At 32.0% G+C, this 136063-nt stretch overlaps 11 protein-coding genes across 12 annotated transcripts; 8 read left to right on the top strand and 3 right to left on the bottom strand.

Moving 5' to 3' along the window:
- The first annotated feature begins 10869 nt into the window (after positions 1 to 10869).
- LOC137820281 (mitogen-activated protein kinase kinase kinase 3) lies at positions 10870 to 17639 on the top strand. Its single transcript, XM_068624267.1, has 11 exons — positions 10870 to 11527; positions 12471 to 12791; positions 13170 to 13257; positions 13355 to 13417; positions 13546 to 13706; positions 13793 to 13868; positions 15164 to 15223; positions 15327 to 15434; positions 15541 to 15780; positions 16700 to 16800; positions 16911 to 17639. The coding sequence occupies exons 1-11, from the start codon at positions 11151 to 11153 to the stop codon at positions 17152 to 17154; spliced, it is 1839 nt and encodes a 612-aa protein (XP_068480368.1). The 5' UTR covers positions 10870 to 11150; the 3' UTR covers positions 17155 to 17639.
- Positions 17640 to 22610: 4971 nt separating this feature from the next.
- LOC137820480 (NAD(P)H-quinone oxidoreductase subunit O, chloroplastic) lies at positions 22611 to 24160 on the bottom strand. The gene is made up of 6 exons (XM_068624596.1): positions 23943 to 24160; positions 23791 to 23846; positions 23639 to 23704; positions 23500 to 23541; positions 23177 to 23236; positions 22611 to 22857 (listed from the first exon to the last, which is right to left on the bottom strand). The coding sequence occupies exons 1-6, from the start codon at positions 24148 to 24150 to the stop codon at positions 22828 to 22830; spliced, it is 462 nt and encodes a 153-aa protein (XP_068480697.1). The 5' UTR covers positions 24151 to 24160; the 3' UTR covers positions 22611 to 22827.
- A 155-nt stretch (positions 24161 to 24315) lies between these two features.
- Positions 24316 to 32831, top strand: LOC137820479 (ABC transporter I family member 10). The gene is made up of 6 exons (XM_068624595.1): positions 24316 to 24455; positions 24549 to 24720; positions 24801 to 24887; positions 31680 to 31805; positions 31890 to 32012; positions 32411 to 32831. The coding sequence occupies exons 1-6, from the start codon at positions 24376 to 24378 to the stop codon at positions 32618 to 32620; spliced, it is 798 nt and encodes a 265-aa protein (XP_068480696.1). The 5' UTR covers positions 24316 to 24375; the 3' UTR covers positions 32621 to 32831.
- Positions 32832 to 33990: 1159 nt separating this feature from the next.
- LOC137820358 (GDP-mannose transporter GONST1) lies at positions 33991 to 39466 on the top strand. 2 transcript variants are annotated; one of them, XM_068624407.1, is made up of 10 exons: positions 33991 to 34131; positions 34238 to 34346; positions 34454 to 34697; positions 34804 to 34943; positions 35376 to 35505; positions 36261 to 36359; positions 37830 to 37984; positions 38184 to 38300; positions 38772 to 38869; positions 39019 to 39466. In XM_068624407.1, the coding sequence occupies exons 3-10, from the start codon at positions 34482 to 34484 to the stop codon at positions 39075 to 39077; spliced, it is 1014 nt and encodes a 337-aa protein (XP_068480508.1). In that variant the 5' UTR covers positions 33991 to 34131; positions 34238 to 34346; positions 34454 to 34481; the 3' UTR covers positions 39078 to 39466. The 2 variants fall into 2 exon arrangements, with proteins under 2 accessions (XP_068480508.1, XP_068480506.1); XM_068624405.1 differs by having other exon boundaries at positions 34057 to 34697.
- Positions 39467 to 42852: 3386 nt separating this feature from the next.
- LOC137820359 (probable gamma-secretase subunit PEN-2) lies at positions 42853 to 44530 on the top strand. The gene is made up of 3 exons (XM_068624408.1): positions 42853 to 43041; positions 43138 to 43397; positions 44230 to 44530. The coding sequence occupies exons 2-3, from the start codon at positions 43157 to 43159 to the stop codon at positions 44388 to 44390; spliced, it is 402 nt and encodes a 133-aa protein (XP_068480509.1). The 5' UTR covers positions 42853 to 43041; positions 43138 to 43156; the 3' UTR covers positions 44391 to 44530.
- A 7364-nt stretch (positions 44531 to 51894) lies between these two features.
- On the top strand, positions 51895 to 52955 carry LOC137822305 (uncharacterized). Its single transcript, XM_068627191.1, has 2 exons — positions 51895 to 52051; positions 52189 to 52955. Exons 1-2 carry the CDS (start codon positions 51895 to 51897, stop codon positions 52953 to 52955), a joined length of 924 nt encoding a protein of 307 aa, XP_068483292.1.
- A 158-nt stretch (positions 52956 to 53113) lies between these two features.
- Positions 53114 to 53938, bottom strand: LOC137821552 (germin-like protein subfamily 3 member 4). The gene has a single exon (XM_068626197.1). It carries the CDS (start codon positions 53917 to 53919, stop codon positions 53224 to 53226), a length of 696 nt encoding a protein of 231 aa, XP_068482298.1. The 5' UTR covers positions 53920 to 53938; the 3' UTR covers positions 53114 to 53223.
- A 5361-nt stretch (positions 53939 to 59299) lies between these two features.
- LOC137821551 (probable polygalacturonase) lies at positions 59300 to 63000 on the bottom strand. The gene is made up of 5 exons (XM_068626196.1): positions 62288 to 63000; positions 61716 to 61836; positions 61202 to 61376; positions 60535 to 60605; positions 59300 to 60413 (listed from the first exon to the last, which is right to left on the bottom strand). Exons 1-5 carry the CDS (start codon positions 62708 to 62710, stop codon positions 59779 to 59781), a joined length of 1425 nt encoding a protein of 474 aa, XP_068482297.1. The 5' UTR covers positions 62711 to 63000; the 3' UTR covers positions 59300 to 59778.
- A 4536-nt stretch (positions 63001 to 67536) lies between these two features.
- LOC137821683 (ras-related protein RABC1-like) lies at positions 67537 to 77527 on the top strand. Its single transcript, XM_068626394.1, has 7 exons — positions 67537 to 67715; positions 67851 to 67987; positions 68228 to 68296; positions 68423 to 68488; positions 69500 to 69621; positions 76921 to 77049; positions 77205 to 77527. The coding sequence occupies exons 2-7, from the start codon at positions 67855 to 67857 to the stop codon at positions 77304 to 77306; spliced, it is 621 nt and encodes a 206-aa protein (XP_068482495.1). The 5' UTR covers positions 67537 to 67715; positions 67851 to 67854; the 3' UTR covers positions 77307 to 77527.
- A 1861-nt stretch (positions 77528 to 79388) lies between these two features.
- Positions 79389 to 83106, top strand: LOC137821806 (uncharacterized protein At1g10890). The gene is made up of 4 exons (XM_068626562.1): positions 79389 to 79626; positions 79701 to 79805; positions 81082 to 81301; positions 82712 to 83106. The coding sequence occupies exons 1-4, from the start codon at positions 79541 to 79543 to the stop codon at positions 82964 to 82966; spliced, it is 666 nt and encodes a 221-aa protein (XP_068482663.1). The 5' UTR covers positions 79389 to 79540; the 3' UTR covers positions 82967 to 83106.
- A 5072-nt stretch (positions 83107 to 88178) lies between these two features.
- Positions 88179 to 90129, top strand: LOC137821985 (aspartic proteinase nepenthesin-1). Its single transcript, XM_068626824.1, has one exon. It carries the CDS (start codon positions 88632 to 88634, stop codon positions 89985 to 89987), a length of 1356 nt encoding a protein of 451 aa, XP_068482925.1. The 5' UTR covers positions 88179 to 88631; the 3' UTR covers positions 89988 to 90129.
- The last annotated feature ends 45934 nt before the right edge of the window (positions 90130 to 136063 follow it).

Raw genomic sequence — 136063 nt, forward strand, 5'->3', positions numbered from 1 at the left:
ATTTTTATGTTAAACTCAATCGGACCTAATTCATTTTTAAGCCAGTGGGGTTGGGTTGGTCAATTAGATCAAAATATTTATAAAATTTCTTTGTGTTGTTAAAAGTTATAATTCAAAAATATTAATTTAATTAAAATAAAATAAAATAATATTTACAGAAATTAATTGAAGTATTAAATTAAGTTAATAACTCAAGTTATAACAAGTTTGTAGTTTGTGTATATTAATTTAATTCATGAATCATTATAAGTTATTATTTCAATCAATCTCATTACTTCATCTACTATCTTGGAAAAAATAGAACCTCTACAACTGCTTCATCTTCTTTGAATTTATGTATAAACTTTATCATTATGCTTATTAGAATTCAATATTTTAATTAATTCTATTATTTCATATATTATCTTCAAAAATATAGAACCTGTGTGGTCATGGCCGATCCTGAAGTCTTTTATGTGGTCATGAGCCGACCCTAAAGCCTCTTTGGCTTACGCTAGAGGCTGAGAGGCTGTGTGGTCATGGGCCGATCCTGAAGTCTCTTTGGCTTACACCAAAGACTGAGGGGCTGTGTGGTCATGGACCAACCCTAAAGCCTCTTTGGCTTACGCCATAGGTTGAGGGGGTGGAGGAGTAAGAGTGTTGAACAATATTGATGTTTTAGGTCAAGGATTATTTGTCTTAGCTAGAACAAAACTCATACAGTTGCTTAAGTCAAATCTTTGTGTTCAAGCAAAATATATGCATTTGGATAAGCTTATTAAAACCATGAACATGGTCTTTGATTTTTAATGTTGTTTTGAAATGAAAGTATCTAAATTGTCTCTAAATTTTTACAACATTGAAAATAACTTAGATCGATTATTAGATTATATATTTATTATATTCAATCTTTAATTAATTTGAACGAAAATAATTTGAATATGAAATATCAATTCAAATATTCAAGATTTATATCATTCCTCTTATCATATTTCTCTAAAAGTTTATATCTAAATTTGAACAATTAAAACGTTTAATTAGCTAATTCAATAAAACAACCGTTACTGAACTAGAAATATAAATAAAATAAAAATATCACTCAATCTTATTTGTACCTAATCATTAAATAAAAATTCAACATATTCCTAATCTGATTATAAAATAATAAAAACGTAGTATTTACAACGTGAATCCAAAACAAGAAAATTGATTAGTTCCTTTGACTACTTGGGCGTAGGATAAGTCCTTCTTTCTCCAAACCTGTTTTATATTTTTTTGTTCGTTTCATCCTCTCCACCCTATCTTGAAATTGTGGCCTCATTGTTCTTTGGTTTCTTCTGTATTTTTGCACATTGGCATAACTTCGTATTCTCAATCTTGATGCTATTTAGGTTTTTATTCAACTCTCATTCGTTCTTGACCCCTAGAAACTAGAAAAAATTGAACCTTTTACCTTTGCTATTCAATTTCTGACTTTTAAAATCTCATGCATTGCTTTCCATCTTTCGAAGATCCTTCTTATCTCTCTTTTGCCAAAGTTGGTCGGAAAGTGCGAGAAGAAGAAGGATGTTCCGTGATCCATTCTTGTCATTGTTTGATATGATTAGATAAGGTTAAATTGGTTTACATTTGATTTGTGTTTTGGAATTTAAAGTTCAACTCCCATATATTTCATCCTACCAATTCAGAATAACCGAACATATTTTTTATACATATCAAGCTTTCTTCCTGCACCACCATAGCTTCTACTCCACCTCCATAGGTCAGGCAACCAGACCATTTTGTCCTTAAAAAATACATTTCAAATTCTATAATCAAGAATATTTTTTTCTTTAAAAAAATACATTATGGATTACAGAATCTGGAAGGTATTCCCTGATCCATAAATATATTCTGAATTATATAATCTTTAACACCTCCATATTATAATATGTATTTTGAATTGTACAATTCGCAAGGTAAACTCGAATCCAAAATTGCCTTTCGGATTGTATAATCTAGATCCATAATTGTCTTTCAGATGGTATAATCCAGATTGTATAATTCATATTGTATAATTAAGTTCAAAATGTATTACAGATTGGACAATTCAAAAGGCACTTTTCAAATCCAGGCTTATCTTTCAAATTATACAATTCATAATACATATTACATTAACGGATGTTATGGATTGTACAATCTGAAATAAAAAAAATAAAAAATAAAAAAATAAAAAATAAACTCTAAAAATACTATAAAAAAACTTATTTCAACCATCAATATTCACGACGACCAACTAACGAAATACTACTTAAAATTGAAAAATAAGTCACCACACATTCCACCAATATAAAAACTCAAACATATACTAAGAATGGTAGGATTGGAATTTAGAAAAATATAGAAGAGATGAAGATGGAGGGGAATTTGTCATCAAGCAAATACTCTGATTAAAAGAAAAAAAAAATACTAGAGGAAGAGAGTGAAAGAAAAATATCGAAAACGTTAAACCGTTTTCAAAATCTTAAAACAAGAATTAAAAACATTTCTCTATTTTTAAAACGAGTAATACTCCGTTTCAAAATTCAATTGGGTTTTATTTTCAAAATTAAATTTAAAACAATAAACTAAAATCTTTATCACCACCCGAAATACCTATTAGTACTATTTTTTTTTTGCCACTGTTGGGCTTACATTAGGCTATTTTTTCTTGTCCATAGCTTCTCGGCTCATTCATATATAACACAAAAAATCATTTTGTTTTAAAAAATATATTTTTTAGAAAATATTATTTTTAAAAAATTCTAGATTTTACAATCCAAAATTTTTAAATCTGGTAATAATCCATAACACTCCTTACGGTAATATATATTTTGGATTGTACAATCTATAAGATATTTTCAAATTTAAAAATACTTTTCAGATTGTAAAATATGAAAAATAATTTTAAAATGTATTATAAATTGTACAATTTAAAAGATATTTCCAAATGCAAAAATACTTTTGAATTGTAAAAGATTAAATATATATTATACTAAGGGAGTGTTATGAAATTTTATAAAAAAAAAAAGTGAACGAAAAACCTTAATAAATACTCATAAGCGTAAGGTTGGAATTAAAAAATATATGAAGGTGTAGGAAGATTGGGCTTCTCTGCGACTTTGTTACCAGCCCAGTAAATATAATCTTTTCTTGACTGTTACTTTCTGCACCTTCATAGGTTTTTTTGCCACCCCTATACACAACATGAAAATACCTTTTTAACCTTCTTATGCCACCCCACAAAGTAACTTCTGGATTATGTAATCCGGACACACATTTGAAAAGAGACTTCCGGATTATGTAATCCGAAAGCTAAAAAAGACTTCCAGATTACATAATCCGAAAACTAATCGTGCATATGAAAAAAAGCTTTTGGATTATGTAATCCAGAAGTTAATTACGAATTTGAAAAAAGACTTTTAGATTACATAATTCAGAATATTATTGAGGAATATTTTTGAAAATATAAAAGTTTATGGAGGTGAGAAAAAAATATATGGAGGTGCAGGAAGAAATAACCCCTTTTCTTTCTCTGAAGTGACAACATCAGTATGTTGATTTTTCAGAGAAAAAAACATTGGAATTTAAATTATACAAATTTTAAAACTAACAAAAAAGTTTTGATATTTACATATTTCATTGACGTGTATTGATTTCCTCAAAATTCATTTGCATCTCTGATTTTTATACTTCCAATAATTAATACTTTTCTGTCCCTACATAAAAAAAAATGTTACCATAAAGGTGAAAAAGACAAGGAATTACGTTGGATCTGAAGGAGTTTTTATAAAGTGTAAAATTAGTGAAATGAATATAAAAATAGGCAGAGAGAAAGCTAAAAAATGTGATGGGTCCATAGTAAGGGACGCTGTTGTGAATGCGCTTTACTTGCAGACACCACCATTGCAAGTCATTTCAGTTTCAATCATTCTTCCTTTTATTCGTGGGGAAGAGAATCGAACGTGACAAATATGATACACGCTATTCTATTTCTCCAAAAAGGTGCACATTGCAGAAAATAGTTTTAAAACTATTTGAAGAAAAATAAAATAACGAAGGAGAGTAGTAATGATGCATGTATTTTATTAAGATGAAAATAGTATTTATTGTAAAATATAATATTCCATGACCTAAAGACAAAAGTGATTTGGAAACACATGCAATGATGGATGCCCATGCCCATTAAGCTCCTTCTAAATAATATATGTTCATTATTTGTTATGGGTATGTATGCATATAAGAGTAGTTAAAAGGAGTTGGTGGAATGAACATAATTTAGATTCAAAAATGGTTCACCCACACCATATTAATTCTCCCTTCCGTGAATCCAGCTGCTTTTGTTAGTAAAATAAATATGAATAAAATTAATGCATGGATCACAGCATGATATATACATGACTCATGCGGCACCTGTCATACATATTCATGACTTCTGAATTTATACCCAAAAATAAATAAATAACCTTCGCTCCTCACACTCAGAATATTGTAAAAAATAAATACAGTATTGTGATTTTTATATAATATATCAAAATATTATATAATAATAATAACGTATATTTATAATATTAACAAGTGGGTTTACTTAGAAATGTATATGAAGTTCTAGAAACTAACAAGAGGGGTGGAAGTAGTCATTGTAAGAAAATTCCTGACACAGTCCAACATATAAAAATATGTCAGACTTTATTCTTTAAGTAGTCTTTGTAAATTGACCTAATTAACTTTACAAATAATAAGCATGTGATGTGAGTATATAGTTAATTATTTAATTAGTGCTCCTGTATTTCAGTTTAGTCTCATCAATTCTCTATTATATTAAGTCATATATAAATATTTGTTTATTATAATGTAACTGAGGTAATAAATTATGTATTAAAACATGTCACCTTTTTAAATACTGTATATGTCTCTAAGTATAAAGGGCCTTGGAATCTTTAAAAAGGAAAAATTATTATTCAAATCATTATATTAAGATTAATTAATAGGCTCTTTCTCTCATATTAACATTCTCAAATATAAGTAATCATAAATTATATCTATCTGTTTATATTTAAAAAAAAATACTTTTAAGCATTTAAAATAAACTGTAAACATTTTCCAAATAATAAAATAGATTGCAAGTTGCATAGTGAGGACCTACATTTGGTTAATAGCTGACAAGTAAATTTTAACAAGTACAACCAAATACGTTATATTTCATATTCATTGGACCTAAAAAGGGAATTTTAATGGTACGCTTATTTAACTTGCGTTGGACTCACGCTACCAATTTATATATATAATTTATTTATTAGTTTTTAAAAAAAAAGATGTTTCGAATTTAAAAGTTAAAAACTAAAAATATGATTTTATTTATGTTACATATGAGGTTGTGGGATACGTAAAAAATGAAAATTTAACCTTACAAAATAATAAAATAACAGTGTAATTACAACTAATAATTGTCTAATTAATCAACTCATACATAAAATTGGGTATCAAGAGGAATATTTTGTTATAACCTCATAGGTTTAGAAATGTGTACACTGTTGGGCCCACTTTGAGATTTGGAAGATTTTTTTTTAGTGAGTTCTTCGGAGTGGATAATTTTGGTTCAACATTTTTTATAATTTTGTTATCAAATAATGAGTCAACAACAAATGAAATATCACATTGGCATTGTAATGCTATAATCTCACATGAAATTCCAATTATACTTATTATATTTGTGCACATCACCACTTTCATTATTTTCCTCTCCCTTTCACATCATATTCACTTTGTCTCCTAATATCATTAATGATTGAAGACATACATAACCACCTCACATTCCTAACCTCTAACAAATTAAGTCTGTTATTCTTTATGCATAAGTAGTTGGGAGTTTAGTGTGACATCTAGATTATGGTTTTGTCATTAGAATGGTAAGATTATATCAAAATAATTCTATAACAAATCACTAAAAAGTTGTAAAGAAGGTTTTTAAAGAGGTTACAAGGTACAAATATATTTTTTTTTCACATAAAAAAACTCATATAACTATATTAAATTTAATTAATGATACAACATTTTAGAAAACTTTCACTTTAGTATATTTTAATAAAATTGAACTTTAAGTTTAACTCAACCTACCGACTAAGATTTGCACATAAAATGTCCATATTTTTAGTTGATGTGAGATCTTAAACACACATTCTCATGCCAAGACTCGAGTTTTAGACTATATATTTATGGGTGGTATTAAGAAGTGAACTTTAAGGCAAACTCAACCTCATAAAATTGACTTATGAAGTGAGGTTTGCACCCACTTACAAAGAGTAAAATATCTAATATCTAGTCGTTGTGGGATCTCCAAAACACCTCCCTCATGCCGAGAGTGACAACTCGTGCGTAAGACAACATATTATGGGTGGTCCGATAACGGTCTGATAGCGGGTGGTCTGATAAACCCAACAAACACTCACTAGGATAGACTCGAAATTGACTCTAATTATACTGTTCTTGAGAAATCTGAATGTTAGAATTGGGTGGATTAGCCTCGGAAGGAGTAACATCTTCTTGAGCATTAATGGATGCAGCTGTATGAGCAGATTCCGTTGGTCCTTGCTTGAATTTGTAACCTGGTGGGAAACCATGTTTATGATAATATGTATTCATTGTATGATTATTTTTTCCACAATACGTACAAAAATGGGAATTATTTCCCCTTCAGCCTCGTCCATTAAAACTACGACCTCTGCCTTTACCATATCTTCCACTGAAATTTCATGGATCAACCACAACATTCATCAACACCTTGTCAGGATCATTGTTATCAGGGAGAAATGGGGTTCCAAATTCCCGTTCTTGTTGAACGATTAGAGAGAACACCCATGTGATATATGGCATGGGATCCATTAACATGATTTGAGATTGAATTTGACTGTATTGTTCGTTGAGACCCCTTAAGAATCGTATAATGTAGCCTGTGGTTCGACAAGTTCTAGCACAAGTAACAACACCACAGCTACAAGGGTTTGTACAAGAACACTTCAGCAATGGCTCAAACATCTCTAATTCCTCCCAAGATGTTTTTAATCTCGTGAAATATTCTGACATCGTCATATTCCCTTACTTCAACCCATATATCTCTTCTTGCAAGGTCGCAATGCGAAAATTATCACCTTAAGAAAACCTATTGCGCACATCATTCCAGATTTCAACAACGACATCCATCCACAAAACAAATTTATCTATTGAAGCTGTCATCGCACTGCGAAGCCAAGAAACCACCATTTGATTACTTTGATTCCACGTTTCGTATAAATGATTGCCGATGGGTGGAGACAGAAGACTTTCGTCAATAAATCGCAACTTGCTCTTAGATCGTAGGGATGTTTGCATATACTTCGCCGATTCATGATAATTGTTTTTGGTTAACAAGGAAGGTACGAGAACCATGGTCGAATTTTCATTGGTGCTGAGATAGTATGGATTGGATGGATTAGTAAGATGATCTAGGGTTTGGCTCGCCATGGTGAAAGAGTAATGAGCATGATGGAGAAACAAAAAAGAGATGGTTTGGAGCTCCTAAAAACTTTGATACCATATTAAGAAGTGGACTTTAAGCCTAATTCAACCTCATAAAACCGACTTATAAAGTGAGGTTTGCACCCACTTATAAAGAATGAAATGTCATAATCTCTAGTTGATGTAGGATCTCCAATAGGTGGTCCGATAGCGACCCGATAGTGGGTTGCCTGATAAACCCAACATACTTTGCTATGATATGCTCTAAATGACTCTGATATCACATTAAAAAATAAACTTTAAGTTTAACTCAACCTTATAAAATTAGTTTATAAGGTGAGCTTTGCACGTTATATACTATGAATCTCTAGTGAATGTGAGATCTCCAACAAATTATATAAGAGTCATATAAAAGAATGCAAAATAGTTTGTGATTCTCACTCTAACGAAATTAAGTTTGTATGTGCTTTGATCCCACCGTTCAAACATTGTAGTTGTAATATTATCAAACTATAATTAAATTATTAAAATTTTATTATGAAATTTGAGTATATTTAAAGTATCTTTTAATTAGAGAAATGCACATAGAAACAAGAAAAATAATAATGAACAATTGAGCATTTGGTTAAGGTTTGCTCTCATGCCATTTGTTGATAATGTTGAAAGGGTACGTAATAAATATGTGCCTATTGCATAATGGTGTGATGTGTATATGTAATTTCAATTGGAATGTTGATAATTATGTCTATGTTTTTGTATGCATTATTCAAATTTAATGTGGAGTTGAAAGGACATTAAATATCCAAATTTAAATACTTGATTAAAACTATTGGGATTAGGTGATTTTCCGATAAATGACAAAACTAGTTATTGTATAATTTACCATCCTTATAATCTAATCATTCCAATTTGATCAAAGATGTTGAATTGATAATTTTAATGTAGAAATGCACATATTTATAATTCAATATTGAATCTTAAAATCACCCTATACAGTATTATTAAATTATTTTAATAATTAAAGAGACGTGTATAATCGTATAAATGATTTTAAATTTCAAACATTTGTTGTGATTATCTATAATTTAGTGACTTTAAATATTCTAAAATTACATCTATATATAAATAAATCCATCAATTAATTAAATTTTAAATAACTTATTCTACATCTCTTTGTTTACATTAAAATGATAAATTCTAAAAAATGGCAATTACGAAATGATGAATTAAGTATCCTAAACCTTAAATAATTAATTAATTGCATTGTTTAAAACATAAAAATTTTGAAAAACGAAATTTGTTTCAATGATTTTCTTTTTGAAAAATATAGGTACACACACGACTTTCTTAAAAGAAAAAATTGAAACTCATATTTTGAAGCATGACTTCCATACAAAACTATTTTTCGTAACGTAATAAAAAAAAATAACCCTTAAAAAATCATGTTTCCAAACACCATTTTAGTGTAAGTGTGAAAAAAAAAATCAAAACTGATGAATATAAACACAACTTCTAATTAAAAAAAGTACCAGAACAAAAGTTATGATTACTAGTACGGCTTATTCATTTAAAAATGATTTTTGCAAGCAGAATTTAACGAAAATTACAGTAGTGTAAATCTGACATATTTTGATTAAGTTTTTTTGATTGCGATGTGTTATAGTTTCACAGATTAGGAATTGAAACTAAAAATAATTTATATATATTTTGTTTCAAGTCTTCGAAAAACGTTTTTTAAAGATATAATTATGATGAGAATCGACGTAAGAGGAAAGTTTGAGACGTGACATAATATGGAAGAGATAAATAAGCAATAGCCACCATGTGAAAACAAAATTTGAAGGATTCTACGAATTGGGTCCATTCTTTGATGCCTAGGTTTCATACACTGTGGTACATAGGTCAAGAGCAGTCAACTGAACGTGTTAAATGAAAAAAGGTTCACTTAATCTAGTCCCAATGCTCCAAAGAGTCACCCGTTTAAGACTTTGCAGTAAAGTAAAATAATCATTGTCTTATCAGCTTTTTAACATTCCCACTCTTCTAAAGCATAAACAAAATAGTGCAAATTTGAAAGTGCAATAGTGCATATCGGAAAATGAGAAGCACAGAATCAGAGAAAAGGGTTTGAATTCGAAATGGTGAGTGAAGGTTGTTGTTCCTATTCCTATGATCTGGGAATTCGGATTCTTCCATTCTTTCGTTCCCAAGAATGAAGAAGAAGAAATTCACCACATCAATACATTACTTTTATAAATTATAAAGTTACTACACTCTTCTTAAATAGTTATCGAAACATAGAATTCTGACAATTCTAAAAAAAAAGTTAATTTTTAAAAAAATTAAATTTTATTATATAAATTTTTATTATAATTATAAAAATAATTAATAAATTCTTGTAAACTAATAATAAAAAACATTTTTTTTACTAAAAAATAATCTGAGAACATATTTGTGTACATTATCAATTTATATAATTCATAATTATATAATATATAGATCTGTGTCTTGTATTTTACATTTAAATTTTTATACATATCTCCTTATTTATATCGTATCAATGTCCGTGTCAATATCGGTTCTACATAGTTTATAAATTATATAAATTAATCAAATAGTAACTGAACTAAATGAAATAAGAGTGTTTCAATACGGAAAATATGATTGCAGTGATGCATAAATATTATAGTTGAATACTAAGTGTACTGAACATTATTTAAAAAAAATAATGATAACTACATATGAATTGTTTTATTATTAATGTTATTAGAGGAAGTAGAGAGAGTAAGACATTATAATAATTTATAACAGACTTGGGCAGCATCCACCACCACCACCTGATGGCGGCAGGGTGGGTACTGACAGCGTGGAAATGGAGAGAAATTTGAATGAAAAGAATATTTTAATAATAATAATAGTAAAAATAGTAATAAATGGAATTGAAAATAATGAAGAGTGAGTGGTGGGAGGGGCATTTATGTGGAGCAACGGATATGTTGTAACATGTGTAACATTGAATGTAGTAAAATCACAAACACTTATAATAGTGTATTTATTTATTTAAGTTGTATTTTTATTTTAGTAATAACAGTAAATGGATTGTGAATGGAGCGTGTGAAACTGTAAAGTGCACAGTGGCCAGTGCGGATTCTATTATATTTTAATTTTAATTTTAATTTTTGATTAACAGAGAGAGAGAGATAGAAGGGTGTTGTTGAAAAGGCACGTAAGACGTTAGAGAGAGTGACACGTAGGAGGAGATAGAGAGAGTGTGGGTCCCATAGGAAAGGCTTTCTCTTTCTAAGAAATTGCCACGTCACTTATCCAACCACCGTCTGCCGTCCCCTCCAACCCCAACCTTAGCTGTTCTTCACTCTCATTCCCTTTCCTTTTCTTTTTTTTCTTTTTTATTTTATCCTCTTTCGTCGTATCTTCCTCTTTCAATTGAACAAACCCTAACCACTCCCAACCCCTTCTCTCTCTCTCTCTCTCTCTCTCTCTCTCTCTCTCTCTCTCTCTCTCTCTCTCTCTCTCTCTCTCTCTCTCTCTCTCTCTCTCTCTCTCTCTCTTTCTCTTCTTCTGCTTCTTCTACTTCTTCTTCTCTAATTCAACATCTCTTCCTTCCCTCCTCGCCAATTGTGCTTAGTCTAATCTAGAACATGCCCACTTGGTGGGGTAAAAAGTCCAGCAAGAGCAAGGACCAAGAGGACCACCACCCACATGGCGGCGGCGGCGGCGGAACCAGCGTTCTTCAATTCAACTTCATCAAGCCCAAGACCAGGCCCAACAAGAGCTTCGAAGAACCTGCGCACGTCCGGAATTCCCCACGCGCCACCCGCGATTTCACTCTCTCCGCCGCCGACTCCGACGAGAAGCGGGGGCTCCCCTTGCCTCGCCCCTCCGTCTCCTCCATCCAAAGCTTCGGCAACGACCAAGGTCTCGTCTTCGGATCTGCCTCTGTTTCGGGCTCTAGCGTCAGCTCCAATGGCTCCTACGAGGATCACCCCACATATCACTCTCAGATTACTGCTGCTAGGTTTGTTGTTAATTGTTATACTCCTTGATTAACATGAGATTCAATTCAATTCCGTTCGATTGGATTGGATTGAATTGGATTCGTTTCATTTACCCTATTATTTATTTATATTTTAATTTAGGTCCTCTGGTTATTAGCTTAATCATTGATGAGATAAAGTGACTTTTACTCCGGTTGCTGAGGCTCTGTGACGTCTCCTCTTCTCTCTCTATCTCTCTCTATTGGAACATCATTGCATACTTTTCTTGATTTGTGGGATTCCTTTTTAGTTTTGTTCAGACTTGCAATCCCAATTCGTAACTGGCTCTTGCTACTACCTCCCTAACTTTTAAAACACCTTTTTGCACTTTTTCTTACACTTCTGTTCCTTTTCTCCTCTTTTTTTCTTTCCTCGACTTTTCTTTGCTTTTATTTTTTGAGTTCTCAATCTGTATGTGCGTGTTTGCTCGTAAATAATAGAGTTTATAATCAGTGCTTTGAGGAGTCTTCGTTAGTATAATTGTAGATTTGGAATTATCCTTTCTGCAAATTGCGTTTCCAAACTCTGAATTTGCAGTTCTAGACTCTGGGTACGGATTTGTTATGCGAAAATGAAGATCTAAATCTTGATGGGAAATTTTATTAAAACTAGTTCTTATGCTTTGCATCTGTAGTATGTTTGCCACCCGCCATCCACCGCCACTCTCCCAAATATCTGTATGCTTCAGACATCTTATTCATCCTAATTGGTTTAGGTGAAACTTAAGCAAAATATTTTTATCTTATTTTTTCTTTTCTATAATTAGTTAGTTTTGTAATTATAAAATATGGAAGGCCGTAGTTATATATCTTCACTTAGTTTAGCATTGCTAGTGTTAAGATAAAGGAACACTGAAAACATGGACTGTTAAGTCTGTTTCTCCGATCTGCAGTTGAACTAATCGATGCTGTTTCTTTATGCCAGAGGACAAGGTGAAGTGAAGTTCCATGTGAGGTCTAAAAGCCCAGGTCCTGGGTCAAGAGGGCCCACCAGCCCAACATCACCTCTTCATCCGAAGTTGCTTATTTTGAGTCTTGACTCTCCTACTGGCAGGCAAGAAGATGGAAGGGGTGAATGCCATCCGTTGCCTCTTCCACCCGGCTCTCCTACCAGCCCTTCTTCTTCTCTTTCCAGCGCTAGAGCAAATGGAGTGGCGGAACACACTACCGGTAACCTTTCCAAGTGGAAGAAAGGAAAGCTTCTAGGACGGGGAACATTTGGGCATGTTTACCTGGGATTCAATAGGTATTTTTGGTTTGTTTTTCTTTTACAGTGAAGAAATTGACTTTCAATTCTCCTTTTTGGTTAGGCGGAAACAACTTTATAACAATGTATAGTTTTCCCTCCCTGAATTAAAGGCAGAACTTGTGGTTTTTGCTATCAGTGATTGTAATGTATGTGAACAATCTTTAGGCTACAAAGGAAATATTTCTGTGTCTGTTGTTATCGACCATGTAAAAAAACAAGCTTTGAATTTAAACTATGTTAGTAGAATTATATCACCAGTCTTGTTTCACAGTGTGCACTGTGTCCAAATATGGACAAGCTACTGAAACTATATATATTCTGCTTTCTGTGTTTGTTGTTCTACGTCTCTAAAAAGCTTGTGTGCAACTTTGATAGTGATAGTGGGCAATTATGTGCAATAAAGGAAGTCAGGGTTGTCTGTGATGACCAAACATCAAAAGAGTGCCTCAAACAACTTAATCAGGTAATTATTTTTTTAAGATTTATGCATGATGCCTTAAACATTCTGTACTGTTGCATTGTATTTTGTTTTGATATGCCTGATCTTCATTTAATCGCAGGAGATCAATTTGCTCAGTCAGCTTTCACATTCAAACATTGTTCAATACTATGGGAGTGATTTGGTATGTGGCTAAAAAGTTCCAATTTTTGAATCCTTTAACTACAGCTGTCTGCACATAAAAAAGAAAAAAAAAATTAATGATTGAGATCCATTTATAAATATATATGTACGGATGTGCCATTTTTGCAGGGAGAAGAAACACTCTCCGTTTATTTGGAATACGTCTCTGGTGGTTCTATTCACAAATTACTTCAGGAATATGGGGCCTTCAAAGAGCCTGTTATTCAAAATTATACCAGGCAGATTGTCTCTGGTCTTTCCTATCTCCATGGGAGAAATACAGTGCATAGGTAATTTGGTTAATGGTTAATCAAAGATCCATATTTATAGTATGCATCTTGACTCTTTTTTAAAGTATTGGTCTTTTTTAACACAGGGATATCAAAGGGGCTAACATATTAGTTGATCCTAATGGTGAAATCAAGCTGGCCGACTTTGGAATGGCTAAACACGTAAGTTTTTTAAATGTATTCTTTAAAGAATCAATTGCTTTTGGCAGCTCACTTGAAAAGTTACCGCTTCTTGTAAAATAAATTGGCCAATACACAAGGTGTAAAATTATGAAGAGTAGATACTTAAAAGTGTTTCTTTTGCCCCAGCTTCAAACTTGCTGTTCTATCATATCTGACCGGCTAGTGCTAGTAGAGACATCCCACTTACTCTCTTGATTACATATGATTTCTCCTTGAAATCTCAAGATAGAAGAATGAGAGCTAGAATACATCTGGCTTTGCGCCACTTTCATGTCTTTGGTCTTTTAAAATTTGAGGGTCCATTTGGTGGGTAGGATATTGCAGGATAAGATAGTTATCCCAAAGTGTTGTGATCTGTTACTTGTTGCACCAACATGATATGATAATGTTATTTTATCACTTATCCTATCTTTGTCAGTATAGTGTGTAATGTATTTCTTATCTTAAGAAAGGAGGTGAGTTAGGTTTCATAGGATAGGATAAACTCTCCCCCTCTTTTTTCCTCCCTCTCTCGCTATATATACATACATATATATAGATTTAACATTGACACATAAATTTAAATTACAATGATAATTAAAGTATTAAAATTAATATCTTATTAAATTTTCTCAAAGAAAAATATTTTAATCATAATATTAATTTTACAAAAGTTGTATAATTTATTACTATTAATTTTTATCATAATTTTTTTACTTAGCATATTATCTTATATGTATTTACATTTATAATTATTGTGACACATAAATTTAAATTATATTATTCATTAGACTACTCAAATTAAATAATAATAATTTAAATATTTTTAAGATATTAGTTATAATTTTAAAATCTTATATAATCTTTTACAATCTAAGTAGTTATATATAAAAATAATAATAACTTTGTATAATTTAGTTATTTTTTTTAATAATATTGTTTGTAAAAAGTATAAATTAAAAGTCGTTTTTTAGAAACTTATGTGTAATTTTAATGAAAAAATGTCATTTAAACATAATTATATTATATCCCATACTTATTTAGTTTGTTCTCTTGTATTCACTAAACACTAATATGATTGTATCTTATTTGTATCACGTCCATATCCTGTCATGTCCTATTCTCTTATTCTATCACATCATGTCCACCAAATGAGTCCCATATGACAAACATATATGATAGGAACCCTTGTGAAATGGAAGAGTTGGAGGAAAAATGGTAGGGGGAGCAGAATTTCTAAATGTATAGTTTTATATGATGGAGATCTTCTCTGAATTATGATTGTTTTGAAACAGATAAATTCTTCTTCCTCCATGCTTTCTTTCAAAGGGAGTCCATACTGGATGGCACCTGAGGTAAAGTATTTTCCCCTTTCTTTTCACAATTTTCAATTTGAACAGGCGCATCCTTCTCTCTTCCACTGTAAGTTGTAATGCATACTGATGTTTGCTTTCGTAGGTTGTAATGAATACAAATGGCTATAGCCTTCCTGTTGATATATGGAGCTTGGGTTGCACAATTCTTGAAATGGCAACATCAAAGCCTCCCTGGAATCAATATGAAGGGGTGCGTTTTTGGATATCTAGAACTAGCATTTATTTGCATATTTGTTATCAGCCTATTTAAAGAGTATGAAGGCCAAACATTGTTTTTAAATGCTTGTATTCATCAGGTAGCTGCAATATTTAAAATCGGTAACAGCAGAGATATGCCTGAAATCCCTGATCATCTCTCAAGCGAGGCAAAGAATTTCATTCAGCTATGCTTACAAAGAGATCCATCAGCCCGTCCAACAGCCCAGAGGTTACTAGAGCATCCCTTCATTCGAGATCAATCAGCAACAAAAGCTACAAATGTCAGAATAACCAGGGATGCTTTCCCCTGCATGTTTGATGGAAGTCGGACTCCGCCGGTATAGTCTTTAATGCTTACTTATTTTCTTTCTGAAGTTCTCTTGCTTTGGCGTTTTCCGTGTTAGTTTCATTCTCATATGATTAACATGTATGTGATTTCATCATTTGTTGTTATCTTATACTGGACAAGACATGTTGATTGGATTGTTATCCGTGTAGAGGTGTCAGGATTTTATCTCATGGTTTGCTTAGTTTTTCTTGTGCTGTACGTATTATGTAGCTCAACCTTGTATGTTTACTATTATCATGTTTAAAATAATATCGTAAATATGTAGTAACTATGTGGATGAAGTGACTTCTGCAAATCACTAGGGGGGGTCTGTTTTGAATATAATCTAGAAAAGTTTTTCAGGGTTTCTCTACTGCACATACATATTTTTGTTGTTTGATTGTGTCCATATAATTATATGTTGAACACATATAATGTTACAATCAGGAAAGGAAGAAAAAAAGCAGATGATTGTCTGTCATGTGTTTTGGTGGTTATGTAGGCTACTTGCTTTTTGTATGGAATTTGATCCTCTTGTTTTACTCAAGACTGCTGTTGGAATGCATACCCATGTATTGGTGAAGTTTATGTCCCAAATGCAAGAAAACTTGGAAGTTGGAGAACAGATTAACAGGGTGATCATGGCATAGTTAGGGGTGACAACTGATAACAAAAGTATTTATGTTGCTTTCCTTTTTTGGATAAAAGTGGATTGCATAATTATTTGGAGCACATAATACTGCCAGAAAATTCTAAAATACAGCAAAACTTGGATAGAAAGTATTAGTTCATTTGAAGTCATGGTTCTAATGCACATACTCCGTAGACTGAATTTTGACATTTTGAAGTTGCAAAATATCTGAAAAGAAAATTTCTATGGTAAGTGTTGAGATGGAGCTAACTTTCTGTTTGTTTGGATCGTTTTGCAGCCAGTTTTAGATCATTCCAATAGAACAAGTATAAATTCATTTGATGGAGATTATGCAACAAAGCCAGTTCCTGTTACTTCACGGGCAGTGAGGAGCCCAAGGTTAAACATCTGACCTTCTCTTATCAAGGCCTGGTGACGAATCTCTCTGTATGTGCTGAATAATTTTTATGCTATTTGGACTGACATGCTTTTGTAACTTCCTTCTTCAGAGATAACACAAGAATGATTACATCTTTACCAGTATCTCCCTGTTCAAGTCCATTGCGACAGTATGGGCCAGCCCACAAGAGCTGTTTTCTTTCTCCTCCTCATCCAAGTTACACTTTGATGGGGCAAAATACCCTCCCGTCATATCCAGTGAGATCAAATGCAACATTCGCTCTTGATCCTTTTCAGGAAAAATCTTTTTACAAAGCCCACACACCCGGTGGATCCCCTAGAAGACTCATTTGAGTTGCCGATTGTAAATACCTCTAAAATCTTTTGGTTTCCCCGGCATACCTTGTGGTATGTGGTTGAACTTCTATCATCTGCACTATTAGAGTATATCTAAAGGATTCTGGTCAATTCTTTATGCATGAGAACTAGACCACGTACGGTAAAAGTGAGGTGTAGAAGCTCTCGATGCAGGCATTGGACTGGGGACACCGTACTGCTTGTAACAATTTATTGATTACTGTAAAGGCAAGTGTTTACTGTTTGTAGTAACGTTTATGTTGTATATTGTTAGTTCATGGCAGGAGAAAAAAGAGGGTAATTTTTCATACATACTCTTTCACTTTTTGAAAATTATGTACTTTTACTTCTTGAGGATGATGTGTATGGTGTGGAACTTAGTTCCAAACCGTAAGCCAATCCAGAAGGGGCTAGAAAGTTGAAAGAGCCAACGAGTCCTGAATCTCCAAAATATTAATTGGAAGCAATTTTATTATTACGAATTATGTTCCGATTATTTCTTGAGTTAAAACTTAGATCTATTTGCAGAGGAAATGTACAATTTTTTTATTTATTATTGTATGAAAAGAATAGTTGTTTCTAAATAATGTTTATATATAGAAAAGTGGGCTAAAGGCGCTTTTTATCTTTATTTTTTTTAAAACATTAATTTCATTGAGTAACTAATTTAGCTCAGACCTTAAAAAAATTGAATGATGAAAATGGAGAGATTTTTTTTTTAAATCTAATGGTTAAAATTAGTTTTTAAATAAAATGATTATATTTTAAGAAAATTAATGTTTAAGTTGAAAAATTTTGGTATGCTTTTATTTTCTTGGCTTGTCAATCAACAATTTTATCCTTTATTATAATTTGACAAAGTCCCCTTTCATACCTTCGACTGTATCATCATATTAATTATAAAAAATGGGTTTTAACATTTTTAAAAAATTTAAAAAAAAATTAATTATAAAAATCAGTTTAACATTTTTAAAATTTTAAAATAAATGAAGTATAACCTTACAATATTTTTAAATAACATTAATTGCATTCTTGTACTCTATATCTCCTTTTCGGTCACAACATTTCCATTCTTTTTCCTTTACATCATTTGAGATAATAGTTATATCATTTGAGCATATGAAAGAAAGTTAATCTATGTAAGAGAGTTAACCTGTTGATCTTTTTCTCTCTTTAGATTTTGTGATTTTCAGAAAAATGGCTAAAAAATTAAAAAAATAAATATTGTTTTGCTCAAATGAATAAGTAAACATATTTTTTAAATACATTTTTGTTTTGTTTGATTCAGTTTTTTCATTATTTGAAAAAAAATTAATCATGGTTAATTTATATTTTTATAATACAAATTAGCTCTTATAACTTAATATTTTAATATAAATTTTCTTAACATTTAAAAATAAATAAATAAATAAATAAAAGAAATTAATTTAAACATGACATTTTATTAACTTCGTTTTTTTATTAAAAAAAATTATTTGAGACATTTTGAGTTTTTAGTCTTTTTTTATTTATATATATTTTTGACAAAATCTCCCTCCACTTTCATATTAATTATGAAAAATCACTTTTAATTTTTTTTAAAAAAATTTAAATCATCATATAATCTCACCTTTTAAAATAACATCAATTGCACCTCTGCATTCCCATACCTCCCTTTCAGTTGCACCTTTGCATTCCCATACCTTACTTTTAGTTGTAGCACTTCCATTCTTCTTCAGTCTTAGTGTGAAGATAATTTTTTTGAGTTTTGTATTCCATTGTTGTTCCTTGTTGAATTTTTTTTCTGAGTTTTGTGACTATAAAAAAATGAAAAAGATTAGCAAATAAAAAAGAAGTCACCACCAGTAAAAACATCATACAACTTACCTCAACCACCAACGTTCACCACTAGTCACCTTCAACCACCACAAGCAATCACTACCACTTGAAAATGAAGAAATTCATCATGCTCTCCAACATACTAAGATAGATAATTTTGGAATTAAAAAAATATGAAGGTGTAGGAAGAAGGTATGAAGGTGCAAAGAGAATTTGCCTACATTTTTATTAAAAAGAAGTTAATGTAAATTAGATGTTTTGTTAATTTTAGTTTCTACTTTAATTGAAGGATATTGTTGGAATTAAAAAAAATATGAAGTTGCAGAATAAGGTAATTGAAGGATATTGTTAGAGTTAAAAAAATATGAAGGTGTAGAAGAAGGTAGAGAGGTATAAGGAGAATTTGTCCTATGATTTTTCTATACATTATCAGTCTTTTGAAAGGAAACATTTTGGACCTAACATTACCAAACATGCACCCCATGTTTTTAAACCCACGTCATGGTGATGAGTAAAATGACAAATGTGACCTTGAAAAAATAATTTTGGATTATATATTTTAGTATATATTTTTGAATCCAAAAAATATATTTGAGAATGTATATTTTGGATTGTAAAATTTAGTAATGTTTTTCGAATGCACATTTTGAAATGTATTTCTTAATCTAGAAATGTATTCTAGAACATATATTATAAAAATACATTTTGAAATGTGCAAAATCAAATGTATTAATACATTTAAAAATACACATTCTCGAATATATTTTTGGATCTAAAAATTTATTCTTGAATGCTCAATCCAAAATACATATTTTTAAAGGATAAAAATAAAAATTCAATTTTTATAATTATTTTATAAAAGACTAAGAGTAATACATCTCTTCATTATCTTGTATTCTTTAAATCCAAAGTAATAAATTATATAGTTAAATTATTTTATAATTTTTTTACTGTGTTCATATTATTTATAATATTATATTAATTTATGTTTATATATTTTTAATGTTATAGATATTATAATCATGAATTGTTAAATGAAAATTTAGGGAGACTTGCCCCAAATCAATATGTGGAACTTACTCATTAAAGGAATAAATGTTTTAAAAGGTCCTTTGATGATGCGGATGTAAGGAGACAAATAAATCTAAAACTTGCAAATTTTTCAAAAAATTAGATTTTGACTCTTCAAATGTCTGTTTGTATCCCGACACAAAGATGTGACGATAATAACATTGTTTAAAAATGAAAAGCAAATTATTAAAAAACACACAAAAATATATTTTTTTTGAGCTTAAAATTTATTCGCACTCTTTGAAAAGATTTGGAAGAAAGTTTAATTATATGTTATTTTTTTATAAAAATTAATAAACTATATATAAAAAATCAAATTTTAATATATATATATATATATATTTACCATTTATAATCTCTTTATTTCTTAATAATTTCGTTTATATTATAATAAAATAAATAAATATGTATTTTAATGAAAATACATTTTAATTTTAATTATTAATATGTATTTTTATTAATATTTAATTTTTAAGTTTTAATTTAAATTTATTTTAATTCTAATTTATATCTATAAATTATTTTTATATTAAATTATTTCACAATTTTCTTAAAAATTATTATATTTATCAAATCACTCACAAACTTTCATAAATTTTTCTTACACTTTTTATTCTATTTACCTTAATCCAAACAAGTTCACTTTCTTCACACTTTTTCTTCAAATAATCTCAAATCTACTCCATCAATTCACCTCTAATCCAAACAAAGTATAATGGATGTAAAATCATATGTATTGTTCATGAAATTCATGCACCAACACTTCAAAAGTAGTTTTTAAGCCTTAATATATATTAAAGGCCTTCAATAAATGACAACAATGACAATTGTGGAAATTCCCTAGGAATTATGAAGTTTTTTTTGACCATAATGGGGTTATTTTTTTTTGGTTTTTACAAAAATGGGGTCCCTTTAAAAAAAATTACAAATCTAGGCAAGTCGTGTCAATTCGGCACGATTTCATATGCAGAAATCGTCCCAATTAGGCACGACTTCTGCCCTGTCATACTGAAGTCGTGCCAACTTGGCACGATTTCTGCCCTGTCATATTGAAGTCGTGCCAACTTGGCACGACTTTTGCCCTGTTATACTGAAGTCGTGCCAACTTGACACGACTTCTGCCATGTCATAATTTTTATTTTTATTTTATTGTTTATATATTGGGTAGTAAGTTATGTAATGTTAAAAGTTAATTTACATAATTTTCTAAGAGTGTTAGTTTTAAGCAACAAAAAATTGGATAATTGTGTATGGATCATGTTTGAATTGAATGAATAAATACATAGATAAAGAAAATGAATGTTCTAAGAGTGTTATGAATGAATAAATACATAGATAAAGAAAATGAGGAAATTAATAATCAAACTTGAATTGAATTTTATTATTAAGCTTGTCTGTGCGGACAATTATGACATGGCAGAAGTCGTGCCAAGTTGACACGACTTCTGTATGACGGGGCAGAAGTCGTGTCAAGTTGGCACGACTTCAGTATAACAGGGTAGAAGTCGTGCCAAGTTGGCACGACTTTAGTATGACATGGCAGAAGTCGTGCCTAATTGGGACGACTTCTGCATATGAAGTCGTATCGAATTGGCACGACTTGTCTAAATTTGTAATTTTGTTTAAATGGACCCCATTTTGGTAAAAACCAAAAAAAATAACCCCATCATGGTCAATAAACCGAATTATGATTATGTCCTACCAAATTCATGTGACATCAATATACCATTATACATCCCTATGAATCAGGGATCATGCTATAAATCAGTTAGCAACTGATATTTGATTGATTGGACCCATCACAACAAGGGCCTATGACTAAACACTATAAATAAACCATTTACCGAAATGTAAAGTACGTTTTAATCAATTTTACAATGTACACTCTTCACATTTACTTGAGCATTGAACTATCTTTTTCAGGTCCATCCTGACCGAGCACCGATAACAAAAGGAGGAGACTTGAAGGAAGGAGCAAAGAGACTACCGTCACATCAACAATTATGCAACCAGTTTCAGATACTACCTAACCCCTCTTTGTCCATATACAATTTATATAAGTTTATCTTTTCTTAAATTATTTTTCTTTGATTTCTTCATATTACGAAATATAATAATACATTTTAATATATATTACCGTCTACGTGTCTCCTATGTTTTATAATTTTCAATTTAATAGTATATATGTGTACATGTTTGTTTCGTATCCATGTACATATCCGTGTATATACTTCCTAAGATTCGTTCAACTTTCCTAACATGGAAATACTTTTTGTTTTGCCGCAACCAATCCCAAAACATTCCGTTTTACTGCTTCATTTTACATGTGCAACTGAAGCTACTTGCATATGATTCTCATATCTTATCAACTTGCAGCTGATTGGTGTTGATTTGTATTAGAGGTTTTAATCTTCAGAGTTGCTTTGCAGATGATTGCTATTGCTCTTGCTTTGCAGATCATTTTCTGTTTCTATGTTTATTATACAAACTTTTGAATTAAAAAAGTAAAAAAGGTGATATTTTTGTAACTAAAAGTGAAAATAAAAAATAAAAACCAAAAAATGTTTTCTGAATCCGAATGAGAATTTATATTTATTAAAGTTTAAAAAACAGGGAACCCCAAATACACATTACAAAAAGCTTCGAAATACTCTGCTGTAAAGATGGGGGTAGAGTTTCAGATGGCGTTTCAATCTGAGCTTCCTGAATTATATACTCTCTTACACCATAAGAAAAAGTATCATATATCCATTTAGCATGTTTCAGTGCCCCAATTGTAGGTCATAGCCTCTCATAGTCCAGCTTCTCTGACTGCAAATGAAAAAGAAAGAGTGAGGTAACTTGCACTTTAACAAACAGCTAAAATGAAAAGAAAAAAAATGTTATGTTTGTAGAGAAATATAGAAAATCTCACTCATATTTCATTTATTACATGACCATGTAAGGAAAACAACTGCTACTAAGCAGAATACTGACTCAGTGCATTAAATACAAAATAAGAACTCAATTAAACAAGTTAGTCTTGGACAAATAATGGTTTAGCTTGATCAGGTTTTTGCATAAGCTGATCCTGCAAGAAGCTTACCCAGAAATAAATAGTAGTTCAAAATTTGAACACGTTAAACTATACCTTGATAAGCATGTAGGTAGGAAGCCAAGCTGGAGCAGTGGGAACTCCTACCCATGCAATCTACCAATTAAGCACGAGTTTTGTCAGTATAAATAAAACATTAAATTCTTGACAATTTCTTCATAATTGGAATCAAGTACATATATAATGCTATCAGTTGATACAGGCTTAGCTTTGCTTGATCAACAGAACATCATTGGCATTGCAAAAAGAGAGTTAGTTTTGATTCTTGGCCTAGTCTCTCAAGTTTATCAGAACATTGTCTCAGAAATATTCTGTATTCTATGAAAACACAATAGGATTGACAGATGTAAGTTACTTACAAGAGCATACTCTCCTGTTTCAAATATACGCATATCCAGGACCTAGAAGAATTCCACACAATTGAATAAGATAAACTGTGATGACATAATAAAACAGAGCCACCCCATGCAAACTAGTTCCACAAGTTTTGCTTTTTACCTCACCACGGTCTTCATAAATGTAGTCCAATCCTTTGTAATAAGGTGGGTGCCCAACAGAAAGGTACTGAAACATTAAACATGGTCATGTCAGTGTTCACAATTGAAACCAACCCAATAAATAATACGACAAAACAATGTCCTTCTTCTTACATTGATGCTATTGAGATATTTCTCCTTGTCCACCCTCACAATCTGACCTTTCTTCACTGCACCCCCAAAAGAAAAAACAAGCAGCAATAATCAAAGAAGAAAACTTTAGTGTCTTACGAAACACTGGTAAGTTCAATGTTTGCTAGACTCACAGGAATAAACTGGTTTCTTTGGAGGCTTAGGAGGAGCACTTGAAGACTGAGCCTTAGATGACCCTTCACTCTTACTCTCCGGGGTGTCTGCTTCACCACTCTGTGCTGCACGGATCAGTGGGAAAAGAACTCTCTTTGTTCTGAAAATTTGAGGGAAGCGAGGAAGAGAAGGGAAGGTGGTGTAGGATAGAGTCGCAGAGAACGCCATGAAGAGAAACACAATGCCACGTGTCTTTGGTCTCCCGTGTAACGTTGTACATATACTGGAGATAAGGGACGATGTCACACCTTAAAAAGTGTAACTAATCAGAGCGTGCCACGTCGTTAAGAAGAGGACTCAAGTGTCCATTCATGAAAAGTTATGACCAGCTCAGGAATTTCATCTCAAAGTTAAAACGGTCGCGTAGATGAAGAATCGACGATAGGGAATGCTATGAATTTCCCTTATCTTACTGGCATCTCCGAACGTGTCGTTGCTCCTCTATATGCCACAGTTCCCGCCACAATTATCAGGTTCCATATTTCAGTTGGGCATTTTCTCGAACATGTTTTGGTGAAGTCTTGGATTTCCTCCATTTTTTTTATTGTTTCGATTTTTTTTTTCAGGGGCAATAAGGCGGAGAGTTTTTCAATTGAAGGGCGTAATCTGAGATTCTCATTCACGACGAAGCAAACGCAGGATGTACCGGTTCTTAGGGATTGTTCGATTCGCATTCCTTGCGGGCAGTTTTGGATGCTACTTGGGCCCAATGGGTGTGGAAAATCTACCCTCTTGAAGGTAGTATCAGAATTCAGAAGTGAGAGATACTGTTTGTAGTGCAGTGTTACTGGTAACGTAACGTTGTGTATGGTGTGCAGATTTTGGCTGGTCTCTTGACCCCAACTTCAGGAACAGTGAATGTGAATGGACCTAAAAGTTTCGTTTTCCAAAATCCAGATCATCAGGTTTTTATTTTCTGTCTCAAATATTATGTTAAGGTATTATTTTGTGCTAGTTCTAGGAATAGTAGATCCGAAGAACTGAATGTAGAGAACAGAACCGTGAATATCACGGTACCGAACTGTATTGAGAATAGAAGAGATGGATGAGTGAATGATTCTGAAAATCAACAACATTTACAACGAGATCAGCCTTCCTTATATAGCAAGCTGACTCCCAACACACCAACCCCTTGACACCTGGCAGCCTATTCAGATCTGACTAACACTTTTACAATTTTTCCCAAAATAGACTTTCCCTTAACAGCATCCTTGTCCTCAAGAATGAATGCTGGAAATTTTTCCTTCAAATCATAGTAATATTCCCAAATGGCATCTTCTGGAAGCTTGTGTTTCCAATTTACTAGAACCTTGATCACTGACATTTCTTTTCTTCTTACAGTCATGCGGTCTAATATAGATTCAGGCTCTTAATGTAGATGAGGGGTAGTAACCATATGGCCCACATGTTTCTTAAGTTGAGAGACATGGAATACATTGTGAATTTTGCCATGAGTTGGGAGGTCCAGTATATATGCTACAGCACCAATGCGGTCCATTACTTTGAAGCGACCAAAGTACTTAGGAGTTAGCTTGGAATTACTTCTAAAGGCCACCCAAATCTGCTTATACGGTGCAGCTTCATATAAACTAAATCTCCAATCATAAATTGTCTGTCACTCTTATGTTTATCTGCTACTTGTTTCATTCTCTCACTAGGTCTTCTCAAATGAAATTTGATTAATTTCATCATCTCTTCTCTTTTTCTCATGCTTCTATCTTCCAATTCCAGTTTTGAATCTCCGGGAAGATAAGGAAGTTTGATTGGTACTAGCTGTCCATACATTATTTCATAAGGTGTAGCTTTAGTAGGAGTATGATAGGACGTTTTATACCACCATTTTGCTAAAGGTAGCCATCTGGACCACCTATGGGGAGTATCATTACACACCTCAAATACATCTCCAACTAAGCACTACTTCGGTCTGACCCTTAGTTTGCTTGATGAAAGCTGAACCTAAACTCTTTGTAGGGTCATGAAGTCTTGCCAAAACTGGTTGGTGAATATGGCATCTCTATCACTCGTGATAGTATTTGGGAACCCATGCAACTTAAACACATACCCAGATAAGATTGAGCCACATCACTAGCTGTATAAGGATGAGGTAAAGCCATGAAATGTGCAGCTTTACTCAACCCATCTACTACCACGAATATAACCTTCTTCCCAAATGAGTTAGGAAAACCTTCAATGAAATCCATAGGGACATGTTGCCAAATATGTTCTGGGACCGGAGGGGCTGAAGTAACCTAGGAGATGCTGCAGTGTCATATTTGCATTAATTGGTGAATAAACTTCTTAATGTCATTACTCACCCCTTTCCAATGCACAATTGCTTTCACCCTCTTCATGGTAGAATTAACTCCCGAATGCCCTCCTCTGGAAGAATTATGCATCCATTTTATGGTATCATCCCTCAACTCCCTATTATTTCCAATAACCAACTTCCCCTCTCTCCTTAGTTCACCTTGCTGCCATTTATAATGTTTGTGAACAGTTGACCTCTCCTGAACCTCCTTGATAATTTCTGTAAATTCACATCATTCACCCAAGACAAATGGATACCAAATGTGCTTGTAATTGGTCAGTTATGCTGCAGCATTCTACTGCCTCTCTTCTTGAAAGAGCATTCACCACTATATTCTCTTGCCCTTTTTCTGTACTCGATTGAGAAATCAAACTCCATAAGTTTTACCAACCATTTCTGCTGAAAATCAATCAATGGACCATCTCTGATCTAGTATATACTTCAAACTGTAGTGATCTGTTTTGATAATGAAATGTCTGTTCCACAAATAATGTCTCCATTTTTGTACTGCAAAAAAATAGCTAATAATTCTTTCTCATATGTTGACAGCAATTGCTGCTGCGTGTTGAGAATTCTACTGATATAAGCTATAGGGTGCAGCCCTTGCATCAACACTGCCCCTGTTCCACCACCCCCACCCGAAGCATCAACTTCCAACACAGCTGAGTAACTTTCAACTTCTGAAATGCTAGCTTAGTCGCTTGTGACAAGCTGAATTCATGTTTTTTAGCATGTCAATTAAGGGTTTAGCAACTATTCCATACCCCTTAATAAACCTCCCGTAATATTCTGCAAGTCCCAAGAACCCTTTCAGCTGTTTAATAGTCTGTTGGAGAGGCCAATTAATCATCACTTGTATTTTACTAGTGTCAGTAGATACCTCTGCACCTGAGATGAAGTGACCAAGATACTCCACTTTATTGACCGCAAAGTAGCACTTGCTTCTTCTAGCAAACAAAAAATTGCTTCTAATAGTGAGTAACACCTGTTTAAGATGCTCCAAGTGCTCTTCCAAGCTCTTATTGTATACGAAAATATCATAAAAAAACAACGATAAGAACCACCTTAAAAACTTCTGGAATACCTCATTCATCAACCCTTGAAAAGTTGTCGGGGCATTAGTGAGACCAAAAGACATCACTACATATCGTAAGGACCTCCATGAGTTCTAAAAGTTGTTTTGCATATGTCTATAGGAGCCATTCTAACTTTATCCGGCCCTGAGATCAATCTTGGAAAAGATTGAAGATCCATCAAGCTCATCCATCAAGTCATCAACCAAAGGGATAGGAAACTTATTTTTCACCATATTCTTATTGAGTTCCCTATTATCAATATACAGGCACCATGTTCCATCTTTTTCCCCACCAAAACTACTGGCCTAGGAAAAGTATTGCTACTATTTTGTATCACTCCCAATTTTAAATATTCTTGTATCAACTTGTCAATGATATCTTTTTGTCTCTTAGCATACTGGTGCGCGCTTATTAATCAGGCCACTTCCTTGAACCACATGTATTATGTGATCATAATCCTGCCGGAAGGGTGGTAACTGAGTTGGATCCTGAAAAATCTCTTCAAACTGCTGGAGAAGTTGATCCATAGCAGTTGGAACTGTTGACTGATATGCATGCTTAGTAAGGGACCGCGGCAGACCACCATCCTCCCCTGCACAAGCTTGCAGAACTGATAGAAGCACCCCTGCAGTTATGGCCTTATCAAACTTCTGGCTCTTTCTAGACTTGATATTATGAGTAGATGCACCTCGCAACACATGTGTTTCCCTTGAATGCGGAACTCCATTGTTAATCTGTCAAAATTCCAAATAATATCACCAAGAGTAACCAACCATTCTATTCCCAAAACCAAATAACAGCAACCAAGAGGAATTAAAAACTTATCTGGTGTAAACACAGTTTGCTGGATAGTCCATGAAAACCCCTTGAGAATGAAAACAACTGTCAACTTAGAACCATCAGCCACCACCACCTGGATTGGAGGTCGGTTCTCAATCCCAACTTCTGAGCTACTTTAATGTCTAGGAAATTGTGTAGAGCCACTATCAATCAGAATGTGTAAAGGCTTTTTCTGTTGTGTCCAGTGATTCTCATAGTCCTGAAATTGGCTACCCCAGTCAATGCATTAATAGAGATTTGTGGGGACTCCCTCTCGACGTCTTAAAATGAACTATTAGCAGACTCAATCAATTCCACCAAATCTTCCGCTTCGTTCTCCACCTCAATAACATGCAGCTGAAATTTTTATGCGTCAAACTATGTTCTTGTGAGTATGGCTCATCGCAATAGTAGCACAACCCTTTTTCCTGATGCCCACTCATATAAGCAGGGTTTAAATTCTTATTTTTCCTGATAGTTGAGGCAAAGTCCTCCAGTAGAACTAGGATTCATAGTAATCGGATATGGAGGCAGTGGCTTAGAGCCTAAGAGACCTTTTTGAGACTTGATCGGTAACACTTGTTGACTAGGAGAGGAATTGGCGGCTTCATATATCCGTGCCAAAGCAAAGACTCTTCTCATCGTAGTGGGCTGAAACATCTTGACCAACATTTGGATTTCTTTCTTTAAACCCCCTAAAAAGCAACTCAACATGTAGTCCTCACTAAGATTCAGTCTCGTCACGATTGAATCAAAGTCCTCGTGATACTCAAACACATATTTCTTCTGCCGCAACCTCATCAACTAAGCCATAGGATCATCACACACTTCTCCAAACAGCTTGATGAGTAATCTTGTATATTCAGTCCAAGAAATCATCATAGAATAATGAGCTGACCTAACCAAATCCATATGCCATTGCAGAGCGTGTCCAGTTGCACATTGGAAGTTTGACTCACATCATCAAGCATATTATCAATTAATAAATAGTTTTCACATTGAAATATATCCATTGATGGACAGCTTCCTCATAAAAATGAGGGAAACGATTCTGGTCAATCTTGTTTAACAAGAATGATGTCAGTCACCTCTCGAATTAACTCCAGTGGAATTGCCATGAACATCATCAGAATGTAGCTTGACCAGTTCTTGAATTTGATCTTTAAGATAATCACCCAAGGTTTTCTGCATTGACCACCCCACCAACTCCATCAACCGAGACTCCAAGCGAATAGTCATTCTTCCTTCTAATTCTTTACTTTCTGTCGCATTATGAGTTGCCTCGGCCATGATCAAATCGCCAAAGGACCGGGCAGGCTGATACCAATTGTTAAGGCATTATTTTTTGCTAGTTCTAGGAATAGTAGATCCAAAGAACTGAATGTAGAGAAGGGAACCGTGAATATCACAGTACCGAGCTGTATTGACTTTTAGAGAGAATACAAGAGATGAATGAATGAATTCTGAAAATCAAGAACATTTACAACGAGATCAGCCTTGCCTTATATAGCAATCTGACTCCCAACACCCTAACCCCTTTGACACCTGGCAGCCTAGTCAAATCTGACTAACTTTTACAATTTTTGCTCATATAATTAATTTTTTATGCTTCTACTAGGTTCAATGCTATCTTCTTTTAAGCCAGTGTGAGCATTGATTTTGCCAAACCCAAACGGTTGATAGTCATTAAAGCACACAATTTGGGTTCCTCTGAGATGACGAGGAGTCTGTTGTTCCAATCTTGACTTGAGTCTTTAAACCAGCCAAGTAATTGTGTAGGAACTATTCACTTACTTAATGTGTCAGCATTTACTTACTTTCTAAGGCTAGGATGAGGGTGAGTCACTGCCAAGACACTTGCACATGACTATGAAGTAATATCATAAGGTGTGGTAGCCTCTGACTGTGGAATATTCTGGAGTTGCTGACATGCATGTCCTGAGCAGGCAACAGGAACCTCCTGCCTCAGTCGTAGGGAGCATCACAGGTGGTAGGTGAAAAGGCTGAACAGGCTTTAGTGGACCTCAGATGGCTCTTCGGCCCAGCAATGATTTGAGTGTGAGGGTCTGTTCTTGGTCAGATTTTATTAGATTAGGCTCGCTATTGTAGGCCTAAAACAGAAATTAACAGAAGTGTTAAATCTTTTGTGTCTATGTAAGTTAAATCTTTTCGATTTTTGTTTGAAAGAGAATTTCGTGGACTTATTTTCTACGGGAGCGGAAATAATAGCTAAAATATTGTTTTTGGATTATAAACAATTCAAATTCAAAGATGGAAACCTCATCAAATTCAGCGTCACACTATTGTTGTTAGGGGAGGAGAAAAGTAATTTCAATGTTTCTTTCTTCAGTTGCCTTGCTACTATTGCTATGCTGTTTGCTGACTTCATTCATTATATGTTACAATATAGTATTTTCATGTAATCTTTCTGATGGAAGATTTAAGAATAAGTTAACAGCTCAAACTGTAGTTAACCTGTCCTCTGACTATTTTCTTTCTTTCTTTTTCTTTTGGGATAAACAACCTTAGACTAATGTTTAAGCAAATATGTGCCTTAACTTTTTCCAAGAAAACGTCCCGAATGGGGAAATGAGTGTTACAGTTTCCATAGTACTTATCTCTATTGCCGCTGTCCTGACCTCTACTAATACCCTGTTAGAATTCCAGATTTTAGATTTGATTGTTTTTTCTTCATGTCTATTCTATAGAAGAAGCTTGGCTTCTTTTTCCTTTGCATCCCGGAGGGTAACAAATCATGGTTGACTTTTTCATTCTATTTTTCTTGTTAACCAAATGTTTAGCTTTTGTAGATTGTTGACATATTATTTATTCAAAAATTACTGATGTTACCTCAACAAATTAAAATCTTAATACAAGCAGCCTCCTCCACGAAGGGATTTTTTTGGGGGTGGGTTTAGAGTTTAGAGTTTAGGATAAGGGAATGAGTGTTACAGCCTCCTCCACCAAGCACATCGGACTGCATGTTTAAGTTTTGCAGATTCTTATGTGGAGGTAACAGAGAAGTATGCTCCACCACCTTACGTATAATCTCCTTTCCAGGTTTTGAATTAAAAGTAATGTAAAGGAAAGTGAAGGAAGAAAGGTGGTTTGTTTAGGGCATTTATTTGTCAGATCTTCTCCAAATATTCCCTTTCATGTTTTCCTTCATTTCAGATAATGGAGAATTTGCTTGATTTCTTTGTTCTTTACAATAACAGGTGTCTGTTGTCATAGTGCCATCTTATAAATTTTAATAGGTTGATTGTGTATACTTGTAAATATCCTTCTATCAAATCTGCTTTTGAATATTTTCTCAATGTTTGCAATTCAGATACAACGATTGTGATAAAAAAAATAAAAAAATAAAAAAGTTAAATACCTGATTTTGTTATCAATGTATAGTCACCAAAAAAGATCTACTGAAAATTTACAGCCTGAATCCATATGATGTATATAATCAGACTGTCAACTGAGTAGCTTTATATTTGTTGCAGGTGGTGCTGCCTACTGTAGATGCTGATGTTGCATTTGGTCTTGGTAAGATCGATTTAACTCACAATGAAGTCAGATCTAGGGTGTCGAGAGCTTTGCATGCTGTAGGCCTGTCTGACTACATGAAGGTAATAGGGACAGCAACCTAGAACACTTAAAACAAATGTGTAAATTATATAATAAGTAAACTTTCCTTTGGTTGCAATATTCAGAGATCTGTCCAAACTCTGAGTGGTGGTCAGAAGCAGAGGGTTGCCATAGCTGGTGCTCTAGCAGAAGCTTGTAAAGTTCTGTTGTTGGATGAGCTCACAACATTCTTAGATGAAACTGACCAGGTAATCCATGAATTGTGATGTTTGCTGTATCATGTCATATTTGTTGTAAAATCACAAATATTGAGGTCCTGAAATAGTTGGAAGCAAGGGACTTTCTCCATCTACAAAATAGTAGTGATACTATTTACTATTTCATGCATGGTATAATTTTCTTTACGGATGCCTTTCATCAGTATCTGATACATTCAAGCTGACAGAACAATGCCATGGGGGACAGTGTCTATTTTAGCTTTCTTATATATGAATGAATATGTGGCTTTTTGAATTCTAAACATACAGTTAACTTAACATGGCTTCAGTTTTCGTGCTTGCGGTTGAATACGTTCATATTAGTTATTGTGAAAGTTGTGTTGTAAGACCAACACTTTCTAATAGATGGCTTGCACTTTTCATTTAAGGTCGGGGTTATCAAAGCTGTCAGGAACTCTGTGGATACCTCTGCAGAAGTTACGGCATTATGGGTCACCCATCGTTTGGAAGAACTAGAGTATGCAGATGGTGCCATCTACATGGAGGATGGGAAAGTTGTCATGCAAGGAGATGCTGCTAGCATTAGGAGTTTCATTGAAGCCAGACAATCTGCTTATATAAACCAGATTAATTCTTAAATAAGTCTTCTTTGTTTCTGAAAACGTTTCCCGTTACTCATTGAAACTAAACTAACATGATTAGGAGGTAACATCACTGTATCTCATCTTATTTTTGTCTTTTAAAAAATTTCAAATAAGGAGAGCAATTATTTAAAGTACACTTTTTTGTAGTTCAAATTCTTGTATGTGAATATGATGCTGAAGAGTTACTCCAATCTTATTTTGGCTAGATGTAATTCCATTGAAATTTATCCATTGGAGACTTCTTTTGTTTCCACAAAAAATTGAAACAAGGAGAGATTTCAAAATATTACAAGAGTTAAATACAATTTAGTTCTATAATCTTGAATTTAACTAAGTCAAAGGAGATCATAATTAAGACACTTTGAAAACCAAAGTTTCAGAATTTATTATTTCATTCTGTCAATTCTAATTGGTCACAATGCATCAAGAGCAACATTTTTGCTCAAGTACGTTACATGGGTTTTTATTTTATCAAAATTATATATATCTCGAGTGCTGAGTCATCTCATCTACCGGCTGCTACTATTGCTAGGTCGCCATATTAATATCATGTAGTTAGGGAAACTATGTTATGTTGACATTTTTAATAATCTTAGTTGAAGCGTAACAGAAACATTAGTAAAATTCCACTACAATAAAAGCATGTGAAAAATTGGTTTGAGTTAGTGGATACTTTTGATTTTGAATATTCTGGTGTTGTTTGGTTTTTGGGGTCAAACACAAACATCTTATTATTCTAAAGTGGCAACTAACCTTCGCGTCGCCTTGTTTTTTTCGGTACATCTCATTTTCTTCATGGGTACATATCCAACCCTTATCATACATGCCACGGCTCAACTACACAACAAGTTGCGTAATTTTCTGATGTGATTGCTGACGAATAAAAAACAAAATGATTTCCTTTTTCACATTTATCCGCTGAGAATGGTTTTTTCGTTAGTTTAGTTTAGAAAGTTAAAAGAAAAATGGTAATGATGAAGCAAACAAAAACCCAAAAAATCAATATCTTTATTGGACTATTCTATAAAATAAATATTTATCACAAATATAAATAATAAACAATCTAAGACTTGTTTTTATAAGTAGTCAAAATTCATCTAGTAATATTCATTTTCTCCCAAGTTGGACTTAACTAAAATCTCTCTAGTTTAATAACCATGGTTTTTGTATTAATTTTTATACTATCAATCAACTAAAAATGATTCTTTACCAGACTTGCACAATAGTTATTGTTAAAATTAACAATTTAATTAAATATCAATAGACATGGTGATCATGATTTTAAGCTTGCAATATTTACTTAGGGCTAATAATGGTAGCAGCAACAGCCGTGGAAAATGGGAACAAATGAACTGACATCATTCAAAAAACAAAAACAAGCCGAAGACTTTAGAACATTTAATTAAAAGCCATCACGAACCCAAGCAACAGGGTATCTTTGCCATCCACGGTTCCGGCGAATTGCAAAAGGACAAAACTCAACAAAGAAAAATCCACAAAAGTTGGTACGAAGTTTCCACTTTCAAAATTCTCAAACCCTCTTTGTTCTCTCCGTACATCAACGCCGTTTCTGGCTCATTTAATCCCCAAATTTCATCATTTATTTTTCAGCGCTTCTTTGTCTTCCTTTGAATCCAATTCTCGCCAATAAAACGATTACAGTGATTATTCTTGATGGGTTTTTCTCGTCGATCATAATCATATCTGGGTTTGTGAAAAAGGTTTTTCCTTTCCAAGTGTCTACTTACTTGTCGATCCTGAGCTCCATAACTTGAACACTGTGGAACTGTCAAGTTTTTTTTTTTTTTTTTGCGTTGAGCCAATTCTGCTTAAGGCATAACTGGATCACGTGAAAATGATGCCTTCATCTCCCAATGAAGAACAACGTGACGTGGAAAATTCCAAGTTCGACAAAGACAAAGAAAGAAGTGCAAGGGTAGTAAAAGTCCACAATCAGGCCTTCTTGTCTGGACTTGCATATTGTTTTTCCTCCTGTGGCATGATATTGGTTAACAAGTTTGTACTTTCCAGCTATGACTTTAATGCTGGGATATCCTTGATGTTTTACCAGGTATTTGATTATGTGTCCTTTGAATCGTTTACCCCTTTGTGTTTAGCATAATGATGTGGGAGTTGCTTGAGCTGGATTGATTGTGACTCATTTTATGTGGATGCAGAATTTGATTTCAGTTGTCATTGTTTCCGTGTTGAGTATTCTGGGTTTAGTTTCAACCGAGCCGTTGACATGGAGATTGATTAAGGTCTGGTTGCCTGTGAATGTTATATTTGTTGGAATGCTCGTCACAAGTATGTTTAGGTATGCAGTCTTCAACTTTGTGACTCTTATAATGTTTTTGTTCTCGCCTTCCTTAGGTTATTATTATATTACCTGAGGGGGATGCTTGTCATAGATGCTTTATGACTGCTTTGTGTGTGCCTTTTTTTTAATCTTGTCTAATGCTAGGAGTGAAACTACGTCGGTTTTAAACAAATATTTTGCAGAATGTACTGATGGATTCTGTTTACATGAGTAATCATGAAAGGGAAACATTGTGCATAAATTCAGGGAAGAATTATTCTTATTTGAGGAGCATGGAGTTCTAAACCTGTTCTAACTTTTTATCGTCCAACATGTGATCTTAGCATACATTATCTGTACCGGTGTCAATATATGAACTGAAATTACAATAGAGCAGTTTGTCAGTCGCTTGCCTGTGTCTTTTTACTTATCCATTTGTATTATGTGCAGTTTGAAATACATTAATGTAGCCATGGTGACAGTCCTGAAGAATGTTACTAATGTCATAACTGCCCTTGGTGAAATGTACTTGTTCAAGAAGCACCACGAAGGCAAAGTCTGGGCAGCTCTATTTCTAATGGTATGTTGAAGAGATTGACATCTGAATCTTGCAATCCCTTTATTTTGACTGTTCAAAGCCCTGACTATGATGTAGAATAACAAATTCAGATATTGTACCCTTGAATATGAACCTTGCAATCTCTTTATTTTGCCTGCATCTCCTACAATCACTACTACTCTTGCCAACATAATTGTATTGTTTAATTATAGTTATCCAAGGATGTAGTCACTATGAAAGTTCACTAGTGAAATAGACTTTGTGTTGTAATCTCAAATTCTTTCTTAGTGAATTTCTAATTGTGGACGTAGACTGTGTTTCGGTCGATCACGTAAATTTCTCTGTGATTTTTTGTTTACTTTTCCTATTTACCTTCTGTATGTTCTTGCGGTTTCTTACGTTATCGTTTAGCGTTTGTGAGTGGTTTACGGTCTAGTGAATTTGTGTCTATTTCTTAACAGTAACCAAATTCCAACATATTCATAGGTAGTCAGGCTCACCTAAAATTCTATGTCATTCTGGAAAGTGTGTAGTTGCTTGATTGTCATGGCTTGTATGGGGATTACTTTGCAAGGGTCTATCCTGCTACCAACAATGCATTTGTTACTGTGTGGATTTTTCTGTTTTGATTTCACACTTACTATAAACATCTTTTATTTTGTTGAACTCGTATAGCTGTTTACTGTATAGACTCTCTTGAAACTATGCATTATTTGGATCCTTAACAAGTTTTATGTATAAAACAGCCTAAAAGAATGTCCTTTTTTCCATTGCAGATCATTTCAGCAATAACGGGAGGGATTACTGATCTCTCTTTTAATTCAATTGGCTATGCTTGGCAGACACTAAACTGTTTCTTAACTGCATCATATTCTGTGAGTATTATGTTTTATGATTTTAAGCTTCATTGTTATAATAAGTTTCATTTTTTTTATTTCCACTCTGGTTTCCATTACTTCCTGGATATGTTTAAAAGGAAAGTTCAACTGAATACTTGAAGATGTAACTTTAAAACTATAACTTTTTAGTCTTTGACTTGAGAGCTAGGATATTAATCTAATATCATTGTATATGCATAAATTCAATCATGTCTTTGTCTTGCTAAAGTCTATTACTGTTTGGTTATGATCACTGTGTCAGATTAGATAACCTATAAGTTAGTTTGGTTACCTACAATCAGTGAAGGGCACTTGTGTAGAAAAAAAGAGAGAAGAGGGACTAAGATAATTTGTGAGAGATTTGGGGACTTTGGACATTAGGAGGTGCAAACCCTCAAAGTTCTGCAATGCAGTGTTGTAATCAGAGGAGGTTTTCCTATTCTTTGTAGTAAGATATCAGATTTATATCTTTATTGCAATGTTCTTATGATTCTTTCAGCCCCATTTCATATTTTTGGTTGATTCTGTTGGAGTTAAGTGTGAGTTGGAGTCTCACATTGGGTAAAAATATGTAAGAAGAACAACATACCCGCATACCTATTGCCTTTAAGGTTTTGGGATGAAGGTGGTGTCATGCTTCCTTATGTGGGTTTGCCCATGACTTATATGTTCTACATCTTCCCCATGTCTCCTCTCGAAAAGACCCAACAAAATGGTATTAGAGGTGTTAGTCCTAGTGACTGGCTCAGATGAGTACCGATGTGGATTGGGTAAAGAATGTTTTTACTCTAGGCATAACCAATGTGAAAGGGAGTCCACTTGACAGAGAGTTTGTTGAAGTCAAGTGTTGACTCCACGTGGGTAAAATTATGCAAAAAGAGCAACATATAAAGAAAAAAGATTTATAAATCCATTAATTTAAAGTTTTTGGGTTGTAGGTGGCGTCATGATTCCTTATTTAGGTTTGCACATGACTTGTATCTTCCAAATCTTCCTAGTTTTTCCCCTTAAAAAACCCAACAGTTTCAACAATGATCTAAACATATGCCATAAATGTTATTTTCATTTCTCTCTGGCTAAGGACCGGCTTAGACTTGGTTGAAAGACAAAAGTAAGATTAAATGAAAATATATATGAATTGATATAGTTCATCACGGATAAATTGAATTGAATAGTTTATCCATCAGACTTTCCAACATGAAGACAAATTATTCATCACCTACTCCTGGTGAGAAAACTGAGTCAATACTTTTCAGTTTGACCTGTTACTTGCTTTTGTGGGGTTTCTTCAATCATAATACTTAGTTACTTCTACATATACATGGAGGAGGTTTAATTTGGTTTTGGGTTTAAAAGGATAATATACTGTCATAGAAAGTGTGTATGTAGAATTGTAGATATATCACTGAATTAAATTTAGCTTTTAGTATAGTTTGCTTATCAGTTGTTTTGATTTTATTGGTGCAGCTGACTCTTCGTAGGGTCATGGATACAGCAAAGCAAGTTACCAAATCTGGAAATTTAAATGAGTTTTCAATGGTTTTGTTGAACAACACCCTTTCTTTGCCTCTGGGATTTTTCCTGATTGTTGTTTTCAATGAGGTGGATTATCTCTTAAGAACGTAAGTTATTTCCTATACTTTTCCCAATTTTACCTCGCTGTTTTTTTTTATAAATTTTTATAGAAACACATATCTTGAATCTCAAAAAGGTGTTTTTATGTCATAAATTGTTTAGGTTATGTCTGACAACCGAAGTAAAAAGATACTTACTGTCTTTCTTTTTCTAATACTATTTAAAATTATGTATTTCAATTTACAGGCCACTTCTGAGATTGCCTAGCTTTTGGTTGGTGATGACCTTTAGTGGAATTTTGGGTCTAGCAATCAGCTTTACATCCATGTGGTTTCTTCATCAGACTGGAGCTACGACTTACAGGTGAGCTCCCTCCCCCAAAAGAGAGAGAATAATCCTTACCTTAACCACCTTCTATTTCCAATATGTTAATGCGATAAATTAAAATATAGATACATTACAGTTCCCTGACACTTTCTTTTGAAATTGAACCTCATGGATATTATATTAGCAGAACTCATGATGGTAAATGTGTGTCTGAAGTAGTTTTACATGTTATTGGCAATGCCTGTGTGTGTGCTTTGGCTTAGAATAGTGCCTTTACTGCTCTATCTAGGGCTCTCTGGCTTAGTGTTGGATGTGTCTCATTTGAAGCAAAACAAGTCATACCCTGTCATTTTTTGTGATGACTACATAATGAGCCATGCACCTAGATTGTTGGAACAATTTTTTTTTTATTAAATCTAGATTCAAAGCCTTTAATGTTATGGTATATCAGAAAATGCCACTATTTTAATTTTGTTAGACATATGTAACTAGTTTTTCCATCTGCAGTCTTGTAGGTTCACTGAACAAGATACCACTTTCAATTGCTGGCATCCTTCTCTTCAAAGTTCCTACTAGTTTGGAGAACTCTGCTAGCATTTTGTTTGGTTAGTTCTTTAAATTAACCGAACTTGAAGTGTTACTATTGTCACTTTCATCATGGTTGTTTTTATAATTATTATTATTCCCATAAAGTGCATTAGCTTGCCTTTGTATTACATTTTGTTTCATCACTAAAGTAGAAATGCAATTGTAGGTCTTCTGGCAGGAGTATTTTTTGCAAGAGCCAAAATCAGGGAGAGATCTCAATCCTGAAGAACAGCAAAGGCCTACGTGATAATTAATGTTTACACTAGAAGGGATTATTCCCATCTAAGAAATTTGATTTCTGGGTTAAGTTGGACATGCACTTCAAGCCTGTGAGGTGTTGTCAAGAGATGGCATCAGCTAAACTGACTCTCCCCCCTTTATATATCCAACTTGGGGATGGTTCATGATTTCTTCTCCAAGGGACAGTTTTGGGATCTTTTGAGGAAGTCTTTGCTTGGATTCATTGCATTGGCTCACATTGGGAGGAAAATTTGCCACTAATTTGTATCATGTGACTTCATTATTCACATGTATCATCACATTATGATTTGTTTGATATGAAAACATTGTAATGAGAAAAAAAAAGTTGATCTTGCCTTTTGGGGCAAGGGTTATATTTTGCCCCCTTTTTATTTGTTATTTGATCTCTTTATTGAAAGGAAAATTTTTATTTGTTCTTTGATATTTTTTTTAATGACTCAAAAGCAATAAAAAGAAAGTTTTATAATTTTGTTTATCATAATCTAAATTTTTAGGTTTAGTTAAAATATTTTGCAATAAAAAAGCAATATTCTTAATATTTTGTGTCATACAATATAAATAAAAAGTAAGATGGAAACAAAAAAAGTTTGGCTGCAGTGATAAAAGTCAATTTGTATAAAATATATTTGAAATAAATAAAATAGTAGAACTATTTTTTTTTCTTCATTTTATCTTATCTTTTAGCAGTATTTAAAATTTTCTGTATAACAAGTTAATGATATCAACATTTTCTGTTCAAATGCAACAAAAATAAATAAATCGCTACGCAGAAAAAAATCTGTATGTTAGGTAAAAGTACTGAATTATAACTTGTTTTAGATACAAGCGATAACAGAAAAAACAATATAATATATGAAAACAATTTATTTAATTTAATTTATTTTACCATAATTTAAAATTTTGTATGTAAAAATGATTTTGATATATTCATAGTTTATGAATGAAAATATGATTTTGAATTGATTTACTTAATTTTATTTTTTTATTTGAAGTTGTAAAAAAATATGAATTTGCTATCTTTTAATTTTGTTTGGATGAATTTATGAGAAGTGAGGAAAAAAAGTAAAAAATAAAATAAAATAATTTAAATTGAATTAAAAAAGTGAAGAAATAAAAAAAAAGGTAAATTTTGTAAGTGAAAATGGTTAATTTAAGTATCTTGATTTTTTTTTATAAAACGTTATGGTCTTGATACCGAATATGTCCTCGTATTATCGTAGATTTAGTAAAAAATAATAATTATACTTCATAATCCAAAAATAAGTGAAACAATTATAAAAAAAATTGTAGTAAAAGAAAGTGGCTAATTTAAAAGAATTGTAAAAAGTTCACAATTAATTTATTTTTGCAATTATTGTAATGTTATTGAATTGAAGTAGTTAAAAAAGTAACAACATAAAGGGTAATTTGAACATCAAATCAAAGGAAGCAACATAGACTTCAAATATCTTAGGATAAAATACTCTTCAAACATTATTAGAAAATTAAACTAAAAAGGTAAAATTCAATAAATAATATTTTTAAAAAACTATATAATTTCTAAAAATTACGTTAGATATAAACTAATTTTGATTTATAAAAAAATATTTTAATTTTTATTCTTATTTTGTCTCATAAACACCGTTTTAAATTTGTTCAAAAGAACCCTATTCTGTAAACACTTACTTTTACAGCATCACTACTACATAACATTGTAAGATGGGTTTGTGAGAATGTAAAACGACAGCATTGTCGTTTGACATTTATTGGATAATACTTCTTCATGTCGTGTTACATTTGAGAGGAAATGCAAGAGAGTAGTTGGTCCATTGTTATTCTTTCAATCAAAGCTGAAATCTTGACAAGCTGGTCATTCAGTTGTTGAAGGTACGAATTGATAGTCCGTACAGTTTTTTCCCTATTTTGACAAGTGTAATGGGAATGGGAATAGAATTATGATAATGGTTTCGTGTGGTCCTTTATTTTGGTGGTCCTATGTTTTTCCAGTGTTAGGTAAGTGTTGTTCTTCATTTACTTTACTGTTTACACTTTCTCTTCGAACGATGTTATAGGTATAAAATATTTATTGGTTTTGTCAGAAAATATAACCGATCGCATTTAGTAGAATATTTTTTCTGATTACTTTTTCTTTTCCATTCAGAAAGGACTTGAGACCTTATTGAAGAAATTCCAGGTCAGTTATGGATCAACTTAATGTCGTACTGTTTTTTTTTTTTATGATTTAGGGCATGGATAAGTTTATGCTTAAAGTGTATAGGGGGTTTATCTCTGTGAAATCAAGCAAACCAGAGGATGAGAATGGGAAATAGTATATTAGGATGTGGACGAGGATTACTAGAGTTATTAGGAGTGGTTGGACCAAACAATGGAAATTGATCTTGCATACATAAACAGTATGTGGTATAAAACAGAAGGGAAGGTGCTATATGTTAGCTTAAAAGAAGTGAGATATATGATTCTAGTACTATGGAAATGGACATTATATTTGGTGAATCAGTGATGGACATGGACATTCCACAATTAGATGCAGCGAGTACTCGAGGAAAAGTTGATGTTGGAAAGGATGCGGAGCATGGTAAAGATGATGTTGGGGTGATGATAGTGCAGTGGATGATCAGGAGCTTCCTGTTGCCGATGTATTTGACAATGTGAACCAAGTGGTAGTGGAATTGTGAAAGATTTGGACAATGCAAACAGCAGTAATAAAGAAAATAATGCATCATCACAGGGAGAAACTTCTGAACAGAGGTAGAGTAAGAATGCAGATATGAAAATTCTGCAACACCTGTGATAGGAGAAGTAAAATTGAAGTCCTACATGAATAAGAAAGCATAAGGTTGCACCGCCTAAGGAAAGGGGTAAGCCTCATGAAAAGGTAGTTAGTGAATTCCAGTAGATCAAGAACACTGAAGTGATGATGTGAGAGTTGGGAATGGAGAGTAAGATTTGAAAAGTGGAGGATTATCAGATTCAGAAAGTTTGATGACGCACAAAGTGGAGGAGAGATATGGTTCGGGTATGGAGACAAAATGTTTTTCATTATTCAAGATACCAAAGGAATGAATGAAGATAAATGTAGTTAGGGGCAATTTTTGCATGTAAAGATGATTTTAAGAATGTTATTATTGCTGCATATGCTATGCATTTTGGAAGATGGAAAGGATATAAAATTCTAAAAGAGATTACTGCCTTGAGTTACTCCTGTACAACAATTTTAAGTAATTTACAGGTAAGCAATTAAATGAGTAAATTTTTCTAATGGTAGAAGTTTCTGGACTTGGCTTCAAGGATTTTTTTCTGATTTTAATTTCATGTCTAACCATGATATTTTGAAAACCTACGTTATTAGATGATTTGGAGAATGAGAAATTTTGCTGGTTTCCAACATTGATTTCATTCTTAATTAGAAGTCACACACAGAGTTATATCGATATAGCAGAAAACAATTGTTGGATTTTCAAAACTTAAACCAAATAGTTAACAAACTCTAGTTAAATGATCAAATTAATGGACTAATTACAAAGTAACTATATTTTCAAATATTAAAATTATTTATATTCAATAAAAAAATGAAATAACAAATGGAAAGAATACACGCATAACGACGTATCGATTTTTTACTATCATCTACATATTATTATGTACAGTGATTATCTTATTTTTTACAGCAATTATTTTGAAATTATATAAAAGAATTAAAATAAATAAATAAATATATATATATATATATATTCACAGTGGCATTTATTTTAATTTCCTTGCCATTTTTTTCCTTGTGGAGTTAAAAGACGGAAACAGATAGGAAAATGGAGGATTGAATAATCTGAATTTGAGTTGTGTTAGTTTTTCTTTTACATGGCATGCAATCTGAATCAAAATCAGAGGCAGTAGTGAAGTGACTTAACGAGACGAACCATCTATTTGCACTGTAAGTTACTTAATGATGAATTTCCACTCAAATTAAGACATTGATTAAATTTCGCTTACCAAACAACAAGATTCAACAAAATCTCTGTCTTGTTAGGTCATCGTAGATCGCATAGATGGAGACACAGAACAACAATCCAAACCCTAACCCTCATCATCGGAATTCGCTACCGTCATCGTTGCCGGTGTGGCCAACGATCGATGGGTCGTTGGGGTTGTCGGAGGAAGAATCGGTGAGCTACGCCCGGAGGTTTTACAAGTTTGGCTTCGCTCTTCTCCCTCTTCTTTGGGCCGTCAACTGCTTCTACTTCTGGCCCGTTCTTCGCCACTCTCACTCCTTCCCTCGCATTCGCCCATGTATCATAACCTAACCCCTCTTTTATAGCACTTCAATTACTTGCCAAATTGTGCACTCCTTTTTCTTTTAAGTGGTGGCAACCATTACCGATTATTATGCATTATTTGCTTCAACTGTTTCTGTTTTCGAATGTCTAGAGCAAGTAATTATCTGGAACTAGAAAGGGCCAGAAATTGAATCTTGGGTTGAACTGATGTATTCAGAATTTGACCTTATGCTCTTTTTAGTATCTGAAGATGATGAGTTTGTCATATGGTGTTTTTTCACTATACCAATTAGTTTCAAATTCATGTCATCAAGAAAGCTCTCGTGTCATTCTTGGTAGTTCTGGTCGAATTAGTTCTTTTTTTTCTCAATTGTTTTCCTTTTGAGATACGGTAGGATACTACGGGTCTGTTTGGATTTCAGTCGTAACGTCCAAACTAACCTATAATCCAAAATGTTTGGATTATATCAACATGTTGGACACTTTTTTTTCAGATCAAATTCACCTCAAATTGCGGTTGACTTAAATACAATGAGTTGCTTGTTTTTCAATTCCAATTGAGTTCAACTCAACTTAATTTTCTAACTGAAATCCAAGCACACTAACTTGGGGCACCTTTTTCAAAGAGTACTCAAATCTTGGCAACGATCGTGTCTGGAACAGATTTTTTCAGAACGAAAAAAATTAAACAGTTGATTCAACCGTAACTAGTAAGAATATGCCAGCTGGTTTACTGGTTTTAAATGAATATGCTTTCTGATTTTAAGTAATTTGGTGGTTAATTTAGATAGATAATGATTTGGTTTAGAGGCTGTTGATTTAGTTTGTTTGACATGTTTGTACAGATGTTGTTGGATCAGCAGTTGGGTTTGCAGTGTTTGCAACCGTTCTCTGTTCTTGGGCTCTAACATTTGCCATTGGAGGGGAACGCCTCCTCGGACCTGTTTGGGATCAATTGGTTATGTACAATCTTGCTGATAGGTTAGGCCTAACAAGCTGGAGCTAGTTGTGTGGTACCTCTTATACATGTATTTTGATCTTTTATTACCACATTTACCTTCTTCCATGCCTCGTGAATGCACTTGCATTTACATATACATTTTACAATATTCTATCGTTGAATAGATAAGCAATGTTTTGGAAGTAGATTTAGATCTTGGTTTCTTCACCCCACTGTGTGTGTTATAATTTGTTGTTTATGAAAGATTTATTATCTCATTTTGCTGTATTATTATTATTATCTTATGTACAAATACAAGGATCGTAAGTTTACCAGTAGCCCTTAGGAGACAATGCAAGCAGGATAATTGCTTGGCTGCCACTTTCTCCTATAAAGTTCATAACTCACTGACCAAACAGTATTAGTACGCTGATTGGAAATATTACTAAACAAAATGAAAAGGAAATTCAAATTTATTGTGTTTATGTTTTTTCAGTTTTTTAAAAGCTGAGTTTTAAGTAGTGGGAATGAGATGCTACGGAAGATAAGGAGTGACAGAAAATTGAAACAATTTAAAGATTTTCTACATTTAAAGAAGTGGTAATACTTTTGTAAATGGTTTTCAAAAATATGAAACAGGCTTTAAGAAAGTGGTTTTTCCGTGTGGTTGTTCTTCTGTAACAGAGGGAGTTCTACTGTGCTTCACTTACTCCTATGATGGTGATAAGTAAGGGATGTTTCTTTCTGCACCCCTACATTTTTCTTTTTACACCCCTACATTCATGTGCAACTACAAAAGTATCCATGAGACTTTTCAAAAATCCTAACGCAACATATCACGGTGTCTGTTTCTTTCTTTCTTCTTTGCCATAGTTGTGTATAGGGGTGGTCATGGATTGGATTTTTTAAAATTATCTATATCCAATCCAAATTCAAATGAATGGATTGGATTTAAAATTCATATCCATTTTAACTATATCAAATTTAAATGGATCATTTTTAAATCCATTTAAAGTGGATTAAATCTAGATTCTATCCATTTTGTTAATTAGATTAAATCCACTTTGTCAATTACATTAAATCTATTTTGAGATGGACACGGACTAACTTGGCTCGAACCGGGCCTACATCGACTCCACCTGAACGCAGACCAACTCGGTTCGACATCGGCCCGGGCCCGGACGACTCGACAACAACTCGAGCCCAAACGAATCAACATCGGCTTGGGCCTAGACGACTCGACAATGGCCTGGGCCTGGATGATTCGACATCAGCCTGAGCCCGTTCGACTCAACATCGACTTGGGCCGCTCGAATCGACATTAGCCAGGACCAAATCGACTCGAAAATGGCCTGGGCCCGCTCGGCTTGACATCGGCCCAGGTGCGCTTGGCTCGACATTGGACAGGGCCCAATCGACTCAACATAGACCCGCGTGCCCGGGAGACTCGACATTGGCTTGTCCCGGCTCAGCTCGACATCGACCCGGTCTTGAACGATTCAACATCAGGCCCTGGCCCTAGCCCAGACAACTCAACATCAGACCTGGGCCCACACGACTCAACATCAGGCCTGGGCCTAGACGACTCGACATCGGCCCGGGCTCGCTCGGCTCGACATTAGCTAGAGTCCAATTGAATCGACATCGATTCGGGCCCGCTCCACTCGACATCGACCCGAACCCGGACGACTCGACATCAATCCGAGCCCGGACGACTCGACATCGATCCGGGCCCGGACGACTCGACATTGATCCGAGCCCAGACGACTCGACATAGACCCTGGCCCGCTCCACTCGACATCGGTCCGGGCCTGTTTAGCTGGATATCGACCCGGGCACGAGAGACTCGACATTGGCTCGGGCCGGCTCAGCTCGACATTTGCCCGGGCCCAATCAACTCGACATCAGCCCGGGCTGGGGAGACTCATCGGCTTGGGCTCGGTAGACTCGACATTGGTCAGGGCCTAATCGACTTGACATCGGCCCTACCCCAATCAACTTGACATTGGCCCGGGCCCGACCGATTCAACATGGGTCCGAGCCCAAACGACTCAACATCGGTCCGGACGACTCGTCAATGGCCCTGGCCTGGATGATTCGACATCGGCGCGGGCCCGCTTGGCTCGACATTAGCCAGGGCCCAATCGAATCGACTCGGGCTCGCACCACTTGACATTAGCAAGGGCCCATACGACTCGACATAGACTCAGGCCCGCTCCACTCGACATCGACGTTGGTCTTTTCAGCTTGATATCGGTCCAGGCCCGGGAGACTCGACATTGGCCCTGGCCCGGGAGACTCGACATGAGCCAAGGTCCAATCGAATCGACTCGAGCCTGCTCCACTCGACATCGGCCCGGGCCCGCTCCACTTGACATTAGCCAGGGCACATACGACTCGACATAGACTCAGGCCCGCTCCACTCGACATCGACCTGGGCCCGTTCAGCTCAATATCGGCCCAGGCCCGGGAGACTCGACATTGGCTCGAGCCGGCTCAGCTCTACATTGACTCGAGCCGGCTCAACTCGACATTGGCTCGAGCCGGCTCAGCTCGACATTGGCCCGGGCTCGGGAGACTCGACATTGGTCCGGGCTCGGGAGGCTCGACATTGGTCAGGGCCCAATTGACTTGACATCGACTCGGGCCCCTCGACTTGACATTGGCCCTACCCCAATCAATTCGACATTGGCTCGGGCCAGAACGATTCAACATGGGCTCCGGCTCAAACGACTCAACATCGGGCCCGGGCCCAAATGACTCAACATCAGGCCCAGGCCCAAATGACTCAACATTAGGCCCGGGCCTGGATGATTCGACATCGGCCCGGGCACGCTCGACTCGACATCGGTCCGGGCACATTCGGCTCGACATCAACCCGAGCTCGGGAGACTCGACATTGACCCGGGCTTGCTCAGCTCGACATTGGCCTGGGCCCGTTCGGCTTGACATCGGCCCGAGCCCGGGAGACTCGACATTGGCTCGGGTCCGCTCGGCTTGTCATTGGCCCAGGCCCGCTCCACTCTACATCGGCCTGGGCCCGAGAGACTCGACATTGGCTCGTGCTCGTTCGGCTTTACATCGACTCGGGCTTGCTCAGCTCGACATTGACCTGGCCTGTTCGGCTTGACATCGGTGCAGGCCTGGCGACTCGACATCAGTCTGGGTTGCTCGGCGCGATATCGTCCTGGGCTAACTCGGCTTGACATCGGCCTGGGCCAGCTCGGCTTGACATCGGCCTCGGCCAGCTCTGCTCGACATTGACTCGGGAATGCTCGGCTCAAAATCGGTCGAGGCCTGCTCGACTCGATATGGGCCCGAGACTGTTCGGTTAGACATCGACCCAGTCCCGCTCGGCTTAACATCGGCTGGATTGTCTTGGTTTAACTTGGATCGGGCCAAGTCAAAATCTATCCCAAAATGCAATTTGGATAATCAAAAAATGTATCCAATCTTATATCTAATCCATATCCAATTAAATGGATTGGATTTAAAATCCAAAAATATGGATTTGGATTTGAAATAAATCCATTTAAATAGATTAAAACTAATATAGATATGGATAATTATGGATTGGATTTTGTAATTTGGATGTTTTGCCCATCCTTAGTTGTGTATAGAGAAAATAGAGTGCAATGAGTCGTGATGCATTGGGTGTTTTTGGAAGCCTCTTTAATAAAACTCAATTCTTACCTCCAAAAGCCAACCAATACTTCAAACCGGCAGCCACACCTCCATCCTTGCTTTGCTTAGCTTAAATCACCCTCTACAATCGCTAACAATCAACCAACAAACAATATGGCAAGGCTTTGAAATTTTAAAAAATGTAGGAGTGTAGGAAGAAACACCCATTAGTGAGTAACTAAGCCTTTGAAGAGTTCAACCCATTTAGAGCCCTAAATTGTTGAAGAAGACTTTTCAAGTTAGTTGCTTGAAATGAGCTTAAGGTTTTGGACCAAAAAACAACTCAAGAACACGATCAACTTAGGCATTGTTTGCTTCTAATAATGACTTTGATAATATTATTTTTATCATAACTTTCAATCTCTTGACAATGTTTAGGTCGTATTTTTTCAAAAATAATTATTCAACGGTATTAAAAATAATTTACAAAAATTTAATTAACTCAAATCTAAAAAAAAAAAATCATAATTCAAATAATTTTTAATAGTAACGGTAAATTTGTAAACTTACATTTTACACAGTTTAAAAAAAATCTAAATTTTCTTCCAACCATAACATCACTCGCAAACTTCAATAAATCATCCTAACAAATCTACTCTAACATTCCTCAATCCAAACAACCTCAAACATCATATCAAATCCTCACACATCCTCTCAAATCTCTTCCACAATTCAAACACACCCTTATGTTATGTTTGGATTGGAGGGGGGATTTGTGGGAAGGGGAGGAATGGGAGAGAGTGATTTTTGAGGATTGAATTGATGAATGTTAAAGTGGATTTGTGAAGATGATATATTGAAATTTGTAAGTGATATGATAAATTATTCACTTCTTAAGTTGGTTTTGTGAAATTAAGTTCAAACATAAATTTATCAGTGATATCAAAATTATTAAAAGTTTATTATAATCAAATTTATTGAGGTTATTGTTCTTTCTTGTCGGGCTATTGTTCAATAAAATCAATCCTTAATTTAAAGGATGTTTCTTCCTACATCTCCATAGGTTCTTATATCATTCCCATAAGTTTTATATATTTCAAATTGTGTAATCTGGTGACTCTCTGGATTACACAATTCGGAATTAATTGAAATGTTTGTATATCTTTCGAATTAGATAATCTGAAACATGTTTCCAAATCTAGTAAAATGTTCACTTGTAATATAAATTTATATTTCAAATTATGTAATTCGAAACATGTTTTAAAATAAAATTAAATTACATAATCAAAAATCCAATTTATGACCTGGAAATTTTTTTGATACTTTTTTGGATTGAAAGTATTTTTTTATATTATAAATTACATATTTTTTTTGATGAATTTTTAAAAAAAAATACATCTGAAATTTTTCTTTCTGAATCTAAAAATAACTTTCATATGAAATTTTTTTAGTGAAAGATAAAAATATATTTGGAGTTGCCATAAATAAGAACGTATTAGGTGCAGCCTAATTAAAGTTTAATGAAGTATGTTTAAGAACTCATTTATAAAAAAAAACAAGTTACACTCTCCAATGATAGTTTTGTGCAGAACCTTTACTTACAATTCTTTGAAGGTGTTCCTAGAATGGTAATAAATTATTTATTTATTTGCCATGAATTATTATATCCATATTTCAATACTATAAAGAAAAAAGAAGTTTCTGGAATACAATTTAAGTCTGAGATTGAAGAGAAGTTTCATGGATAATATGACGGATTCTGATATGGTAACACCATACACGGATTCTAATATTTTAATTATATATATATATATATATATATATATTATTTTATTTTTTAATTTAAAATATTATTATAATTGTTTATCATTTGTACGTGTCTTTTCCATGTTGGACTCTACTGTGGTGCACTCCACCGTGATGTTCTCGTGGTGGACTTTACCGATAAAACTTCACAACTTTCAAGTAAATTTTTAAAATTGAACAATACATGTCATAATTAATGAATTTCATAATTAAAATTAGATTTACATTTAATTTAATAGTATCACTATTCACTACTTAAAAATTATTGAATAAAAAAGCAATTTTAAAAATAAAAAATAAATAATTCTTATATTAATTAAATTAAATATTATTTTAAAAATTAAAAATATTATTAACATATAAATTAATAAATAATTTCTAAATTGGTATATAATTAGTTACAAGTTCTTACTTATCAATCATTTAGATTTTTAAAATTATCAATATAATAATTAATTATTTTTTATTTTTAAAATTAATTTTTATTTAATTTTTATTTAATGTATATATTATATAATTTACTCTACAGTCTTATCAATGAAGTGTTCATTTTACAATATAGATAAATGTAAAACTTTATCATACAATTATTAAGTGCAGTTTTCTTTTATTATAAAATAGTTAGATTGACTAATTCAATTCTGAAAATTTGAATACTGAAAATTTGAATACTAAAATGGTGGTGCAATGGTATTGTCTTACTCGGATTTAAACTCGTAACCATAACTCTTTGATCAATTATTGAATCGAGTGATTATTAATAGAACAAAAATTATAATAGAAAAAAACTATAGCTAATTGAATCGAGTGATTACTAATAGAACAAAAACTATAGCTCACACAGATACTGTAACTTTTCTACTTAAGTAATCCAAATGGGTTAGAACCATTAGTAAAACTCTCATTTTTCACCTAAATTATTTTACTTTCCCATCTATAATTCATGATTACATGAACTTTTAACTACTTCCATCGAATTCTCTGATCCATTTTACAGATTCAAATGCTGATCAAGTTGAAGCCATTAACCAAACAAAGAATTTCATCCTAGGATAAGTGGGGTCACGTTCTCAAAAAATGAATCAGATTTGTTTATTCAAAACAGAAATAAGCTTAGTTTTATTCAGAATCAAGTAATATGAGAAGGACATCCAAATTTCCACATCATACTTAGATGCAAAATAAGTTTAATCAGAGTTTCAAATAGAAAGAAGCAAATCTGATTCGTAGCCCAAAAGAGAGCAAGATTGATCACTAATAGTAATCACCAACAGATCACAAATGAGTGTATGAATATGTATGGCAAATTGGCAACAGTCAGTAGTGGACAACCTTGTGGTGATGATATGTTATTAATGGAAATTAGAGAAATGAGAGGGTACCAACTCTGCCATTAAGTTTATAATTGGAAGAGCAAGGCTTTGATATTGTGGGGCATCAAATCTGAATCAGTTAAGAACATACCATATCCAACTTAGCTTCAGCACTTAGTTTAACTCACTTTGTAAGAAATTAATAATCCACCCAAACGTTCATGCATTGAATCAACCACTCATTTTGTTTATAAAATGAATAGAGTAGATGGAGAGTGATTAACATAAGAGAAATATTTAGAAAGAAGAAATTGTGAGAGAGAAGAAGGGGTGGAAAGAGAGCATTTGGAACCAACAAGCAACTTAATCCTACTACAATACCTGGTATTATTATCTTCTTGGTCTACCTCATTTTCTGTTCATTTGTTGTAACTATGTCTATTGTAGCTAATTATTTTCTTTCGTGAGTACACATTTATGATTCATCGTTCTCTGCATCAAGTTAATGATAATTTTTTGTTACAATGTGATGGTACCACAGTCAAATAATAAAACAAGTGAAAGCATGTTGAGAGAATCATGAATAAAAGTGAAAAACTTCAAATAAGAGAAAACCAACCCTCTGCTCCAACATTTCCCAGGTTCCGAATAAGTTTTCTGCTCCTCATTTCACTTTTATTTCATTCTAGTTTTTATGTCTTTTTGTTCTTTTTTTGTTTGATTTGTTTAGTGGTGTTCTTTTCCTTTAGTTTTTTTTTTTCTGCTAAAAAGATGTTCAAATAGCAGGAATCTAATTAGATCTAAAGCTGCATATTGAAGGAAGCAATATGGGAAGAGCTAGCAGCAGCAACAGTGGTGAGAGTAAAAAGGGCTGCAGTAGAGGACATTGGAGACCCTCCGAAGATGAGACACTTAAGAAACTTGTGAAGCAATATGGTCCCCAAAACTGGAACTTTATTTCAGAATATCTAGAACGAAGATCAGGTCATTTTTAACTGTCATGACAATACTTGTATTTATGCATTTCCCTTTTCTCTTAGTTTGCATAACTTTTAATCCATCAGTGAGAAATTTTTTGGTTCATTTGGGGTTGAAACGGTTCATTACTTTTTTATGCACAGGGAAAAGTTGTAGATTGAGATGGTACAATCAGCTAGACCCAAACATCATCAAAAAGCCATTCACCGAAGAGGATGAAGAAAGACTCCTAGCACTGCATAAAGTGAAGGGAAACAAATGGGCTGCAATAGCCAGATTCTTCCCTGGAAAAACTGACAATGCTGTCAAGAATCAGTTCCATGTATTAATGGCCAGAAGGAAGAGGGAGCGTTTGGCACTGTCTGGTGACACATTTGGTCATAATCCTCTAATTAATCTTAATAACATGCAAAACTACAAAAACAAGGGAATGTTTGCCACGTATGTCTCACAGAAACCAACTCTTTGGAGTACATTGGGTGCATCTTCAACCATCACATCATGTTTTGGTATTTCTAGTGTGGTTCACAGAGACTCAAACGTGTCTTCAAGTGCTAGAGAGAAAGCATTGTTTGATTTGGACCATTTTTCTTGTCGTAGTCCTCCAACTGTTGGTTCTTCTATTCTTGGCAGTTACTACAGTTTCACTGCCCCAGGACTTCCTAGTGTTGGCAAGGTTGTTCCCCTTCCACACAAATTTTCAAACTATAGTTATGACCACAGACCTATAGACTCTAACAAAAGTTGCAAAACAATTAAACATGCACGTGATAGCTCCTCCACATTATGCAAGTTCAGTACCACTCTTGAGCCTCTTAATCTCAAGCAAAAGGGTGTTTCCTTCATAGATTTTCTCGGAGTGGGAAGTTCTCCTAATCATCGTCACAATTCACACCATAACGTGCTTTAACATACATATATAACTACTATATATTTAGTTAGTCCCTTTTTAAGGAGAAAATTGCAAGATACGTGTTAGATGGTCTATTAAGAATTTGCAGTTCACTTTGCTGTTGTTTTCAATGTTTCCAGGATCATAATATTTCTATACACATCCGAAAAACAAAATTAGTAACAACGTGCAGCAGATAGAAATAATACTCTTTTCTTTTCTTGTTTTGAGATTTTAGGTGAACTTTAGCAGCTGAATTTCAAATGAGTGAATACATTACTATGAACTAATGGTCATAAATGATATCCAGCACTGCCGAAGTCAAATCACTATCACCATGAAGTTGTGAATGAGAGAGTGAATTGAGTTTTATCTTTATCTTCTGAACTGATTCCAGTGTGTTCTCAGATTCAGAGGGTAGGGAGGAGAGTGATTCTAGCCCTGGATTTTGGCTGTTGAAAACTGAGAACAAAGTTGCAACTTGTTCACCACGGTTGAGGAAGAAATGGAACAAGCCCTTGGGGATGACAAAGACGTCACCAGCATTGAGAGTCTTTTGGAAGAGCTGGTTTTGGGTGTTGAGAAACGCAGCCAGCAACCTACCTTGGTTCACATAGATCATCTCAGTGGCTCTGGGGTGGTTGTGGAGGTTCACAAGCCCATCCACTTCAATGTCACTTCTACCAATTGCAAGGCCAAGAGTGTTGAGCCCCACAAACTTGGAAGCAGTGACAATTTTAACTAACGAACCAAAATCGTCCCTGGAACCAGATTTGCTTAGTTCTTGGCTCTTGAAATCATGGGCACTTGTGCTATCTGGGTTCTCACAGGAGAGGCCATTGATGAATATGGCTTGCTTTTGGGGTTGAGTACTTGTAGGGCAATAGTCTTTCACGTTATCACATTCAGCTAAACAAACATGTGTGTTAGTAATGGCTACAAGAAACACGAGGAAGAAGGAAGAATGGGATTTTATCTTCATCTTCAATTGGTTTTTGGCCTAGTCAATGTTGTTTAGTCTTCTTCAACATTATATAACATATGAGCATGTGTGACTAAGGTTTTGATGTAACAAATCTTTGCCATTGTGTTTTTGGGTTGCAAGAAAAACAAGTTACGGCATTCTTGGAGTTCACTGCTGGCTTAGACACTGTGATGCATTGCTTGTAAGAAACATTTTCTTATCTAATGGGTTGTCTACATCTAGTTGTGTACATCAGCAGCCTATATAAGAATGAAGGGTTTAGAGTATGAATTTATTTATTCAATTTAAAATGATGAAATTCAAATAAATCAAACCTATCAATTTTTAGGTGAGGTTTTTCTTTACAATGTCTTAAAATTTAGGTTTTTAAGTCAACCTAATTAAACTTGCTTAATAAAATTAAGTTTGGCATAAAAAAAATTATATTAAAATTTGGATTAGAGTTTATTTTAACTAGATTTATTGAGTATGATTATATGTACACAAATATTTAGTTTTATACTAAAAAAGTTATTAAAAATCTATAAAAAATAATAATTTAAAGTATATACATAGAAATATTTTTTTTTTATCTAAAAGTAAGTTTTCTGAGAATAAATTAAGTATAAACTTACACTAGTGTAAAGATGCTCTTAGACCACAACTTTTAAGGATCTTATGCGTCGGTTTTATAAATGTAGTCGGTTTTATAAATGTAGTCGATGAGCAAATCGTTTATAGTTTAGATTTATAAACTATGACTATAAACCGTAGTGTATTAATGTTACTATAGGCGCCGATTATTTTAGTAATTGGCTCATATTTCTTATATAATATATCTTAATATATCCAGAGAAGGATATAGACGATGATTATTACAAGAACCGATGCCTATACCTCTTTCTTGCATGGTCTCTCTCATACAGTTGTAGTCACCCATAGTCTATTGATCACTATAGACGGCGATTTTGTCCATAATTAACGCTTATTTCTTACATAATATAATATCTTAACATACCCAAAGAAGAGTATAGATGACGATTATTACAAGAACCGAGGCCTATACACTTTTCTTGCATGGTCTCTCCCGTAAACTACGTTTGTAGTCAAAACCATAGTCTATGGGCCACTATAGGCGACGATTTTGTCCACTAACGCTAATAGTGACTTATAAGCTATAGTTACAATCGTAGTCTATGATGGTATTTTCTTTAGTTCAATTTGTTTTATGCATTTCTTCCTCTTAACTTGTTCATTTAAAAATGCTCAGCCATATATGCAATAATATTTTAGACAACTAGATACACATTTTTCAAAACAATCAAATCTCACACACACTCACACACACACATATATATATATATATATATATATTGATAAATAATTTACATCCACCAATATATATTCTTATCTACTTCTGTCTATTTAGCTAATTTCATATACATTATAAGCATGTTATATTAACTAAACCTATATACTATTCATTAACTATCCCAAAGTTATAGAACCTAATGAAGTATGTGGCTCAAGCATTCCTCACATAGTCCATTGTTACCGAATTTAATGGTTGAGTATCTATAAAATATTGCAATACAAAATAAGTTTAAATTAATGTTAAAATACATATTGTTTATTATAAACAATAATTTAAATATTGTTATATGGTCCCAACTTTCGTTAATGTCAAGTCTTATAATGGTAGTCACCCATTGCATAACGTAATAGGCACACTCATACCCTCTCAATTGTTTATTACACTACAATTCAATATTAATTAAAAGTTAATATAGATATTTTGACAAATAATGAAGAGAGGAAGATAGAAAATTACAAACCTGTAGGTTCAACCATGTCAACTTTTGACAAGTTTCACCGTGTCAACCTATGAGTATGTTATATCCACGCAGAAAAAAAACTTGTTAGTAGATATTTAAGTATTATATGTGGATAAGTTGATAATGTAATTACTCGTCAACTATTTATTTGAGATATGCAGATGGCTTCTTGTGGAGTCAACCTTATTAAACTTGCTTAATAAAGTTAAATTAGGAACAAATGTTTCTATATTAAAATTGGCATTAAATTCTATTTTAACTAGATTTATTATGTTTGGTGGTTATCGAACTAGCCACAAATATTTAGTTTTATACTAAGAAAGTGTATTAGAAATCTAAAAATAAGATTGATTAATTTAAAGTATATAAATAGGAATAATTTTTATTTAAAAGCAAGTTTTGTAAGAATAAGTTAAGTACAAACTTAGTTTAATAGTATTATAACTTGATAAAGGATGTGAAAACCTTGATATAGACATTTCCTTCACCATTCTAACTTAATCAATTGTGCCTATATAGAAAGTAATATCGATATAATTTATTATTACTTGGTATCGCAAAAGAAAAGAAAAAGTACAGAACATCTTGCGTAACACATTGCGGATAAGTCCTTACAGACAAGGTTACTCACGTCTGAGAAAACTAATATTGTTCTTATTTTTAGCCTATTTTTACTACAATCGTACGAACTTATGACTGACGATATGAACATCAACAACAAATTTACATCGGAAACGTCAAACGTTGTTTTTGCAACTCATACCATATTTGCGAAATCGTTTATGAATGTCTCAAAAATTAAAGTCTTCACCGGTCAAATTTTTTCGAGTGGCAAGAATGTGTCTCTACTTTGTTGGACATGAATAGTTTTTGCACTTACGACTTCTAAATCCGACTCTAGCACGCCTTCGAAACAAATTGATGATTGGACCCATGCAAATAAGGTGTGTCGTCACGCATTGCTCAGTGCATTATCTAACGATTTGTTCAAAGTATATTGATCTTACAAGGAAGCAAAAGATATTTGGGATTCTCTTATTCTAAAATATAATGTCAAAGATGTCATTAGACAAAGGTTCGTGATAAAAAATAACTATAGGTGGAAGATGATTGAAGACAGAGACATAAAGATTCAAATCAACGAATACCAAAAGCTACTTGAAGATATCAAAGCAAAGAATATAGCCTTGCTTGATGAATTTGTGTCTGAACTACTGATCGAAAAACTTCCACTATCTTGGACTTACTATAAGTAATAACTGAAGCACATACATAAACAAATATCACTGTCAGATCTGATCACCCATATCATCATTGAAGACACCAACATAAAGGAGTATGATGTTGCAAGTTCTAAAGCGTTGTTTGCCAAGGCAAACATGGTTGAAGACAAACTAGTTCCAAAAAGGTACAAGAAAAATAATAATGATAATAAATTTTCTTGTCCCAATGGAACTAACCCCACCTTCAAGAAGAAAGGAAATTGTTTTGTTAGTGGAAGATTAGGTCACCATGCACCTCAGTGCAAACATAGGGTCAAGAATGAAAATTCTCCCAAGACAAATATAGTCACCATTGTTGTGATTGTTTCACAAGTGAACCTTGTGACCAATGTGAGTAAATAGGTAGTAAACTTTGGCGCTACTATGCAAACAAAAATTTGTTTACCTCCTACTCAAGTGTGGGGGATAGAACAGAAAAAGTTTATCTCGATGATTTCAGGACTACCTATCTTAGGAAGATGAAAGATTCTTCTAAAGCTCACATTTGGTAAGACTCTCGCTTTAATTGATGTGCTACATATGCCATTGATTAGAATTAATTTGATATTTGTAGCATTGTTGGAAAAAGTTAAGGTTAAAGTATCATTTAAATCTAACAAGATTATTATGACAAAAAATAATGTTTTTGTGGGGAGGGATATTGTGATCAAGGTCATGGTCATTTTGTATTGAACATTTCTAAAGTTAATAATAAATTTGAGTATTCTACATCACTACTATAAAATCATTAAATAGAAACCAATTTTTGAAAAAACAAATTAATTTCTATACTAACTAAATTAGATAATATTCTAGAGACGAAAAAAATTATTGGTATCTAAACCCTAAACCCTAAAAAATTCTTCAAAGCGGGTCAATAATGTTTTTTTAAATAATAATTTTTAAATGTTTATGTAAATTTTTTTCTTAAATAAAAAATTAAAATTATTTATCATTTTTAAAAATTGTTATTTTTGAATAATATTATTATATATTTTTGAATCTTAAACCTAAATATTAGTATATATTTCATTTTTATATGTATTTTGTTCCGGCTAAGGAGATGAGTCTTAGAGAATTATTGAAGGCTTCGTTTTCTTCCTTCCTTCGGGCAGGTTGTTAGGGTTTCACTGCGATCCTTCCAGTCTTCACACTACTCCTTTGGCTCTCAGTTTTGGGTTAATGTCAAATGTGGGAGGTGCCTGTAAAAGGCACTCTGATGCTTAAGTCAGTAAAGAGGGTATTCGACACTCGGATGTGTATACAGTAATAATGGCGTACCCTAGCAACCTGTCCGAAGGAAGGAAGAAGACGAAGCCTTTAATAGTTTTTTAGGTCTCATCTCCCTAGCAGAAACAATTGGCGCCCACAGTGGGACCCGAAGAGGCTCCTTAGCCTCTCAACTAGAGGGATCCATTCCCCTTAAACCTCGATTGGTGGGCTTGTTCCGGTATGCCAATATAGTCCCGCATCGCTCAGGAATTGAGGTCAATGGTAGTTTAAATACACCTTCTTCCATTCACCCTTTGAGACAGGGATGCGGTGATTCCCCTAGAGATGTTGCCCAACAGACTTGAGGTCAGAACATATTTTGAATGTTAAAAATTTATAAAATATTGTTTTTAATTTTCAGTATCATCAAGTTATAATAATGTATTTTCTCTAATACTATTTTATATATTATTTAATTAGTTGTATTACTTTATTGATATTAGTTTAACCAGTGATTCAACCATATCCAAATCAGTTTAATAACTAGTCCGTTTTGCAAAACATAACTATTTTGTTAAAAATTCGTACATGCAGAATGCTACCTCTTCGTAGTTACTCACAAACATGTCAAGGATGCAAAACATATTATATTGAGCGATGACAAAATACAATTTATAACAACTAAAAGTAAAAAGATATTAAGAGAATAAAATTTTAAAAAAAAAGTAACGAGTACAAAAAATTGTTTTAGAACATATACTAAATAATACAAGATAATTATTAAAAAAATCCAATTAATAAACAGTTTCGACAAACTAGAGGATACTTTTGTTGTATATAAATATTAAAACACATCCAATTATATATAAATAACTTTTATTGTAGATACCAATGTCACACAGCTCAAAAATCCTTGATAAACTAAATATTTTTCTATACAATTAAATATCTGTACACATAAACGATGAATAACAGTTCAATAATTTTCTGACTTTATGCTAAATCCTTGTGCTATGTTATCCTAGGATATAGTAAACTAAGTATTTTCGCATATTCCGTATTAAAAAAAATAACTTGAAAGGCTTGATCTGATTCAAAATTGCTTTATAGAGTGTGTATTGAGTTCGTTCTGTATTCAACTTTGGGTCTCTACCAAGAATAATCTGCCTGTACAAACTGTAACAAAAAATAATTTGAAAGAAATCATATCTTTGAGGAAAACACAAGAATGAATCACTTGTTTAACTGCTAAGCAAACCATGGTGCTACTCCATGATATGTAGCCACCACCAACCAAGGCCAAAGAGGAGTACAAAGTCAATCAAATAATACTCTGTACCTTCCAATCACGTCAATCCTTACCACCCAAAAGTAGGAAATTCTCACCTTAATTCAGGCTTCAGTGATCAACTCAGTTCATCTCAATATTTGTGCCTCTCACAAAAACAATTTACTTAAGCAAGACTCAAAAACTGCTTAACCAAATCATAATGTGAGTAAATTAAAAGCCTTCTTTTTTCCACTGTTGGAACTTGGAACTATCTAGGATCCCCGCACATAGTAAAATATCAGGAAGGTGAACACCAGGATGAATAGCTATTGTTCCGCAACTCGAGACAAGGAACAGGGAAAACCTCGGTTGCAAAACCAGAGATATATTCACAACGCCATCTTGTGGATAAGGCTACACCATGCAGGGTAATGTTTTTGAAGCATAAGCCTTCAAATGATGAACCCTCTACACCTTCCAAAACTGGGGCTTTTGTTGAATTTATACTGACCACATTACTTACCAAAATATCTTTGAATATAGGAACAGCTTTTGGATCCCACCCATCATCAGGATGGTCATTTGAACCTCTACTGAACCTAATGGGTATCTTGACTCTCTCCATTCTTATATCACTTATAGAAACATTAGCTACATAGCCTCCTCTGCCTTTGTCTGATTTTATCCGAACACCAGCTGCAGAATCCCACACATGCAAATTCTCAATTGTGATATTTGAAATTCCGCCAGACATTTCACTACCTATGCCTACTCCCGAACAAGTGGGGGTAGTGCCTGATATTCTCCTCACTATAATATTTGTGCAAGGATGTGCCACCGTGATTCCATATTGATCCCAACCACTCTTAATGGCAACGAGATCATCCCCACTTTCTATGTAGTTATCTTCAATACATACGTTTGAACTTGAGTCTGTATTATCAGAAAGGAAATTCATTAGCAAGGTGGTTTGAGTCTACCACTTGCTCCCTGTCAAGCATGATAGCAGAATGGAAGAAAAGAAGATAAAGAGTAACAATGGAATAAGACAAACCTGGGTCTATGCCATCAGTATTAGGAGCATTAAGGGGGGCCAAGATTGTCATCCCTTTGATCACAACATTTCTGAAAGAAAACATGGCAGATTATTTGATCTCATGAAGTTTTTGTGGTTAAAAAAGCTAAAAGCATAGTAGTGTTAACTAGACCTAGTTTCTTACATGTTCCTACAACTATGATTAGCTAGGATGTAATTGCCCACAATATAATCAATAAATTGAACTGAACTATGGGTTAACAGCTTCCAAAAGGCACGAAAGATGTGTTTGATTAGGTACTCAATTCAACGAGATCTTATCCCATTATAAAACTTATATCTTGAGTGCTTAAGACAGAGCAAAAATGCTGCAACTGAAGGGGGCTGATAAACACAACTATTCCTCTGACAAAATGTGATTTTTTTTCAAGGTATGCTATGAAGGAGTGTTATTTCTGAGTAAATTAAAAAAAAAATGTTTTTAGTTAAATGTCAATATGTCTAGGATTTTATTTTTTTTAAATTCACAGAAATAAAGATGAAGTAAAATATGGAATCACTACTTTTTGGGCTTGAGCAATATGTAGGGGAAAAAAACCCAAAGATTATATGAAACATGAAGATATTAACTTTCCAAGTTCACATTCCATGGAATGATTTTGTAAACTGTGAAAAAAGATCAAACCTGCAGTAAACAGGATGGATAGTCCAAAAAGGAGAATTTCGAAAGGTGAGGTTTGATATGAGAACATTATCCGAGTTCATTAGTTCAAGGAGGTGCCCTCTTGTATGCTCCAATGTTCTGTTCCACCAAAGTTCCCACCACATCTTTCCTTGACCATCAACTGTCCCATTTTGTCCTACAAACCCAATAAAAAAAATAATACTTTGTTAAACCGTGGCGTACAAATATAGCAAACTTGAATTAAACAATCTCGTCTTATTCCTTTCTAATGTAATCACTAACAGCGTTGAAATCTATAAAATAGTAGTTAAATGTGTAACCTAACCTCTTGTCAGGAGGAGTAGTCTCTTACTATAATTAATCCAAATTGACATATCGTCCTCATAAACTGTTTTTCTAACATTGTTCATGACTGGAGGAAATTTCTTTTCTAACATTTTTCTGACATTTCCTCCATTAATTTGTTGTTGCACCATATGAATTGAAGAAAAAGAAAAAAGCCCTCATGTTTTACCTGTAATAACAACATTACTAATGCCATTTCCATGAATAAGGCTAATATGCCTTCCTCCAAGCCTCTCTCTCCCTCTTCCATAAGATGGCAATGCCTCAATTATCGGCCATTCTTTCGGGTCCTGTGGATCAAAATTTAAATTAATTAATAAACAAAACAGCACTCTCGTCATATTTCAGAAGCGCAATCAACGTCAAGGCATTTACCAAATAAACCAGAATAAAAAAGTCATTAATCAAGCATGATTTGGTCGGTACCATGTGGTTGCTAATTCTACCATTTGTCGCCCCAGAAGTCAAAAAGCAATTTTTCACCTCTTTTCTGAAGAAAAACAACAATTTCTGATAAAAATAATAATGAAGGTGACTTTTAAAAGGTCCTACTCTATTTTTTTTTTCGTAAAACAGAAGAAAGAAAAAGACAAATGAAAAACCAGGAGCGGAACCCAACCGCATATTCCTCCTCAACCAAGCCGGTTATGATCAATCTTTATCGAAAAGAAACAATTCAATTCGCAAATTACTTATGAACCACAATAAAAACGGAATCCAAGAACAAAGAAAAATCGAGACCTGTGAAGCGAGAATAACGGCACCGTGTTGAAGAAAAAGCGTGAAATTACTGGTGAGATTGAAACTGCCGGTGAGCCAGGTTCCAGCGGGGATATTCAGCTGGCCCCCACCGCGGTTCTGGAAGCGCTGCATGTACAGAATCGCCCTCCGGAACGATTCAGTGTTGGAAGTGGTGCCGTCGCCGACGCCGCCGAAGTCCTGGATGGACCTGACGACCTTCCTGGGCGGCCCGTGGCGGAAGAAGGCGGCGCATGTTGTGGGATGGGGCGGAGGGTGGGGAGCCGCAAGGAGCCAAACGGGCCTGACGGGAAGGTGGAGGGAGAGAAAGGTGAGGAGGGTGAAGAGGAGGAAGATGAGGGCGAAGGAGGGTCGCTTGCAGGTGGCGAGAAGCAGAGCTGGAAAGGTTGTTTTGTGGGATTCCATGGGTGGATGACGGGTTTGATTTTGTTAAGGTTGGAAGAGATTGTGGTGGTAGGGTGTGGAGAGAAGGAGCATGGAGTGGTGGTGGTGTGATGTGATAGGTTGAGGTGAAGGTGGAAGGAAGTGCGTGTTGCACTACTATTTGCATATCGGTGGGCGCGTTTCACACCAGGGGAGGGTGGTGCCTGCAAGAAAGAGGAAAATTATAAATTAAGAAAATATTAAAGTAGGGTGGTGTGGGACCCAGTTTCCAAATTCAAAGATACTTGGATGTTCGTTTTGTTTTGTCTGGTGGTGTGTGCGTGTCAAACTCCCCCTAACACAAATCATGTGCGGCCGTTACTCGCGCTTCTGCTGCCTCCTCCACCCTATAAAAATATCTTTTTCTTTTTTCTTTACATATTTTCATATAAAAATTGAAAAAAAAATAAATTGATAAAGGTTTATTTATGTTTTTTATAATTTTCAGTGAATTTGTATTAAAATGTATTTCATTTTATCTAATATCCAAACTATTTTTATTATCTGTCAATTGAGTCTCTGTTCTGCCATCAATTAGAGTGGATAAAGTTTGGTTTTCAAACAAAATATCATAAATTTGGATAATACTGATTTCATTTATAAATTGAAATGATGCATTTTTTCAAAGATAATTATGATTTCAAAATTTTATTTTTTAATTGTTCGTCTGAGAAGTATTATGTATTTAAAAATAAAATAACATATATTTAATTAAAAATATATAAAAATTAAAGTATTATGTGATCAAAGACTATATAAAAATTATGAAGAGTCAAAACAATGAAAACTTTTATAAGAATTCAAATAAACTACTCAAATTTACAATAAATTTGTAATCAAATTAAGCTTAAATTTAATTATTATATTGTATGATTAAGTTAATTATTTGTGATAATTTTTTATGAAAATTGATTGTATTGATCTTATTTAATAGTGAATTTAATGCCAATAAATAGCAAAGAAATAGAGGTTAAAATGTATTGTAGTAGTTTTTATATTATAGTTTTTAAATTTTAGAATGAATCTGATTTCACTATCTTAAGATGCGTATTTATTAGTTTGTTTTTTAACTAACAATTAGGTGAAGCCACCGTCGCGTGCGGTGGAGTTGACATGGGGAATCAAAAAGCTGCCACCGTCACGTTCATATCTTTTTCGCCCATTTAAATTCTTGTTGTAGGACATGTACGATGTATCCATATTTTATGTGACATACCTTTTTCTGTACCTGGATGCAACTTTACACATGAATACACCGTTTGATAGGTGTACACTTATTTTATTTTTATTTTTTATTGGCTTCGTTTATTAAATTTGAATCTTATTTTAGACTTAGAAAAACTAAGTAATGTTCTTATTTAATTAAAATTATAGAATGTTATCAGATTATTTATAAGTGTTTATTAAATAAAAGGATGGAATGTACTGCATTCTGAAACATGCAACCACAATTTGAAAGTAGGATAAAATAAACAATGTATCAAGAGGAGATCCACTTTTGTTTCACGAAAGTAATATTTTGTTTGTATTTTTTTTATATGAATTTTTTTTACATGTCCTTATAAATAATTAATCCATTTTTCTTTCGGTATATCAGTCTCTTATTGTTGATTTGTGTTTTCAGTTACTGAATCATCTAGTTTAAACTCTGTTATATGGATTTTAGCTTGTTTTAGGCTACTGGATGTGGACCATCACTCAGCTATTGTATTTGATTCAACTCTCAACTTCTAAGTCCAGGATCACTCTTAGGTGGGTGTATACATGCAAGAAGCTCTGATGATAAAATGAGAATCAATATGTTGTTGAACAAGTCACCTATTTATAGTGATAGTTGTTGAGCTTTGACTTGACTGTGCCTTTTCTTTTCACACCTTGCAATTATTAAATATATTTTAAGTATTTTGAGCCTATTTATTGAACTTTGATACAATGTTCTCTTATTCTATTATTTATTTATATTATTTTAACTTTTAATATTTTGATGGTCTTTCGGCCTCTCGGCCTAGTCAGTAATGATTTTAGAAAATATTAAATCATTTTTATTTGTTGGTTAACATTTCTAAAGTTTTATTTAGGTGGAAGGATCTTTGCATCAAAATTAAGAGAGTATTTATAAAGTTTCAACTATTTTTTATATATAAAAAGAAAGTTATAAGCAAGAATACAAAGAAGAAGGATAGATAATTATATATATATATATATATATATTAAAGTTCATAATAAGTTTATAAATTAATTTTGTTATGATCGTAGGAGTAATTGACCAATGATAACAATAATTTAAAAATAGCTATGGAGACACTCTTTCACGCTGAGGACATCAAGTATAAAAATTAAGAGTGTTGATGAGAGGTAATACGATAGTGACTATGATAAATTTTGAATAATTTTAATATCATATTAAAAAATAAATTTAAGTTTAACTCATTCTCACATACGACTAAATTGGTGAGTAGTGTGAGATTTGTCATCACTTATATATTATAAATTAAATTTGTGTGGGATATTTAACATAAATGATGTTCATTCTCCTCCTCTTTTCCATTTCCATTTTTCTCTCCTTCTCTTAAAGTCATGCCAACAATATATTAAAGCCATGTTTCTTTCTTCTCTCCTACCACTCTTTTGTTCCATTGTTCTCCTCTAGTGTCACTCCTCTAAGTTAGTATATATAATTAGACTTTTTTAAATATGTATTTTATTTTATTATAGCTATAATGTTACAAAGCATTTCTAAAATTAGTTAGGCTTAGGATTCAATTAGTTAACACTAAGATTTAATAACCTTTTTGTCCTTTTATGATCATTTTTTTCAATTTTGTCATAGTATTTACAATTCGATCCCACTTTTTTTAAAAAATAAGTCAATGTAATCCCTTCCATCAAATATATGATAAGGATGGCAAATAAACTCATCATGCATGTATTGTTTGAACTCATTTCGATTTTGATAAGAAACTTCTGCATTGATTAGGTACATGTATGAGTATAGCTAATATCCAATATTTAAATTCAATATGAAAAAGCGTAATACTATGCACATATCTTTTTGTCTCCATTTTAAATTACTAAAATACTCATAGTTTATTAAACAATTTAAAAATATTATATTCACTACTCATAATTTATCAAACAACTTAAAAAAACTTATATTCATAATTCTTTTGGTACTTAGTTTTATAACCATTTTTTTTTGTTACGCAACTTTTTTTTTCTTTCTCAATTGTTCAACTTATTTAAAACTCATTCATAAAGTTTACTTAAATCTCTAAGATATTTTTCCTATTATTACAATCTTGGTTATATATTATTTGTTTTATGTGATTTCATTCAAATGATATATTACATTTAAAGAAACATAAATTTTAATTTCATTAAATTAAATAGTTTTTAAGACATACATTTAATTATTATTTTTTTATATTTTTTATTTATTGTTATATTATCTTCTCATGAAAATGTTTGACTAAATTTTAATTGTACGTAAACCTTAGTTTACTGGCTAACTATAATGTGACTTGTCAGCGTTCCTCGCCACTTATGCTTTGTTTGGATTGAGGTGGAGATTTGTGGGGAGGGGACGGAGTGGATTAGAGAGGATTAGAGGGGAAACGTGAGGTTGTTTAGATTGATGGATGATAGAGTGAATTTATGAGGATGATTTATTGAAATGTATGAGTGATGTGATAGTTAGGAGATAATTTAGAAATTATTTTAAAGGTGTAAAATGTAAAATGTAAATTTACAAATTTATCCTTGTAATTAAAAAATATTTTAGTAATGAGTTATGGTATATTTTTTTTGTGTAAGATTGAGTTAATTATTTTTTTCTAATATATAATATTTATAATTACTCTTATTTAAAAAAAATTAAAAACTTACTTGAAGGTGAAGAGCACTGGAAAGAAGAAGCAATGTGATGAAGAAAATCTGGAAAAAAAAAACATAACAAAATCCAACATTTTTCTCACACAAGAGAAAATAGATTCTCCTTCTACCTTTAAAAGCCACAAAATCGATTCTCCCAGCAAACACAACTTCACTTTCACATTCACGGGGTCTACCATTTTGGTTAAGATGCTTCTGCAATTGATAGCACTGGACAGTCTAATGAAAAGAAAAGTCATTGGCTCATAACTGCACCAGTATAACAGTGTAAACTCATCAACATGTGCACAAAGTGTTTAAAAGGTACAAAAGTAAAATGCTATTTGTATCGTCTTTGCCACCTGTAATCCTTCCAAATCTTCTCACTTTTGTGAAGACGAAAAAAGTTTTACACTTCGCTCTCGCATTCACACCCACGCCTTCAAATATACGGATCCAAACAAATATGAATTCCACCCGCTCGTCCCTCCCTCTTCTTTGATCACACCCAAAAACAAAAAGTGCCTAAAAAAAATGGCTGCCACCTACAGCCATGACGAACATCAAGTTTTAATTATTCCACACTCACTTTCTTTTAATACTTTCAATGTTTTTATTGTTTAGTTAAACTTCTATTCGGATATAAAAAAATTACATTATACTTTTATAAAAAAAATTACATTGTAAATCGACAGTAACTATGTATATTTGAATTTTGAATAAATAGTACACACATAATAAATTTGTTGATTTTTTTAATAATTATCTTACAAATATACTAACAATGGATATAAATTAAAGTCAAAACATTTAATTTATCTTACTCATTATCAAACCATTAATTGATTATTTACTCTCTCTTTTTGTTAAATCTTCCAATTTATTTGTTCAATATTTATCATGCTAAAGGTGGGTAGTGATAGTGACAAAAATGAAATCTGAGAATAATGATAATGATTAGAAATAATTGAGTGTCTGAAGGGGAGAAAAAAAGAAAAAAGTGGAACTGGGACCTGGTAATTCGGACACAGTTCCGTTTTATTTTCCTTGTTATTATTGCTTCCTGAATTCCTCTGCTACCAATTCCTCTAGGATTTGATCCTGTTAATAATCTTGGGTATGCTAATTTCTCTCTCTTTTAATCACTATATTTTTATGTCAATACACGTTTTTCTTATCGATCAAATGAGTTTCAGAATCAAATGTACGTTTGATTATTTTGTTTTAAATTGCTATTTTATCATTGAATCAGTGCGATGGATTCAAGTTCATCCCCGGAATTCGAATATTTGTTTAAGTTGTTGATGATCGGGGACTCAGGTGTTGGCAAGAGTAGTCTCCTCCTCTGTTTCACCTCTGATTCCTTTGAAGATCTTTCTCCGACAATTGGTTTGTTTATATATATGTATACTATTTTTTTTTTTGTACATTGTTTTTTAATCAAGGGTTACGCATCTCATTTTCATTGTCACAGACCATAGAATTGTTAGTGCTACAGTTTGCTATTCAGTGTGAAATGTCACTGTTGTTCTTGTTTATGCTTAATGTTCTCTGATTATTTGAAAAAAAAAACAAGGTGATCTAGAGTTTCATGCTTTTTTGCCTTGTTTGTTTGATGTCTCAATGTAGGGGTTGATTTTAAGGTCAAGTATTTAAACATGGAAGGGAAAAAGCTGAAGCTTGCCATTTGGGACACAGGTGTTCACCTATGTCTATTTATTGATTGATTGATGTTCCACTTTATAAGATTAGGTTTCCGCAATTTTTGGTTTAGTAAAGTAGTGCTAAGTATGGATAATGATATGGTGTGATTTAATTATGCAGCTGGTCAAGAGAGATTCAGAACATTGACGAGTTCTTACTACCGAGGTGCACAAGGGATCATTATGGGTGAGTTTCAATTCTCTGTTTCCTCATTCACCACCCTCCTAGTCATATTTATTAATTGGGTGAAATGTTTTTGAATTTGCATGAGAAGTTGAAATATCACTTCAATATCATTGTCACAGTTGAAAACCATTCATGAGCCTACCTGTACATTGATGATAAATGATAAAGACATTGTTAAGTAAATAATAAAGGAAAAAAGTGTAAACAGCTAGCTCGAACTATACACCTTTTATCATTGAAGTCTTCAACTTTTACTTTGTCATGGTTAATCCTCAAACTCCTACTATTAGATGTCAATAGACCCTTTTGTTAACTTGGTTTAAGTCACTAACAGTAAATGAATCATGACCCTTTTGTCATTGGTTTATTTTTTTTATTTTTGTAGATCACATTGTCCAATGAATTATTTTTGAATTGAGAATATAAAGAAAAGTCATTGATAGTCCATTTTCAAGTTCATGCTCACAAAAAACCATATCAAGTAGCAATTTTAGTTTATCTCTTCATGGAACATATCAGACCAAGAGCAAACAAGTTTATCTCTTCATGGAACATATCCCCAAAAATTGCATACCTTACATACTGACCAATGATTGTTGAAACCACCAAACAGAAAAGTAAGTCTGTTTTACATTCCTTCATGGAATTCTCGATTTAATTTTGCTTTTTTACAATTTTTCTGAGAAAGTGATTTATAAAAATATAAATAAGTTAGTGTACATGATTTGTTTATCATAAGTGACTTAACTCCCAAGTTAACAAAAGGGGCTATCAATATAGGATTAATTTAGGGATGAAATGAAAGGTGAAGAAGGGTAAAGATACGCTTCTTTGTGTCCACGTTTCTATACTTGAAAAATAATTCCTACATATATCAAGCTTTGGGTTATTAAGTGAATTTAACTGTTGTTCGTGGGAAGAATGCATTGGTTTGGAAATAAAGAAATAGAACTCTCCAGGAGATATATTATTGAAATTTTACTGGATTTTATTTTTCTCAAACTGATGCAGCTTATGATGTAACTCGGCGGGAAACGTTTACGAATCTCGCTGATATATGGTCAAAGGAAATAGAACTTTATTCAACAAATTCGGAATGCATCAAAATGCTTGTTGGAAACAAAGTGGACAAGGTATCTTCTATTATGCAGAGTGTTTTAGTTACATCGTTATCGGTATCTTAATATGATGAGAGAAGTTATAAGTGATCTAAGACCACCATTTATCTATGATGTTAACTAATCTCAATATGATATGCGTTTAAAATTTCAATCTGTGAGAAAAAATAATAATATATGATTACATGTTTCATGGAGATTAAGCATATACACTAGCCATAAGACGTGCTACGTATCACTCTTGAGAAGAGATTCAACAAACTTGAGATTTACTCCCGTTTACACTTAAAAAAAAGAAAACACTGATAGGACATAGCTTCTTGGGCATTGTTCTACTGTGCGATGCTCTTGTTCTTCGCTCAACACCCACCTCAAAGAAAATGTTAGTTCTAAAACGAGGGTTTAGGTAGTGCTGAAACATTGTGTTGAAGATTTTTCTCAAATCATCCATAAGTTCTGTAAAAGCGTTTCTCAAAAGTTTTCTAAAACATTCTTATAAATGATTAAGAGTGTTAGATATTATTAGATATAATTAGATATTATTTGATATTATGAGATATTATAGATATTGTTAGATATCTCATATTTATGTAATGGGCTTAGCCCATATGTTTCTTTTTCCTATATAAACATAACCCTATGTGTTCAATATACACAAGGGATTTACCCTATTCTTTCTTTTCCTTTAATATGGTATCAGAGCATAAGGTTAGAGTTTAGGGTTTAGGGTTCAATTTTTATTGGTGAATCCACTATTCACTGGAATTTTCCAGCCACCACCCCCACTGTCTCGCCGGACCTTCGCCGGACCTTCGCCGGACCTCCGCCGGGCCTTCGCCGGACCTCCGCCGGACCTCCGCCGGACCTTCGCCGGACCTCCGCCGGACCTTCGCCGGACCTTCGCCGGAATCTCGCCGGAATCGCTGTCGGAGCCTTCATCTTTGTTGCTCCCGCCAATTAACCGGTGACTGGATTTGTCCTTATCTTTTATGGCTTCTTCCGCTTCCGCTGCCACTATGGCTTCTTCTTTAGTCATTATGCCGGATTCATCTATTTATACTAATTACGTCAATGTTCATCTTTCCATTGACAAATTGGATGGAACCAATTATGACACTTGGGCATCAGATATTAAATTATGGCTTAAGAGTCAAGGTTATGTTGATCATCTTACTCATCCTACTCTTGCTGAAAATGAGGTTGTTCGTTGGTCGAAAATTGATGCTCAATTATGCATTGTTATCAAATCGACCATTCACTCATCTTTAAAACAAATTTTTCGTACCTATGAAACATGTTCAGAAGTTTGGGAACAAGCAAAATTATTATACACCAATGATACTCAACGTCTTTATGGTGTGTGTCAAAATCTTCTCACAATTGTTGCTCCCAAACGTCTTGATGGTACAATGGCAGAATATCTAGGTAAAATTCATGCTCTTCTTCATGATTTTAATGAGTTATTACCTCCTGCTTCTACTCCTTCTCAAGAACTAGAACAAAGATCCAAGTTCTTCATGTTATTGGGTTTACATGGTCTTCCTGATGATTATTCTCACGTTCGTGATCAAATTTTGGGATCTCCTATTGTGCCCAATTTTACTTCCACTTGTTCTACCCTTTTGCGCGTGCCAGGTAAACACACCGCTGATATAACGTCTCATGTTGATGACTCTTCTGCTTTAGTATCTCAGCATAATGATCGTACTCGCCCTCACAAGCCGGGCAAAGGGCGTCACAAGTGTGACCATTGTGGCAAACTTGGCCACAAAATTGACAGATGTTATGCCTTACATGGTCGTCCTCCTAGATCTGTTGCGGTTGCTCAAATTGCCCCTGTGCAACCTTCTACCATGGACCATACTTCAATTGATACCCCAAGCCAGCCTGCTATTTTCAATGAATTTCTTAAATGGTATGAGGATCGTCAGAACCCTAGTTCCACGGCTTCTGTTGCACATTCAGGTACATCTTTTGTTGGCCTCACTCACTCCACTTCCCATGGCCCTTGGGTTCTAGATTCAGGTGCCACTGATCACATTACTGGTAATAAATCTTTTTTCTCTTCCTTATCTACTACGGGTTATTTACCTTCAGTTACCATGGCCAATGGATATAGGGTACCATCACATGGTGTTGGTACTATTAATCTTTTTTCATCTTTATCTATTGATAATGTTCTTTATGTCCCTGGGTCTCCATTTAACTTATTATCCATTAGTCGTCTCACTCGTTCCCTTGACTGTGTTATTTCTTTTACCAAAGATTCTGTTACTTTACAGGACCGGAGTTCGGGACGGATGATTGGCACCGGATGTGAGTCTCATGGACTTTATCAACTACAGATCTCTGCACATGTTGGCGCAATTATGGATTCTCCATCTCTCATTCATGCTCGGTTGGGTCATCCTAGTCTTGCCAAGATGCAACAGCTTGTTCCAAGTTTGTCTAATGTGTCTACTTTATCGTGTGAGTCGTGTCAGTTAGGGAAACACATTCGTAGTTCTTTTCCTCGTAGTGTCTCACAACGTGCTTCATCTCCTTTTGCCTTAGTTCACTCTGACATTTGGGGACCAAGTCGTATTAAGTCTAATTTAGGATTTCAGTATTTTGTTACTTTTATTGATGATTATTCAAGATGTACTTGGGTATTTTTAATGAAAAACCGTTCTGAGTTGTTTTCTATATTTCAAATATTTTACAATGAAATTAAAAATCAATTTGGAATTTCCATCCGAATTTTGCGCAGTGATAATGGACGTGAGTATCTTTCTCATTCTTTTAAAAATTTTATGGCTTCTCATGGTATTCTTCATCAAACTTCATGTGCTTATACACCTCAACAAAATGGGGTAGCTGAGCGCAAGAATAGACATCTTGTTGAAACAACTCGTACTATTTTAATCCATGGTGATGTTCCTCAGCGTTTTTGGGGTGATGCTGTTCTTAGTGCATGTTATCTCATTAATCGCATGCCATCTTCAGTTTTAGATAACAAAATTCCTCATTCTATTTTATTTCCACATGACCCTCTCCACTCTTTACCTCCCAAAGTTTTTGGGTCCACATGTTTTGTTCATAATTTTAGTCCTGGTCTTGATAAATTATCTCCTAAGTCACACAAATGTGTCTTTTTAGGGTTCACTAGATCACAAAAAGGATATAAATGTTTCTCACCATCTTTAAACCGTTATTTTATTTCAGCAGATGTCACCTTCAGTGAATCTTCCCTTTACTTTAAGTCTTGTCCTTCTCCTTCCATTTCTTCATCTAATCAAGTTAATATTCCTCTTGTTGTGCCTAGTGCATCTAACAATTCACCACCGCCGCCAACTCTTCAGGTGTATAGTCGTCGTCAACCGTCTCATCGTCCATCAGCAGACTCTATTTTGGTGCCAACACCTCATCCCCCTCCGGCTCCTATAGTTGAACCTCCGACTGTTGAACCTGATCTTCCTATTGCTATCCGTAAAGGTATACGTTCTACTCGTAATCCCTCTCCACATTATACTGCTTTGAGTTACCATAGACTATCTCAACCCTTTTATACCTGCCTTTCGTCTATTTCTTCTGTATCAATTCCAAAATCTGTAGGTGATGCCTTAGCCCATCCTGGTTGGCGTCAGGCCATGCTTGATGAAATGAATGCGCTTCAGAATAATGGAACTTGGGAACTTGTTCCTTTACCATCTAGGAAATCTGTTGTTGGTTGCAGGTGGATTTTTGCTATCAAAGTTGGTCCTGATGGTACTATTGATCGTCTCAAAGCTCGTCTTGTGGCTAAGGGTTATACCCAAATTTTTGGTTTAGACTATGGTGATACTTTTTCTCCAGTAGCAAAGATGGCCTCTGTTCGCTTATTCATAGCTATGGCTGCTCTTCAACAATGGCCTCTTTATCAACTGGATGTTAAAAATGCTTTTCTTAATGGGGATTTGCAGGAAGAAATTTATATGGAGCAACCTCCCGGTTTTGTTGCTCAGGGGGAGTCTTCTGGATTGGTATGTCGTCTTCGCAAATCCTTATATGGCCTCAAGCAGTCTCCTAGGGCTTGGTTTGGAAAATTTAGCAATGTTGTTCAACAATTTGGTATGACTCGCAGTGAAGGCGATCATTCAGTTTTTTATCGTCACTCGAGTGCTGGGTGTATCTATCTTGTAGTATATGTTGATGACATTGTTCTTACAGGCAGTGATCACCATGGCATCTCACAAGTAAAACAACACCTTTGTCAACACTTTCAGACCAAAGATCTTGGCAAACTCAGATATTTCTTGGGGATTGAGGTAGCACAATCCAATACTGGTATTGTTATCTCTCAAAGAAAATACGCATTAGATATTTTGGAGGAAATTGGGTTGATGAATTCGAAATCTGTTGATACTCCCATGGATCCCAACGTCAAGCTTCTACCCAATCAGGGGGAACCTCTTTCAGATCCTGAGAAGTACAGGAGATTAGTTGGAAGATTGAACTATCTCACTGTTACTCGTCCTGATATTTCCTTTGCAGTCAGTGTGGTGAGTCAATTTCTTAATTCTCCATGTGAAGATCATTGGAATGCAGTCATTCGTATAGTGAAGTACATTAAAGGCTCTCCTGGAAAAGGTTTGTTATATGGTCATAATAACCATACTAAAGTCGTTTGTTATTCAGATGCTGATTGGGCAGGATCTCCATCTGATAGAAGGTCAACTTCTGGTTATTGTGTCTCCATTGGTGATAACTTGATCTCTTGGAAGAGCAAGAAACAAAGTGTTGTGGCAAGATCTAGTGCAGAAGCAGAATATAGAGCTATGGCCTCGGCTACTTGTGAGCTTATTTGGCTTAAACAGTTACTTAAAGAATTGCAATTTGGAGAGGTTACTCAAATGACACTGATATGTGATAATCAGGCTGCTCTTCATATTAGCTCAAATCCAGTTTTTCATGAAAGGACAAAACATATTGAGATTGATTGTCATTTCATTCGAGAAAAGATTATATCAGGAGATATCAAGACTGAGTTTGTTAATTCAAATAATCAATTAGCAGATATTTTTACTAAACCCTTACGAGGACCTAGGATTGATTACATTTGTAACAAGCTGGGTACATATGATCTATATGCACCAGCTTGAGGTAATTAGATATTATTTGATATTATGAGATATTATAGATATTGTTAGATATCTCATATTTATGTAATGGGCTTAGCCCATATGTTTCTTTTTCCTATATAAACATAACCCTATGTGTTCAATATACACAAGGGATTTACCCTATTCTTTCTTTTCCTTTAATAAAGAGAAACACGGTATGAGTAATAAAAGGAGACAATGAACACTTCAGTTTTTATATTGATTCACCTTTAACTTGGGCTACATTCAGTGCAAATTGCAAAGAGTTTCACCAAACAATCAAATGTTTACAAGTATTCTTGACTATCACTTTTGGCTTCCATGAGTACATAAAGTCTTTATAAGCTATCTACTAAACTCCCCTCGTTTAGTAGTGAGTACACAACATCTCTCCAATCAAACTAAGTACATAAAGTCTCTCCAAGCTGTATAGAATAAAGTTGTTTTTAGTGGTTTCACACTCAATTGAGTGAATATGAAATACAATCATTCATTGTCTAAAATATAATTTCGCAAACATGAAGGATATATAATGAAAGCATACTCTTTTACAAGTTGTCTAAGATACAAAGTTTGTCAAGCACTAGAAGCTTTAAAGAATGAAAGCATAAAAGCTTATGCACATAAATGAGTTTTTTGTGAATGTTTTGTCAAGTCTTTATGTGCGTAGCATGCTTTTATTTATAGGTCACAAAAAGATCCTAGTGACAGTGCTTACGTGTTGTCCTTGGTATTAGAACTTTTGAAAATATGTTTGACTTTTGACTAAGATTTCATTGTTATACTCTTTTTGCTGAGTAAAAGGACATGTTTTTTTAGCAACTATATTGATTGCACTTTAATGAACATATATTGCTCAGGAGGGTAGGTTGTGCATGTATGAGGATCTTTTTTAAAGTTTGTGAGTCTACTCCTTTAAAACTTGTAGACAATCTTCTTGAGTGTCCAATATGTAATTGGAGTCACCTATAGACATCTTGATTGTCGAACACTTCAATCTTCTAATGCTTCTTGACGAGTTGTCTATTGTTTCTTTGTATGACATCCACATTTGGGTAGTTTGGCGATAACTCATGAGACTTCTATTTCCTCTTTTTGCTTGTCATCCAGTCTCTGGTCATTTGTTGGTTTTATAAAAGACGTCCAACAAAATCTCTTTGGACTAGGAAGCAATCTTAGGTTGATTCACACTTGATAAACTTGTTAGATATACCGAATATTGATACTATTTGTTATCATCAAAACTTAGGTTACTTATTAGCAAATGTGTAGACTTGTGTCTTATCTCTTATGTCTTAAAAGTGCCCATCTCACCAACTATTATTTTCTATACTTTGAACTCAATATCACCTTTGTTCTGAACTTTTCTCTCTAGAGCACCTACCCTCACTTGTTTGTTTTGCTTAAAACCCACGACTTATTATTAACTATGAATGTCATGAATTCTTTTTACTTTTTAATTGTTTTTAACATTAGGCCAATGATATTAAGTGTTTTATATAGCTGACCTCATTGAGTAAAATAAAACTTATTAACGTACATACCATAATTTATTTAATCTCTATGTAAAAACTTATAATAGTAGTCATCCTATTATGCACTATACTACTATTAGTATTCTTAGGGCGAGCCAATATGCATTTGTTATTTGAGACTAATTGCTATGCATAACCATATGCTCCCTCTTCATCTTTCTAACTAATCTTCATTCATGTCAAAAAAGAATTTTGTGTACTAAGAAGCTTTATACACTTTTCTGGTTTTCAGTTTAGATGTATATAGGGATTGGGGAGCAGTTTTAAATGGGCTAATCTACTTGTCTTAGTTCTGTTTTGTTTTGCTTTGAGTTTTGATTTCTGAGTCTTCTTAATTCCTAACCTTGATTGCTTACCTTCTTTCCTCTAGGAGGATTCTTTATGTATTTATTTTGTTTTAAAGAAAGATAGGGAGGAAGGTTTGTTTGCATGGCTTGTTGTGTTTAGGTTGATCGAAATCTTGAACTAAATTGAGTCATCCGCTATAGGTTACCATTGGCACATGTGATTTTCAATTTGGTCCATCGGTATAAAAGACTATTTCAAATCTTGGATTTACCCTTTGGTGTGATATTAGAACCTATCACCATCACTAAATGATTTTTTCACGCTCTCCATTAGAGGACATGACATGCAGGTGGATAACATTTGCTTTTCAGGAGAGTGATAGAGTTGTGACCAAGAAAGAAGGAATAGACTTTGCCAGGGAATGTGGTTGCCTATTTATTGAATGCAGTGCTAAAACTCGAGTTAACGTACAACAATGCTTTGAAGAGCTTGTTCTGAAGGTATGTTGAGTAACATATATATAGATATGCCCATATACCGAGATTCCATAAAATGGGAAACTTGGAAGGGATTAGAATTGTATGAATCGTGAGAATCAGATGTTATATAATAGAAATTGGCTAACCTTTTTATTGATCTGTGTGTACACACCCAGATTCTGGATACACCTAGCCTCTTAGCAGAGGGCTCTAAGAGCAATAAAAAGAACATATTTAAGGACAAGCCATCCAACAATGCCACAAGTAGTTGTTGCTGATATTAAGAGGCCAGCTATTTCACTCCAAACAAACTGCATAGATAGATCTCCACGGGCACTGAATGCATTTTCAGAATCAGAGTTCTAACACTAGTTTATTGATTATTCATACCAGCTGCTGAAAAAGCCTACAAAAATGAATGTTCCTGATTTGACTTGAATGTTACATGTAACATGATCATGATGGTTGCTTATCTGCATCTTTTGGATTTTATTGTTTATCATTGAGTCACATTTTATTTCATATATAGACATGCAAGAATCGTTGGTATCATGTTACGGAAACCAGTTCAGATTGTACACTACAATTAAAAAAGAGAACAATTGTAGAGGAATACAGTTTTCGCCAATATATATATATATATATATATATATATATATATATATATATATATATATATATATATATATAAACTTCACTTCTTTAATTTTATATTTTTAATCCATCTAAAATGAATACATTTTATTTTTATCCTCTTCAATTTTTTTACTCCTTTAAAGTTTTAAACTATAAAGTAAGCAAAATTTGATTTTAATGTCTGTAACTTTTAAATCTTGATTCTTAAAAAAACGATTTTTTTTTGGGATGTAAATGAAACAAAAAATATATTTAAAGTCATTGAACATTCTTTAGATCTTATATCTAAGTAAGTTAATAGCATATTTTATTACTAATTTTTTACATATGGCAAATTTAACAAATGAACTTTAAATTTTGCGACTTTAATTATTTTGAATTTTCAAAATTATAGACATTTTATCTTTTAATTAATGGATGATCAAATCGGTATCATAGTAAAAAAAAAGCAAAATGAGATGTCTTATAGTTATGAGTGAAATTACATTATATTTTCAATTACATATTTTACCTCGAACTTGTGTACTTTTGCACACACAAAAATGATTGAAAGTGAATTTTAAGTGAGTTTTCAATTATGTTAATTTTATCATTTATATTTCAAAATTATACTCTCTTTTTCTTTTTTATCAATTTGATGTTAATTTATTAATGGTGTGATATTGTAACCCATAAATAATGTGAAAAAGAGAATTATGACAACGAATAAATTACGTAAAAATACCCCATTATATATTTATTAGAGACATATTAAACTATTTATTTAATATATCTATGTTTTATTATAAGGAACCTATTTAGAATTTTTTAAAACCTATATTTTGTTAAGTACATTCATATTTAATTCTATTTAGCTTATACTTTTAATAGTTCATATCCAAGTTGAAATCTGAGATAATGGTAAAATAATTAATGCATCCACAAAAATAATATAACAAGATGGGATGAGAAAATTATATAGAGAAATTTAACAATATACTCAGATAATAAATATAATACAATAATTAATAATAAATATGTGAATTTTTTAAGATTTTATTGAAGTAGTTTAAAATATCAAGACAGTTTTTTTGACATAACTAGTTGCAACTAGTTAAATAAAAAGTTTTAAAGAAAAAATATTTTGAAAAATTATAATTAAATTATTTTAAGCTAATGCAGGTTAGCTTAAATATAAAAGTTTAAAATTTGAAAAAATTAAATATATTCGACAAAAAGTAAATTTAACTGTTGATTAATGCTATTTTTGTGAAAAATAATTACTACCAAATACTCTATAAAAAGTATAAATAATGAAAAATATTTCTAAGGATTTATAAAAATACAAATTGTTTTGGTCTAATTATTTTGGTGTAAAAATTCTTCAATCTTACGTAGATTTTATCAATGTTACTGTCATTTTTAAAACCTTATTTCAAGTTTTGTTTCAGCGTGAAATCTTATAAGAACTATTTTTTATTTATATTTTAATTTTTCTAAATTAAAAAATTAATTTATTTTTTATTCCTAAGATTCAGCCTATTAAAAAACCCTAAATCTTAGAGTCATAATTTTCACTATGTTACGTTAATATATTTCAATAAAATTCTTAAAAAAAATTCAGTTTTTAAAAATTGAAAATCTTAACTAAAACTTATTCATTATAAATTGTTGTAGTGATTTGACAGTCAATTACTCTAATGATAAAATTAGAAAAAGAAAATGTAAAAGTTTAGTAGTTAAAAAAAGAAGAGAAACTACATAGAAATTTGGTGGGTTGTGCCGAGGAGAAAGAGGAAAATTGGTGAGCATTGATATGAATAGGGTTTTGAATTGATACAGACAGTTACAGAGTAGTGAATTGGGTGAGGTGTTGAGGAAGATTGAAAATTGAGAAATGGGTCGGAGTGTTTCACGTTCTCCTTCTCGCAGAAGAAGATATTCTCCTTCTCCCGTTTCTCATCGCCACTCTCGAACTTCCAGGTGCCAATTCATCTTCTTATTCTCTTTCATTTTTTTTCCTTTCTCACTTTAACACTTTTTCTCTGTTGTTTCAGGCGCCGCTCTCCTTCCCACAAACGTCGCCGAAGGCACAGAACCTCTTCTTCCCCCTCTCCTTCTCGCAGCCCAACTCCTAAGCTCAAGAAAGATCAAAAGAAAAGGTAAACCATCCCCATAACCATTCATTTTCTTCTCTTTCGATTTGCTTTGAATTGATCTTAACTTTAGGAAATTTCATTACTTGGTTTTGTAGTAAATGCACATATCATGACTATTGTATGGCATTTTTAAGCTTGTGGTTGCTTGCTACACTCTTCTTGCATTTCCTGCAATATTAAAAATATGTGTTGTTTGATAATAATAATAATAATGATAATAATAATATAAAAAAATGTTGCAATTACTATGTGCAGATTTTTAGCGTTTATGCGATTGTTCGCTTGTTGTTTTAAAGGAGGAAACAAAGACGGAATTTGTTTGAAGGTGGTCTTAGATAATTCAAATTCATGAATACAACTCATCTATGGCCTGTACTTAGAGTGTATATTATGCTACTGATGCGTTAGATCTAATTAAAATTCTCTTTACTTATCAAAATAAAAAATGATTGCAACTAATCTATATGAGAGTTTAGAACAACTTGTTAGTCTATTCACTTGGTTTCTATATTTTTCTCCTTTTATAGGTTTAGTCCGTATGTGAGAAAGCTATAAGTTGTTGTCTTGTCTCTACACGTGGATGTTTGCCTAGTTTTGGTTTTTCTTGCTAATACCAGGGAATACTTTCTGGCAGCTGTGGGGATAATAAACCACTACGAAAAACTGTATAGGAACTAAAATTTAATAGTTTTCTTGTACAGGGATTAACTCTTAAAATGGAGACTATGTGGACCAAATTAATAGTTTCACCAAAATAGTGCTAATACCTCTTATTGTCTAGGATTATTCTTTTTAAGAATGCAAGGATTTTGGTACTACACTTAACCTTATATGAGTTAGAGACCGTTTGAACATCAGGTCTCTAGCTAGATGCTTATGAATCAATTCCCGTCTATACTCAAGATAAGTGATGTAATTTTAAAATGCAACAGGTTAATTTCATTCTTCACTGGCTTTTCTGAAGGAAGTTCAACTTGTTAAATATGATGAACAATGGCTGCTTCCATTATCTCTCCTCTTGCACTAGAAACTTCATTTGTTATGGATCAGAAACTTGCTAGAGAGGTATGCCTTGTAAGCATAACAAGCTCATATTTCCCATGTCAATGGATGAAATGGCTAGATAAATAATAAACAAATTTGAAAAAACATTGATTTTACATATTTATCAAATTTTCTTGTGTAGAAATTAGTATGACTTGCTCAGTGCTTGTGCATCTTTATTTTTTTCATCAATGACAATTAGTTTATGTTTTCCAACTTCAAACATTGGGCACAGGCGTCAGCATGAGGAAGAATTGAAACTGTTGGAAGAAGAAACTGCAAGAAGACTGGAAGAAGCAATTCGAAAAAATGTTGAGGAGAAGCTTAACTCAGAGGAAGTCAAGTTAGAAATAGAAAGGCGTGTAGCTGAGGGAGTGAAGAAATTGTTTGATGATGTTGAAGCTCAACTTGAAAAAGAAAAGGAAGATGCTCTTACTGAAGCTAGAAGGAAAGAAGTAAGTATTCTCACTGGAACTTCTTTTTTTCCACTTTTCCCCTTTTCCTCTGAAGAAAAGAATCACGGGAAAGGTATTTATCATTCTCTGAATAAATTACATGAAAATGTTGGATGGATTTCAAGTTATTATTAATTGTATCATATTTTCAGAAATTGATAAATTTAGTGTTGAAAATTATGCTGGTCTTTGTGATACCTTTCAATCATGTTTTGTCTGGTAAACACTGTCACCCTGCCCGAATCCAAGATCCTAAAATTAGCTCAGCCCTTCAGTGTCAAAATATTTATCAGATCATAATAATCTGTCTGTCAAATATTAATCTGATTATATCAACGTTCTCGGATGTGTATACAATTTCCACATCTGATTTAGTATCTATATTTTGCACCAATTGCTTTTTCTTTTGGGATCTTCGTTCTTTAGCACTATAAATCATCAGGTAACAGTGTTGAATGCGTCTTTCCCTGGGAAGCCTAACAAATAAGCTATTTGTGTCTAAAAATAAGCACACTACCTTTAAGTTGTGAGCATGGTTATCACGAGTATAGTACAATTTGCGATGATGCGGTTTTTCAGCTTGCAATATGAATTGTATTGATTTTGTGTTTGCATCATGCATGAACTGTTCAATCACACATGAATTGTAATCATGTGAATCGCATCTTACATGCGAATCATGTAATTCTTCTGCGGTGGGCTGCAACACTTTGCTGTCCTAGGGCCATCTTGTCCCACCTGTCTGTTGTGGCTGGAGTAGTGATTTTTTTGCAGCCAAACTTGCAAAAAAGGCCAATGGAGTGGGAAAATCATGCTGCATTGAAGTTCTACATTTTCTATTCTAGTCGTGGCTGCACTTGCTGCTAGTGGGTTGAGAAGAGACATGATCCAATTCACAGCCCTAAACCTAAACAGTAGCGTTGTGTGTTTTTTTAAGAAAAATTGTGTTTTAGTTACAAGACAAGTGACCTTCTGACTTTTGGCCTTCGATTATCTATTGGACTCTTTTGTTCATATAGGACTTTCTAATACATAATCAAAATTTAGAAACAAAATGAAAAGTAAAATCTAGATTCACCATGTTTTATTTTCTAATTAAATTTAAATAATGATACTTTCTATTCACATATTTTGGAAAGTAAAATAAGAATAATGAGGCTTACATGTCACTTTATATTTGACTTCATAATTCTAATATATATGTTATGTTTTATTATTGATCATAAATCTTATGATTCCATTTGCGTTTTGGAAATGCACACTCCGATTAGCCATTTTTGTATTCTGATTCAACTACGATGTTTGTAACCTCTAGGAGAATATGGTGAAGTCTTAATTGGGTTTCTTTTTCTTTTCGTGGTCTCGTCTAATGTCTTTTGGGAATTTTGATTCGGTGTTGTCATCCTACAGGAACAAGCTCGTAAAGAAAGAGAAGAGCTGGATAAGATGCTTGAAGAGAATAGAAGGAGAGTGGAAGAAGCTCAGAGAAGAGAAGCACTTGAACTGCAAAGAAAGGAGGAGGAACGACAAAGGGAATTAGAGGTGATTCATAGACAGAAAGAAGAGGCTGCTCGGAGAAAGAAGCTGGAGGAGGAGGAAGAGCATGCGAATCGAATTAATTCTTTGGGTAAGAACAAATCTAGGCCTAAGTCTTATGGTTTCTAATTATATGATATCAATTGTACCCCTACTCATCTTTACCCTTGTGTGAAACCATGATCTTGAATGAAAGATTTGATACTCCTATAAATGCAACCTATTTTGTTAAAAGATATAAGAAATTAAAAATGTAATTTTCTCTTGAAGTTACTATTATGTTGAGGTTTATTTGCTTTATATATGGCGAAACGGCTACCTGCCTGTGCCTGTGTGCACTGGGTTTAGAACTTCTCAGTTAGAATGCAGTGAGTCAATGATCAATAAAATAATTATAGGTCTTATTGTAGTACACGAGCTGGTGTAAGTTGTAATCCCGCATCATGCCGTGGAGGACTGCTATAGAGATGATCTTATTTATCTCTCGCCTGTAAGGGATTCGTCCCATAGAGGCCTATACTGCTCTCTCTCGAGAAATACTGACGAAAGACAGTTTTTCAATAATTTAAAAAAAATCGATTTGAGTAAAAAATTTCTTTATGGATATGTTATAATCCTGTCATGCATTACCAATTCATTATAAAATGTTGATCTCAATATTTTTTTCCAGTACTTTTTAGCGAGTTATAAACATTATTGGATGACAATACGTTAAAAACGCTTCTAAGAGCATCAGATTCAAAGCTATTTTGATTGTGGTTCTGACCATAGGTGTTGTGCTTGTGATAACTAGTTAGTTTTCGATGATCAACAAGGATGATTGGTAGAAAATTTGCATCTGTCAAAAACACAAGTCGCAGTATTTGTTGCCGCTGTCATAGTTTGGTACTGTTATGATATCACCACTTTATCTACCAAAAGTAGGAAAAACAGAGGAAAACTTGTCTCATAATAGAAAGCGATAATTATTATGTTTAAACGCAGATAATTAAAACCTAATGGTTTTCTAGAAGAGCCTCCCTGCTCTTTTCTATTTATTAGGTGGGAATGACTAATATGTGTGAATTTATTTTCTAATATATTATGACAAAAAAAAAAGGCTGACCACAGTTTTACACATGCAATCACCGATCATAATATTGGCAACTTTTCACTTTTACAATAATTATCTTAAAAGTCATACAAATGGTAATCAGACAAACTATTTTACACTCAGTATAATATAACTATTAAACTCATTATACGTATTAAATTTATTTACATCATTTTTTGATGAGATAAACTTCATTTATTTTATTTGTTTAATAAATAAATATAATTTTTGCATGGGTACTTTTACAATAAATTGTCACATTTACTTTATTTGTTTCCCTTATTAACCATCACATTCTCGCAATTGTCTGTATTCTGCTCTCTGGGAATGTATTCTTAGAACTCATTTATTAATGGAGCTGAAAAGCAATCCATTTTTCCCTTTTACTAAATTTATTTATTTATTGAAAAGAAAACAAAGTAAATTAGTCTGAAACTCATTGAGAGTCTTTTGGATTTTGCACATAATACCTATTTTTAGGTCTATGAATAGGGATAGCAGTTGAATGGGGTCCCTGCAAGTTTTATTTTCTCATCCTCTTTATTGAAATAAAAATTCATTATCGTCTCCATCCTTAACTTAATTGATACGATTTTTTTTTTGTCTCATCTCCATTATTATATTCGTATCCATCTTTTTATAGTTTCAAATATCAATTTAATAATATTTAACAAAAGAAATAAGAATCATAACAAAAAAAAATTATTATCAAATATTTAATGTTAAAATATTTTTTAATATTAAATATGAAGAAAAAAAATTATAATCACATAAATCTCAAATTAAAATTATAGAAAAAAAATATAAATGATGAAATGTCTTAAAAGTAAATTATAAAATTAGAACAAAAAGTGATTTTTCAACTATGATGGGGTTATTTTTTTTTGTTTTTTACTAAAATGGGGTCTGTTTAAAAAAATTACAAATTTAGGCTGACACGACTTCATATGCACAAATCGTTCCAATTTGACATGACTATGTCATGTCATACTGAAGTCGTGCCAACTTGGCACGACTTCTACCATGTCATACTGAAGTCGTGTCAACTTGGCATGACTTCTGCCACGTCATATTTTTATTATTTTTTTAATTTTATTGTTTATATATTGGGTAGTAAGTTGTGTAATTTTAAAAAACTAATTTGATACATAACTTTCTAAGAGTGTTAGTTTTAAGGAACAAAAAATTGGATAATCGTGTATGGATTATGTTCGGTGCAATTAAATATCAAAATATCAAAAAATTTGCATACATGAGACATTAAATATCAAAATATACTTTTTGGCTAGTGGGAAACCATGTATGGCGGCAATGTCCTCAAGATTAATGATTCAAAGTTTGAATAAGTTGATTATCCAAACATGTTCCATACATGATTATCCAATTTTTTGTTCCTTAAAACTAACACTCTAAAAAATTATGTATCAAATTAATTTTTAACATTACATAACTTACTATATATAAACAATAAAAATAATATATATATATATATATATATATATATATATATATGACGTGGCAGAAATCGTGTCAAGTTTGCACGACTTCAGTATGACATGGCATAAGTCGTGTCAAGTTGGCACGACTTCAATATGACATGGCAGAAGTCGTGTCTAATTGGAACGACTTGTGCATATGAAGTCGTGTCAAATTAACACGATTTGCCTAAATTTGTAATGTTTTTTAAACGAACCTCATTTTGGTAAAAAGCAAAAAAAAAAAACCCATCATAGTCAAAATCCCACAAAAAGTTGATATAATTTTTTAGATTATCTAAGAAACTAAAGATGTTTTAATAAGTTAAAACAGAAATGTATACCCTATGTAGCACAGACATGGACATTGATACGAAACAGACATGAATATACGTATAATATCTAAAATGTAGGACACAAGAACACAAATCTATATATTATATAATTATGAATTATATAAATTGACAATAAAGATTTATGTGCACAAGTATGTTCCAGATTATTTTTTGGAGTAGAAAGATGTTTTTCATGACTGGTTCAAAAAGATGTGTTTCTTATTTTTATAATCATAATAAAAATTTACACAATAAATTTGAGTTTTTAAAAATTAATGTATTTTTGCTTTTTAAAATTGTGTTAGAACTGTATTAAAACTGTCAGAAATCCAACAAATATTTTTTGAATTGGACACTTCACAGATACGTGTCCTACAAGTGTCATACAGTGTTGGTGTCCGATATGAATATCTGACACCGACACGCCATTTAAGAGAAGTGTCTGAGCTTCATAGTGTATACCCCATTCTCATAGTCTCGGATATTACCTTTGAACTATGTTCATTTATAATTTCAATCATTTTCATTAAGAATGTATTTTATAAGTAATAAAAAATGAGATATGGAGCTAAATCTATTAAAGTAGAAGAGAGACTAGTATAATTTACTCAAAAAAATTATGTGTTACAATGATGTTGATCAATTTACGAAAGACAAGGAAACAACTTTAGTGTTTGATGTTTAGATTTTAAATGAATGGAGATAATAAAAGTGAATTTGTTAAATGAATTTCATATTTGATAAATTACCTTTTGGTTTTTGAGTTGAGACATATTTGGGGTTAATGGAGAAAAAACAGAAGCAGTAAATAGTGATTAAGTGTAATTTGTTATCCCAGTATCTGACTGAGTGAATGAAAGTGTAATTTACACCTTGATAGCAAAAAGTATGAAATTAAGTGATTATAAGAGAAGCCAAATAATTGGCCCCCACCCAGAAGTGAATGAGAAGGTTGCAGCATCACAGTCACAAAAGAAGAGGATACGAAACAACACACTTTCACGATTCAACGGCAAAAAATAAAAAAAATACAGGATTTAACGTGATTCGGTAGCTAATCTACAATTTATGTTCACGGACAACTAATTAAGTTTTCATTCTGTTTGTTACGATTTTATTACAAACACAAAGATCTCTTAAATAGAAATTATAAATGAGATACAATAATTAAGTTCACTTACTAAACATGTTTAATTGGTCATAAATGAGATACAATAATTAAGTTCACTTACTAAACATGTTCAATTGGTCATAACTTTACACTCAACATGTTGAGTTCAACCCTGACTAAAGGAAGGAGTGAGAGATGGTAGCCACCACCAATTATCATGCTACAATTGAGTAGGACGTAGCTTTACTCAAAGGGAACACCTCAAATATCACCCTGGACCACCCTCCTTTTTTACCCTTTTTTTATTTATTTTTTATTTGTGTTTGGGTTAATGTAGGTGATCTTCCTAAACCTATCACTGCTTTTGGATTTTTTCATTTCAAATCAAATCTACACCTGTTAACTAAAAACATATGTAACAAGTTATATTTGAGAAAAAAAGGAAAAGTTAATAAAACGATTTTTTCATAGGCTTTTTCTTTCTTTTATTACAATCAAGTAGCATTTCAAGCATAATCTCATCAATTACATATATTTTGAGCTGTCTGGGGACTTTAAGCATTATATTATCGTTAACAATGGTTATAATACTGCTGGTCGCAATACAAGCCACGCCTTCTTACCAATTATTATGATCATTTGGTTTCCAATTTCGACTACAATATTCCTTTTTAATTCCTAAGCTTTATTGTTTAAAATGCTGTACGTGAATGAGAATCCTACAAATCATGAATTGGTATTAAGAATGCATCAAAATATGGTGTGAAGAAAATATCAAACGTTTTGACCAATGTTATGGCAAGTTACAAGGCACAATATCTTTGTCTCTAAGGCCTTCTACCTAACCAAAAAAGGATCATCAACCAACCTTTTTTTCCCCTTGGATGCGTGGAATTGAAACAAACCTCAGTTTCCACTCTTTGGAGCAATTAGTAACCAGTTTGTCCACCCAACCTATCCATCCAATCCAGTCACTCCACAACTTAAACATAAAAATCAAATGACCAAACACAAAAAAGATATGAACTAGGAATATGTTTTATATTTTATAGGAGTTTAATGATTTATATAAATGGTGTATTTCCAATTCGTTGTTGATATCGAGTAAACATTTCATAATATATCACTAAACATTAATATATAAATAAGTGATTAAGCTCAAAAATAGGTATTGTAAGTGACAAAATAGTCATGTTACAATTCATTAAGATTTAGATTCGGCCATTATCGCTTTGATTGAAAGAAAATAAAAAAGAAAAAAAATTTCAAAAAAAGATAGTTTAAATTACAAATACAAATATATGATTTCAAAGGTAAGCCACACCTCTTCAAAACAATCCAAAAACTCTACATGTTATTTGGGTTGTGACTAGAATGTTGCCTTAGATACGTTTTGGAAGTAAAATCTTTACCAACCTGAACGCAAGACTCGGTACTTAATTGTTGCGACACAACGCTGATATCTCAACCTCCATTCATCATCAAACGCACGACCTCTCTCTCTTTACACCAAAACAAACTTCTCTCTCTCATTCTCACTCTTGCAACTCTTTTGTTTTTTCCCAAAGAAGAAGGAAAAAACTTACAAGTTAAAACTCCTCTCGGCCTTCTTCCCTTAATCATCTCCACCACATTCGAAGGGAACGTTACAAAACTCACCAATTTTTCTCATGTGTCCAGCAAGCTAAGATAAGATAAGATCTTTCCATTACCACAGTTCCCATCACTCTTGTCTTTCACTCATTTACTTTATATAATTCCCTCCACATTGTGCACCCTCATGATCATGGCTACATTGAAACACCCTTCAGTGTTTGTCACATTGGTGGCACTTTTAGTGGTGGCTCTTTTCGTGGCTCCAACATCCTCCACGTCCAGAAAAACCCTCAAGCACCACCCTTGTCCAACAAATGGGTTCCGAGTGATGCTTCGCCACGTTGACTCGGGGAAAAACCTCACCAAACTAGAGCGTGTGCAACACGGGATCAAGCGTGGAAAGAGTAGGCTTCAGAGGCTGAACGCAATGGTGTTGGCAGCTTCAACCACGCCGAATTCTGATGAGCTGGAAGCCCCTATCCATGCAGGGAATGGAGAGTACTTGATGGAGTTAGCCATAGGAACTCCACCGGTGTCTTACCCTGCAGTTTTGGACACTGGCAGTGACCTCATATGGACACAGTGTAGGCCTTGCACACGATGTTACAAGCAACCAACACCCATTTTTGACCCCAAGAAGTCCTCTTCGTTTTCCAAGGTCTCATGTGGTAGCAGCTTATGCAGTGCTTTGCCTTCATCTACATGCAGTGATGGGTGTGAGTATGTGTATTCATACGGTGATTATTCAGTTACACAAGGGGTGTTGGGCACTGAGACCTTCACTTTTGGAAAGTCTAAGAAGAAAGTTTCGGTTGACAACATTGGTTTTGGTTGTGGGGAGGATAACGAAGGTGATGGCTTTGAACAAGCCTCGGGGTTGGTCGGGCTTGGACGTGGTCCTTTGTCTTTGGTTTCTCAACTGAATGAACCCAGATTTTCTTATTGTTTGACCTCAATAGATGACACAAAAAAGAGTGTTTTGTTGCTGGGGTCTTCAGAAAAGGTGAAAGATGCAACAGAAGGGGTGACAACCCCTCTTCTCAAAAACCCTTTGCAACCTTCTTTTTACTACCTTTCTCTTGAAGGTATCTCTGTGGGGGACACTAGATTGGCCATTGAGAAGTCCACTTTTGAAGTGGGGAATGATGGGAGTGGAGGTGCGATCATAGACTCTGGCACCACAATTACCTACCTTGAACAAAAGGCCTTTGATGAACTAAAGAAAGAGTTCATTTCTCAAACCAAGCTTCCTGTGGACAAAACTAGCTCAACTGGGTTGGATCTTTGTTTCTCTCTGCCATCAGATGCAACAGAAGTGGAAATTCCGAAGCTGATTTTCCACTTCACTGGTGGGGATTTGGAGCTTCCTGCTGAGAACTACATGATTGGTGACTCCAGCTTGGGAGTGGCTTGCTTGGCCATGGGTGCTGCCAGTGGAATGTCTATATTCGGGAATGTTCAACAGCAGAACATTTTGGTGAACCATGATCTCCAAAAAGATACCATTTCTTTCATCCCTACGTCCTGTGATAAGTTGTGAGCTTGTGATGTATATACACTGCATATTAGTACATGCTTTTATTGCTTTCTTTCTTTGTTTAATCTTCTGTCGCCAAACTCCTATTGGTATGATTGAATTTCTTAGTTTTTACATAATATCAACATTGTTATTGTTTCTCCAATTCATCATACAAAAGTTAATAGCTTTGCATTGCATTGCATTGCATAGATCTTCGGTGGATACTATGGCTTAAACATTCAAATGATTAAGAAGCTCAACCACCCACCCACCCAAAAATTAAAAACAACTGTTCCACCAATTGTTACCTCTCTATTACTTAACAACTACGAACAATTATAGACTCTTATTATGTTCATGCCATGCTGCTATAAAAAAGCATCCTAAAAAACCCTACAACTTTCTAACTTACACAAATCCTACTCATTTTATCTTTTAAGAATAACACATGGCATTTGTAACTTTCATCAGTTTTTTTTATTTTTATTTTATATATTAACAATACTTATCCTCTGTATAATTTTAAATAATTTTATTTTAATATGACTTTAAGGTTCCATTCAAATTAATTTTTCCTTTTTCTCATGATTTTTAATTATATCAAATAAAAAAATCTGCAGCTAACAAAAAGTACTCACAGTTAATATTATATATATAATGAACCTATAATTAGAATAGACCTTTTCTACACTACTATTTAGTTATAGATTGTCATATATAATAATATTGTGATAATCATGGTCCAAACTTGAGTTTTTACATGCTATATTTAGCCTAACCTTTAAATAATTAAGTTTAGTTTTATCTGAAAAGTTAAGATCTATTTTATATCAAAGCGTTTAAATAAGTGGTTAATGAATTTATCTTTAAGCAACTCAATAGTTTTGAAATAGCTTTTACAACTAAATCTTGCTAACCAGTACTCTTGGAAGAATATTTTTTTTTAAAACAAAACATTAAAATCATGGAGGATGCATTATTACATTTGCCTTTCTTTTTAAGAGAAGTGTTAATAATACACTTTTTAGTCTCTTACATTTTTTCTAATACACTGTTTTATTAAGAGTTAAATTTATTAAAAATTACAAAATTAAAAGTGAGAGTCATTAAATAAAGAGTGATTCACACAATTTAAAAAGGCATATTACTAAATATTTTCCTTTTTTGTTGATCCTTATTCGAAGGGTCATATCTCTTGTCATGCAATGTATCACTAAATCAGTAAAGGACAATTTCTTCCTGCACCATATCAATTTTCACCTGCACCCTATCATTTTTACAAAATTCCAAAAACTACCCTTATTCCGGATTTGAAATTCCGAAATAGTAAATAAAATTCAAAAATAAATAAAAAATACATTACGGATAAAAAAAATCCAGAACACAAAATTAAAAATGTATTAAAAATTTCCAGAATTCAGAAATGTGCTCTGGATATCAAAATCCGAAATTTCTGGATAAAAGGTTCTGGAAGTGATTTTATTTACACCCTCCTTTTGTGCAAGGTTATTTTTTTCATTTATGAAAGGTATTTTTATCATTTTCAATAGTGGATTGGGTGCATGTTGTAATTGATATGGTGCAGGGAGAAATTACGTCAGTAAAGACAGACTGAAGATAATTTCAGGCCTTAGCCCAAAACACAGAAAAGCCTTTTCAACCCATAAAAATAAGGCAAATGCTTCCTACACCCAATCATTTTTAACCTGCACCCAACATATTTTTTTAATTTTCAAAAATGCCCTTAATTCTGGAAATAAAAATCCAGAATTGAAAATAATATATTCCGAAAAAATAAATCTGGAAGTGATTATTGAGTTTCGGAAATAAAAATCCAGAAACAAAAATTAAAATTGGACAAAAAAATCTGGAATTGAAAAATAATACATTCCAGAAAAAAAAATCCATAAAAGAAATTATTGTATTTCGGAAATGAAAATCTGGAAACAAAAATAAAAAACCCATTCTGAATAAAAAATTCCATAATATAAAATTTCGTTCTGAAAAAAAAAAATCCAAAACACATATTTCGGAAATTTTCTTTAAGGACAGTTTCGTCTTTTCCGTTAGAAATCGGGTGCATGATATGGTGCAGGAAGCAATTGCCTAAATATAAAATCTTTGTCCATTCAGTAATATACCTAACTTTACGCTATTTCGTTTTGCACCCCTATCTCCTCCTACGCCTCTAGTCTACGCCTCTAAATCTATTTTGTATTACACCATCTAAAGTCATTTTCATAAAAAAAGTTAAACTTTTATATTATATAATTTAAAATACAATATTAATTTTGGGATCACATAATCTAAAAATCAAAATTAATTTTCAAACTATTATTTTAAATTATATAATCGGATATAGTTTTTTTAAGTTCTCGATAACACAATTCAGGAAATTTTATATTGCACGGTGCAAAATGAACTTTAAAACAAAAGGTAAAGTGAAGATTTAAATATTTAAAATGATGTAAGTGCAAAAAAAATAAAAATCCTAAATTCATCTGCCCTGTTCATCTTCCGAATTTCTGGATAAGATGAAAATTCACCATCCATATATCCCCCTTTCTGTCAAAACAAATAAATAAATTGGTGGTGTTATACTCGAATCTATGTATCTATTTTCAGAAGAAAAAATCTGCATAAAAAGCAAAGACAGAGATAAGAGTTTAATGAAGAGGATTTATTAGAATAAAAGATTTAATATTAAAAATTAAAATTTGTTTAAATTTTAAAATGTTGATTATCAAAACTAGTAAATTTAAAAGGATAGGTTAATACAGTGATTAAATATCCAAACATACATGTTCACGATCGAGATTATTTATTTGTTTAGTAGATTAGGAAAAAAACCATGATGAGACGACAAAAATCAACATATATATATATATATTGGGTAGAGTTAATATTTTAAACATCTCAAAGGTCAAAAGTGTTTATTTTTATATTGTTATTTAATTAAAATTATATATATATATATATATATATATATATGTATGGTGTCAATTATTATATCATGGAGTAACTATCGTTCCAATTTCTTTCTAAAAAAAATAATTTAATTTAACGATTTAATGGGGGTATGAATCCATATAATTCAATGTGTATGGACAAAACTGTTGAGATAAATCTATTTTAACGAGAATCTAATCAAATGAATCTCATTTAATCGTTTGAAATTTTTTTGGAATCATGTTAAATTTTAAAAAAAAATTATTAAAAAGTAAAAAGGAAAATTAACCATCTCTCCACTTTTTTTTTCTGACATGGAATTATCTCCCTGTCTCTGGTTCCCTTTCGCAGTCAACACCATCGTTTTTGGTTTTTATGTCTCTCCCTTTTTGGCACCTGCTTTTTCTCAGATGAATAATGCACTCTAGCTCTTGAATAAGGCGAGACATGAAGAAAATGAAGTTTTGTGTTTAGTTTTATGCATAGTGGGTTACTCTGATATGTCATATTTGTTGCTCTCATTTTCTTCCATCATTGTACGTTGTTGTGAACAAAATTACCATTAATAACTCAGTATTGTTGGAAGCTTCACATGGTTACTGAAGCCTCTTCACGACATATAGTTTTCTAATTCTGGCTGTTTTGTTTTGTGATGAGTGTGGTTCATTTCGTTGTACTATTTGTGCTGTGTTTTGTACCACTCTCTTTCCAAACTTGGCAAATGTTTTTGGATTTCAGTTAATAATAGTTATAAAAAAAACTTGCAATGTCTAAGATGCGGCATGTAAAAGAACTCTATATTTTTTGGGAAAATGTTACATATTAATATTATACTTAAGATATAAATAAATGATGTATGAAGAAATTAGAAAAGTGGAGTGAGAAAGTACATTGAAAAGCATAGTAAGCCGTACAAGGCGGTGGAGTGGGTGGTCCGATGGTCGGTCACATCCGGTGGTTCCAATGTCTCTGACATTTGCATCACTAAAGTTCCTTTGCTAAAAAGATAATGAAGGACGATTCCGATCAAAACCCATTCACTGTTGTACCATGTTATGCAGAATTTAGTTGTGTTGTGCATGCTAAAACAGTACTCTTACCCTGTTGACTTTGAAGATGGCACGAGGACTATAATATTTGCACCACAATTATTTTCTTTCAAAACTTCACAATAATTCCTAACCAACCATCTTCAATCATTGAGATATGAAACAGTGCGTTGACTTGTGTATGTTTAATTTCCAATACCGAGAGAGATAAGAGTCACATGATTCTGTTCTTGAGGCTTCTGCTGCTTTTGACCTATTTTTTGTAGACGTGTTGGTTTACACAAACTTTAAGCTGACTAAAAAATATCTGGCCTCAGTGATAGGAAAAGGGATAATTTCAAAACATTAATCATTTGGATCGGAGGATGTATTTGATGGAAATGAAAAAAAATTGATTGATTCGAAAGAAAATTGAACTTGTTTGAATTAAGATGAATAAAATGTAAATTGAATTTAAAATTTATGATAGTTTATGAGTGATATGTTAAGTGTGATTAAAATTTTAATTTTTTAATTGATAAAAAAATAAGATTATAAATTTATTTTTGTGTTTAAAAATTATTAAAAAAATGTAATTTATTTATTTGTGTGTTTTAATTGTTTGTAATTAAAATATTGTTTCTAATACCGTGGAAGAACTATAACTTTGAAAAAATACAAATTTTGTAAGATTTTCATAACATGAAAAAAATGTTATAGCATTTCTCCTAATGAGTTTGTGCAGGTATTCTGGACTATTAACATGCTTTTTAAAATTATTAGAGGAGGTAATGTGACTTACAAAGTTGATATTTATAAAACATTTGACACTATGAGTAGGAAGTTCTTATTGTTAGTTTTGACACAATTTGGTTTTCATCCATCATTTGTCGGTTGGGTTAGTATGTACAATCCTTCATTTATCTATGTTTTCTATTAGGTTAAATGACATTTTGATGATTTTTTTTCTTATAGTAGAGGTGTGAGACAAGGTGGTCTATTATAGTTGATTTATAGTTGATGTTCAAACTAATTAGGTGATTAAGTTTTATGAAGTTATATATGCTATTGAAGAAGATCAAAAGATGGGTCTTACTAATTTATGGTTTGATTGTGATTCTGCCTTGATTTGTGCTGCATTTACTGCTAGAACTAAATGTTTCGTAACAAGTGGAACACTTGTCTTAATTACTGTGGAAAAATCAGATTTAGGGTTTCTCACAATATTTTTCATGAATGAAATGTTTGTGCTGATAAACTTGCTAACTTAGGATTTATTTATAAAGAACATGAGAACATTTTCATTGGTACAATAAGTTTCCATCTAATCTTTTCTTAAAGTTCTTTCTGAATAGGTATAGACTACCTATGTATCGTTTTTGTTAATATATGAGTTTTGATCTAGTCCTCCCATATTTACTTCTATTTCCTTTTTTTTCTTTTAATATTTTTTTTTCATGTGGTGCCACATGATTCCTGTTACTTGAGTTATCAACTTAGATAAAATGTCAAATTTCATAGTGATGCTTAACGTGAGAACTTTTATAAAAACAAGTACTAGTATAATGAAAACATTTCATACTCTTAAATTACAATTAATTACAACAAAATCATTAAATAAAAACTAAATTCAGAGATAAAAAATAATTAATTATTAAATCTTAATAAATAATTAAATATCAATTTAAAATTATTTATTAATAATAAAAATTACTTTATAATAATATTTTATTATTTAAAATAATATCTAATTTAAACAGTAATTAATTATTATTGCTTTTAAAATTAATTTTTATTTGATAAATTTTTTGTAATTAATAATTCACTCACCTAACATCTAGGTTTATTGATTAAAATTTTATTTAGATTAATTAAAGACAAGGTATTGATTATTACGTTCCCTTTTTTATTTTACAACACATAAGAAGGGAAAAGAACTCCCAAGAAAAGAAAGTCATACAAAAGTAATTAGTAACTTTTTAAGCACGTCATTGTTGGAACATAAACGATGCATAAATTCACTTAAATTTTTGTTCAAAAATTATATAGCAATTAAACTCTACATCAGCTGACAATAAATATCTTAATAAATATAAATTAATATCTACAATAATTGAAAATGTGTCTTGAAATTTGAGTTTCATGTCATAACCAGCTATTTTATTGAAAATATGTGGAGAAACATTACACAAACAAAAAGGACTGAGTTACTTAATATTTCTATAAAACCATATACAAATATAATTAAAGTAACTTCCAAAACAATTTTGGATAAGTGGAGAGGGACTGTTAGTATACAGTACCTATATAATATTATAATATAGAGTATCTTGTACCCAAAATTTATAAAATCATTTTTTTGTTGACAATAATAAAAGTAAACAAAAATGAATGTTCCTTTATTTTTTTAGTTTAACTCTTTTAACAAGTCAAAATGCTCCACCATTTTAATATTATGTTCTATTTTCTAAACAAATATATATATATATATAATATTTAATTAATTGTTCCACTTCTACCAACCTTTTTACAAGCACAACATATAAGACATGATTTACAAAAGCCTATAAATTCTATATTATTTCATATATTTATAACCATGCATGTTTTATTTTCTCCATAAACGGTACATTTCATATTACACAATAACAAAATATCAATAAATATGGCCCCTTATGGTAATTCTAATTATGTTAATCTATTTTTAGTTTGTGTAAAAGAAATGTTCAAACACATGCGAAAATTGGCTTCATGGCAGTGTAATTCTAATTCATTATTTTTTTTTAGATAAAGAAATTAAAAAATGAAGGTCAAACTATTTTTCCATATTTTTATTTGTTTAGTCTAATAGAGTAATTTTATTAATTAAAAGTAATTTTAATTTCATAATTTATAAAATTACACCAACAAATGTTTTTCTAGCTTCTAGCTAGCTTATTAGCAGTGAAGTTTAATTCATAACTCATAATCAATCCCTCAGTCTATTATAATTTTATATCATGAACTCAAAATTTCATAATATCACTCAACTGTTAACATAAATGGTTAAGCATCAAAGCATGTCACTTAAGTGAGGGAGAGACTCAAATAATCCTTTACCGTCTAGGTTAAGTGACATTTAAAATATCATAGCTCTCTCGAGCATGTGTTTTGAAATATTTGAGACCATGTAATTACGTGTTAACGTTTAGAAAAAAAAATGTAGTCACTTTAACATTGAGGAAGCAATGTGCATGATGTTTCTTGAATATGTTGAATTATACAACAAGTAATATCGTTCAAGCGATGAACGCTTAAGTGATGAGTAATGAATATTTGAACGAAGGAGGGTCAAATCAACTCTATTCTCTAGAGTTGATATTGTTAAATTGATGTGAGATTACATATTCAAGAGAGGAAGTCTTCCTCTGTCTAAGGAAGCAGATCGCTCAAGTGTGAAGAGTTTATTTAAATTATGTATGGTGATATGCATGTGTGATGAAAACTATATATTTATATTATTGATGATAATGAGATGTATGTATTTATGTGATATACATATTGTATCTGGTTTATATATAATAACTCTTTCTATAGATGTGTGACCATTTATGAATGTATTATGATCTTCTTATAAGTGTCTTGAAAGAGTATATGAGATGCTATCATGGTATTAATAAATTAGCATTAACACAAAAATCATTAAGAGAGAAATATCATATGTTTAACTAAACCCTAAATTTTACTAGGTAGAACATGGTTTTTTTGACCATGATGGGGTTATTTTTTTTTTTTGTTTTTACCAAAATGGGGTCCGTTTAAAAAAATTACAAATTTAGGCAAGTCGTGCCTAATTGGGACGACTTCATATGCAGAAGTCGTCCCAATTAGGCACGACTTCTGCCATGTCATACTAAATTCGTGCCAACTTGGTACGACTTCTGCCCTGTCATATTGAAATCATGCCAACTTGGCACGACTTCTGCCCTGCCATATTGAAGTCGTGCCAACTTTTAATTTTGTACCCAACTTATAATATAGAGTATCTTGTACCCAACTTGGCACGACTTCTGTCCTGCCATACTGTCATATGTTAAAAATTAATTTCTTCTCATTACTTGTTCTGTAAAATCATTACTTCTCAAGCTATTTATTTTGCAAATTCACAATAATAATTCTCTATTTATTTTCCAAATATAATAATTTTTCATTTATCTATTTATTTCCAAATTCAATAACAATTTTCTTTATTTTTTAATTAATCAAATAATCAAGTTATTGTATTACATTACCGTCAAACATGATCCATACACGATTATCCAATTTTTTGTTCCTTAAAACTAACACTCTTAGAAAATTATGTATCAAATTAATTTTTAACATTACATAACTTACTATCCAATATATAAACAATAAAATTAAAAAATATATATATATATGACGTGGCAGGGCACGACTTCAATATGACGGGGCAGAAGTCATGCCAAGTTGGCACGACTTCAGTATGACATGGCAGAAATCGTGCCTAATTGGAACGATTTCTGCATATGAAGTCGTGCCGAATTGACACAACTTGCCTAAATTTGTAATTTTTTTTTAAACGGACCCTTTTTAGTAAAAAAAAAAAAAATAACCCATTATGATAAAAAAACCTAGAACATGTTTAATCATTGGAATGTAGTTACAAATTTTTATATTATATATAAAAAGTAGTTTAGGGAACTTAGGATTGTAATGAGTTGTATATTAGATATAGATGTAGCGTTATAGTGGATGTGAGTTTGTAGATTAGTTATAGAACCGACAAGGCATATTAAATAAAAAGAAATAGAAATGGAAGGCTCGAGTGACGAATTGTTTGTTAGATGCAAGGAATGAGCGGGATTTATGTGAGGGAGGGGCAATCCAGAAAAAAATGTTGCGGAGAGTGCGCCACGAAGAGCCGGCCAATGACAGATAGTCACAAATTCCTCTTCAACTCATTCATTGCCATTATCACAAACATCATTGCAAGAAGGACCATAAAGCTATGACCTAGCTGGGAGACTCTATGCCATGGTCCCATATATCCTTTTATAAATATGCTTTCAAATCTTCTCCTATCAATATGCTTCATTTCTTGACAGAGACACCTTCTTGCATCACTTCCTTTCTCTAACTTCCATCTAATACTAATCAATTATTCATTACTCCATTCATTTTGCCTCCTACACACAAAGATCACGGGCTGTCGGTAAACCCAAAAACGCTAATCAAACTTTTTTTATTCAATTCTCTTTTATAAACCAACATCACTTATAAAACAACATCGGATTCACTTTTTTCTAATACAAATCGTTCCAAAACATTCTCATTGTGTATTCAAAAAGTTCCAAAAATCTTCAAGAACTTACATAAAAGTTCATACACCATCTTAAAAAATTACTTTCAAAGTAATATCATTGACTAAATATTGAGACCGAGACTACTCTCATAACAAAAATACACTCTATTAATCTTTAATCATTTCAGTTCCACAACTTACTAGATTAACTGGTAGCTCCATATCAAGATAAAGCTGAAGTTATTGAGTTGTATTTACTTTAATAAAAATACATATTCTAGATTGAAACCTAGCTCAAATTTTCTCAACTTTATGTTTACTAAAAAATTTACATAGGATCAATAAACAACATTTTTGTCAAACTCCTTTACACAGTTATTTTCCTAATACGATTCGTATCTAATTTGATGGAAATTATCGTTGACCGAACTTGTTAAGCACAGAGTGCTTATTAAAGTATTGATGGTTAACACTATTAGTGACTCTAACAAACAACTTTTAAGTATATAAATAATATTTACGTAGTAAAAATGTAGAAATATAATTTGTTGTTGGTTAAACATAGTTAAATGTAAGAATGTGACGGCCACCAGTGATAATTTAAAAAAAAAAACTCTAAAATTGTAAAGTGATGATTTAAACGTTTTCCATAAACTAAAGTCGCTTGCGTGGTTACATTTTATAGAATCTTTCTCATCCAACTTCGTTAAAACAATGAGATGAATAAATCGTTTTTCGTTTAAAGAAAAAACTCAACTGATTTTCTTTTAATATAAATATTTATGAGAATTTTTATCAAACAAGGCCTAAGTATTCTCAACTATTTTTTTTGTTTGTTTATTATTATTTAACATAACTTTCTTGCTAGTATTTCATTTTTTTTATAATGCTTAAAACATCAATATTAACCAAAATCTATATAGAGAACCACAGAATTATTTAAATTTTAGAAACTTACTCATAATTATGCCCTTTCTTACTAATTAATAAAAAATGTTAAAAAAAATGTTAGAATAGCATGTTAACATTTCTATTCTTAGGATGGTTCGTTGTCCTTTACTACATTTTCTGTATTTTTTTTATCAGAAAACAAAGTTATATGTAGAATAGACATGTAGAAGGAGTTATGTTGTAATTATGCATACCTATAAGCTACCAAATTGTAGCTGAACAAGTTGATTTGGTTGAAAATAATCGTTGATGTGCCCAAATTAGACAGTGGGTTAGATAAAGGTCTAAGTACAGAAATGAAGTGTTGATTTGTCCAAATTGGAGTGTTGTTTTTAGATGAAGGAAGGTCTTAGTGACTATGTTGTGTGATGAGTTACTAGTGAATAATTTGACTGATTCTATGGTGAAACTGAAGCTCAGTGAGAAATGGGTGGACAGAAACAAAAGGTGTTTGACACCTAATTAGTGACAATTCATTAAGAATGGTGATGCGTTTTGAATTACTTGAGATGATTTACTTTGGAAAACCTGTTTGGGAGATTGATTGACGATTAAACAGAAAGTTGTTTTGAACAATCGATAATCCACTACTGTTGGAAAAACGAGGAACCCCACAGCTTGATGATGACAAGGGATAGTAGGCACTAAAACAAATACAGTTCAACTTGAACAAAACCCTTTTGAAGGATTGAACGTGAGATGGAGTTGGCATTATAATAGAAGCATTTAAGAAAAAAAGAAAAAAAAAAGTGTGGAGTGTTGTGGTTGGGCCATAGTTTGAGCACATGCTATGGTTTGGAGCTTAAGACGGGAAGGTTTATCTATCAACATTATTCATTCTCCTTAAATTCCACCTTTCTGATGCGACCACTCACTTTCATAGAAAGAGAGCCTAGTCAGCGATGGATGACACAGGGAATTCAAATTAAACTTCTAATGGAATGAATCTTGGCCTTATTCAAATGTTTCACCTCACACTCGTATATCTCTGTCACTATGTATACATCTGCAACAGTTTGGTTCCTTTCGGTCGCTTCTTTTCAACCGTAACACAACACGTGTACTCTAGTTAGGCCTCAAGCATACACCACTTTTATGCCTCCTTTTCTTTTCCTTTCAATTTCTTCAAAAATGTTCTTACCCAAAACAACCAGGAGAGTACTGAAGTGGAGAAACAAGTAGCTCCTCTTGTGAACTGGGTTTTGCCCTTGTTTGATCACTAAAGAGGGAAAGGAAGTTCACTTGCATAAGATTCTCAAATACTTGAGTCAATTATGATATTAAGAGCTCGGTTACTGAATATTGATCGTTATGTTAAGTTTTAAATATTTTCGATTACATTACCGATAGATACAAAATTAACCATCTTTTCTAAATTATAATTTTTAAATATATATATATATATAATTTTTTCATATTATACACAATTCTTCTCTTTACTCTCTCCATTGTATATACATACTTTTATAACGTTATGTAGCTCACACAATTTTTTTTTTTATTTTAAAAAGCTTTAATTTTACATAATATATTTTTTCCAAGAAATACAAATTTATTATTTAATAAAATTAAAAAAAGACTCCACAATAGCCTAAACAAACCAATAACTTTAGCTCAATCACATAGAAATAAATAAACTCATATTAGGTAGTTTTCGCTCTAAATATATTCTATAAATTTATAGAAAAAGAATGAGGTGTAACCCTCTATGAATTGTATTTTTCGGATATTCTCCTTTGTCTCTTTTTTGAGTTGTATATATTTTGAGCATTGTTTTCGTAATAGAATCTAACAAACTTTTTCATAATTTTGTTGCTCTGAAGTCTTTCCCATTTTTACATTCTTTTCTCACATGGTATCAGGGCTCCTTTTGGAGCTCGACAAATACATTTTCCATGTCCAACGTTCACTCTCAAACTGATCCTACAATTTCCCTTCACAATAGGATTACATATCCTAATCTTCATCCCTCCAACCCTTATTACATTCATTCCAGGGAAGAACCCAATTTCGTAACCATTACCCCTATGTTAACTAGCTTAAGTTATCATTCGTGGTCCCGTGCCATTCGTATGACTTTAATCTCTAAAAATAAAATGGGTTTTTTCACTACGGCTATCACTGAACCTACACGCTACTTGGGAACAATGTAATGCCTTAATCTTGTTTTGACTTCTCAACTTTCTGTCTCAACCTATTTCTCAAAGTGTTATTTTCTTTGAGACTGTTGTAACTATCTGGAATGACCTCAAATAATGCTTTTCTCATAGTGATCTTCTTCGTATTTCACAGCTCGAAGAAACTATGACTTAAAATAAGACTCTCATTTTGTCTCAAAGTACTACTTCTCCCTCAAATCTTTATGGGAAGAGCTTGATAATTGTTATCCTTTCTTAGAATGTGAATATTCAGTCACGATATATCACCAACAAGATTTCGTCATTCACTTTCTTAAAGGATTAGAGGATAAATTTTTTGTCATTTGTTTCCAAATCCTCCTTATGTACCCCTTGCCACAGGTTTCCCATGTATTCTCCATGATTGTGCAACAAGAGCATCAACAATCTCTCCCCCCGTCAAAGCAAAACCTAACTTTTTCATTAATTCAAGTTTCACCCCTTTCGATAAGGGGCATAACAACACCAACCGACCTCCTAAGCCTCATCCAAGAAACAATATTTGTTACAGTTCCAACAAAAGATGTGTCTATTGCCATTGCATTGGCCACACTATCGAGACATGTTATACCAAACACGGCTACCCATCAAGTCAACCCCAATACTTGGACTATTTGGAGGATCTTTTAGAGGATGTTTATATGGTGATTCCTCCTGGACTATTCGGTTATCCTTCTAATCATTGTTGCAAGCTCAAAAAATTTCTCTACGACCTGAAACAAGCAATTCGTACATGATATGATAAATATGATCTCTTTTATTGTTATCTTCAGGACATGCCAAGTCCATGCTGATCAAAGTTTTTTTTTATCAAAAGTATTGGTTCTACTTTCATTGCTCTATTTGTTTACGTTGATGATATTGTGCTTAATGGAAATTGTGCTTCTGAAATCACTAAGATTAAAGCCACTCTCCATTCTCACTTCCATATAAAGGATCTTGGTTTGTTGAAATATTTTTTGGAAATAGAATTGCTCACTCCAACAAAGGACTTGATTAAGGATTTTGGTATCATGGGTAGCAAACCCTTTTCCACTCATTTGGATGACTTCATGCGTTTTCATTGAGACTCTAGTGAACCTTTATATGATCCATTATCATATAGGCGATTGGTAGGATGTCTCATCTATTTAACCAACATTATACCTGATATAGCCTTCGTGACCCAACAGTTCAGTTAATTCATGGTCACACCAATTCAGAGTCATCTTCAAGTTGTCTTGAGAGTAATTTGATATTTGAAAGGATGTTTTGAAAGGGGTTATTTTTCAGTCACATGTTATCAACACAATTTTGTGGATTTAGTGATGTTGATTCCTGACGTTCCATCACTGGTTACCTTTTTTATTGGCAATTCTTTGGTGTCCTAGAAAGCTAAGAAGCAATATATTGTTTCTCAATCTTTTGCAAAAACTAAGTACAAGGCCCTTGCCTCTGCCACTTGCGACCTTTAATGGCTTTCCTTCCTTCTTGATGATTTGAGAATTCCTATTTCTAAGTTTCATGTCCTCTATTGTGATAGTCAAAACACATTATACATTGTTGACAATCCGATCTTTCATGAAAGAAGAAAACATTTAAAGATTGATTGTCACATGATTCGTGAAAAGTTGCTTATTGAACTCATCATTTTCTACCAATCTTTTCATTACATCAGTTAGCAAATATCCTCACAAAAACTCCTCCACCACAATTGTTTTCCTCCAATTTATCCAAAGTAAAGCTTATTGACATCTTCAAACTTCCACTTGTGAAGGGCCAAAAAAAATACTTTACCTAGCCCAAACAAACCAATAACTTCAGCCAAATCACATACAAAAATATAAGTTCATATTATGTAGTGTTAATAATAAATATACGCTAAAAATTTCTAGAATAAAAGTGAGATATGTATTTTTGTGTTATTCTCCTTTGTTTTATTTTTTTTATTTAGTTGTATAATTGAATGTTTCCTATTTTTACCTTTTTTCTCAAAAAAAACTAATGTAATTATATTCTTTTACCTCACTTTTTATATTTAGTAACTAGTTTATCAACTAGAGTAAAAACTTCAAATGTAATAATTGATCAACTTGAAATTATAAACTAAAATATTATTAACTATTTGCCGGGTATCTGACGAGGCAGTTTTATCTTTTTTAATTAATTTTTTAGTTTTATATGAGCATGAACAATGATTGATCTAAAATTTAAAATAAATATAGCAGAAGCGTGCAAGAAGAGATGAGCAATGATGACTGAGATGAAATAATGCAAAGGTGGAAGAGCAATCTCTTCCTTCAAGTTAAAGGCTAAGCTTTTATTTTTCAGGGGATCCAATTAAAAAAACTTATCTACCGTTTTTATTAAAATATGATAGTTTTAAATTTTTAACTTTCTGTTTACCATGACTCAATTTTTTATTATTTATTTAATATATTTTGTATTTTCTTCTAGATAATTATATCTACATTGTTTGTAGTAAATAAAATAATGTAATTATTGAAGAATGAAGTTATTTTTAAAATAATTTTTTCAATAAATATTTTTTATTTATTTTGGTTCTTATTTTATCTAAAAATAAATAAATTGTAGTTAATTTGAGACTAAAAAGTAATATATGAAATTTAATATGTACAAAATGTTTATAGTTACATAATTTAGAACGTTAATTACATCAGTAGTAATATATCAAAATGTGAAAAAAATACGTAAAGAAAATAAATTTTGTTATAAATGTGTCTATTAAAAAATTAAGATATTTCTTTAAAGTTTTGTAGGAGAATAATAAACTTCACAGATTTATAATAAAATTTGACATACAAATGAGTAATTAAAGCATTCAATATTAGTATATGTCTTAATTAGTCTCATTTTAGTAAATAGTATTTAATTTTCAAATCTATAATAAGATTAATGTAAAAGAAATATTAATACAAATATTTAGTTGTAAAGACAAGCATTTATAAATTCAAACTAATAATACCAAATTTTTAAAAGGATAAATATATGAAAAATAATATTTTTACCACCATTGTGGTATATATAAAAAAGTGAATAGTCAACTTATCATTATTCTAAATATATTTCAATTAGTTTCTCCCAATGATAATTATCTTCACAGCAGAGATAAAGAAAATAAAATCAAATATTTATATAAAAGATAAAATAACATCACAATATTTATAATAAAAAAAATAAAAATTAACACTTAAAATATTATTTTTATATCATATATTTACTTTAATAACATTCCTTTCTTATTTTCCTTTCATTCCTCAACAAACATGAATCCTGCAAAATGTTATTTGACAGAAAAAAAAACATTAAAAAAGCTAAAGAAGTGCCCCCAATTCTTCCATTCATTCATCTTTATTCTCTAACTGCAACATTCGTTTGAATAAATTCCCAAAGATGCAACTCACAATGCCACACTTGTAAAGCTACTTTCTCTATTGATATTTTTTTTTTAAAAGTCACCATCTTAAACATGTATCTTAATTTTAATACTCTTTTTATTATATATGTATGTATATCTTAAATTTAAGACCTTTATTAAGTCTCTCCACTAAATACTTTTAAAGTTATTACTTAAACCTTCTCACATTAATAATATAATATAAATAACTTATATTTGATCAGCTTATAATTTAAAACAAAAATAACTCTGATGAAGTGGGACCAAAGTAATATCTACGCGCCTGGAGACACCATTTTTGCATACTTTTGTTTTACTTTTTTTATATATTTAATTAAGGTTGTAAAAGTATTTAGGAAAAAATTATAAATATTTTTTTGAAAATTATATAAAACTATAATTAACATGTATATGAATTAATTTTTAACTGCTAAAAAGGAATATTTTTTTTTTAAATATTTATAGTTTCTCTTATCAAATTTGATTTGACTGGTGCAAGACAAATTTTGTTGTCCATATTGTCAAAATGGAATAGCAAGTGGTGGAACTATCATACCGAAAATACCGAACTCTTGTCCTTGTTGTTTTGTTCTTTGAGCTCTCTTATTCCACAACAGGGACAGAGCAATCTATGTTTATTATCTACAAAAAATTGTATTATTTAATTAATATTTTGCATGTATCAAAATAGGGTCATTAACCACATGGCTGCTTTATAATCATACATATCATGATCATTGATTATCTTACCGTGAGTGATAAATTTGTTCAATCGATAATGAGAGAATAGACATTATCTATTGATGAAGAGTTAAATATCAATTTCATCTCTATACTATATTATAATTTAAAACTGATTTTTTTATTTATTCTAAATTTTATATTTTCTAAATATTTATAGTAAAAAAAATATTTAAATATATTATTATTAAATTTTTATATAATAAATAAATTTTTAACGTAAATTATATTATAATATTGTAACATTCATATCAATAATAATTTAATTTAAATATATTTAATTATTTATGTAACTATGAATATTGATCAGTTAAGAGTTAATACGATTTTTAGCATAGCAAACAAGGAGTTTACAGTTGACACTGATTATAACTCTATTTATTAATATTAAGAGTTAAGAATATAAGAATTTTTGTTAACTAGCTTTATAGTTCTTTTTCACTTGTTCTAATATTATTAAACATGATACTATCATTTATTTAAATGATATGTATAAGATTAATTCATGTTGGTCAAAACTATTCTTATTTTTTTCATTTTTTATTCAAATCAAATACTTATATTTTAACATGAAGATATATACTAAAAAAATTACGTCGGACTCCACTTTGATAAAGTTATTAAAATTAATTTGCAAGCCAAATTTTAAACACCCAACCTGATTTTTTTTAATGTGTTTTATTTGAAAGTCAAACTTTAAATTTATTAAAATAAACACCTTCTAACATATGTTATTTTATACTTGTAAAACATTAAATGGAAATTAAGTTATATAAATAATGACTTTTATTTCCTAATAAAATTATGTTTTTTTTTTTCTTTAATTCGTGAAAGAAAAGCCTCCTATACTAGGTGAATATTGATTTAGGTAATATTATTTTATTTATCTTTGTTTTATATTGTCTACATTAAGAGACATTACATGAATTATGTTACAAGGTTACTGAAATTAAAACTATAGTAAAGTATTATGATAATATAATTAGTTATGTATATAATCATAATCGATTATTTAATATTTTTTAAACTTAATCAATTATGATCAGAATTGATTTGATTATTTGATTTATCTCTTTTTAAGCATAATTAATTATGTAAGATGCTATAATCGATTTTGATTTTTTATATTGTTGAAAATTGTTTTTATTTTTTTTGTTGTGACTATTTATTTATGACCTTACCAATCCATGGACTCCAAGTTGTGTCTGCTTAATTTATCCTACATTGTTATTAATTGAAAGCTTTTAATATGTGTTTTACTAAGTCAAAAACATAGACTACGTGCTAATAAATTATGGTTGCAAGATTACTGTTTAAGAACTTTAAAAACTACTGAAGAGGTTTTTTTTTTTACTAGTGTGTAGTCCATTGGAAAAATAACATATACAATGTCTAGGGCTCATCCATACACAATATATTCTCTAACTAAGTTTGGATTTTCACTTAAAATATTTAACACATTACTTAAATTTCAAATTTAATTGTACTGTTGTAATTAATGCATAAATGAAACTTATAGGAACTATTTAGTTGCTATTTTCAGTTTGTTATTTAATTTGGAACATTTTCTAAAAAAATGCAATAATTTAAATTATGATTGAGGGTATTTCACTTTTAAGACAGGAAGAATTTAATTATTTTATAAATATATCAATTACAACAAATTATTTTATAATATTTGTTAAATTTTACGTTCTTTTTTCTTGTTCCAAACACACATTTTTCTTTTTCCACAATTTTATTTTAATTCCTCTCTTCAAACAAAACTTTAAAGAAAATATTGAAACTATCATTCACTACAAGAAAATCATTAGAAACTAATTTTTAGAGACCAAAATAATTAGTTGCAATAGTAACTAAATTAGACACCATCTTAGAAACTTAAAAAAAATTGGTTTCTAAATTACTTTTTATTATTGTTAAATGGTTTTTAAATTAGTATCTAATTAGCAACCAATATTTTAACTACCAATTATTTAGATTCTAAATTTGGTAGAAAAACCTTGGTTTCTAATGAGATACTAATTTAGAAACCATTTAAAAATAATAAAAACTAATTTAGAAACAAAAAATTTATTAAGTCCCTAAAATGTCTAATTTAGTCACTATAGCAATTAATTATTTTTTGTCTCTAAAATTTCTTTTTATTCCATGATTTTCTTGTAGTGATTCTTTTAAAGATTACACTTGAAAAATACAAAAGAAAATATAATGGAAAAAACATTATAAAAAAAACTAGTTATCTAATTGTGTGTTTGCATCAAGATTAGAAGAGAACAAGGAAAGTTTAAAAAATAGATAATAAAATATAAAAAATATAAAAAAATAAGATAATTTCAACGTTTTAAATTTTATTAGTAATAATGAAAAATTTTACAAAGATATTTATTCATAATTGATTATGTCCTAAAACCTAATCTACGTGTCAATTTTAAATAAATTTTTTTCCTAAAAAAATATACAGGGAAATTAGAAAAAAAACGTCAATTGACAAAATTAAAAAAGAGTCAATTGACACTGAAACAAAGCTAAAAAAAATTAAATTGAAAGTATTGAATTTATAACTCTTATACACTAAAAACAAAATCATTAACCATAAATCAATTTATTTTTTTAAATTAAATAATTATTACATTAATTAAATTAGATATAATTTTATAAATTAAAATAATTATTAGTATCAAATAGTTTTTCTTATTAATAGAATTTATAAACTAATTTTTAAATAGGTATCAATTAGTTATAAAAAAAAATATGTTTTCAAGGTTTCTTTCCTCCACTACGGGACTAATTTTATTAATACTTTATAATTATCTTTTATTTTATTTTAATTTTAATTTATATTTCTAATTTATTTCTTCATATTGATTTTTTTTATAATTTTCTTATTTTATCACATCAATTAAATCATCTATTTTTTCATTCAAATTCATTGATTTTGTCTACGTTGAAATAATTTCACAATGTACTCTCTTTCCTTTCCCCTGCTTTACTCCCATTTTCAATCTCATTTAATCAAAACAAAGCCTAAAATATTCATTTTGAATTTCATGTGCGAAAGAATTGTTGGAAAGATTTTCACCATGCAAATATGTAAGTAATTGACTCAAACAAAATTATTTTTCATAAAAGTTTATGTAATATAAATATAATAAATTGAGATGAAACTGGCAATGCATATTTTATTCTAGTCTCCTATTGTTTTGTCTTTGAGGTTTTTTTTTTTTACAATAAATAATGAATCATTTTAGAGGTGGTTATAAAATAGCTAAATCACTCCATCTTAAAACGCAAATTACATATGATTAAAAAATATCTTTAACTTTACTCTAAATCAAACACCCTAAAAACAAGAATCTTTACTCAAGAATATATCAAGAAATCATCCTTGTAGAGATAATAGGTGTTCCGGTGTAAGCAGAGTTCAATTGTCCTTTACCACCATAAGCTATATAGTTTGGTGGATAAGCAGGTGCTGTTTTGAAGGCAGAGGTTCTAGGGTGACAAGAATAGCAATGGAGATTTTTGAAAATGCAAGTCCTTGATCGTTGTTCACATGCTGAATTGTGAGGGTGTGGGTAGAAGTGGGAGTAGAAACCGAAAGTTGATTGTGTGGAAAATGAAAGTAGATGGTGCAGTGTCACGTCATGCATGTGGCTTATGAGGAATGGGAAGCATAATTAGATAGGACAAACGTGGGAAGAAGCAAGATGATGCAGCTATCCAACCTACTTCCTCATCTCACACTCACACTTCCTTTTGTCAGACGCCACAACACATAAAGCCTAAAGGCTACGTCTCTGATTAGGACCTACCCTTTTCTAGTTATTCTTTCACAAACGCCAATGGATGGAACTCTACTTTCACTATGAACGCCCCCATTTAGGTTTAAATCTACTTCACCACTTTCATTTTCATAAGGGTTGTTGTAACACGGGATGCTCGCATCCTCCTCTCGCCATAAGTAACATAAATTATAAGATAGCCTAAAACGTTATTAGTCAATAACACATCAAATTATTTGTAAAACATGATTAAGATGTGATTGGGCCCTTTTTTAGGTCTTACGTGTGGGTCCATAACATTAAGGATCCAACCGGAAAGTATAAATAGGAAAGACACCCAAGAATCACAGGTAATTTTTAACTCTCACACTTATAGATTGTATTCAGACTAACTTGAATATCGGAGTATCTTTGCAGGTATCTCCATCATTGGTAGAAGTTGAATGACTAAAAGACAAAAGGACTTTAGCACTTAGAAGCTGAAAAGACTAGAAGTTGACAGAGAAAAAGTCACTCTTGGAAGAATCTAGCCTTGTAAGAACAGTTTTGGTAGAATTGGAAGGACTGAAAGGCGGAATGAGTGTAGCACTGATAAGTGCCTAATTTCAGTCATATTTCATATTAAAATATATGCACTTATGAGTATTAATTGCTAAAATAAATATAAAATAATCCATAATTTATAAATTTATATCTTTTTGTATATTTTATGATCTTTATTTGAATAAGATCATTTTATTTTCAAAATTGGTGTTAATTTCATATTTTTAGGGAAGAATGGAGATGATTGGGCTAAAGAAGAATACCATAAGCGAAAAGGAGAAAGTTGGAAGACCCTGGAACGCACAAAATCACAAAAATTCCAACTCAGCAACAGAGAATCTCACTCAAGCGAGCTGAGCAAGAATAATTCAGAAGCATTGGAAAAATTGACGCTTTACTCAGTCAAGCGAGAAAACGCCAGATATATTGGACCTTTTTATGTTTCAAATGAGTCCATCATTGCAGCGTAAGAAGTCACCTAACCCTAGCAAATTAGGTTAAATAGGGGGCTTGAGGCTCAACCCTAGTGTGCAAGATTGAGATGAAAACATCATTGAGTGACTTGTAACCCGATTGTGATAATACAAGGTGCTAGAAGATGTGTGACTAATTCTACCCTATGGATTTGAGAGTAATATGTTCGAACTCTTATGTATTGAGGTGATATTTGAATATAATATTTTGTTCTTGATTGATTATTGGTATTATTGTTTTGTTTTTAGTTCTTGGTCTAGAATCTTCAATCTAACTGGAAAGTATTTTTATGGTTATAACCTAAACAATAATACTTAACATGTTTGAGTGTTAGGAATAGACTTGAAATGTTAATCGTTATCAACGTCTAAGCTTGATTCTAAGTTGTTTTTATAAATATATGAAGAATCGATATTTAGGAAGCATCTTAATAATTTTATATGCGAAGAATTGATATAAATGAATTTTATACTGGCATCAATATCAATCAAAGGACATAATGTTACCATGCTAATCAAAATACATAAGAGTGAGAAAGATGAAACTTAATCCCTATTTTTCCAATTGAAGCAACAACTTTTTGCCTTGTTTTCTTGTTAATCATTGTCATCACAACAAATTCCAACAAACCTTTATTATTCTGTTTTATATTTAGTGAATATTTTACTTGATTATTCAATTGTTCATTGTGGATTCGATATCCGTCCTTAGGGACACATTATTACTTCTGACAACGCAGTGCACTTGTCATAAAATGTCATCAAGCACCTAGTAGCCTAGAAGACTAGAAGTTGGTTGAAAAGAAGTCACTCTTGGATAAATTCGACCTTGTAAGAATAGTTGCATTTCCATTTTTTTTCTGTAAATATTTATACAGAAATAAACTAACGATATAAATCTTCAAGTTTAAGAGAAATTTTAGAATTTAGTTAGAACATTAAAAAATAAGTTGAATTGTTTTTTTGAGATTTTAGATAGTTATTTATAGGTGGATGAATTATTATAATTCAATGCTTTTCTTAGTGAAATGTGTATGTGGTCATTGTTTCCGACCTTGCAAGCCATCGAGATTCAAAATCTAAGTGTCCTACTTATTGGTTTGCTACTAATTACTAACCTCAACTAATAAGGTACATTAATTTTGTAAACTCCGCGCACAATTAACCTTGCAAAACTTTGAACTCCTAAATAGAAAGATTGGTATAAGGATGAGATCTTTTATATATATATATATATATATATATATATATATCTTTAGTAAATTATCAATAATGTTAGACTTCATACACAATTGTTAATTAATTCAACAGATTTACTCAACAATCAACTTAAAACTTAAAAATGTTTAATCTAACTTTATTAGCCAAGTGAAAGTGGAGGTTAAAGTCGTAAGTTAATAGTTCATGGAAAGACATTATACAATCTAAAGTATGGTAATATGACACTATTGGAGGAAAGGGAAATGTGTAGGGTCAAGGTCGTGACATGATATCAACAATATAGGAAAAATAAGAAACAAAAATTGGTATGGTGAAAACAGTGTCTGGGATGTGGAAAATGTCAAAATATATTGTTTTGGGAGGAAGTATGGCTAATAGAGAAACCTCTTAAGGATTTGTTTCCTCGACTATTTAGGAATGTTGTATACAAGAACATTAATGTAGCAGAAGCAAATCTTTGGAATAGAGAAAATTAGGTGTGACAAATTGCATGGAGGAGATGATGGTTTGAATGGAAAAAACCCATAATCAATAGGTCAATGCAGGATCTTCAAAAAAATACATATATATAGGGATAGAAATGATAAGATGATTTACAAAGTAGGTGAAAATCAAGAATTGTTTGTTAAATTAGCTTATGATGTTCTCCTCAATTATAGGCTAGGAGAAAAGGACGAAACATTTCCTGACTGTGGAAAGTCAAGACACTACCAAGTGCAAAACATTTTGCTTGGCAGGTTCTCATAGATAGAGTTGCAACAAAAGTTAACTTGTACAGGAGGGGAGTTCAATTTAGTAACAATTTATGCCCTATGTGTAATGCTAAACCTAAATATACTTTACACTCTTTATTAGAGTGTGAGTTTGCACACCTTGTTTGGTGCATGTGCCAATTATGGATGGGTATGTCTTTTGTTAAACATAATAGATCAAAGGAAAATTTCAATCAGTTTGAAATAATGATGTTCAACTTTGGACAAAATTTGATTTGGAAAAGGGTGTGGATAACAGTAGTGTGAACTATATGGAAAGAAAGAAACTTGGTTATTTCTCAAAACAAAAAATGTGGATGCTCAACAGGTTCTTTATGTTGTACAAGCGAAGGTATGAGCTTGAATAAGAAACAAATTTCCAAAATCATAATTCACTTTTTCATATTGGTATCTTAATCCCAATTTTTTTGTATTAAAACTTTGTTTTAAAATGAGACACTTTAAAATCTTATGGCTATATTTTTTGTTCCACACAACCTATTATATCTACATTTGATTACAACTTTTTGGCCAGAGTTAGGTATTATGTGTAGGTATGCATGTAAAAAGAAGGATTCCAAAGACATTCAACTAATGGAAACGAATCTGCAGTTGACAGTGAATCAAAAGGCTGTGAGTTTAAAATGAGAAGATAAGTTGTTTTCTTTGCAAAAGGAGGGACGCTTTGAAGAAACACTTTAATGGGTCATATTAATCTCTTGATGCAACCTAACACCATTCAAGAACTGCAATAGTACTTTTTTGGGCCATCTCTAAATCTAGCTATATGTTCCACTCAAAGATACTAGTTTTCATATTCATTGAAAAGACTGGAAAGGGAAGGCAAGTGATCGAGAGCAAGAAACTATATAGGAGTAGCGATTCATTCATTTGTAGGTTGGTATAGCAAGCATCACAAATTGTAAAAATCCTTTGTTGTTTGGTGTTTTTTGGTCTACAACATTGATAATTGTACTCATATCATCTAACACATGTCTCTTATGTCTTACTTATAATGCAATAAGTAGTAGCAGTTACCAATCACCCATTTTTCGTTACGTTGTGTTTGTATCAACAAATGTATTGTTGATGACGACGAATTTGCAGGAGAGGTTGTATTTGGATCAACGAATTTGCGAAGATTTGAAGGCACAAAAAGGGGTAGAGTGCTATAAGTAGACCGTATAGATGAAGAGATTTGATATGAAATCCATGTCAATAATGTCATTTTTCGTGTTTTCCCCTAAAAATGAATTGTGCATGAAGCATGGAATGTGGGCATAATGTACTTTCTGTAGAGATTCCATGTAGAGTGACATTTGTTGTTTCATGTTGGTGAGGTTGGGCTAGATTGTGGTGTAGAAATGCGTTGTCGTTGCTTGTGGGATCCGTTGAAAGGTGCATGAAGGTGTACGAAGAAGTGAAGCCATTTCCAAACCTCCATAACACACACAAAGGAAGCACAACAAGGAGATAATCAATTTTTCCTTTCACATAATCAATTACAAGCTAAAATTTAGTGCATTATCGATTATGCTTAAAGAAAAACTACACACATAATCGATTATGTGTATAAAAAAAATAGGGATAATCGATTCTGCTTGAATTATAACTACTCACATAATCGATTTTGCTTAAATTACAACTACTCACATAATCGATTACGTGTATAAAAAAAATTAAGGATAATTGATTATGCTTGAATTATACAACTAGTCACATAATCGATTATGTGTATAAAAAACCGGTGGTGTGCTTAGTTGCTACTGAAGTGTGGTTAATAAATGTAGGTGGTGTGCTTAGTAACTGTTAGAGTGTAGTTAATATCTGTTGGAATGTCCTTACAATTAATAATATTATTTAAATTCAATACAAATTAATTTAATAATTATATTTTATAAAATTATGAATATTCAATTTATTTATTTGAATTTCAAAATTTAAAATGTTTAATAATTTTCCACCTTTACAATTATGAAAAGTTCAATTTTTATTTTCAATACAAACACAACTTTTTGATAAATTTTTATTTTTTTGACAAATTGACATAAGTTGGATTTTGTTCCAAAGTCACTTTCAACATAGTTACAAAAATAATGTTTTAATTAAAAAAAACTAAAATCTACAAAATAAATAATCATTTTTTTTAATTATGTTCGTATAAATATATTTTGTGTATTATTTTTATGATAACTTTCCATGTTCTGACAATGTTAACTTAGAAAATATTAATTCAACAGTATCGGAAATAATTTAGAAAAATTTAATTAACTTAAATAACACAATTTTCTCATATTTCATTATTTTTAAATTTTTAACTATAAGGATAAATTTGTAAACATACATTTAACACTTTTTTTAAAAATAAAATAATTCACTAACAACTATCACATCACTCATAAATTTCAATAAATTTTTCTTACAAATTCATACTAACATACATCAATCCAAGTACATTCATTTTCTTCACACTTTTCTCTTAAATCCTCACTCATCCATTTTCTCAAATTCTCACAAATCCTCTCTATAGTCCAAACACAACGTTAATCTTTATATTTCCTTCTTCATTCGTTTCACCTAGCTTATTGATGTCGAAATTATCTTTTACCTCAATAATCTCATGGTTTATAATATGATATGGAACTTTATATCTTCCATTCTACTTTAAACTTTCTTCTAACTTTACATCATAATGATTTTATGTTGAATCCTTCCGAATTTTATAGTTCATGTGTTTGTATTCTCGATTGATTTTAATTCATCACACACACATATAATTTTATTATATTATAAAGTGGAAAAGAAAAACACGATTTTTTTTGTCAAATAAGAAAAGTGTGAGTATTAAAGCTATACAATGTGAGATATCTGCTTTAGAGTCAAATCAAACTTGGGAGACTGCTCTTCTGCCTAAGAACAAAGCTGCCATAGGTTGCAAATGGGTATTCAAAATAAAATACAAGGCTGATGGAACAATTGAAAGGTATAAAGCAAGGTTAGTGGCAAAGGGATATACACAAACAAAAGGCATTGACTACCTTGATACTTTCTCTCCAGTAGCAAAGATGACCACCATAAGGTTGCTTCTTTCTTTAGCTTCTATTTATAATTGGGAATTGAAACAATTAAACATAAACAATGCCTTTTTACATGGAGATTTGAAAGAAGATGTATACATGGTTGCTCCTCCTGGATTGACTTCTATTCCACCAGGAAAAGTTTGTAAACTAAAAAAGGCTTTATATGGCCTTAAGCAAGCCAGCAGAGAATGGTTTTCCAAACTGCCATCATTTTTGCTTTCTATGGGATATACTCAATCTATGAATGATCATTCATTGTTCATTAATTCTTCTGAAGGATCTTTTACAGCATTATTGGTATATGTGGATGATATAATATTGGCAGGAAATGATAAAGAAGAGATTGCTCGAATCAAACAAGCCTTGAATCAAACATTCAAGATTAAAGATCTTGGAAATTTAAGATATTTTCTTGGTTTAGAAGTAGCACTAGTGCAAAAAGATTAAAAGAATACTCCTTATTAAGTGTGGGTTTGCGCTTAAACGCATTTGTAAAAAACGCGGTGGCATTTTTGAAATTAATTTGATTTACAAATGCGGTTCTAGAGTAAAACCGCATTTGTAAATCAATGCCAATGATTTACAAATGCGGTTATATGAAAAACCGCATTTGTATAATTTGTATTTTTTAAATTTATATTATATATTTAGTTAGTTGTTTATTACGTTTTAATAAAAGTTTTATGTTATGTTAGTTGTTACTTTTAGAATAGAATTATCGTGTTTGGATTGAGTCCGGGGGTGTTCGACCCTCGGCAAATGTGTGAGATAGAATACTAATTATTAGAAAATCCTAACTATTCCATAATATATAATGGATCGAGGTTGGATTAATGTTGTTCGTATAAGTGATGAGTACGAAAGAGGAGTAGAAGAATTTATACAATTTGTGCAGCGTAACGCGATTATTAGTGGTCATGATGGAGCAAAGATCAGGTGTCCGTGCGTTAACTGTTTGAATGGAAGGATACTGGATGTGAATATCATGAGGGAACACCTGCTATGTGATGGGTTTCTTCGATTTTAAACAACTTGGACATGGCATGGTGAATTATTAAATTTACCACGTGTTTCCGTAACTGAAGAATATGTGGGTTCTACCATGGATTAAGCAGTACACGATGATGGAGATAATGATCGATTGGAGGACATGATTCGTGATGTGGGAGCTGAGTGTTTTGCAAAAGCGCATGGATATGGAAGTATGTCAAGAGATGCAGAGACTCCTTTGTATCCTGGATCAACTAACTTCACACGGTTGTCGGCGGTGTTAAGATTGATGAATTTGAAGGCAATAAACGGATGGACTGATAAAAGCTTCACGGAATTGCTCCAGCTATTGAAGGATATGCTTCCAGAGGGGAATACTGTACCTAATCGTAATTACGAGGCCAAAAAAGATTCTTTGTCCAATGGGTATGGAGTACAAAAAGATACATGCATGTCCTAATGATTTTATATTATACCGGAAAGATTTTGAATTGTTGAAAAGTTGTCCGAGGTGTGGGTTATCACGTTATAAGTTGAAACAAAAAGATGATGATTCTATTGATGAGATGGAAAAGCATGGACCCCCAATGAAGGTTATGTGGTATCTTCCCATCATTCCAAGGATGAAGCGTTTGTTTGCAAACCCAGACGATGCTAAGAATCTTAGATGGCATGCAGATGAGAGGAAATGCAATGGCATGTACCGACATCCAGCTAATTCTATTCAGTGGAAGAAATTTGATGATGACTTTCCAGAGTTTGGTAAAGAATCAAGAAATATCCAACTTGGTTTAGCTACAGACGGAATGAATCTGTTTGGTAATATGAGTACAAATCACAGTTCATGGCATGTATTACTAGTTATTTACAACTTACCTCCTGGATTGTGCATGAAGCGAAAATACATGATGTTGTCTATGATGATATCCGGTCCGAAATAGCCAGGGAATGATATTGATGTTTATCTAAGTCCCCTAATTGAAGATTTGAAGTTAATGTGGGACCAGGGTGTTGAAGTATTTGACGAATTTGCTAATGAAACTTTCAAGCTTCATGCCATGTTATTTTGCACCATCAATGACTTTCCGGCATATGGTAACTTATCATGTTATAGTGTTAAGGGCCACAAAGCATGTCCAATATGTGAAGAAGACACTGCTTCTCAACAATTGAAACATGGAAGGAAAACAGTATATCTTCGGCATCGAAGGTTTCTTAGAAGTCATCATCCTTACCGGAGGTTGAAAAAAACCTTTAATGGACACCAAGAGGGTAGTGGTCCACCAACTCCATTAACCGGTGTTGAGGTTTACGAAAAGGTAAATAACATAGACCACACCTTCGGTAAGTAAAAAAAAAAGTCATATGTGACAAATATTTGGAAGAAGAAATCAATCTTCTTTGATCTTCCGTACTGGTCGAGGTTAGAAGTCAGACATTGTATAGATGTAATGCATGTTGAGAAGAATGTGTGTGATAGCTTAATTGGTACACTTCTTAACATTAACGGGAAGACGAAGGTGTTGGGTTTAATAGTGCCAAAGTTCAAGAGGGGGGGTGAATTGACCTTTTAAAACTTTCTCGCAGAAACAGTGTTTAGCACAGTTTTACAGAAAATAAATCGATTTATGTGAAAATGAACAGATTTATTTCAGCACTGTTTTTCTGTTTGAAACGCTTTTAATTCAGCAAGGTTAATCACAAGATTATGCAGTAAGAATTTCCAGATGCACACACACAGATATCAGATTTGAAAAAACAGTGAAACACAAAACAACAACCTTTAATTTCAAGCAAGTGATTAAGGTTCAGTTGATAGCATGCTAATTAATTGAGTGACCTTTGCAGACAAGCTGTTCCAGTGGCTTTTACCAGACTATGAGTGTTCTTCTTGATGTCAAGCAATTTTCCAGAAATTAAGAACAATGAATCACAGAACAGCAAGCTTCAACTTTAAGCAATTTGTTTAAGGTTCAATTAATAGCTTTGACAGTTTCTTGAGCAGCCTATCACAGTCAATCTGTTCCAATGGTTTTTAGCAGATTATATATGTTCTTATCAGATTCAAGCACCTTTTTCAGAAATCAAGAACAGTATGCACAGTGCCCAGAAAGAACAGATTTATTTTCAATTGAACAGATTTATTTCTTTGCTGTTTTATCAATTATGCAGAAACGAAATTGCAGAGAGAGAGAGAGAATGAACACAAGCAATTATACTGGTTCACTCAACCTGAGCTACATCCAGTCTTCACCAACAACAGGTGGAAATCACTAACACACAGTACAACCAAGTACAATTCCCACTGTTCTTGAAACCTACAAGAACTTAGGTACTCTTGCTGAAAAAACCTATTTCAGCATACACACACACCCACTCTTCAAGAACACCTATCAAGAAGAGTGTTCAACCAAACTATTACAAGAAAGAGATGTGAAACGACTACACCTGATTGAGGATACACAGATCTGCCTTAAACCAGTAGGCAAGATTGCTAGAACAGTAGCTGCACCTCACACCAAGCTTTTGGAACCAAACCAAGAACAAGCACCTTTTGATTTTTGAAATCTTTGAAGAACAAATGCTAATCCTTTTGAAAACACTTAACTCTCTGCTGTCAAAACTTGTTTTTGCAAATGTATGAACTGTTTGAATCGTTATTAAACTCAGAAACAAGTTTGCATTTTATAGAAAGCCAGCTTATAACAGAATTTTGAAAAACAGTTAAAGTTGTTATAAAATGAACAGATTGAAAATAAAATGAACTGATTTATTTTCAAAAGCAGTTAGAGAATTTGTTAAGTGAGGAGACTTAGTCAACCATTCTGGTGCTGAGATAAAATTGAAAAACGTTTAAGCTTGACATGGCACCAGAGGCAAAAAGAATCTATTCATTTACAGATGAACAGATTTATTTTTCAAAACGAAAACAGAGAAGGTTTAATTATTTAAAACTCAGTCGTTTTGAAAAGAAGAAGACTTAGTCAAAATACCTGATGCACAAAATCAAATTTTTACAAGACTTTAGCCAAGGCATCAGTGAAGAAAATGAATCTGTTTATTTAGAAAAGAACAGATTTATTTTTATGCAGTAAAACGTGTTTTTGTGTAAAACATGTGAAAAACAGTTTAAGAAAACTTATGCTTGTTCTTAACACATGGCCAGTGGTTATGAGGTGAGTTACTCAACAAAAAGCTACTCTTAGACAACCTCTAAGCACTAACTAAGACATACTTAAAGCAAAGCAAAAATACATGAAAAGTACATAAAAGTCTTCATTAAACACTACATATAGGTCTTCATCAAACACAATCTTGAAGGGGCAGCAACCATCTTCAACAGAAGGATGGTCTAAATGCTCGTTTAGATTTGATTGAGATGAACATACGCGACGAGTTGGCACCCATAGAAATGGGTAAGCGTACATATTTGCCCCCAGCCTGTTACACAATGTCAAAAGATGAAAAAATTAGTTTTTTTCAATGTCTAAAAGGTGTGAAAGTGCCACAAGGACATTCCTCAAATGTGAAGAGCCTAGTGTCAATGCAAGATTTGAAGTTAATTGGGTTGAAGTTTCCTGATTGTCACATCTTGATGCAACAGTTGTTGACGGTAGCTATCCGCGGGATCTTACCAAAAAATGTTAGACATACCATAACCCGTTTGTGCTCATTCTTCTCTTCCATTTGTTGTAAAGTCATTGATCCCTCAAAACTAGATGAACTTCAAAATGAAATTGTTGTTATCTTGTGTGAATTGGAGATGTTTTTTCCTCCGTCTTTTTTTGACATCATGGTTCATCTAGTGGTGCATCTGGTAAGAGAGGTTAGATTGTGTGGACCAGTGTACTTAAGATGGATGTATCCTGTTGAAAGGTATATGAAAATTTTGAAAGGTTATGTGAAAAATCATTATCGTCCAGAGGCTTCAATGATTGAAAGGTACATAGCTGAAGAAAGTATTGAATTTTGTTCAGAGTACATGACAAAAGCAAATCCAATAGGTGTTCCAGCTAATTCATGGCACCACATGCGTTCTACAAGTAAATGTTTACGTGGTGTGAATATTGTAACTAAATCTCGATCAGAAGTCTTGCAAGCACATTTGTACATATTGAATAACACAGATGAAGTTGTACCTTACATAGAAGCTCATAAAGCCATTGTGAAGGCAAATAACCCAAGACAAGCAGAGAAATGGGTCTTGATGGAACATAATAGAACTTTCATGCCTTGGTTTAAAGACGAGGTGTTTAAGGATTCAACGGCATCAGAGACCTTGACCTGGTTGGCTGCTGGATTGAAGTTTGATGTCATCTCATGTACAGCATACGAAGTGAATAATTGTATATTTTACACGAAGTCCATGGATGAAAAGAGTACAGTTCAAAATTCTGGTGTTACTCTTGAAGCCGAGTCAATGCAGTTTTCGACTTCGAAAGATACAAATCCAGTACTTGGATCAATGGCATACTATGGGTTTATAGAAGAGATATGGGAGATTGACTACACTAAGTTTTTCGTTCCAATTTTCAAGTGTAAATGGGTTAACAATAAAAGTGGGGTTAAAATTGATGATTCAGGATTCACACTAGTGGACTTTCGAAAGATAGGGTATCGAGATGAGCCATTTATAATGGTTCAACAAGCATCTCAAGTTTTCTACGTGAAAGATCCTACGCCAGAACATTGGTATGTCGTTTTACACGGCAAAAAACAAGGGGAGACATAGATGATATTGAAAATGGTGACCCCTGTTCATTCACACCAAAGATAATTAATAAAGATGACGATGTAGTTGATGATGTACATGCAACTCGTGAAGACCACAGTGAAGGAATTTACATATGAACTTTCAACCCCCATGCAACCAGTAAATAAGCATTTTAGATTTAGATTTTTATGTATTATTTTTATAAGATTTTAATTCGATGCAGATTAACTAATGTTTGTTACCTAATTTTTTTAACAGAGACATGGATGACGATCAGACCCCACTCAAACCTCGATCCGGACGAGGCAGCAGAGCACCTACTAGATTGAAGCATCTAGCATTGAGACGTGCTACTGGTGAGAAGACACGTGTTGACATTGACGTCAACACTGGAGTGGCTTTTGGTCCTAAGGCAGATGAGTTTATGAGCTATCTTGGAGTTGTTTCTCGTGAGAGGCTCTCCATTCAGATTAATTCATGGGATGAGGTGTCAGAGGTCGACCGAAACATGATCTGGGAGGATGTTCTGGTAAGCTTTACATTTTGATATAATGCTTTTTAATATTCATTGATTAATTTTAATTTGCTGATGTTATTTTGCAGGCAAACTTTGAAATTCTTGATGTGGAACCACTTCGATCAAAGATTATATCCAATATCGGACTCAAATTTCGTACCTTTAAGTCAAGACTGACTTCGAGATACATTTTTGGCGACCTTAAAGACGAAAATCCATGTTTAAAGTACAAACATATTGATGAAGAGACATGACGTCTTTTTAAAGAAAGCCGTCAAAATGAGGCTTGGATGGTAAGTGAAGTAACTTAACTTTTTTTGTTTATATAACATTAATAAGTTTATCTTATTTACTTCAGTTTGTTTATTTCAATTATGACAGGATTGTCGGAAGAAAGCTCAAGAGATAGCTTTGAAGAATCTTACCCCGCACGTTATGTCTCGTTCGGGGTATCGAAAACTTGAGCAAGCACTGATGGTGGAAAAGGAGAAATCTAAACAGGGGACGTTGTCTGAGAATGTGGAAACAGGGGTCACTTCTCCTCCATCACCACCTTTTCGCCATGTAAAATGGAAGAGGACCCGAATTAAAAAGTCGGGTGCACCAAGTTCTGAGCAATCCGGGATTATCATCAAAAAAATTGTAAGTTATTTTAAAGCATTAATTATATTAATGCTTGAAAATATAATTTTTGTGTACTCTTGCAGGATTCCTTGGAATCTGACGGTAAATTTGTTGTTGAAGGTCGTCACGATATCCTGGTTGAAGCAATTGGACGACCTGAGCACTCTGGTCGTGTTCGTGCAGCTGGACAAGGGGTCAGAATTAAACTATATTTTGGAGTTTCAGAACGACAGTCATCCTCCTCCTCCAAAGAGAACGAAACTCAAATGAAGACTAAGATACGTGAAGAATTAATGGAGGAGATGAGAAAGGAGACTGATTTGATGTGGCTAGAGATGAAAAAGGAGAATGATCGAATGCGACAAGAGTTTCTATCGCAACAAGTTTGTGTTGAGCCGATTGAACCCCTTGTTAGTCCCACTCCCAAGAGCACAAAGGGGAGTTGTGCGGCTCCTCCAACATCAGGGGATTATATCAATGGACAGACGGAGGATTGTGAGCTACTGGTAGTGGGCGGCAAACTTCCTCGGGTGGTGGCCCTTGGAAAAGTCTATCAAAACGCCACCACCTTACATAACGTTCCTCTCTCCCCTGATGTGGCGAAGGTAACAGTTGAAAAAGTACGATTTCCTTATGCTTGTGTTCCACTACCTTCAGATGAGGTAACCACTGTGGCCGATGCATTTCAGACATTCGTTGCCTAGCCCAGAGAGCTCATTCGATCTATGCCCAAACATCATGTAATAATTTCATTTCATTATATTATTTTTTATTTATATTTATATATTACATATAATTTAATACAAATGTTGTTTATCTTGTAGAAACCTTTTCGGCCACCAAGTCCGGAAAAGAAGCATGAGGTTCCAATTGACGATCCTATAGCTTCCTTACGTCTCATTGCTAGTCAGATTGGCAATGAACCTTTTCCAGTTTCGTGGGATGATACATTTTTTAAAATATACACTGAACTGCCACTGTTGATGTACAACACAGATTTATCAGAATTTATATCTGGGAATCAGGAGCTCAATATAAGTATAATTCAATTTTTTATGAGGTAAGTATCTTTACCTATTATTCAATTTACTTTATGTTAAATTATTATTGATTATGCTTTAACTAAAAACTTTTAGGTTTTTGCATAGAGTCTGTATCACTGAGGGGAAGGAAAATATGTATGGATTCTTAGATCCTGCATATACTAATCCCGTTGGACCAAACTCATCTGAGACTCAAGCATACATCACTAACACCCTGGAAAAAGAGGGAAAACAAATTTATTTATGCCCTTATATTAATGAGTAAGTTTAATTATATGTCATCAATTATTATTATTTCATGTTTTAAATATTTACTAACTCTTTTCATGGATGATATAGGCATCATTGGCAGTTACTTGTCTTATCAATGGTTGATAAGACTGCTGTGTGGTTCTGTTCCCTACACAAGAAAATTCCCACAAAATTTAAGGATATCATTGATACGTAAGTACATTATAAACTTAACTTTGTATATGTTACTAATTAACCATCTACTAACGAGGTTTTTTGTATTAACCAGTCCATGGCGTGGATATAACATCCTAAAAGGTCGATCCAGTTCAAATAATTTGAACTGGATAAGAATAAAGGTTTGTAATTTTTTTTCTTTCTCTATTATCATTGTTTATCAATATACTAACATATTACTTTTTAGTGAATTATAGTGTAATAAACAACCACGAAGCTATGAGTGTGGCTATTACATTATGCAATGGATGATTACCATTATAAGACTAGGTGTTAAAACTGGTTGGAAAGAGGTACTATATGTTAAATCATTTTTATAATTCTTGAACATATATATATATATATATCTAAAAACTAATTTATGTCAACTATATTTTGCAATGCAGTTATTCACAGAAGAAACACCAATGAATTCAGAAGGCATTTCATATGTTAGAGAATCTTGGTCCACATATTTCATAAATTTTTATAACTCTAGCATAGGTAATCAATAGTGGTTTTATTATATGTAATTTGATTACTTGGAAATGTACATTTTGATGCTCTCAAATTTATATCTATATTTCTGTATTTGTCTGGCTGGGTTTGATCATTATGCAGGTTAATTTATATGGTTTAGGGACAATACAGATTGCACTTTAAAAAAAAACACTATTTACAAATGCGGTTATTTACCAAAGCCGCATTTGTAAATAAAAAATAAGATTTACAAATGCGGCTATTACCAAAGCCGCATTTGTAAATGTGATTTACGAATGCGGTTATTACCAGAGCCGCATTCGTAAATCTTAAACCCCTAAACCCTAAACCCGCATTCAGAAGAAGATACAAATGCGGTTATTTTAAATAATCGCATTTGTAAATCTAATTTACAAATGCGGTTCTATGGCCGCATTTGTATCTCTCTGATTTACGAATGCGTGCTGATCAAATGCGGTTCTATAGCTGCATTTGTAAATGTAAAATAGCCGCATTTATTTTACATTTCTGCACTAGTGTAGCAAGAAGTAAGATAGGAATAATGGTAGATCAAAGGAAATATGCATTGGAATTATTAACAGATGCGGGTCTTTTAGGCTGCAAACCTGCACCCACTACTATTGATAATCATGAGAAATTCTCTTCTACTGAAAGTGTTCCTTTCACAGATATTCAAGCCTACAGAAGATTGATTGGAAGGCTTATGTATCTCAAAGCCTTTTGTGATAGTGATTGGGGCACCTGCAGTGATTCAAGACAATCAATGACTGGTTTTAGTGTGTATCTTGGGAATTCTCTCATATCTTGGAAATGAAAGAAGCAAGGAACAATATCAAAGAGTTATTGTGAAGCTGAATACAGGGCAATGGCCACGGTTACATGTGAAATTTCAATGGCTAACTTATGTTCTTCAAGATTTCAAAGTTCATTTTGAGCAACCATCTCTTTTATACTGTGACAATGACTCAGCAAGATACATTGCAGCAAAAATCCAGTGTTTCACGAGCGTACAAAACAAAACATATAGAAATAGATTGTCACGTGGTCCGGGAAAAAATAAAGAAGGGTCTCATCCATTTGCTTCCCATTTCCACCACAGAGCAACTGGTTGATATTTATACCAAAGTTTGAAGTCCTCAATCTTTTAAGAATATTTGTTCCAAGCTGGGTCTCATCAATATTTACTCCCCAGCCTTGTGGCGGGGTATTAAAGGATACGGATATCAGAGTTATAGAATAGAAAGATCCTAATATTAATTGTGTGTCTTTTTCTAATTATCCGTTGTTTCTCTTCATAGAAGAGAATAATTTGGTGTCTTTTCTAATTATCAGTTGTTTCTCTTTGTATGTCTTTGTGTGTTATGATTCTAGTATTTAATTATTGATTCTTTCCTTCTTTAAACCTTGAATGGGTGTACTACTTGTATATATTCAGACCATTTGTTTTGATTTGAATAATAAGAAAGAAGAGATAGTCATTCTCACTCATATTCATTGCCTTCAGTTTACTCTTTTGTTCATCTCTGTTCCCTTTTGATCATCTTTGTTGTTCTATTTTGTAATAGTGAGAAACTTACCAGTGACTTATAGGAGTTAAAAGATAAAGATGTTAGAAATAATTTCCTATCAAATAGGTAATTATACTATAACTACATAAGAATAATGTTTTATCAATTTTCTTTCTTAATGATAGATCTTTCTCGTGAGTCCATGGTTAATTTTTATAAATTTTTACAAGTATTTTTAAAAATAAACAAAGTACTCAAAATATAATTTATTTGAGATTGTAAAGAAAATAGTATAAAAATATATAAAATAGGTCTAGTACAATATTGAAATTGTTGTAAAAAATAAAATATAGGAAAATAAAGGAAAGTAATAGAGTATTTAAAGTAAAAAAAATAGATAAAATGGTATAATATAAATAAGGCTTATTAAATTTTAAGTCTCTTTTTAGTTATTTTAAATTCAATTTTTATAGAACAAATTATTCTATTGAATACTCAAAAAATTTATATTTTTAATTAAGTATATGTTTTTTATGTTTTAAATATTTTATAAATTTAAGTATTTTTAATTGAGTTTTTATTGAATATCAAAATTTAAGTACACAATTAAGTGTTTCTATTAAATTTAGTCATTTTGAAATTGTCGTTAAGTAAAGTCACGTCATCGTTTAATTTTGTAATTGTAAGTACAATACCACGAAATTAGATAAAACCAAATCTCTAGAATGTAATTATTTTGATAAAGAATGACATTGTTTTTTTTTCTAAATTAAATTTAAAACAAAATCAATCCAACCATGTGATGATATGAAAGAATATAATTTGATAAAGAAAATTAAGGTTCAAGAATTATTATTTTTTTATTATGAGTTTATAATGCTACGTTTGAGTTGTAAAATTATTGCAAAGTGAACTTCAAGTCCAACTCAATCTCATAAAACCGGCTCATGAGGTGAGGTTTGCACCCACTTATATACTATGAAATTTCTTAATTTCTAATCGATGTGTGATATCCAACACACACCCCTCACGTCGAGCATGACAGTTCGTGCATGAAATAACATATTATGGGTGGTTCAATAACGGTCCAATAGCGAGTGGTACGATAAGTCAAACAAACATTCATTAGAATAGACTTTAAAGGACTCTGATACCATATTATGAAGTGGACTTTAAATCTAATTCAACCCCATAAAACTGGTTCAGTGTTGGAGATTCAACTAAAGATGAAAATATGTCATTGTATATAAGTGGGTACAAACCTCACTCCATGAGGCAGTTTTAAAGGGTTGAGTTAAGCTTAAAGTCCACTTCATAATAAAAATAAAACAATCATGTTACCTCAATTGATTGTAAAGACTTACTTAAAAAAAATAGATATTTAATAAAATAATTATTTTAATAAAAATTCAACTAGAAATATTAAAATTTATGATAAACTTAAAATTTAATTCTATTGTGTTTTTATGTGAAGGCAAGTAAGTAGTGACAATAAAAAATAATATCATGTCAAGCCACTTAATAACAAGATCAAACAGTAGAAATTTAATTGAAAATTATAAAAATTTAGTAAAAATTTAATTAAAAATACACAAATTTATGTGAAGCTTAAAATTTAACTAAATTTATAAAAAAAATAAAAATTTAAACCTTATAATATTAATAATGGTGTTGATCTTGGATTTCTTTGGTTATGTAAATATTTTATGATAAGACTTTGATAAATCAACAAAAAGAGAGGATTATATTAATATTTTTTAGACAAGTAAGATTCTTTTATATTTTTTAATATGATAATGTTGAAGTGCGCAAAGATATTGTGGTCACTGGAACTGAAAGATGAATCAAAGTATGAAACGGCACAAATCTTACAAAAGCATATATCTTCACCATGTCCACCTGCACTGCACAAGAACAACTTCATCTCCTCGAAAATGACTCATACCAATATTACTTTTATTTTTCCAATATATTCCACCAAATCAAACAAGATTACAAATCTCCAACATTCTTACATTATTCCTACCTTTCCACCAAACTCTTCTGTTATACATCTTTTCAAGTATATTTCATAATGTTCATTCTTATTATATTCTAAAGTGTTGATTTGTTGAGAATTATATCTCAAATTATAATTGAAAATTAAAAGAAAAAATATTTTTTTCGCTCAAACGTGAATCAGTAAAGAGATGGAGTATTTTTGAAATTATATTATATCATATTCATTGTAAATTGTATCGTATCATAATTATAAACTATCATATTAAAAAAAATTATTTAATTATTTTAAAAAAATTATTTAATTCATTCATTATTGAGAAAAAAAATCAATTATTATACTTCATCCATAGACTGTGCTAAGCAAAACAAAGTATCCAGCTATTTAAATTGATATTTAATCCACAATTATCATATTTAAATGTCTTTATCAACTAATGTCATGCACTAGTTTTAATATTTCAAACACTCGGGTTGATTCTTTCGAGGGAAATAAAAAAAATTATAATTTTTTATATATATTATTCATCTTACCTATTTCTTCTATATTTAATATGTGATTTTACCCTTCAAATCTAACACGTACTATTAAATTTTATAAAATGTACCGATATATGTTTTAAAGCAAAGTATTAATATGTATGTATTATATTATATTATATTATATCAAAATTTATTTATAAAGTAATAAAAGTATTGTTAATGCATAATTGTTTAATAAAACTTATTTTTTCTTAAAAAATAATAAAACTCGTCCTTAATGTCAAATCTTAAGACCTAAACTTGTGAAACTTAACTTAAAAGCCGGGGTTACTTGGATTTTAATTTTCCTCCTTGAATTTGTAGTACGCATGCATGTAAAAGTATGAACCATTCCGTGTACTTCACATTGTTCCAACATTTTTATTTTGTACAAACTCAACGAATATAAAATGAGTTTTATTATTAAGAGATTAGTTTTAAGTTCAGTTTAATAAGATTTGTAAACAAAGTATGATAAAATATTTTTATTTTTAATTGATTAGAATCTTTAACACATCTTTTAAGTTGAATCTGTCAATTATAAATAATTTCTTAGTTCCTAATTATATATATATAAAAAAATTCTTGATGGTCTTCATGTTATTTATGGGAATACTTATAAAAGAGAAAAAGAAAAAGAAAATCATAACCTAAATATTGCTTATAAGTCTAAAATTAACATATGCATAAATTAATTTTATAGATTTTTTTTATATAATTTCATTAAATTTTGTTTTTTAATTTATAAAGAAGTACATTTATATTTTTCTTCTTTTTCTCTTTTATAAATGTTTACGGGAAAATTTATTCAAATAAACCTTAAAATAAATGAAATTTCAATAGAAGGGGATAAAAATAGAAAAAAAAATAGAAAAAAATAAATATATATATATAATCATCTCCATAATCTTGATTAACATGTTAGTCAATATTGAAATATTAAATACTTTGCATCTCATCACAGTTATTTAATTTTATTTGTAGTTACCATTATAATATGGATTTTTATTTTTTTAATGAAACCTTGAGATATTTCCATAAATTTCCAATTGGGATAAATCCTCTATCTCAATTTTGGATGCACTCAAAGCTCTTCACTTCCTTCATTTATGATATGTTCTGTGAGGAGGATCAGTGCCTGAAATATAAAGTTTTAATAATTAATATGGTCTAATATTAAAAAACAGTTATGTTAGCTATTTATCATTAATGAACTTTACTTTGTATTATTCCAAGTCAATTTTGATGTGCACATTTTACTTGTTTATTAAGCAAGTGGTTCAAGATTTAAATTAGGAGAGGGGTATTTATCACATTTGAATAAGACTTGCAACTTTTTTTAAGTTTTAATATTGATATATACTTTGTTTAATTTTTAAATGAATATTTACTCACCTTGTACTTTTTAATAAATAACGTTTATCTCTTTTATATTTTAAAGAAAGTGACATTCATTTGTATCGATTTATTAAAATAAAATTTTTAAAAAAATATATGAACATTTAAGAAAGTGACATTCATTTTTATCGATTTATTAAAATAAAATTTAAAAACATATCAACATTTACGGTTTAAAATCTAAAGATTGCATAACTTTTTTATATGAAAAAAATTAATAATTTAATTGTAGGGAAATTACACTTATTTATAATGTCTTCTTAAATTATTATTTTTATTAATAGAATAAATAGATGTGGTATCCCAATCCTATTACACAAACAAAAACAGTTGTGTATATGCATAATCCTTAATAAAGACCCCAAAACATATTATAATAATTACTCCAAAACATATTATAATAATCACTCACAAAAAAAATTACCCTCACCAACATCCACCCTACACAAGAGAACTTGTCGAGTTGTATGACTGACAACAAACAAAATCCTACCCATATACATAACATTCCAACAGCAAAAGCAAGGGGGGAAATTGGGAAAAAGATCTTAACAAGAATTAAGATTTAGCATGCATCATGGTTGTTGCACCTAAACAAGATAAACAGACATGTTTGAGAAGTTCCCATCAAAAGTTGTCCTATAAACCAGTTTCTCAAAGAAATTAGTGTACTTAGAAAGGTCTCCAAGTTGTGAAATTTTAATAGAGGTTTCAGACTTTGCTTTAACTGCATCATGGTTGTTGAACCAGAGGTTAAGCTTGCCATCACTTTGATTCAACCAAAACCTACCCACACTAGGATACCATAGAGCCAAGGTATCTCTACCCCAAGTCCAACTGTGACACCAACTTAAAAAAACACGTGCAAACAACAACAATAATTATTGCATATCCGCGTGTAAGGTTTCCTAGAGACAGCACCATCAATTTCCTAGAGGCAGCCATCAACTGCTATGTTAAAACCCTACTTGGCTAAAGTGGTCTTAGCTACAAGCATATTCTGCTATGCTTCAACGCACTCCTATAAAACAGACAAACACATATCATTCGCAATCATAATATAGAGATCAAGATATATCATAGTAGCCAAAAAGACACAGACAAAACGAAAAAAGGGATATCATTCATTACAGGTTATCTAAGTTGCACTTACAACTTAACAATATGCTTTCAAGCACAAAATAGAGTTCATAACCCAATCAGAATAAGCAAAATTAAATGCATGTAACTTTGTTTTCATCCACAATCAAGTCTTAAGTTAAGCCATGAGAAAATTTTCTACATCATTCACCTTCACTTGTTTAAATAAAACTCTATTGCTATGATCCCAAATACTCCAACTAACTGCAACCCAAAGACCTTTACAAAGCAAAATTTTGTTTTTATTAACATGAAGCAGATTAAATTGTTCCACACCTTGTTTGCAATCTTATATCCTACAAATATGTTTCACAAATTCATCCAATAACTGGCAAATAGGACATATAGATGTTCTTACATTTACATTTTTTCTTACTAGGTTCACTCTAGTGGAAATTCTACTAAAGAGAACCTCCAAAACAAGGGTTAGAATGCTAGAGAGTGCTTTGACAAGCCACAAGTAACCTATGAAAACATTTATTCTAATACTTAGAAATCAAACCCAAGTTTTTTCTTTTCAAGAACTTTTTTCACTACAAGAAAATCATTAAAGAGAAACCAATTTTAGAAACAAAAAATAATTAGTTGTTATATTGAATAAATTAGATATTATTTTAGAAACTAAAAAAATTATTGATATCTAAATTAGTTTCTAAATTGGTATTTAATTAGCTACCAAGGTTTTTAGCCACCAACTTTAGAATCTAAATAATTGTAGATAATTAGATACCAATTTAGAAATTAATTTAGATATCAATAAATTTTTTAGTATCTAAAATAATATCTAGTTTAATCAATATAATAACTAATTATTTTTTATTTTTAAAATTAATTTTATTTAATAATTTTCTAATAACTTTTGTCTATGCATTGTTCTCGGAAAGGTAGACTCGTCAAGAATAGTAAAATAAAAATTAACATCTAACATAAAACTCAAATATTTTTTGACAGATTTAAGTGTGTTGCTATATGAATACACCCTTGCCGCTTTAAAAAACTTAAGACATAATACTCCTGAATTTTAAATGGAATCTGCACAATCACTATAACACCATAGTTAAAAAATAGTGACTCAACGGTTTTTAAATGGCCATCAATAGAGTTGTTATTAAAAAATAATATTTAATGACGATTCAAACCATTGTCATATAAGCACATAACGATGATAATTAATTAGAAAAACTGTCTTGATTATAAGCCCTTTTTTACATTAGCATCCAATTAAATTGCATTTAGGGTTTTTGGTAAACTGAACTTGGTTTCAGGCTTTGAAGTTTAGAGTAATGTTAAAATCCTAGATCCACGTACTATAGATAATAAAAGACTAATCTTAAATATTAATAATAATTAATTACTATATTAACTAAATTAAAAAAATTATTAATATTTAAAATAGTTTTATTATTAATAAATTCTTTTTTTAAATTAATAACGGAGACCAGAGAAACGTCTGAATATAAAGAATTTGACAACATAGCTATGAGGCTCAAACACTTCTTTTAAATGATGTATATGTGTCGACACTCCTAGGACACTTATCAGTGGAGTGTTCAATTCAAACAATATTTGTTGGATTTTTCTAACATGGTTCTAACACAATTTTAAAAAATATAAATACAATAATTTTCTAAAAACTCAAATTTATTGTATAAATTTTTATTATGATTATAAAAATAAAGAACAAATTCTTTTGTATCCGTTATGAAAAATATCTTCATATTCTGAAAAGAATCTCAAACATACTTTTACACATAAATATTTATTTTCAGTTTATATAATTTAAAATTATATAATATATAAATTTATATCTTAATATTTTATATTTTAGAAATTATACGTATTTTAATGTCCGTATCGTGTCATATTCGTGTGATACGTAGCAATATTCACATTCACGTCAAACTACGAATCAATCTCCTTTTTTATTTGAATTAGATCGTGGTTACAAATCATGTAACAGAACTTTGCAGAGTTTAGGTATATTTCATAAAAATAAAAAAAAATAAAAATTTATGACTACAGTTTTGTTGCTTGTGATTGCGTGTCGTAGCATTAGTCAAACAAAGAAATATTAATTTGGTGCTACTTCTAGGTCTCCAACACACACAACGCCAAATACAGAAGGTAATAAAAAAAAACATAAATGGTTTAATGTAGTAATTATTTTAAGAAAATAAACTGCAGGAACAAAAAAAAATAAAAAAAATAGAAATAGTTGGTGATTAAAGTATGAAAGAGAAATTGCCGGACATCCGTACTGTACAGATAATGATGAAGAAGACAATGTTTGACTCCTAAGACCTTAACTGTGGAGTGTTGCGCAATAGTGTCAGTGCTACAACTTTTTATCTTTTTGGTGGGACGACTTTTATCATGTGCTAAACCTGCTTTATACAATTTAAAAAAAAAATGGTATTGGGTATTAACGTGTTTTTTAAAATTAGAAGAAAAAACTAAAAATGATAGAAAATAGTTGATTTGAAATTATTATAGTAATGTATGTGCGTTATGACCATTAACCTCTTGTCTTCTTACTACTAAGCTTTGTCTTAATCTGATTTAACACGTCAGAGTAGCACAAGTAGAACTTTAAAAACCTGTAAAAGAAGAAGGAAGAGAAGAAAAGATAATGTTGGCATGGTGGTTTGTTTGAAAAAGAGAAAGTGAGAGTAACCGATAACCCACGACGAAATCACCATAGGCTGTGATGAAAGTAATAAGGCGATCACAATAATTAAAAAGTGCAAAAGATGAAAAGTTATTATACTATGATATCATATCCTATGATGGTATTTACGTAGGCTCCTAACTCTCTCTCACCAGGACCACGGTCACTTCCTTCCATTTTTTTTAATAAATAATTATAGACTGAATTTTTTTTTTAAAAAATATATTAAATTTATGCATTTTTTTATTTTTCTACAAAATATTTCAATATTTTTATAAAGTATAGTCACTGTCAAATTCATGCAGCGAAAAGAGTTACATGACTGTCAAAATCAAGTCCGAATTAAAAATGGTAGAGAAAAAAAAAGAAAAAAAAGAGTGGTCGGCATATGTTCATAAAAAATATAAATACAGGGAGAATTGAGATCTTGATTCCAGAGTTAGATCTTGTTAAATAGTGACAGAGAAGGAGAGATTATGGATGAAGCTTTGAATGGTGATCTAATTTCTATCCTCTAAGAGTTCCTCAGTATGTGGGACAAAAAAAATGTATTATTAATTTAGTTTATTTATCCATTTAGTTTTATCTCGCATAATTTGTAGTTTACGTAGTGGGGTGGGGTGGATTTACCCACTAGTCCTCGTAAATAAAAATAATTATTATTTTATTTTTTGTGTAAAAAAAATATATATTTCACTCATCCATTATTGCAGTGTGATCGTTTTATTTTGTTTTAAAAGAATTGAATTTAATGTACTAAAAAAAATATTTTAATCATCTAAAAGATTATGGTGAATTTAGTTTTAAGTAAAGTCTTATATTTAAAATTTGTTAATAAAAAAATAATATAAAGAAGAGATTCCAATAAGATACTCGTTAAAAGATTGGTATCTTTATTAAAATATTTTGTAGCAAAATTTTGATAAGATACTCTGATACATTTACATACATATATAGGAAAAATAGATACAAAACAAAACTTAAATTATTTTAATCAAGCCTTCTAACAACCTTCATACTTGAATTCATATTTTTATCTTAATTAAATGAATTGAAACAATAAAATATTTTCAATAACAAAAATAAGTTTTTTTTATAATTAATAAATTTTTAATTTTTTAAAAAAATATTTTGCAAAACACTTACTTGATTGTCAAAGAGTTTTTTGCAAGTACACTTCCAACCAATACGAAATTTTTTTATCTAAAATAGGATGTTAATTGTTCGAACAATAACAAGTATTATCTAAAATTTATACAACAGAATCCAATAATATATTAAAAAAATTTAACTCTATCAATCCAACAATATGTTAATTCTTTATTACTACAAACTTTAAAATATTCAACCATTTTAACAAAATGTCTCACAATTGCAACAAAATCAATAATTTAATTTCAATATATATAATTTTATTCAATTTCTAACGTTGTCTATCTTTGTTTTCGTTTAGGTTAACCTCAGTTACCGATAAATGTTTCATATTTTAAGGAGCTCTGTTTTTTTTAATAAAAAAATAACTTAAGGATGTTTAAAGATTCTCTAGATTATTTGCAATGAGCTAAACATAACAATAAGAAAATCATTAAATAAAAATCCATTTTAAAAATTAAATATAATTAGTTGTT

This window comes from Phaseolus vulgaris, chromosome 9, assembly GCF_000499845.2.
Source record: "Phaseolus vulgaris cultivar G19833 chromosome 9, P. vulgaris v2.0, whole genome shotgun sequence".
In the NCBI taxonomy this organism is placed as follows: domain Eukaryota; kingdom Viridiplantae; phylum Streptophyta; class Magnoliopsida; order Fabales; family Fabaceae; genus Phaseolus; species Phaseolus vulgaris.

Excerpts from the sequence above, each read along its gene's own strand:
- LOC137820358 (XM_068624407.1), top strand. The coding sequence starts at position 34,482 with ATGATGCCTTCATCTCCCAATGAAGAACAACGTGACGTGGAAAATTCC. Across the intron at positions 34,698-34,803 it reads TATCCTTGATGTTTTACCAG|AATTTGATTTCAGTTGTCAT; the intron begins GTATTTGATTAT and ends ATGTGGATGCAG. Across the intron at positions 38,301-38,771 it reads ACTGGAGCTACGACTTACAG|TCTTGTAGGTTCACTGAACA; the intron begins GTGAGCTCCCTC and ends TTCCATCTGCAG.
- LOC137820281 (XM_068624267.1), top strand. The coding sequence starts at position 11,151 with ATGCCCACTTGGTGGGGTAAAAAGTCCAGCAAGAGCAAGGACCAAGAG. Across the intron at positions 13,258-13,354 it reads GCCTCAAACAACTTAATCAG|GAGATCAATTTGCTCAGTCA; the intron begins GTAATTATTTTT and ends ATTTAATCGCAG. Across the intron at positions 13,707-13,792 it reads GGGAGAAATACAGTGCATAG|GGATATCAAAGGGGCTAACA; the intron begins GTAATTTGGTTA and ends TTTTTAACACAG.
- LOC137820359 (XM_068624408.1), top strand. The coding sequence starts at position 43,157 with ATGGAGACACAGAACAACAATCCAAACCCTAACCCTCATCATCGGAAT. Across the intron at positions 43,398-44,229 it reads CTTCCCTCGCATTCGCCCAT|ATGTTGTTGGATCAGCAGTT; the intron begins GTATCATAACCT and ends ATGTTTGTACAG.
- LOC137820479 (XM_068624595.1), top strand. The coding sequence starts at position 24,376 with ATGAATTTCCCTTATCTTACTGGCATCTCCGAACGTGTCGTTGCTCCT. Across the intron at positions 24,721-24,800 it reads GAAAATCTACCCTCTTGAAG|ATTTTGGCTGGTCTCTTGAC; the intron begins GTAGTATCAGAA and ends TATGGTGTGCAG. Across the intron at positions 31,806-31,889 it reads GCCTGTCTGACTACATGAAG|AGATCTGTCCAAACTCTGAG; the intron begins GTAATAGGGACA and ends TGCAATATTCAG.
- LOC137821683 (XM_068626394.1), top strand. The coding sequence starts at position 67,855 with ATGGATTCAAGTTCATCCCCGGAATTCGAATATTTGTTTAAGTTGTTG. Across the intron at positions 69,622-76,920 it reads TTGGAAACAAAGTGGACAAG|GAGAGTGATAGAGTTGTGAC; the intron begins GTATCTTCTATT and ends TTTGCTTTTCAG. Across the intron at positions 77,050-77,204 it reads TTGAAGAGCTTGTTCTGAAG|ATTCTGGATACACCTAGCCT; the intron begins GTATGTTGAGTA and ends GTACACACCCAG.
- LOC137822305 (XM_068627191.1), top strand. The coding sequence starts at position 51,895 with ATGGGAAGAGCTAGCAGCAGCAACAGTGGTGAGAGTAAAAAGGGCTGC. Across the intron at positions 52,052-52,188 it reads ATATCTAGAACGAAGATCAG|GGAAAAGTTGTAGATTGAGA; the intron begins GTCATTTTTAAC and ends TTTTATGCACAG.
- LOC137821806 (XM_068626562.1), top strand. The coding sequence starts at position 79,541 with ATGGGTCGGAGTGTTTCACGTTCTCCTTCTCGCAGAAGAAGATATTCT. Across the intron at positions 79,806-81,081 it reads AAGAAAGATCAAAAGAAAAG|GCGTCAGCATGAGGAAGAAT; the intron begins GTAAACCATCCC and ends CATTGGGCACAG. Across the intron at positions 81,302-82,711 it reads CTGAAGCTAGAAGGAAAGAA|GAACAAGCTCGTAAAGAAAG; the intron begins GTAAGTATTCTC and ends GTCATCCTACAG.
- LOC137821985 (XM_068626824.1), top strand. The coding sequence starts at position 88,632 with ATGATCATGGCTACATTGAAACACCCTTCAGTGTTTGTCACATTGGTG.
- LOC137821551 (XM_068626196.1), bottom strand. The coding sequence starts at position 62,710 with ATGGAATCCCACAAAACAACCTTTCCAGCTCTGCTTCTCGCCACCTGC. Across the intron at positions 61,837-62,287 it reads CCGTTATTCTCGCTTCACAG|GACCCGAAAGAATGGCCGAT; the intron begins GTCTCGATTTTT and ends TTTGATCCACAG. Across the intron at positions 60,414-60,534 it reads TACTGATGGCATAGACCCAG|ACTCAAGTTCAAACGTATGT; the intron begins GTTTGTCTTATT and ends CTGATAATACAG.
- LOC137821552 (XM_068626197.1), bottom strand. The coding sequence starts at position 53,919 with ATGAAGATAAAATCCCATTCTTCCTTCTTCCTCGTGTTTCTTGTAGCC.
- LOC137820480 (XM_068624596.1), bottom strand. The coding sequence starts at position 24,150 with ATGGCGTTCTCTGCGACTCTATCCTACACCACCTTCCCTTCTCTTCCT. Across the intron at positions 23,847-23,942 it reads AAAGAAACCAGTTTATTCCT|TGAAGAAAGGTCAGATTGTG; the intron begins GTGAGTCTAGCA and ends TTGGGGGTGCAG. Across the intron at positions 23,237-23,499 it reads AAACAGGAGAGTATGCTCTT|ATTGCATGGGTAGGAGTTCC; the intron begins GTAAGTAACTTA and ends CTTAATTGGTAG.